The sequence below is a fragment of the Chelonia mydas genome, chromosome 3 (assembly GCF_015237465.2).
Source record: "Chelonia mydas isolate rCheMyd1 chromosome 3, rCheMyd1.pri.v2, whole genome shotgun sequence".
Taxonomy (NCBI): Eukaryota; Metazoa; Chordata; order Testudines; family Cheloniidae; genus Chelonia; species Chelonia mydas.
Window position 1 is genome coordinate 37,677,347 of NC_057851.1, and position 124,492 is coordinate 37,801,838.

The following is a 124,492-nucleotide window of genomic DNA, read 5'->3' on the forward strand; positions in this document are numbered from 1 at the left end:
AGGATCTCTAAGCTGATTGCTGAAACATATGGTACTTAAGCCTTATTTTAATTTGTTCTAATTTCATGCAGAAACGATTTTGCAAAACTGGCTGATTTTCTACTCAGTTCACTTCTTTACAGCATGTTTATTTTTTCTGGTTTAGTAAATGATTATTTCCAGCGTATGCTGTTGCCATCTAGTGTCAAAACCAAGCAATGTACTTAAATAATATTTTCCATTTATTGTAAAACTAAGCACCCCTATGTATTCCTGTTTTTAGTGCCTCTAGTTAATCTAGATCTGTTCTCTCTTGGCCTTGACAGAGGCTATGGATACCTCCCATTAAGTCTAATGAGATTTTACAGTTCTGTGTGCACTAAAGGTGAAATCCTGGCCTCATTAAAGTTAATGGGAGTTTTGTCATTGAAGTCACCTTTTAGCAACATCAGCGCAAACGTTTGTCTAAATCGTCTTCCAAAACATTTGTGCTGATGCTACTAAAAGATGACTTCATGAAAGGAGCAGGAGTCTCCAGACTCTCCAGTAGTGAATTGATGAATGAATGTTGCATTTCCCTAATGCTTTTTCATCCTCTGACTTCAGAATTTTACAACCCGTGAATTGCTGCCACGTCTGGGATGGATTAGAGATGCAATTTCTGCCATCACTCAGGCCTCCAGTTATTGTGACTCATTTCATCTTGCTGATGTTGGATATATTTTCTTAACAACCTTTCTGTGAAGGCTGTGTTAATTTATGCCACCTGCTGAAGTTATGGATGTACCAAATACAACTTTTAAAAAATCAATTCAGAAGCCAGTATTGCTATAAATTAAACAGTTGTCTGCAGGGAAATGTACAAAATCTCAAATTGGTTTTAATTTAATAACTCTAGATAACATGAAAATAGAAACATTTACACTCATACTGATTAAGTCCTATTTAACAAATCTTGACTTCCCCTCTATGGAGCTGTAATATATAGCCATAGATTGTAAAACCAGAACGGACTATTATGACTATCTGGTCTGACCTCCTGCACGCATCACAGATTGCCCAAAATTACTTCTTGCCTGAACTACAGCAGTGGTTCTCAACCAGGGGTACACATACCCCTCAGAGTACACAGAGGTCTTCCAGGGGGTACATCAACTGATCTAGATAGTTGCCTAGTTTTACAACAGACCCTACATAAAAAACACTAGTGAAGTCAGTAAAAACTAAAATGCCATACAGACAATGACTTGTTTATACTGCTCTATATACTATGCACTGAAATGTAAGTACAATATTGATATTCCAGTTGATTTATTTTATAATTATGTGGTAAAAATGAGAAAGTAAGCAATATTTAGTAATATTGTGTTATGACAGTTTTGTATTTTTATCTGGTTTTGTAATCAAGTAGTTTTTAAGTGCCATGAAACTTGGGGGTACGCAAGATTAATCAGCCTCCTGAAAGGGGTACAGTAGTCCGGAAAGGTTCAGAGCCACTGAACTACAGCGTATCTTTTAGAAAAATATCCAGACTTGATTTTAAAAATGCCAGTCATAGAGAATTCACCACAACACGCAATAAATTGTTCTAATGATCAATTATCCTCACTGTTAAAATTTACACTGTATTTACAGTCGGAATTTGTCTGGCTTCAACCATTAGATCGCATTATGCCTTTGACTATTAGACTGAAGAGCTCATTATCAAATTTGTGTTCCCCCTCTGTAGGTACTTAGAAATTGTGATCAAATCATACCTTAACTTTCTCTTTGGTAAACTAAACAGATTGATCTCTTTGAGTCTTTTGCTATAAGGAATGTTTTTTCAAGCCTTTAATCATACTTATGGCTCTTCTTTGGACCCTTTCCAGTCTGATTCCAACATCCTTCTTGAATTGCGAACACACAGTATTCCAGTAGCCATTGCACCAGTGCCAAATACAGACATAAAAATAACCTTCTTACTCCTACTTAGATTCGCTTGTTTATACATCAAAGGATTGTATTAGTCCTTTTGGCAACAGCAACACATTGGAAGCTCAATCTCAGGTTCAGCTGATTATCGAATATGACCCTCCTTATCTTTTTCAGAGTCATTGCTTCCTAAACTAGAGTCCCCCCATCCTGTAAGTATGGCCTGCATTCTTTGTTCCTAGATGTACATATTTATATTTGGCTACATTGAAATGCACAGTGTGCTTGCATAGTAGTTTACAAATTTCAGAGTGGTAGCTGTGTTAGTCTGTATCAGCAAAAAGAACTAGGAGTACTTGTGGCACCTTAGAGACAAACAAATTTATCTGAGCATAAGCTTTCATGGGCTAAAACCCACTTCACTGGATGCATGCAGTGGAAAATACAGTAGGAAGATATATATATACACAGAGAACATGAAAAAATGGGTGTTGCTATACCCACTATAACGAGAATGATCAGTTAACATGAGCTATTATCAGCAGGAGGAAAAAAAGAAACCTTTTGTAGTGATAATCAGGATGGCCCATTTCTAAATTGTCAACTGTTGGAAATGGGCCAGCCTGATTATCGCTACAAAAGGTTTTTTTTTGTCTCCTGCCGATAATAGCTCACCTTAACCGAACACTCTCATTATAGTGGGTATGGACACACCCATTTTTTCATGTTCTGTGTGTATATATTGTGACAGGGTCGGGCCAGATGGCTACAGGACAGTGATAGAAGGCAGATATATTAGCTCCAGGTTAAGTAGGTCCCTTTTCCCTGGGTAAGGTAGCAGGGAAGGTTCCCGAACAATCAGGAACTTTCTGGAAACAATTAAGGCAGACAGGCTGATTAGAACACCTTCACCCAATCAAGAAGCTGCTAGAATCAATTAAGACAGACAGGCTAATCAGGGCACCTGGGTTTAAAAAGGAGCTCACTTCAGTTTGTGGTGTTTGTGCAAGAGCTGGGAGCAAGAGGCACAAGAAGCTGAGAGTGAGAAGGCGTACTACTGGAAGACTGAGGCCATGTCTACACTACCCACTGGATCGGTGGGTAGTGATCGATCTATCAGGGATCGATTTATCACATCTAGTGTAGATGTGATAAATCGATCCCCGATTACCCTGCCATCAACTCCGGAACTCCACCACGGCAAGAGGCGGAAGCGGAGTTGACGGGGGAGTGGCGGCCATCGATCCCACGCTGCGAGGACGCGAAGTAAGTGATTCTAAGTTGATCTAACATACGTCGACTTCAGCTACACTGTTCTCGTAGCTGAAGTTGCGTATAGATCGATCCCCCCGCCTAGTGTAGACCAGGCCTGAGAAGTACAATCATTATCAGACATCAGAAGGAAGGTCCTGTGGTGAGGTGTTGGGAGGAGGCCATGGGGAAGTAGCCCAGGGAGTTGTAGCTGTCACGCAACTGTTACAGGAGCCACTGTAGACAGCTTCAATCCACAGGGCCCTGGGCTGTAAGCCAGAATAGAGGGCGGGCCCGGGTTCCCCCCATCCCTCCAACTCCCTACCTGATACCAGAGGAGTTGACCTGGACTGTGGGTTCCACCAGAGGGGAAGGTCTCTGGCCTGTTCCCCGATCCACTAGGTGGATCAGCAGAGACTGCGGGGATTGTTCTTCTTCCTTTTCCCCATGCTGGCCAGTGATGAGGCTAACTGAGTGAACAGCAGATTTGAGCCACAAAAGTGACCAAACTGAGGGCTGCCGTGAACCTCTGAGGCAAGAAAATCCGCCAATAAGCGCAGGACCCACCAAGGCAGAGGAGGAACTTTGTCACACTATATATCTTCCTACTGTATTTTCCACTGCATGCATCCGATGAACTGGGTTTTAGTTCATGAAAGCTTATGCTCAAATAAATTTGTTAGTCTCTAAGGTGCCAGAAGTACTCCTCATTCTTTTTGCAGTTTACAAAGTATCAGGACCTGTCCTCTTCATTATTTACCACACCCCCACTTCTTGTGTTGTCTGCAAACTTTGTCAGTGATGACTGTATGTTTCCTTCTAGATCATTGATAAAAACATTACATAGTATAGAACCAATCTCTAGAAACACACCCATTCGATGATTATTCCCCATTTACAATTACATTCTGAGGCCTATACTTTAGCCAGCTTTTAATCCATTTAATGTGTGCCATCTTAATTTTGTATCATTGTAACTTCTTAATCAAAATGTTGTCATACCAAGTCAAATGCCTTACAGAAGTCTAAACATATTATGTCAACACTATTACCTTTATCAACCAAACTTTTCATCTCATCAAAAAAAGATATCAAGTTTGACAGGATCTATTTTCCATAAACCCATCTTGATTGGCATTAATTACATTACCCTCTTTTAATCCTTTATTGATAGAATCCCCTATTAGCCATTCCATTATTTTACCCAGGATCAATATCAGAATGACAAGCCTATAATTACCCAGGTCATCCGGTTTACCTCTTTTGAATATTGGCACAACAGTTTTCTTCCAGTTCTCTGAAACGTCCCCTGTTCCAAGAGTTATTAAAACTCAATATTAACAGTCCAGGGAGCTCTTTGGCCAGCTCTTTCAACAGTCTTGAATGCTAGTTATCTGGACATGCTGATTTCAAAATGTTTAACAGCAACTTCTAAGGTTAATGTCCTCCTGAGTTACTGTTGGAGCGATAAGTGTTTCATCATTATATCATATGCTTCCATCATCTGTTTTTCTTCCCAAATACAGAACAGAAATATTTATTGAACACTTCTGCCTTTTCTGCATTATTGACAATTCTACCTAGGGACTAACTAGCCACTCTTGATTTTCCAATAATACTTATAAAAATCAAGGGTGTTACAGGAGGTGGAGATAAGAACATTTTCTCCTTGCCCCCAATAGATTCAGATTAGAAGAAGCACTGGAAGTACACAGTGTGTGCTCTCCTGTATCATTCTCCCTTTTTCACTGAGCCCAGAGAGCCCCTAGGTGTGTGCTCTGCAGGGATCTGGATTTGAAATTGGGGGAGGATGTTGGGCCAGGGCAGGGCCCAGTGGATGGGGCCACCATCCATAGCGCCATCATCCTAGCAAACCCACTGAGTTAGCATTGACTTTCTCAGCGCGTATTCATCAGCTGATTCCCCTGAAATGGTTAATTCCCTGAGAGAGTTCATGGGCAGCAGTCAGTGGAAGTGCAGCTCCTGGAGGAGCCATGCTGTCATGGAGCCTGGAGACAGCAAGGAGGTGGGAACTATTGTGAAGGTACATAGTTTCCATGTGAATATGCCTCACCTCCACAGACTACAGGAGACACTGGTTTTGAGTGCAAAATTCTCAGTTATCTTGACACAAACCCTCCCCACTGCTGCAGAACAATGGGATAGAAATTCTACAGATGCAGACTCATTGTTCCCTGCCCTTTCCACAGCAATAGCCAGTGTAGGGAATGATATGACTTCTCCTCAGTACCCTTAACAAATTATTAAAGTCACAGAGACAATACCACCACTGGTGTAAGCTGGCAAAACAATTGCACCAAGTTACATCAGCAGAGGAATTGGCCCATTGACTGTCATGGGACTTTATGCTTGACAGAGAACTGCTGGATCAGGCCCAATGGTAACAGACGTCAGCACAGTTCTGGGAATAATGTTTGTTAATTAACTGCTGAGACAGCAGAAGCATCACAAACATTGTTTTTGTCTTGTTTTGGTTTGGTTTTTTGGGGATTCACATAGGCAGTGCTTCCTCCTTTATAATTTCTTAGGAGTTAGTGCTTTCCTTTGCACTTCCGCAATCCATATAGCTGCTGGGGGTTGGTGTGGCTCCTACTATAACCAGGCAGCTGAGAATCCCCCTGCTCTGGGGAAGACCTGGGTGGGACAGAGCTGAACAGACAGAACCACAGTCTTGTGGTATCCTCCAGCATAGGGGACATGTCATACTGGGTGCATGCCAAAGGTTGCCCGGGAAGGGGCATATTCAGAGCTCTGTTGCTCTCCAGTGATCTCCAAATGCATGCAACCCGTCTGCCACCATAAACTAGAGTAGCTCTGAGGCTGCTCCGACTTATGGGAGGAGTCAGACCAACCCCCAGCAGCCATATGGATTGAGAAAGCACAAAGATGGGCTAACCTTGTCTCCCATCCTCCAGGCACTCTGCTATGCACAGCTTGTCCAGATCCAAGGACTGGAATCAGAAGATCCAGTATGTAGGATCCAGATAACTTCCTTCTTCAGATTTTATTTAAGTTGGATCGAATATCTAAATATAAACATATTCCAAAGCATACAAAAATAGTACCTTGTGTATGCTGACATTTTAGAAACTCAGCATTTGTAACAGAAAACTATCTCTTTAATACAAACGAATACAGGAAAGCAACTACAGACTTTTTAAATTTAACATTGAGAAACTTCTCCTTTATTTTGCTTAAATGCATTATATCTTTCAAGTTTGTAAATTAAGAAGATGTGATGAACCTAATTATCAATATGTAATTGCTGCATCTTTCCAAAGTTGAAGAATTAATATGATGGTTGAGGTTAACGGTAACAAGTTCTAGTGTAAATGTCAATATGTTCTGTTAAACATATTGATTTAAAAATAAGATGGATCACATACAGCAGAATCCAATTAGGGCCTGATCCTACAGCTGTTACTTAGGCAAAACTCCCGTTAACTTTAATATAGGTTTTCCTTGTTCCAGGACTGCAGAATTGGATCCTCAACCTTAAAGATAATAGCCAAATCAAGAGGATCAGATCTTGCCATCTTTTATCAAGTTGAGTGGTACCTTACTCTATGTGTAGTCTCATATTACTCAGCTCAAGTAAGGATGGCACATCCTGACCCAAAATACAACCCCCCCTCCTCCCAGCCTTTTCAGAGTTGTACAAGAGGTGCTATGGTGAGAGGAGGAGTGTGGGGGGAAGTTGGTCTGGGGTAGCCTGCCCTTTCTCTGGGTAGGCTGATGAAGAAGAGAATCCACCATGGAACCTAGATCATGTCTACACTGCAGCTGGGAGCAAGCCTCCCAGGGTGGGTAGACAGACTCACACTAGCTTAGCTCAAGTTAGCATACTAAAAATAGCAGTGTGGACATTGCACCTCCAGCAGAGGCTCAGGCTCCCCACCCGAGCCCGAACCTGTCTGACCTTCTGGGTCCAAGTTCGGTGGCTTGCTCAACTCACCTTACCAGAGCCACAACATCCACACGGCTATTTTTTAGCACACTAGCTCAAGTGAGTCTGTCTGTCTGCACTGGGAGGCACACTCTCATTTGCAGTGTAGACATACTTCCAGAGGCCAACAGACAGCTCAGAGGAGATGGGCCATCAACATGAAGTTCCTGAAGCTTCGGGGTTCAGCTGTCAGAGAGAAGCAGGGCAGGTAGACAAGAAGAGAATGGTAAGCCATTAAATGTGGCTTCTGTCCCTCACCTTAGACCGTAAAGATGTGTTTATGCATCCTTTGGGAGTTAAGAATTTAACCAGCACTTTGACAAATGGTATGCTCACTTAATTGGGATGGATACAAGACAAAAAATGTAATGTAATGTATTTCAGTGGCTCTAGACTGTGGGAGAACTGAATATCCAGCTGTGCTAAGTCAGTTTAAATGGCATGCCTGATGCTATCTGCATGCCTATTCACAGTTGTTTATTGGTGTTTGCTAGCATAAATTTCCTACTCTAAGGCAATTTGTTCACTTCATGCTGCTTCTCTGTTCTAATATGGCTGTAAATGAGTCAGTTTTATCTTAATTTTAAAAAATAATTTAATGTTTTGCACATTGCTGTGTTTTAAAGGAATTAATGACGTAAGAGTGATTATCTCCTAACACTAGGAGCCTCTGACAATGGGATATACTTAACTGGCACATTTTCCTTTCTACCAAGATGTGCCAGGAAAAGGGAGTACACTGTATAGGGCCAAGGCAACTGGACTGTCTCCCCTAAAAGTTTCTAAGCTTTCGTTTCCATTTAATAAGACAGTGATTGCATATTTAAAAGCTACATGTAAAAATCAAATTCTAAACGTACCAGTTGAGAGGGAGAGAGAACATATATTCAAGATCAACTGCTATGGACTCCTATTTAGGGCTAGAGCGTGAGAATCATAGAACTGGAGAAATCTCGAGAGGTCATCTAGTCCAGTCCCCTGCACTCATGGGAGATGAGTGTGCCCTGAGCTAGGTGCAGACCAGGGGGGAGACTTGGAGTCACAATTTAGTCCTTGTTTCTGCCTTGCTCCCAGGGTGAAACAAGCTTTTTATCACCGAGTCTTGTCAACCCTACAGCTTCCACCACTGCTGGTCTAGTGTTGAATTACAGATACAAAGTTTACTAGTGTAGATGCAACCCACGGGTATCTTAGGGCCAGGCACTCAGCAATGAACTGCAAAAATAACCCATCTGTGTGCAATTAAGTTTATTACATCATGAGCCTGATCTTGTTCCACTGAAATCAAGGGCAAGACTTCTACTGACCTCAGTGGGAGTGGGGTAGTTCTTATGAGAGTACGAGATGCAAAGTGGTGATCATATTAACACAGTAAGCGGAGAATAAGCAACTAAAACCCAGGGAGTTACAGGTGACTTTTTTATTGGACTCACAATAATAATAAAGCCAGCTTTCTATGCTCTTCAGTAGGCAATGGGAATTTAGAGACTGTAATTAAATGGTGAATGAGTCTGGGAATAAAGACAATAAATGTATATTGTATTCCAATTTTTAAATGTATATTACTTTAAATGCTTTCTCAATACAGCACTTCCAAAGGGAAACTCTATTACAGCTGCAAGAGTTTATAGGGTTGGTAACCATAAGCTATTACTGTATTTCTGCAGTGAGTTTTGGAGCAGTCTAATTAGCTTCACATACCATAACTCATATCTTATTTGACCTTCAGGTTTTAATTTCATTCTAATTAGAATCACTTATCTTCATGTCTTTCAAAGAGAGACTAAAATTATTCTGAGCTTCTTCACTTTAATACCTTCAAAGCTTATCAGCCACAGGGCTTGTAAGGAACTGCATCTATCAACTTGCTTGTTCTCTCTGTGCTTTCTCATCTCTGGTGAGATTGATATTCCACTAGCGCAACTCTCTTTCTGCAGCACTGCAAGTTACTCCTTAAAAAACAACTTGACAATGTTCATTATAACACATTTTATTTCTTTTAAAGACTAATAGGTGGGTTTATATGAGTGTAAAGATCAGATATACTTAGGGCATGGCTACCTTGCAGATGTAGAGTGCTTTGAGTTAAACCAGCCTTCGTAGAGCGCAGTAGGGAAAGCGCTGCAGTCTGTCCACAGTGACAGCTTCAAGCGCACTGGCATGGCCACATTTGTGGCACTTGCAGCAGCATTGGGAGCGGTGCATTATGGGCAGCTATCCCAGCATGCAAGTGGCTGCAACGTGCTTTTCAAATGGGGGGGAGTGGAGTGTGACAGGGAGTGTGTTGTGTGTATGTGGGGGGAGAGAGAGTGGGTTTTTGGGGTGCTCAGAGCATGTCAGCATGCTGTATTGTAAGTTCAGACATCATCAGACCCCCCCCTCCCCCCCGCCTCTCTCTCTCACACACAGCATTCCACAGTAATGGTTGCTTTGTCTCGGAGGAGATAAGCAGCCGGCTGTCAGAAACAGAGCTTTCAATGGGCATTTCCGCATTCCTACAGCCGATTCCAAACAATGACAAGAGTGGCCACTTGATTTACAGGGATTATGGGATGTTTTCGGAGGCTGATCAGAGTGCAGTAAAGCAACACCTCATTTACACTGGTGCCATGGCACTCCATCGGGGGTGAAGCAAACGTTATTCCATTCACCGAGGTGGAGTACCAGCAGCGCTGTAGCCACGGAGTCAGAGCGTTTTATGTGCCTTGCCAGTGTGGACGGGTAGTGAGCTAGTGCACCTGGGGCTCCTTTATTGCTCTGTAACTCGCAAGTGTAGCCAAGCCCTTAGTCTCCCACAGCTGTCAGAGATTGTGAGGACAGTGCACTTAGCCCCCAGAGGGAATGAGAACCTCTTTATATTTGCAAGTGAATCCTCTGAGCAACGCCCCTAACAGTGTTGAAGGGCTCAGGACTGAGCTAATCTGCGTCTCATCATTGGAGGGAAGGCCGTCATAACTCTGCACCTCCTGAGAAAGGAGAGAGTAAAAATGGGAGGGAAAGAGGCTGCAAAGTGGTTCAATGGACTCCTGGGTGGTGGGGGATGAAGACAAACTGTATCGGTCTGTCATTGCATACAACAGCAATAATGCATCCTGAAGAGCAGCAATGAAAACGAATCTGAAAGATAGTAAGATCCCTACAATGACAGCACCAGCACTCAGTGCTCCTTTTCAAATGAAATGTCAGTGGTATAAGGGGTTGTCACAAAGCCACTCAATCTGATTTTTTTTAAATTTTAAGGTGAGGTAATAAATATAATCAAGGGTATTTGTTACCTTTCCAATAAAATAAAAATGTTCAGCAGCACAAGTCCAATTTGTTGTCATAAACCTTAGGGATAAGCCATAGAACCTGATTCTATTCCCACCCATCTGATGTAAGTCAGGAATAACTTCACTGAAGTCAATGGAGCTACATCAGTTGAAGTGAAAGCAGTAAAAGGTTCATAATCATGTACCCCTCCTGCTATGTAGCATTGGCAGCAACGGCCAAATTCAATATTTAGGGGTTCCTCTTAACATTACAAAACAAAACTGGCTCAGACCCCCACCCAGAAATCTTGGAAAACTAAACACCACCCCAGGGTGCCTCTAAGAGGCAATATTTCCCCACTTGCAAGCACTGAGTCCATGCATGACAAAAGAAAACTTCCTAAAAATAGAAGGAAACACTATGTTAATTTGGGAAAACACTGAACAATAACTCAAAAGTAAGTACCAATAATAAAGTAACAATAAGTAAAACACCTGCCCCACTTTATCTTGGGCAGTATCCTTTGCCTCAGTTTCCCATCATCTGTGTCAATGTCCCCTTAACACACCACTTCCCTTTTCCTTCCGCAGCACCCCAGTCATGGTTTCTTGTGTAAGGTCAGCAAAATCCCAGAATGTAAGAGTGCATTCACAGGGTGGGGGAGTGTCAAGCAATGCCTCTACTGCTACTGCCACTCACTGCTCATGCTCATGCTGCCTCTGTTACAATGCCATGTTCTGAGGTTCCACCACGTAGCCTAGCTCTTCGGTGATTTCAGCTCTTAATGATTTCAGCAGGTAGCGGGGAACCGCATGGCCACTGCAGCCTCTGTGATGTCTTTCGCTGCAACACTGTCCCAACACCAAGTCTAAGGTTCAGCACCTTAGACCTGTCCATCAGTGATTTCACCTCTAGTTATACCTGAGCAGAAGCCAGAAGTCTAAATTGACTCTGATCAGCACAGTCTTTAAAGACTGGAAGGGGAGTATAGGCAAATGGGGCAAGGATGGTACTCAAACCGAGTTTACACTGCCAGGTAGGAACACCCAGTGCTTAATTTATGCCAGGACTTGCCAGGGCTGAGCCCCGGCACCTCAAGGCTTGGCAGTTCATAGCCCCAGTGCCTCTGGGCTTGCTGCATCAGTTATGAATGTAAAAAAAAATTGCTTGAGCCCCAGCATCTCTTTCATTACAAATTAAGCACTGGGAACACCTATCCCTCTGAGTGGTTTTGCAGGGGGAGGGATAGCTCAATGGTTTGAGCATTGGCCTGCTAAACCCAGCGTTGTGAGTTCAATCCTTGAGGGGGGGGCCATTTAGGGATCTAGGGCAAAAATTGGGGATTGGTCCTGCTTTGAGCAGGGGGTTGGACTAGATCCTGAGGTCTCTTCCAACCCTGATATTCTATGACTACCATACAGTTAGTGAGAGAAGTTACATTTAAAGTGACCTCCTCAAGTAGAGCATACTAAATCTATTGCATTTAGTCATACAATAAGGATAACAACATTTCATTACCCCCACATCCACAACTAAATTGAATTTTAACCCAAAACAGCCAAAATTGATCACTTTAACAAAGCAGGTCTATCTGTTGATCGCCTAGATAAGGTAGGTGTGTTTATGCAAATGTGGTCTGCTCCTGGGGTCTTTTCCCCCAGTTCACCAACAGATGACAGGGAAGAGCTCATTCAGCCCCTGATTACAGCTACAAATGTTTTTTTTCCATTGTTGTCATTTTGCTTCCTGTCTGATCCTGTTTATCCAAAGAATGATTCTACTGTAACAGATATGGTTACAACCTTTGAGACAGATAGCATCACTCATAACAATACTTACCATTAAGCAATGGTTATTTTGAAGAGAGATTGCTAGATAGGAAATAAACGTGATATGGTCAGATACTTTAATTATGGCTAGATATAGCAAGTAATACAGTATGAATGGAAATAAATTAAAAATAGTACCTCTTGCAGGGGCTGGAGAACAGGAATTAAAAGAGTATGACTGTAGGAAGTTGAAGTGATTCCAGGAAATCTTATTTATAGTGCACTGTCTTTGATACATACTTGTTTGTTTTTAATTGTCTCTTTAAAGACAGAGAGATATCAGATCGGAAAGGAGAGGGAGAGAAAGAAGATAAAAGATTATATTTTAAGCACAACCTGACACAATATAGGAACACTCACCACACCACTAAAATCTATTGTCCAGTGTAGACCCTGCTGCTGCCAAAACTGATATAATTTATTTCAGTAAAGACCCCTCAGGAAATCATAATATTTAAACGGGAAAATTACAGAAAGAAAAAGCTTTTAACCCTGCTTCCTCATTACCGTCATCTCCAAAAAGGAAGAAACAATTTCCTAGCCTCCCAAAGAGAAAATCTGTAGTTTCAGACCCTGCAACTCCCAAAAGTAATGGGGTAAAATTGAACACTGCGCTCATTCTCCCATCACAATCACATTCCCCTCTTCCCACTGCTGATAAATTGGCCTCTTATCATTCCACCCCTTCCATCTTGTAATCTAAAGCAACATTTGACACAATTTTACCAGCTGTTAATGCTTTAGAAACACATTTTAAGTCTTTGACCATAAGATAGATTTATTGGTTCAAAGGATGAATTTTTAGAATCAAATGTGTAAAAATCTGGAGGAAGTAGTCAAATCCAATCAAATACTGTGGCTCTAAGACTCTTTATTGGTATCTTGAGAGAAGATAATATTGTACTTTATGTAGGTCACAGGGGAAGCTCCTGCTATGCTTCATAAGCACCAAAACCATGAATCTTAGTAACTTGACTCCCATTGATTTCTCCACTGAATCCAGCCACAGTCCACCCAGCACAGCAATTTTCTAGAAGAATGTATTGCTGCTCTTAAAACACAGTTATTTCAATACAGCATCAATACAGACATTAATCTGGGAAGTTTAAAATTTCTGCTCTAAATCATTTCTCATATCCCATTTTTTTTACTTTGAATTAACCAGTGTTACCATGCACCCTGCCTTTTATCAACCAGTGCGATTTCTGTTAATTTCCCCGTACTTTCATTTTAATATGTCTTTCCAGATAAATACTCACTGTACTTAACATTTTCTCTCCAGTGTTTTACTCTCAATATTCCTCTCAGCAGGGCTTAAATTCTCACAGAGTATTTTCCAGCAGGGTTGAAAATATTACTCCAGGCAGCTCTGGCTGAATTTAAGCCCTGCCTCTCAGGGAGGAACCAGGGTCCCTAATGCATTACTGGACTCACTCTGCTTCACCTTTACTACTATTTCCCTTGCAAGTTGTTGACAATTTACTCTCAGAACAATCATCAGTTCTCAAAAATCTTTGCCCAATACTTACCTCTAATTTTTCCCACCAGTACAAGTCAACATCCAGCCATAGGTTATTTCTAATAAACCTCCTTTTATACTAAATCCTACCTACAATACTTTTGTTTATGCATCATTACCAAAAATACTTGCATCTTTTGATAACTCTTAATGCCCCTCAGGACACAATGTTTATTAGGATTTAAAAACAAAAACAAACAAAAAAACCTACAAAGCTCTAACTTTCTTTGGTATGTTTGTTGTTATTTATCTTCCGCTTAGACAGCAGTTTCTCTTTTCTTTAAATAATTTTTTTACCCTAGAAATTTTTTTTGCAATATTTTTATATAAAGTTTATAATTCCTAGGACACCCCACTTCCCTTGCAGTTTATAACTCTTAGAATTGCAGCACAGATATTTTCAGAATTAGAAATTTATGGAAAACCCCTTTTTACAGATTTGAAGGGTCCTATTTTGTTGCTGCTTCTTTCATAGAACTCTAATTGAATTCAATAGAAAATCTATGGGCAGAGTGGCGACAATATTGGACCAAAGCATTATGGGTAAACTTGGATTTCTTGGGACGTATTAGAAATGGGGACAAAGTTTAGACTAGGCAAAGTTTTATTTACGTGTGTGTGAATCCACAGAAAGTTTCAATTAGCAAAGAAAAACTTGATCATAAAATTTAGAAAGAGGAAAGTTGAAATTGACTAGGATAATCAACACAGTAGTATATTTTTTCTTTGTTCATTATTTAATTTTGAAATGTTAACATATGACTTTTCCACTGAATTATATAGAGAAAAGGTGTGTCAAGGGTCTTACCCAAGAAGGGATAGAGGGCATTGCTAACAATCCTGGCAGAGTATCATGGGGCAGCTCTGCCCTGAGCACCCTTCAGAGACGGAACAGGTGCATGCCTGCTTCAGTTTCCTCAGAAACTACACACAGGCTTTCTTGTCTTAATAATACCCCTCTTTTGAGCCAGTTTATTACCAAAATATAGTTCAAATAATCCATAACAAAAGTTCCAAACATAGTCCATTTCTCACACCCAGAGTATATAGTCCTTAAAACTCCACATTCTCTGGTCCAGTGGTGGGCAACCTGCGGTGTGTGGGCTGCCAGACAGTTTGTTTACATTTGCACGGCTGCCCGCAGCTCCCAGTGGCCATGGTTTGCTATTCCCGGCCAATGGGAGCTGCAGGAAGTGGCGCGGGTTGCAGAGACTAGGAGCTGCGGGTGGCTGTGCAAATGTAAACAAATTGCCTGGAGGCCCGCCAGTGGTTTACTCTGATGGGCCATAGGTTGCCCACCACTGCTGTAGTCCATGAACATAGCATATATCACACTCCTGCATCTTCCTCCACACCTAGGCTCTTCTTCAGTCCTCTCCTGTCCTTTTTAAAAGGACCCACCCCAGCCTTTCCAGCTGGACTGCAACCCCGCTCTTTCCAATAGGTACCCCCACAGCCTCTCATCTGTGAGTTCATCCTCACCAGGGGAGCATGCCTCACTCCCGCTGGTCCTCAGACCTCTCTACCTCTCTGGCTCCAGCATGGAGCATCAGCAGGTAAGCCCCTCTGCTGATCCCCTGCCTTCAGCCCTCTCAATCTTAGAAATCAGCAGGGAACTCCCTTTGCTGCTCTCTGGTCTTCAGCCTCTCCCCAGAACCACCTACAGCTTCCTTCAGAGGCCTCCTACAGACTCCTTTTCATTTCAAGTTTGGGATATTAAAGGAATTAGATAAAGAAGCCAGCTGGACTGAAGACTTCAAGGACTTAAATGTGCAGGAAGTTCTGAATTTCTTCAAATCAGCAATACAAAAACTATATGAAATTTGCATCTCAAGCAAGGGAAAAAACTTGTAGGGAAAGGCTCCAGACCTGGCTGGATGAATAACCATCCCCAAAAGGTTATTATGAGTAGGCAGAGAGCCTGTTTGGAATTGAAAAAAGGGGTCAGTCAGCAAAGAAAGCCGCATTGTGGAGATTAGGAAATGTAAGAATAAAGTGAGAATTGCTAAAAGTCAAGGAGAATTAGCTCTTGCCAAGGAAATTAAAATAAATAATAAATGTTTTTTTAGTGATATAAATAAAAAGAGAAGACAGAAGGATGAGGTTGGGAAGCTATTGCAGTGGAGATGGAAAGGAGATTAAAGACAATCTAAGTATGTCCCCAAAACTAAATGAATACTTTGTCTCAGTTTTCAATAATGACGATGATATGGAATATGTGCATGAAGGCAGTCCAGCTGATGCAAAAGAGTGTCTAGAAATGGAAATTATCACATCTGTGGTGGAAGAAAATCTTAATGAGTTTAAAGAGCTTCAACTGGGGGGACTGGATAATTTCCAATTCAGACTACTGAATGAACTGGCACATGGGATTGCTAGTCCAATAGCAAGGATTTTTAATGAATCTATCTTTTGGGGATAGTATGATATGAATGGAGAATGGCTAATGTTGTATCTACATGTAGGAAACGGGGGGAAAAAAAGTGATCCAGGCAGTGACAGACCTGTTAGTCTTGCAAGATTTTGCAGTAGTAATGCAAGGTTTTAGAACAAATTGCATGAGAAAGAATACTTAAATGCATAGGAGTAATTGGTAAAGAGAATGTAATGCAACATGGGTTTTCCAAATGTAGATCACGCCAGACTAACCTGATCTCCTTCTTTGAGGAAAAAATACTGATTTTTTAGATAAGGCAGGTGCAGCCGATCTAATATATTTGGACTTCAGTAAAGCATTTGACACAGTACCACGTGGAGAATTATTAGTTAAATTAGTACAAGCAGTGTAAGATAGGTAAGGATTTGGATAAAGGGGAGAAGGCAATGGGTTGTGCTGAAAGGTGAATTATTGGACTGGAGGGAGGTTAGTAGTGGAGTCCCTCAAGAATCCATCTTGAAACCAATCTAATTCAATATTTTTATTAAGACCTTGGTACAAAAAGTAGGAGTGTGCTAAATAAATTTGCTGATGATACAAAATTGGGAGGCATCGTCAAGACTGAGGAGGATCGGAATATTATACAGAAAGATTTGGATGACCTTGAAGACAGGAGTGACAGAAATGGGTGAAATTCAATAGTACAAAGTGCAAGGTCGTGCACTTAGGGCCTAATAATAAGAATTTCTGCAACAAGCTCATCAATAGGAAGCAACAGAGGAGGAGAGAGACCTATGTGTGTGGGTTGATCACAGGATGTCTATGAGCCACCAATGTGATATGTCTGTAAAAAAGGCATATGCGATCCTACGATGTATTAGGCGAGGCACTTCCAATAGATTAGTATTAATGCCATTGTACAAGGCACTGGTAAGACTTCATTTGGAATAGTGTGTACAATTCTGGTCACCCATATTCAAGAATGACTAATTTAAACTAGAACAGGTGCAGAAAAAGCTACTAGAATGACATGGGGAATGGAGAAACTATCTTATGAGAGGAGACTGTAAGACTTGGCTTGTTTAGTCTAAGAAAAAGAAAAAGAGGGGATATGACTCCTCTCTATAAATGCATTACAAGGCTAAATGCCAGGGAAGGTGAATTTAAGCTATTTAAGATAAAGGACAATGTTGGCACAAGAGCAAATGGATATAAGCTGGCCATGAACAAATTCAGGTGGGAAATTAGAAGGTTTCTAACCATCAGAGGGATGAGGTTCTGGAATAGCTTCCCAATAGGAGTTGTGAGGGAAAACAATCTAATTAATTTTAAGATAGAGCTGGACAAATTTATGAGTGCAGTTGTATGACAGGTTTGCTTGTGAAGGTAAGGCGAAGGGCTCAACAGCCCTGGGCTCACTTCCAGTTTATGTCTTATGTTCCTAAAGCTCTTGCTTCAGGGTTTCAGCCAGCCACCTACTGGGATCAGGAAGGGATTCTCTCCCAGCACCCATATATTCTGGGAGGGTTTTTTATCTCCTTCCTCTGAAGCATCAGGATGGCCACGGCTGGAAATGGGACAATGGGCAGGGTGGGCCAGGGCTCTGAGGTGGCACTGAGCATTTCTTCTCTCAGGTGCTTGGCTGGCTGGTTCTTGCTCACATGCTTAGGGTTTCGCTGATCACTGTATGTGAGATTGGAAAGGATTTTTCCCCAATGTCAGACTGGCAGTGACCTTGTGAGTTTTTCACCTTCCCCTGAAATGTGTGAGTGCAGGTTACTTACCAGGATTATTTGTATACATCTCACTTAATCATTTCCTTGCCATTATCAAGGACGCAAGCACCCCCTTTTCTCTGCCTGTGGCACGTAACAGTTTAGTCTCCTGTGGGTTGTAATATTTTGGTCTCATTTTGGTGTCAGGTTTAGTGTGCGGGTGCTGGGGGTGTTGGTGGCCTGTGAGAGGTCAGACTGGATGATCTAGTGGTCCCTTCTGGTCTTAAACTCTATGACTCCTGATCTCTGGCAGTTCTCACCTGCCAATCTCTCCCCTCTAGGACCTAGGTGTCCTCTTTGAAGCCCAGTTGGCAGTCAGCTGACCAGTCACAAGTGCACTAGCCTCTTCTCTCTTAAAGGGCCATTGTCACCCTTATTGTTTTCTTAATCTGTGTGACCTGGAAATATTATGCTATCGTAATTTTGGCAGATCAGTAATATAGCATGTTCTGACACGAAGAAACAGTGGCAAGATGACCCTGAGTAAATGGTGCTGATGGGAAGTGTTTGGAAAAGCTGATGCCAGCAGTGAAGAAAAGTTCTGAGGAGCTGGTGTGATAAGTTGGAAAAAATATGACAAATAATCTTCAGGACAGTACGGCTTTTGTCCAAGCTTTGTTCTTATACTAGTTTGAGATTTTTCCTGAAAAAAATAACCACCCATGCCAGCAAATCTCCAATTCCTTGGAATAGTGAAAACTTCCTGGATTAGCCACCCTTTTCCAGCTTTCCTAGGAAACCTTATGATATCTGTCTTTATTACTTTCAAGGACTCTGCTGCTGTTTCCTGTTTCCTTGCTGCTCTATCTTGTTTCTCACCAACTATAAACATCTCACCTCTTTGTGTTGTCTTCATCAATCCTCAGGAGACTGGATTTAGTCCAGGTGCTAAGTAACCAAATCAGCTCATGTTATTTTCTGCAATTTCTCCCCATATTTAAATATAAACATAGGTGAATCAACAGAATCCTTATAATATCAGAGGTGACTATGTCAAAAGCAGTGAGGCTCAGTTAGAAATGTCCCAGGGGCATTCACCGTAGACCTCATTCTCAGAAGCCTGGTCAGAAAAACAGGGTCACTATCCATCTCCATAAATCAGCAGTCAGCCTCATTTTAATGTAATCCTACAGTCTTATCCAAGTTTCAGTGGCAGTTCTGTTGGAGGAGAAGGTATTTGTATTTGGTTTTGTATTTGTATTATTTGTACGTGGAGAGGCTTGTAGGGGCTTTGTGCTGGGAGAGAAGCTGAGCCCTGATTAGGGAGCGGGGCGTCTCTGACTAGGAGTCCTATAAAGGTAGCCAGCCAGTCAGGCAGTGGCACAGGAACCAGCAACAGAGCTGTAAACAGGGGAGTTTCAGTGGGAGTTTGTATTGTGGTGCTTGTTTGGGGTTGGTTTTTTGCTGTGGGTGGTGGTGTTTTGGTGTGGTTTGTGTTTCCCAGATTAACAGGATTTAGGTGGGAAGGTTATGACAGATACAGAGGCAGCAGTGGGAGTGACCCATGTGGTAGAAGACACAATGAAGATGACTGGATGTGGAAGCTGCGATATGTATACGTTCCTGGAGGGGCTACCTGGTAAGAGTTTTGTCTGCATGAAATGCCATCTAATAGAGCTGATGGAGGAAAAGATCCGAGGATTGGAGATGCAGGTGGAAAGTCTGGTTGAGTTTAGAAGGGGGGTCAAGCGGATTATGGAGCAAAGGCATGAGGCAGCTGAAGGGAAAAGCTCAGACTTGTAGATAGAAACAGGACTGAAGAATTCTGAGGGGAGACTGCTGGGTGAGGAAAATGGACAGTGGAAGCATGTGACTAAGAGAACCAGGCAGAGGAAAAGACTGGCTAGTGAAGGAGAAACAGAGCTCAAGAATAGGTTTGCAGAGTTGAAAAATGAAGAAGGGGCTCAGCAGGTGGTCACTGAAGGTGGAAGGGCAAGGAAGAAGAGAAGAGCAGCTAGTCCTATTGGAAAAGGGGAAGAGTCAATGGAGACTACACCAAATATGAGTCCAGGAAGATACAGGATGGGTTGAAGAGGATTACAAGGGAGAATAGGAATAGAAAGAACTTGCAGCCAGAGGGAATAGGGGATAGACTGGAGAATAGCGCCGTCACCAGGAAAAGGCAGGTCTACATGACTGGGGACTCTTTACTGAGAAGAACAGACAGGCCTGTAACCACAGCTGATCCAGAGAATAGAAGGGTGTGCTGTCTTCCAGGTGCTAAGATTCGGGATGTAGACCTGAGGTTGAAAAGGATCCTAAAGGGAGTGGGAAAGAATCTCCTAATTATCCTTCATGTGAGAACAAATTATACCGGTAGCTTCTCGCTGGAACGTATCAAGGGAGACTATGCTAGGCTGGGGAAGACGCTTAAGGAAATCGAGGCTCAGGTGATCTTTAGTGGGATTCTGTCTGTTCCTAGAGAAGGGCAACAAAGGTGTGACAAGATTATGATTATCAACAGATGGCTTAGGCAGTGGTGCTATAAGGAGGGCTTTGGGATGTATGGCCACTGAGAGGCGTTCATGGACAGAGGACAGTTCTCTCGGGATGGACTTCATCTGAGTAGGGAAGGAAATAGACATCTAGGATGGAGGCGGGCACAACTGATTAAGAGAGCTTTAAACTAGGAATTTGGGGGAGATGGTTGGGAGATGTCCAGGTAATCTCCATGCCGGATTTTAGCATTGAGAGGGAAGAAAACAAAGTAAGAAAGGATACAGCTGTGGGTAGGAGAATGGACATAAGGAGGAAGGGCAGAGAATGGACATAAGGAGGAAGGGCAGTCTAATAGGTCATACTGGCTGTAGAACGACTGTGCCTAATCGGGTACAGAATGTGAGCGAGGCCAAACATCAAAAATTAAGATGTTTGTACACCAATGCGAGGAGCCTAGGTAACAAAATGGAGGAACTAGAGCTACTGGTGCAGGAAGTGAAACCAGATACTATAGGGATAACAGAAACATTGTGGAATAGTATTCATGACTGGACTACAGGTATTGAAGGGTATGTGCTGTTTAGGAAAGACAGAAATAAAGGTAAAGGTGGTGGAGTAGCATTGTATATCAATGATGAGGTAGAATGTAAAGAAATAAGAAGCGATGGAATGGGCTGGACGGATGGAAAGTCCGTCTGGGCAAAAATTACATTGGGGAAGAAAACTACTAGAGCCTCCCCTGGGATAGTGCTTAGGGTGCGCTATAGACCGCCGGGATCTAATTTGGATATGGATAGAGCCCTCTTTAATGTTTTTAATGAAGTAAATACTAATGGAAACTGCGTGATTATGGGAGACTTTAACTTCCCAGGTATAGACTGGAGGACGAGTGCTAGTAATAATAATAGGGCTCAGATTTTCCTAGATGCGATAGCTGATGGATTCCTTCAGCAAGTAGTTGCTGAACTGACTAGAGGGGATGCCATTTTAGATTTAGTTTTGGTGAGTAGTGAGGACCTCATAGAAGAAATGGTTGTAGGGGACAACCTTGGTTCAAGTGATCATGAGCTGATTAAGTTCAAACTGAACGGAAGGATAAACAAAAATAAATCTGTGACTAGGGTTTTTGATTTCAAAAGGGCTGACTTTCAAAAATTAAGGAAATTACTTAGGGAAGTGGATTGGACTGAAGAACTTATGGATCTAAAGGCAGGGGAGGCCTGGGATTACTTTAAATCAAAGCTGCAGAAGCCATCGGAAGCCTGCATCCCAAGAAAGGGGAAAAAATTCATAGGCAGGAGTTGTAGACCAAGCTGGATGAGCAAGCATCTCAGAGAGGTGATTAAGAAAAAGCAGAAAGCATACAGGGAGTGGAAGATGGGAGGGATCAGCAAGGAAAGCTACCTTATTGAGGTCAGAACATGTAGGGATAAAGTGAGACAGGCTAAAAGTCAAGTAGAGTTGGACCTTGCAAAGGGAATTAAAATCAATAGTAAAAGGTTCTATAGCCATACAAATAAGAAGAAAACAAAGAAAGAAGTGGGACCGCTAAATACTGAGGATGGAGTGGAGGTTATGGATAATCTAGGCATGGCCCAATATCTAAACAAATACTTTGCCTCAGTCTTTAATAAGCTAATGAGGATCTTAGGGATAATGGTAGCATGACAAATGGGAATGAGGATATGGAGGTAGATATTACCATATCTGAGGTAGAAGAGAAACTCTAACAACTTCATGGTACTAAATCGGGGGGCCCAGATAATCTTCATCCAAGAATATTAAAGGAATTGGCGCATGAAATTGCAACCCCATTAGCAAGAATTTTTAATGCATCTGTAAACTCAGGGGTTGTACCGCATGACTGGAGAATTGCTAACATAGTTCCTATTTTTAAGAAAGGGAAAAAAAAGTGATCCGGGTAACTACAGGCCTGTTAGTTTGACATCTGTACTATGCAATGTCTTGGAAAAATTTTTGAAGGGGAAAGTAGTTAAGGACATTGAGGTCAATGGTAAATGGGACAAAATACAACATGGTTTTACAAAAGGTAGATCGTGCGAAACCAACCTGATCTCTTCTTTGAGAAAGTAGCAAATTTTGTAGACAAAGGAAACGCAGTGGATCTAATTTACCTAGATTTCAGTAAGGCGTTTGATACTGTGCCACATGGGGAATTATTAGTTAAATTGGAAAAGATGGGGATCAATATGAAAATTTAAAGGTGGATAAGGAATTGGTTAAAGGGGAGACTACAGCGGGTCACACTGAAAGGTGAACTGTCAGGCTGGAGGGAGGTTACCAGTGGAGTTCTTCAGGGATCGGTTTTGGGACCAATCTTATTTAATCTTTTTACTACTGACCTTGGCACAAAAAGTGGGAGTGTGCTAATAAAGTTTGCGGATGATACAAAGCTGGGAGGTATTGCCAATTTAGAGAGAGACCGGGATATCATACAGGAAGATCTGGATGACCTTGTAAACTGGAATAACAGTAATAGGATGAAATTTAATAGTGAGAAGTGTAAGGTCATGCATTTAGGGATTAATAACAAAAATTTTAGTTATAAGCTGGGGACGCATCAATTAGAAGTAACAGAAGAGGAGAAGAACCTTGGAGTATTGGTCGATCACAGGATGACTATGAGCCACCAATGTGATATGGCCGTGAAAAAAGCTAATGAGGTCTTGGGATGCATTAGGCGAGGTATTTCCAGTAGAGATAAGGAGGTTTTAGTACCATTATACAAGGCACTGGTGAGACCTCACCTGGAATACTGTGTGTAGTTCTGGTCTCCCATGTTTAAGAAAGATGAATTCAAACTGGAACAGGTACAGAGAAGGGCTACTAGGATGACTGGAGGAATGGAAAACCTGTCTTATGAAAAAAGAAAAGAAGTACTTGTGGCACCTTAGAGACTAACAAATTTGTTAGTCTCTAAGGTGCCACAAGTACTCCTTTTCTTTTTGCGAATACAGACTAACACGGCTGCTACTCTGAAACCTGTCTTATGACAGGAGACTCAAGGAGCTTGGCTTGTTTAGCCTAACCAAAAGAAGGTTGAGCGGAGATATGATTGCTCGCTATAAATATATCAGAGGGATAAATACCAGAGAGGGAGAGGAATTATTTAAGCTCAGTACCAATGTGGACACAAGAACAAATGGATATAAACTGGTCATCGGGAAGTTTAGACTTGAAATTTGACGAAAGTTTCTAACCATCAGAGGAGTGAAGTTTTGGAATAGCCTTTGAAGGGAAGCAGTGGGGACAAAAGACCTATCTGGCTGTAAGATTTAACTCGATAAGTTTATGGAGGAGATGGTATGATGCGATAACATGATTTTGGCAATTAATTGGTCTTTAAATATTCATGGTAAATAGGCCCAATGGCCTGTGATGGGATGTTAGATGGAGTGGGATCTGAGTTACTACAGAGAATTCTTTCCTGGGTATCTGGCTGGTGAATCTTGCCCATGTGCTCAGGGTTCAGCTGATCGCCATATTTGGGGTCAGGAAGGAATTTTCCTCCAGGGCAGATTGGAAGAGGCCCTGGAGGTTTTTTGCCTTCCTCTATAGCATAGGGCATGGGTCACTTGCTGGAAGATTCTCTGCTCCTTGAAGTCTTTAAACCATGATTTGAGGACTTCAATAGCTCAGCCAGAGGTGAGAGGTTTATCGCAGGAATGGGTGGGTGAGATTCTGTGGCCTGCATTGTGCAGGAGGTCAGACTAGATCATCATAATGGTCCCTTCTGACCTTAATATCTATGAGTTTATGACCCAGCAAAACCAAAGGCTCTTGAACTAACAGATCTATTGACTCAGCGTTCCACACTATAAGCAATGAGCACTCAGTGAAACCGTGATCCCAAAATGCTTTAGGATTTGATCAAATGTGATGGGTACCAGGAGAAGCCACGAGAGTGGAGAGCTGAACAGTGGAGGTTGGCACAAATGTGAAGGCCATTCAGGGACTTGGAGAGTAGTAGCTGAAAGAGGGTCAGAGTCTTTCCATACCTTCTCCAATACTGTCAAATTCCTAAATTCCGTCAGCACACCTTAGGAGCTTCATGCTGTTGTTAAGTGCTGAGGAATGTTGTTGCTGCTGCCGTACTGTTACTGTTCTTGGAGCACTGATGCCAGCTGCACTAGGAGACAGTTCAGCGTGTTAATTCAGCAGACCTCAATGTTATTCATCAGAAAGGTCACAGGATCAGTTCAATGGCTAAGGCACTTGGCCAGGTTTATTGTCAGCAAAGCACAGTGTTAGTGCCCCATAGGAGCTACAGGTACACTAACACATGTATGCCTGCGACAATGGTACCAGCTCAGTCAGCACACCAGGATGCTGTCCCCTAGTACGCTGGCCAATAGTGCCCCTTCTATGACGTCTCCTTTTGTACATTGATACAAACAAGTTACACTCCTTATGTGATTAGTTACCAACTCTACACCTTGCATCTGCTAGTTCAAACAAAACATTCTTATCCATTATCCTGTCATCCTATCCTCATCTTACAAGGGGTCGGTGTGCTCCTGTCAGTATTGGGTTTACAACAGCACCACAGCACTGGGCCCAGGCTCCAAAGGGGCCCTGGCCCGGCCCACTCTGCTTGGGCTGCAGTCCAAGGCCCTGTCAGCTCTTTCCCGCCCCCCGCCTCCTCCTCCCAAGCGTGCCATATTCCCACCCCTCCCTCTCACAGCGCTTCCCCCACTACCAAACAGCTGTTTTCCAGTACTCCTGGAGGGAGGGGGAGGAGCGGGGCCACAGCACGCTCTGGGGAGGAGGTGGAGAAGAGGCATGGGGGGGCCTTGGGGAAGGGGGTGGAATCAGGGCAGGGCAGAGCAAAGGCAGGGCCCCCACACTCCCCCTACACATACCTCCTCCAGCCCCCTGCCGTGAGCCTCTAAGGGCGGGGGTTGGGGTGGTGCAGGGTGGGGTTGGGAGCACGGAGCACCCCAAGACCCCAGCCCCCTGCCCTGACTCCTGCACCCCCCTCACACACATCCACGATCCCAGCCCTGATTCCTGCACCCCCCCCCCACATCCCCACCCCCACCCTGAGCACCAAACAGGAGCTCCTACACCCCCCCACATCCCCACCTGCACCCCTTGCACCCAATGGAGCTGCCCCAGGTAAGCGCTCCATACCCCAAACTCCTACCCCAACCCTGAGCCCCCTCCCTCACCCTAACTCCCTCCCAGACCCTGCACCCCCAGCCCTGAGCCCCCTTCCGCACCTGAAGTCCTGGCCAGACCCCGCACCCCAACGTTTTTTTACATTTTTTTTATAAAGCGCTCTTATCCCAAGCGCTTTACACTAGTTAGCTAATAGTTCAAACAATATTTGGAAAGATCATTAAGTGGTCCACCGAGACCCCTGCAATTTTCAAGTGGTCTGTGGAAAAATAAGTTAGACTGCAAAAACAACCAAGGTACCTCACTTTATTTTCATTTACTTGCTATTACTTATAAGAGGAGGATGAAGGAAAAAAGAATGAAAAACAGGGGCGGGGGGGAGATAAGAGAGAATGTTCTTTTTCTTGGCTGGGTTCCAAGAAGGGGCCCCAAAAATGAAGCTGAGCACAGGGGCCCTACTAACTCTAAATCTGCCACTGGGGCTGACCCATCCCCCACAGCTCCCCACACCGCAGCCAGGGGCTGACGCCCCCCTCCCCGAGCTCCGCATGCCACTGCCAGGACGGGGCTGACCCCCTCCTTCACTCTAGCTCCCCGCACCACTGCCAGGGGCTGGGGCTGACATCCCACACCACTGTCAGGGCCTGGGGCTGGCCCCTAACCCCGACAAGCTCCATTCTACCTGGGACTGGGGCTTCCCCCAAGCCCTGCTGCCTGACACCTCATGTTGCCAGCCCCCACACACATGTTCCTCCACACCCCACTAGAGGGGTGCACCAGACTTTTTTGGTAAACTGGGCATTTGTTCAACGGGATAAATGCCCGTTTTTGTCAAAAAAGTCAGGATGGCCAGGACAGAGCTTAAAAAGGTAACTGTCCCAGCCAAACGGGGATGTATGGTCATCCTATCTCCAGGCAAGTGGGTCCTGAGGGAGTCCAGCAAGGGCGGGGGCAGACCCTGGCCTGGCTAATCGCGCCACTCCTGAGAGGCCGGAGTGATTCCCCACCCTGGCACTGGACTGGTCCTGGCTGCGCTGCCAGCTCAGCCTGGCAGATGCCGTCACCTTCCAGCAGGGCCGGTGAGTATGGCCAGGGGGCAGGGTGTGAGGGAGTGGGTCTCTGGAGGTGTGTGGGGGGGAGCTGCTGGCCAGTGGGGGGTTCTCTTGAGGGGCAGTGGAGGAGGTGTGTGTGTTGGGATGCTGGGCAGTGGGGGGTCTGAGTGGGGAGCTGTGTAGTTGTGGTGGTGGGCTGTGGGGAAATGCACTGGGCAGTAGTGGTGTGGCTGTGGGAGAGGATGCTGGGCAGCGGTGGTGGTGTGCAGGCCGCTGTGTGGTGGTGTGCATTTGTGGTGGAGGGTCTGTGTGGGGGGCTGCTGGGCATAGCAGTTCCAGGGGACGCTGGGCACAGGGAGTCGGGGGATGTGGGGCTGGCATGGGCCCACCCCCAAGGGGAAGGGGCACGCTGGCAGCACAGGGCTGGGTGGGCCAGTGTTCACCTGTGTCTATAGACACTATATCTAAGACAGAGGATTAGCAAATATTATAAGGAATCAGGCAAATTTTCTAATGCTGATTGGAGCCCTCTTAATTTCTCAAATACCAATAGACTATTCTTATGCTCCCAAACTGAAAATGAATGAGTTATTACATTTGCTTTTCTACATCTCACGCATTGTGTTCTACATCTTGCCAACATCTTTCAAATACATTTTATTTGAAGACACTTAGACAAATTGTTTTGTAGCTAGGATTTGGCAAAAAAGTATTAGAATTTCAAACATGAACATGATTATTACTGATTTTTTTTCTATGTCCTATCTCTCAAAAATGACTTTTCTGAAGAATGTCAAATTTAGTCAAAATATTGTCAGATGGTCATAGAACACATATACCAAATTTGAAGCTGAAAGGACTTTTATTGGAATACAAAGATTGCCAAAATTATCTTTAAAATGGAAAGGATGTCTCAACACTAACTATGGTGTTGGCAACAGTCGTTCTGTAATAAGAACATTTATTTGGTAAAAGTTTTTGATCCATTTGGATTAAAATCCTGGACACAGAAAAGGTTAAAGTTACTGTCCCAAACAACATTCTTGTGCTAGAACAAATATAATTACCAAAAGAGGCATGTTGTTATAATTCCCACAAATTTATAACTAGGGTTAGAAGGCTGAAGACAAGGGAAAAATACTGTAATAGTTGGCACCAAGTCAAACCTCTTAATTATAGTCTACAATCAAGGAGGAAGGGAGTTGGCACAAATGTGTCACTCCAGCAAGTCAACAATTAGTAGCAGCCACAAACATATTCATTCAACAACTGTGAAAGGAAAAAAGGAAAGCATAAAGCATATTATCCTATAAACAATACGAATTTGCCTGCTTATATTTAAATTTCAAACATATTATTCACTCGGGTCACTCACAGTTCTGCCAAGATTATAACAAAGATACAATTAAGTAATAGCCTGTTCCAGATAATTAAAAAGATAGCATACTATGTGTGCAAGAATATTATATTACTGCTTTCATCACAGTTATTGGATGAAGCATAAAACTATAAAGGGTGCAAACATCTACCTTTCACCTTACCAGTTATTTGGGGTATTTGTTTATTTGGTTATGATTGGGAAGTTTGACTAGAAAAGGTTTGATGTTAGCAACTTCTCAAAGTTTTCATTTGCAAAAGATTTTTCTGGACATAAAAATTCTACTACAATCAATGGTAGCTTACTGTGACACCCTGTACCCCATGTTCACCCCTGTTATATGGTTTTGATATATTTTGTGCAAAATTATGCCTTGTGAGGTATCATTTAAAAATACATAATCTACTGATCATCATTGTCCTGTTAAAAATGTGTATCAACACTGTATGTGGAGCTATGAGATTTTATTTATGATTCTTACTGAACTATGCTGTAGTTCTGGGTAATGCCCTCAGAGCATTTTCTCAAAGACGAAGGCATATTGGCACATGAGCTAGGTGCTAAAAGGCCATTAACGGTTTAATCAGAGAGTTATAAACAAAGTATTTACAAATCACCTGAAGGACTGCTGGCAGTGCACATACGCAATGGAACTGCTGACCCCATGACCCAGCAAAGACTTTTCCAGTACAAAGGGTCAGAAACAAGAAGGGAGGAAAAAAGGCCTCTGGCCACCTCTCCTCCCCTATCTCTACTCATGACACCAAGATCACTTGAAAGACAATAGGAGCATCTTTGAACCGGGAGGAGTGGTCTTAGCTGGAAGGCTTTCCAGTTAGTATGGACTGCTGAAGATTTTTTGGGTGAGAGAAACCTTTTTCCTTTCAAATCTTATTTAGCTTGGTAAAGTTTAGGAATTAAATTACAGTTTTATCTTTTTATTTCCTTTGTAACCAACTCTAAGTTTTATGCCTTAACACTTTAATCACTTAAAATCTATCTATCTCTAATTAATAAACTTGTTCTACTGCTTTATCTAAAGCAGTGTGTTTGATTGAAGTGTTTGGGGAATCTCTACTCAGGTTAACAAAGGTTGGTGCATAATCGTTTCCTTTGATAAAATGATGGACTATTAATGAGCTTGCATTGTTCAGTAGTGTGCTGGACAGTACAAGATGTACATTTTTGGGCTGCATGGCTGGGAATAAGAATTTTCAGGGGTCATCTTATAGGTAGTTCATGAGTGGCTGGGACAGCATTCGTGTAACTTAGTTGGGACTGACTTTACATGATGGCTGTGAGTGATCAGAACCTGGAGAGGTCTGCTTTTCACTTGCAAAGCAATGTAAAAGGCACCCTGGGCTGGAGAGTTAAAGGGACACAGCAGTTCAGCAGTCCAGATTGTACCCTGGGGGATGTCACACTTACGTACGAGAGACCATGACTCGGTCACATTTATAATATGCAAGCAGAATAAAATCCAGACCAGTAATAAATATACTTGGTGCTTTAATAGTGCCAACTGCACAAAGCTGAAAACAATTATGAGCCAAATCAGCTGGAAGGAAGAATTTAATCAGAAAAATGAGTGATAATTGGGAAATGTTTAAAAACCCTTTACTAGAAGCCCAAAAATCCACAATCCCAGAATCAAGGAAGAAGTTTGTGCTGGTTAAGAAACTGACCTCATTTAGAGGGAAAGAGAAGGCAGGTGTAAAAAAACAAAAAACATACATAACAAATGGAAGACAGGAGAAGCTGACAGTATATAGATCAGAAGTTATTAATTGTAGAAAATTGATAAGGGAAGTCAAGGAACACAAGGCGAAATCAATGCATTACGGAAAATAAGGAGGTTTTTAAATATATAAGGATCAAAAAGAATTCTGACAATGGTATTCATCCCTTACTAGATGGAGATAGTAGAATTATCAATAATAATGCAGAAACGGTAGAGGTGTTCAATACATTTCTGGTCTGCATTTGGGGAAAAAACAGATGATACAGTCTCATCATATAGTGATAATATTCTTTCCATTCCACTAATATCTCTGGAGGATCTTAAACAGAAGTAACTAAAGTTAGACCTTTTAAATCACCAGGTCCAGATAACTTTCATCCAAGAGTCTTAAAAGAGATGGCTGAGGAGCTCACTTGACCATTAATATTGCTTTTCAATAACAACTGGAGAACTGGAAAGTTCCAGAAGACTGGAAGAAAGCTAAAGTTGTATGATTTTTTTAAAAAAGGTAAAATGAGCTGACCCAGGTAATTATAGGCCTGTCAGCCTCACATCGATCCTGGGCAAGATAATGTAGTGACTGATAATGACACTCAATTAATAAAGAACTAAATGAGGGTAATGTTATTTGATGTTAATTTATGTTGTTTATGGAAAATAGATCCTGTCAAACTAACTTGATATATTTTTTATGAGATTACAAGCTTGGTTGTATGACAGGGTAAGGCCAGATGGCTACAGGAGAGTGACAGAAGGCAGATATATTAGCCCCAGGTTAAGCAGGTCCCTTTTCCATGGGTAAGGTAACAGGGGCAGTTCCAGAACAATCAGGAACTTGCTGGAACCAATTAAGGCAAACAGGCTAATTAGGACACCTAGAGCCAATTAAGAAGCTGCTAGAATCAATTAAGACAGGCAGACTAATCAGGGCACCTGGTTTAAAAAGGACCTCACTTCAGTCAGTGAGGGGTGCGCAAGGAGCTGAGAGTAAGAGGGTGTGCTGCTGGAGGACGGAGGAGTACAAACGCTATCTGACTCAGGAGGAAGGTCCTGTGGTGAGGACACAGAAGGTGTTGGGAGGAGGCTATAGGGATGTAGGCCAGGGAGTTGTAACTATCACACAGGGTTTACATGAAACACTGTGGGCAGCTGTGATCGACAGGGACCTGGGCTGGAACCCGGAGTAGAGAGCGGGCCTGGGTTCCCCCCATCCTCCAAACTCCCTATTGGAAACCGGACGAGTTGACCTGGACTGTGGGTCCCACCAGAGGGGAAGGTCCCTGGCCTGTCCCCCGACCCACTAGGTGGACCAGCAGAAACTGCGGGGATTGTTCTCCTTCCTTTTCCCCATGCTGGGCAGTGATGAGGTTAGCTGAGTGAACATCAGGTTTGAGCCACTTGCAAAACTGGCCAAACTGAGCGCTGCCGTTAATCTCTGAGGAAAGCAAATCCGCCAATAAGCGCAGGACCCACCAAGGCAGAGGAGGAACTTTGTCACAGTTGATATAGGTTACAGTATTGACATACTATATTTAGACTTCTCTAAGGCACTTGACTTGGTACCAAACCACATTTTGATTAAAAAACTAGAATGATATAAAATTAACATGCCACATTTTACACGGATTAAAAACTGGCTAACTATTAGTTCTCAAACTATAACTGTAAACAAGGAATTGTCATTGAGCGGATCTGTTTCCAGTGGGATACCACAAGGATTGGTTCTTGGTGCTATGCTATTTAACATTTTTGGACAAAAACATAAAAATCATCACTGATAAAGTTTGCAGATGACACAAAAATTGGGGGAGTGGTAAATAATGGAGAGGACAGGTGACTGATTCAGAGCTATTTGGATTGCTTGGTATATGAGGTGCAAGCAAACAACATGCATTTCAATACGGCTAATGTAAATGCACACATCTAGGAACAAAGAATGTAGGCCATAAGTACAGGATGGAGGACTCTATTCTGAGAAGCAATGACTCTGAAAAAGATTTGGGGGTCGTGGTGCATAATCAGCTGAACATTAACTCCCAGTGTGACAGTGTGGGAATGTGATCCTGGGATGCATAAATAGGGGAATCTCAAGTAGGAGTAAAGAGATTATTTTACCTCTCTATGTGGCATTGGTCCAACCACTGCTGGCATATTATGTCCAGTTCTGGTGTCCACAATTCAAGAAAGATGTTGATAAATTGGAAAGGGTTCAGAAAAGAGTCACAAGAATGACTGAAGGATTGTAATTACTATAGTGATAGACTCAAGGAGCTCACGCTACTTCACTTAACAAAGAGAAGGTTAATGGGTGACTTGATTACAGTCTATAAATACCTAGATAAGGAACAAATATTTAATAACGGGCTCATCAATATAGCAGAGAAAGGTATAATAGAATCCAATAGATGGAAGTTGAAGCTGGACCAATTCAAACTGGTAATAAGGAATAAGTTTTTAATGGTGAGAATAATTAACAATAGTTACCCATTGACAATTTTTAAATCAAAATAGGATGTTTTTTCTAAAAGCTATGCTCTAAGAATAATTTTGAGGAAGTTCTATAGACTGTGATATACAGGAGATCAGACTAGATAATCATAATTGTATCTTCCGGCCCTAAAAATCTATAATTCTCTGAAATGGGACTGGTGCTAATTTCATTTACACCAGTGTGTAAGTCAGTGGAGTAAATCAGTTCTTTTACTTTCTGTAATAACAATACCCTCTGTAATAATAATATCCTCTGGATCCCATCTCTTTCCCTTCACCTCCCATAATATCCAAGGGAATTATGGGTCTGAACACTAAATATTAGTAATGGCCACTTAATCATTGGCTTCTCTGTTGAGGCATCTACCATTACATCAAATATGAGGGTGGTGTCGATGCTAGTCCACCAGGAACTAAGAGTCAGATCATCAAACTATTTCACATCAGCCACCAAAGATCAACAGCTTTCTATCACTTTTGACATGGGTCACCCCTGGACTGGATTTAGAAAATTATTACTCTTAAAAATCATAGGATTTACAATTTTTACAAAATATTTCATTGATTTTATAAACAATTTAATATAATAATTACAACTTACATAAAATTTACAAAGCAGGAAAGAATAATTCTTTCCACTGCAGCCATTATTGGAGGAGGTACTGTGGCCCATGTTATGCAGGAGGTCAGACTAGAATCAGTGGTGCTCAACCTGCAGCTCAATCAGCACACATCTGCAGCCCACATGACATCCTCAGGACCATACAGATAGTATTGGATGCGGCCTCCAATGGTAAATAAGTTGAGAGCCACTGGTCACTAGATGATTATTACAGTTGCTTCTGGTCTTAAAATCCATGAATTTATGATCAGACAAAAATGAACAAATACATACAAATTAAAAAGAAAAGGAGTACTTGTGGCACCTGAGAGACTAACAAATTTATTTGAGCATAAGCTTTCGTGAGCTACAGCTCACTTCATTGGATGCATGTATTTTCCACTGCATGCATCCGATGAAGTGAGCTGTAGCTCACGAAAGCTTACGCTCAAATAAATTTGCTAGTCTCTAAGGTCCCACAAGTACTCCTTTTCTTTTTGCAGATACAGACTAACACGGCTGCTATTCTGATACAAATTAAAGAATTCCTCCGTTATGGTATACGTAATCCACCTTGTGGAAAAATCCACAGCAAAACAGCACTAACATCTATCCTTTAAAAAATATTAACATGCTATCTTTGTAACTTTTACTACTTTACTCAGTTGAACAGTATTTTCACAGATAGTTAAAGTATTCCATCAGACATTCAAGTACGTAATAAAACTGTCATGATGAGGAACAGATCCTGTAAATCCTGGCTTACAGAGACCTACTTACATGAGAGATTGCAAGACCAGGCCTGTACACAGCGAGAAGGACCTTATACGTTAAGGGTGTGATACCCAGCTCAAGGGGGCATACTCACACTAGCTCTGATTGAAATAGTGTGCTAAAAATATCATGTAGCTGTGGCAGCCTAACCAGCAGGAGGGCCTAACCACCCTAAGTGAGTGCCTGTCAAAGACACTAAGTACATATTCAGGGTGGCGAGCCCCTTCTGTGGTGCCAGGGCTACATTCTATTTTTAGCATGTTAGCTTGATCAGAACTAACACAAATATGTCTTCTCAAGTTAGGAATAACACCCCATCTTCAAGTATAGATATACACTAAAGTCCTGATTCTGCAATGAGCTCTGTGCAGGCACACTTCTATACCCCTGTGGAGCTCATTGCAAGATTGTGAGCTAGAGCTCTGTATTTTAATGGGACTTCATGAAAATTCAGGGATACTTCCTTTGAGAGTTAGTTGCAGGATTGGGGCCTACTATACTGGTAGATGGAGTACAGCAGTATTGGCATCCCCAAGTATATGAGTCAGTCCCCACAGAAAATATAAGACTGGCTTAACAATGAAATTTTAAAAATATACATTTTGCATGATTTTTAATTACCTTCTGGTTTTTGAGTCTTTGGGCTTCATCTTTTCAATTTTTTCTCCACACCATAAGGGCTAGAAACTCATTTTTGAAATGAAAACTGAGATTCTCACATAATCACATGACTGCAAGAGCTGGGGCATTCAGAAAATCACCACATTCTGTACAATTTACAACACAGTTGAGTGACTGGCAACACTGAATATATTTTCATATTTGTGTATTTGATTTATTTAATAAATCCAAACATGGTTAGGCATGGGAATGGTAACACAGAATACCCAAATAGGGCTTGGTAGTAGAATGCTAAATTTTACCTGAAAAGATTTCATTTATATATCCATTTCTTGCTTGCGTGTCTCCACTAGTTTGCTTATATAGCTCCAGTTACACATCCTTTTAGTCCTTGTTTTGGATTACACACACACTTGTCAAGCATTCACTATACATAGTCAGTGTTCTGGTGTGCTGAACTGGGGATGGGTACCACAGTGAAAGGACAGCACATGTCAAAGTGCCTAAAGCTCTGGGATGAAGACTGTGGTTGACAACTATGCTCCTCTGTTGCAATGGCACTCTCCACAAGATGGGTAAAGTTCGTTTGTGTGGTAAACAGAACTTTCTCAGAGCAATGGCTCTCAGCGAGGGGGACACGTACTCTTGGGGGTATGCAAAGATCTTCCAGAGCGTACATCAACTCATCTAGATAAAAAGCACTACAGAAATCAATACAAACTAAAATTTCACACAATGACTTGTTTATATTGCTCTATATGCTATACACTGAAATGTAAGTGCAATACTTATATTCACATTGATTTATTTTATAATTATATGGTAAAAATGAGAAAGTAAGCAATTTTTTAATAATAATGTGCTGTGACCCTTTTGTATTTTTATGTGTGATTTTGTAAGCAAGTAGTTTTTAAGTGAGGTGAAACTTGGAGGTACACAAGACAAATCAGACACCTGAAAGGGGTAATCTGGAAAGGGGTACAGTAGTCTGTCTTAGGGTATGTCTATACTGCAGCTAAGAACGTGTGGTTAGCCCATGCCAGCTGACTCAGGCTCACAGGGCTTGGGCTAAGATGCAAGTTAACTGAAGTGTAGACATTCAGCCTCAGGCTCCAGCCTGAGCTCTAAGACCCTCACAAAGTCCTACAGCCTGGTCTCCAGCCCAAGCTCGAATGTCTACACCGCAGTTAAACAGCCCCACAGCTAGAATTACCACCTTTGAAATGCAAAAAATCCGGCATGCCCCCACATAAGGCAAACCCACCACAACCCCAACTACAAGCCAACTCCACAAACCCCTCCTTCACAAGCCACTGATAGTATCTAGAGAGACAAAACGTATAGATGAAGATTGATAACATCACACATCTCCTCACTCCCCCGTGACTCAAACCCTCTCACACACACACATGATCTACAACCCATCCTGGACAACGATCCCTCACTTTCACAGGCCTTGGGAGGCAGGCCAGTCCTCGCCCACAGACAACCCGCCAACCTGAAGCATATTCTCACCAGCAACTACACACCGCACCATAGTAACTCTAACTCAGGAACCAATCCATGCAACAAACCTCGATGCCAACTCTGTGCACGTATCTAGACCAGCAACACCGTCACAGGGCCTAACCAGATCAGCCACACCATCACCGGTTCATTCACCTGCAAGTCCACGAATGTAACCTATGCCATCATGTGCCAGCAATGCCCCTCTGCTATGTACATCGACCAAACTGGACAGTCCCTACGTAAAAGGATAAATGGACACAAATCAGATATTGGGAAAGGCAATATACAAAAACCTGTAGGAGAACACTTCAACCTCCCTGGACACACAATAGCAGATTTAAAGGTAGCCATCCTGCAGCAAAAAAACTTCAGGACCAGGCTTCAAAGAGAAACTGTTGAGCTTTAGTTCATTTGCAAATTTGACACCATCAGCTCAGGATTAAACAAAGACTGTGAATGGCTAGCCAACTACAAAAGCAGTTTCTCCTCCCTTGGTGTTCACACCGCAACTGCTAGAAGAGGGCCTCATACTCCCTGATTGAACAAACCTCATTATCCCTAGCCTGATTCTTGCTTGCATATTTATACCTGCCTCTGGAAATTTCCACTACATGCATCCGACGAAGTGGGTATTCACCCACAAAAGCTTATGCTCCAATACGTCTGTTAGTCTATAAGGTGCCACAGGACTCTTTGCCACTTTTACAGATCCAGATTAACACAGCTACCCCTCTGATACTAAACTTTTAACATTAGCTAAAACCCAGTGTATTGTAATGATAATGCAAATCTTTAGATCCATGGGAAAAGAAAAGGGAGCTTAAATTATTTTTCTGGCAACTCCATAAAAGACCAGTCAGCCCAGTCAAATACCGACCAGGTGGTAACCCTACTCACAGCCCAAGCACCGGCAAGGGCGCCATTTAGATAGGGCAGGCTACTGACCCGCCTCCCCTGGAGTTTCATACAGGAGGTGTGTTTCCAGGCAGAGCTCTTAACTGCTCAGAAATAGTGTGGAATATGAGTTCTGCAGAGAGGTGCTTCTCCCAGCTTGTGTCCCTGGGGCAGGGAGTCAGTGTTTTGTTTACAAACAGAGGCAGGGTGACTAAGATAAGACAAGGCTGATAATTAAATTAAGGATCTGGCAGTCCTTAAATGAACCTGTAAAACAGGAATCCCTTGGGGGGAAATGGAGTTGAAGAGAGATACAGCCAAGCCTTCTGAGCCAACGTGGTTACATTCAGAAAAGAGGAATATATGAGGGCCATAAGTGAAAAGAAGGGGCCAAAACCCAGGGAAGGGATAGCAGTGGTATAAAGAAGTTCCCACTCTACCTCTGGTACTTATATGACTCTATCACTGTAGTATCTGAGCGCCTCACATCACACCCCCTTGGTGAGGTAGAGCAGTATCCCCAGTGTACAGATGGGGCACTGAGGCACAGAGAGACTAACAGCCAGATTTTCAAAGGTCTTTAGGCACCTAATGGGATTTTCAAAAGCCTAAAAGGCTACGTGCTTTGTAAACCCCACTAGATACCCTAGCTACATCTTTGAGTGCCTAAAAACATTTTAAACTCTGTCCCTAAGGCACTGAACTGAGGTCATGCAAGAAGTCCATGCCGGGTGGAGGGGAGAGTAGAACCCAGGTCTCTGAGGGCTAGCTCCCTATCCACTGGACCAGCCTTTCTCTTGGCTGCATGCTGCGTAAAAGAGGCCTCTGATGGATGGGAGAAAAACCAAGAAGGCCAGTTCTCTGGGACTCCAGCACATGGTCCCAGGGGATTGGGAACAATGTCATGGTTGCAGTATCAAAAGCAACAAAGAGGTCAGGAAGGATGAAGAAAGTAAGAGAATGAGAGTCAGATGAGAGGAGAGCACTTAACTGCCAATGGGTGGCAGGTTCTGCCCCAAGCTGAGTTGTACAGCAACGCCTGCTGTGCAATTTTAGATTTTAACTGAAAACCATTTTGTTTTGTCCTTTTTTGTTCTGAGTTTGAGAAAAGGAAGGAATGAGAAAGTGTCGTCTGAGTATCAGATGTAATTATACATCAAATTCTTAGGGTTTCAGCTGTATTCAGGCCAAAGAACAGAAATTGCATCCACAAAGTTGACCATTATTGTCATGATTTGTGTTATGCACTGGGCACAATCTGTGTGCTCAGCACTGTTCAGAATATGCCAGAAAATGTAGTCCCTGAGCCAATGCATACAAGACGTGTAACTCTGGATAAGATGGCTCAGATATTTAATGTATAGTTATTGACCACACATGTTATCACATGGTCACTGTGATGTTTATATCTATGAATGGAGGCACTGAGGGCAACAGAAGTTTTACTTGATTAAGGACTAGAAGATTTGACCCTCTAACTTTCTTTCACAGAGGAGCTGCCTAGAGCTCCTGTGCCTGTTTATTTTCCTTTCCTGCCTGCAGTGGCCCTGATATACCTCAGAAGTCTAAATTTTTTCCCCAACTTCAAAACATTGAATTTTCTTGGTGTTTGATTTAAAATATTCTCCTGTGAAAACTGCAGCTCAATCACTGCAGTGTTGTGTTTAAGAGCCTTCTGAAAAGTAACTAGCCTTTAAACAGAAAGCAGTGTTGCTAACTCATGATTTTGTCATGAGTCTCATGATAACTGTTTTCCTTAAAGTTCCAGCTCCTGGAGTCAAGTGATATGTGATGATTTCAGCCTTCATTCTTTAAAAAAAAAATAATGAAGTTTCTAGCCCTTGTGGCTGTGGAGAAGCTTCAAAATGTGACCCCAGTGCACCTTAAAGGCTCAAAAAGCAGAATGTAAATAAAAAGAACACCAAATCTATTATTTTTACATACTCTCATTATTTTAAAGCCAATCTCATGATTTTTGGTGAGCCTGATTCTTGATTTTTGAACATTTGGGGTTGGCAATACTATGAAAATGACTTGAGAGTGTCAGTTTCACTCCTGCTAAAGTCATTTTCCAGTCTATTCTTTGTAGTGGGGTAACACCCCTAGAGCCCCAAGCTGGAGCAGTATAAACTCACAGGGCCTTGCCCCAATAGGATGTTTCCAAAAGTTAAATGATCTATTCAAAGCCTGATGAACTGCAAAAATGTGGTAGAAAGTAATCTAGTCTTTTCTACAATTGTTTCAATCATTATATTCAAGAGTTAGTAACAAAGTAAAAAGAAAAGGAGTACTTGTGGCACCTTAGAGACTAACCAATTTATTTGAGCATAAGCTTTCGTGAGCTACAGCTCACTTCATCGGATGCATCCGATGAAGTGAGCACAGCTCACGAAAGCTTATGCTCAAATAAATTGGTTAGTCTCTAAGGTGCCACAAGTACTCCTTTTCTTTTTGCGAATACAGACTAACACGGCTGTTACTCTGAAACCTAACAAAGTAAAAATATACATTAATTTTTTAAACCGAACCAGCATCCCTTAAGTGAATTGACACAAGATGTCAGAACATCTTCGAATTAGAGCTGAGTGGGTCTAATATTTATTTAATTTTCTTTCTTTATATAGGAATTAGAAATTATTATCTGACAGGAGCACTGTCATTAGTAAGTTATTATCTTAAAAAAAAAAAAAAAACAAGAAAGTTTTCAGGTGCCCAACTAGTGTTTGGAATCACAGTTAAAGTTGCCCCACAATCTGAAATGGTGCCCCAGAGCGCCGGGAGGTCTGGTCAGCTGGCATGGGCCAGCCCTGGGTTTTTAATTGCAGTGCAGACACACCTTTCAGGGCAGGTTTGAGAGCGTGGAACTAGCCACCCCAGGAACTAAGGCCAGTCACAAACCTCACCACCTCTTGCTCCAAGCGCATTGCTTCGTCCTGACTTTCTCTAACATAAGTACACAGACAGCAACCTGCATAGTTCAAACCCAACAAACCGCCCCTACCAAGAGCAACCCCTCCCCTGCGCGCCCAGCTCTCCCGAGCAGCAGCCCAGGCACCAAGCCACGTGCGGGCTGGAAACGACCCCGAGCAGAAAGGCTCTGGCAACCGGGGTGGCCCGTTACCGCCCCAGCCTTACCCCTAGGGGGCTCAGGGGGAGCCGCTGCCCCACACCAGTCACCCTGGGGCGAGGCCGAGCCTCCAGCTCGCGACCCTAGGGAAGCGGGGGGGTTGGTCTGGTGACGTCACAACGGACCCCTGGAGAACGGACTCCCGCGGTGCCGCGGCTCCTGCAGCCTCAGAAGCCGGGACACGCCCCCTGTCCCGCCCAGCCCGCTCACAGAGCGGGGCCGGGCCTCTCCGCCGCCAACCAAAACATTGACATGTGCTTCTCGCTCTCCACAGTCACGTGACGCGGCCGGTTTAGCAAGCCCGTGACGTCACAAACGTCGTAACCAATCGAAAATCATACTTCCGGGTAGCAACAAGCGCCGCGGCAAGCGGCCAATCAGCGGGAGCGGGAGGGTGGAGAGTTTAGCCTCGCTGTTAGTTCCATCATCAGCCCTGGAGCTGCTTGGGTTCCGTCAGGTGAGCGCTGCGCGCCGCGCTTCCCCGGGCCTGCCGCGGGGCCAGGGCAGCGGGAGCCAGGCTGGGGTTTGCTGGGTAGGGCTGCTGGGGGCGGGGCTGGCGCTGAATGGGGCGGGGGCCTGGGCGGGTTGGAACCAGAGCAGGAGGGGGCTGGGGCAAGAGGGGGCTGGGCTGAGGTGGGGGGGGGCTGGAGTAGGAGAGGGAAGCGATCGGGGGCTGGGGCAGGGATGGGGGGCTGGGACAGGAGGGGCAGGGATTGGGGGGCTGGGCTGGGACAGGGATTGGGGGGCTGGGATGGGAGGGGCAGGGACCGGGAGGGCTGGGACGGGACAGGAGGGAGCAACGGTGTTGTTTGGATGGGGCTGAACATGGAGAGGGGGTTGCTGGGATCAAGAGGCTGGGGCTGCGCTAGGCTGGGGATGTCTAGAGGAGCAAGAAGAAAAGAAATAGGATAGCAGTGGGCTGTGTGGTTGGGCAATGTAGGAAGGGAAGGTAGTTGGGGGAACAGATTTTTACCCTAGGTTGCTGGGGGCAGGAGTTGCTGGAGTTAGAAACAGGGTACATTTAGGAGCCTGCAGATTAGGGAAGAGGTGAATTAGAGGCATAGGCCTAGTGGTCCAGGGTATGGAGTGGCAGATGGGTTTCTGGGTTTGAGCGAGGCAGCTGTCTGTCGTGGGGAGGCATGGGAGACTTGCGATGGGAGGCCATGAAAGCTCTGGGGATTCAAGGGAGGATGCTGTGTATTCCTTGATTACTGAGAAGGAGCCAGGGAGTGAGCAGGGCTGGTGATAGAAAATGAGATGGCTTTTCAGCAGGGAAGTCCTCATGGTGCAGAGTCCAGAGTGCTGAACAGGGAGGGATGGAGTAGTGTAGGATCACATCTTTCTAACTTCGTCTGATGCGGGATTTTCTGTTATGAATGGGACTTTAAGTGCTGTCAGTTTCATGTGTGATGTTTTATCCACCCCACCACAAGCAAAACAATCTCAAAAATGCTTTGCAATTCTTTAGCCTGTCAAGATTTCCCATTTCTTTTGAGGAAAGGGTGCAGACCCAAAAAAACCAAGAAACCAACTCTCATTTGTGCTTTCAGTGCTTGGAAACCCAGAAGGTAAACAATATCTGTTTTTTCTGTAGTGCCAATCACTGCAAATCAAATAACCAAGTTTATTGTAAATTATCTGTTGTGTGAAGTTGGAGGGTAAGTTTTTCAGGGAAAGACATGTGAGGAAAACAAAAATATAATGGGTCCAACATTCAGAAGTCTAGAGAACTCTATTCTTGCTGTGGTGGTGCAAAGGAGTTTTCTCCACATGAGGTAATGAGATCATGAAAATCTCACTCTATGTAAGAGGTATGTATGATTGTATAAAGTTCATATGGGCTGGCAGCTCTTAAAACTGGTGAGTTCAGGAATAGCGAAACTTTGTTCAGCTGAGGGCTATGTTAGTACTTTTCCAGGAGATGAGGAGGATCAAAGCGAAGCCTCAATTCTGCAGCTGGACCATTTTCTAATGTAGGGCCCCGTTGGCTCTAATTTCCGTAAATGCAGCTTCTCTTGTTTTCTGGCATATCTGTAAGAGTTTTGAGCCTGAGATGCTCCAGGAGAGAAGCCAAGTTCATAAAAGCAGATCACTGCATAGCGGGTTGTAATCTCCATGGTCTATGTACAGTAACTCCCCACTTAACATCCTATCACTTAACATTGTTTCGATCTTACATCCATGATCAATTACAGAACACGCTCCATTTAAAGTTGTGCAATGCTTCGCTATAACATTGTTTGGCTGCCTGCTTTGTCCACAGCTGGCAGTCCCCCTATCAGATCCCCTCCATCCCTCCTCCACCCCACAGTGCCTCCCGCCCGCAGGCAGACCCCATGGATCAGCGCCTTCCCCCTCCTCCCCCTGCCTCCTGCCAGCAGCAATCAGCTGGCTTGCGGCATTCTGTAGGGAGGGGGGAGGAGCAAGGACTCAGCATGCAGGCTCTCCCTCCCTCCCCTGCCGCCCAAACGTCGCAAACCAGCTGATTGACGCGGGGAGGGGGGAGGAGTGAGGACATGGCGCACCTCCCCTGCCTCCTGCCCGCGGCAATCAGCTGGCTTGCGGCATTTGGGAGGCAGGGGAGGGAGGGAGGGAGGGGGAGCCTGCATGCCAAGTCCTTGCTCCTGCCCCCTCCCTCCTGAATGCCGCAAACCAGCTGATTGCCGTGGGCAGAAGGCAGGGGAGGGAGCGGGGAGGAGCAAGGACGTGGCATGCAGAGTAAAAATGGGGGGGAAGAAGAGGCGGGTTAAGGGTGGGGGCTTGGGGGAAGGGGTGGAGTGCGTGCGCCGAGGGTTGAGCCCCCGCCCCCACGCCCCTGGTGCTTGCAGAGTAGGGGAACCTGCTGGCTGCGCAACATGCTTCTCCTAGCCTACAGCACCTTCAGCCTCCTTGCCTGCCTCATTGTCTCCAGTGCCAGTGGGCTGTGCCTGTGTGGGGTAAGGCGGGGGCACCTCCCAACTTATAGTGCTGTACTGTATGGCAAAAAAAAGTTTCCCTGGAACCTAACCCCCCCCCCCCCATTTACATTCATTCTTATGGGGAAATTGGATTCGCTTAACATCGTTTCACTTAGAATCGTAGAATATCAGGGTTGGAAGGGACCTCAGGAGGTCATCTAGTCCAACCCCCTGCTCAAAGCAGGACCAATCCCCAACAAATCATCCCAGCCAGGGCTTCGTCAAGCCTGACCTTAAAAATATCTAAGGAAGGAGATTCCACCACCTCCCTAGGTAGCGCATTCCAGTGTTTCACCACCCTCCTAGTGAAAAAGTTTTTCCTAATATCCAACCTAAACCTCCCCCACTGCAACCTGAGACCATTACTCCTTGTTCTGTCATCAGCTACCACTGAGAACAGCCTAGAGCCATCCTCTTTGGAACCCCCTTTCAGGTAGTTGAAAGCAGCTATCAAATCCCCCCTCATTCTTCTCTTCCGCAGACTAAACAATCCCAGTTCCCTCAGCCTCTCCTCATAAGTCATGTGTTCCAGTCCCCTAATCAGTTTTGTTGCCCTCCGCTGGACTCTTTCCAATTTTTCCACATGCTTCTTGTAGTGTGGGGCCCAAAACTGGACACAGTACTCCAGATGAGACCTCACCAATGTCGAATAGAGGGGAATGATCACGTCCCTCGATCTGCTGGCAATGCCCCTACATATACATCCCAAAAAGCCATTGGCCTTCTTGGCAACAAGGGCACACTGTTGACCCATATCCAGCTTCTCATCCACTGTAACCCCTAGGTCCTTTTCTGCAGAACTGCTGCCTAGCCATTCGGTCCCTAGTCTGTAGCGATGCATGGGATTCTTCCGTCCTAAGTGCAGGACTCTGCACTTGTCCTTGTTGAACCTCATCAGATTTATTTTGGCCCAATCCTCTAATTTGTCTAGGGCCCTCTGTATCCTGTCTCTACCCTCCAGCATATCTACCTCTCCTCCCAGTTTAGTGTCATCCGCAAACTTGCTGAGGGTGCAATCCACACCATCCTCCAGATCATTTATGAAGATATTGAACAAAACCGGTCCGAGGACTGACCCTTGGGGCACTCCACTTGATACCAGCTGCCAACTAGATATGGAGCTATTGATCACTACCCGTTGAGCCCGACAATCTAGCCAACTTTCTATCCACCTTATAGTCCACTTAAAGTCGCATTTTTCAGGAACATAACTACACCATTAAGTGAGGAGTTACTGTTTCTCAAATAAAGATGGGTGAGAAGCAGGTTGCAGCATTTTTAGCTAGAGCTAGACCAGAGGTGGACAAACTACAGCCCGTGAGCCACATCTGCCCCGAAGGACCCTCCTGCCCGGCTCCTGGCCCGGGTGGCTAGTCCCCAGCCCCTCCCCGCTGTTCCCCCTCCCCCACAGCCCCAGCACGCCGCGCCGCTGGCACAACACTCTGGGCGGCCGGGCAGCGCAGTTGCAGAGCTGCGACCTGACCCGGTGCTCTGGGCGGCGTGGTAAGGGGGCAGGGAGCGGGGGGGTTGGATAGAGGGCAGGGGAACTGGGGGGTGGTGGTCAGGGATTGGGGGTGTGGATGGGGTTGGGGCGGTCAGAGGGCGGAGAACGGGGGGTTGGATGGGGCAGGGTTTCCAGGGGGCAGTCAGGAAGCGGGGGGGTTGGATGGGGTGGCGGGGGGCAGTCAGGGGCAGAGGTTCTGGGGGCAGTCAGGGGACGGGGAGCAGTGGGTTGTGGATGGGATAGGAGTCCCGGGGGAGCTGTCAGTGGTCGAGAAGCAGGGGGGTCGGATAGGAGGCAGAGGCCAGGCCACGCCTGGCTGTCTGGGGAGACACAGCCTCCCCTAACCGGCCTTCCATACAATTTTGGAAACCCGATGTGGCCCTCAGGCCAAAAAGTTTGCACGCCCCTGAGCTAGACAGATATTTTCATCTTGTGCAATATTAAATGTTCTCTTTTTTTAATAGAAAAACAATATTTTTATTCTTTTTTTTAATAGAAAATTCAGGTCATCATGTGCTAATCTCACATGGAGTTATTGACTTTCTGTGGCTGTGTCTCACTATGGCTTTCTCCACAAGAGTTTTATTGCTAATTAAATTGGTGGTTTCCTAGTGATTTTTTGTTTTGTTTTGTTCCATCCCGGACGTATAAATGTGCTTACTTGCCCTAAACATGGGAGGTCATAAAAGTGTAAGAAAGAAAGCTCTAAGTGATCCAGATTCTAGATACAAGTTTCTAAAGTTTATGTAGGAGCAGCAAAAGTATTGTCTGATGTGTGCATTTGGCTGCCACTTCCATTAGTATTTTTAAAACCTTTAATCCAGTTATCAGTTTTGTAGGGGTAGAGAAAACATTTACTGAATTTTTATTTCCTTTCATTTCAGTCCCATTGGTTTGCAGGTCATCTTTAAGGCTATAAAGTAATCAAGAGTTTGTTGACCATGTATACTAAGGCATGTTGTTTTGAAGCAGACACAACTTTTATAGGAGTGTTTATGCATAATTGTACTGACTCACTCTGACTGACTCAGTCTCTCAAAGTTCAAGAGCTTAAAAAAAGCAAAATTAACTTTTTTTTAAAAGAATTGAATTTATTCGCTATTTTACTAGGGTTTCACTGATAATCAGTTGTTCCATTTTATATCCTTCCTGTTTGATGTAAAATTTGAATGAAACAGTTTTAAGTTCCAGTCCTACCCATATACTTGCACACCTGCATACCTTTATGGATGTGAGGAAGCCCATTGCTTGATATGGGAGGGAGGAGGGAACAAACCTTTACATTTATTTGTGGAGAAAACTATGGTAATCCTAGAAGCCAATGCAGCCCTTTGTCATCTTTAGAGTCTTTAATATCAATACTTCTGCTGCCAATAAAGGAAATAAGTTAAACATTAAAAAGAGAGTTCAATTTCTTCTTTTTTAAAACAATGTGATGCTAGTAACTAATCAAGCCCTATACAAGATCACAAAGCAATACCTGAATCTCTCTGTATTGAATTTCTTTGCTGCCTTAAGAAAAGGAGTACTTGTGGCACCTTAGAGACTAACCAATTTATTTGAGCATAAGCTTTCGTGAGCTACAGCTCAAAGCTTATGCTCAAATAAATTGGTTAGTCTCTAAGGTGCCACAAGTACTCCTTTTCTTTTTGCAAATACAGACTAACACGGCTGTTACTCTGAAACTTTGCTGCCTTAACATTCCCATTCATGTTCTTAAATGTCTTCATAACTTTAGTGGGACTATTCACATGCATTCCATCCAGTCTGTAATGACTTTTGATGCTCTGAACTCCTCCCATGTTGTCAGTATCTTTCTGGTAATGAGATGCCCAGAAACAAACATTAACTGGTAATTATTTTGTCTATGTTCCAGTTCTTTCTGTAGCACTTAACACATTGACTTAATGTAGCAGGATCTATTTTTTTTCCTTTGACACTCTAGTGGCATAGCTCAGATGGTGACTGTCACAAACACCTGAACGCCAGATATTTGATAAGAAGGATAAAACAGCCTTTTATAGGAACAACATTGCCTTCAGTGCAGCACAATGTATGCAGTTTAAAGAAATGACTGAAACACTCTGCCTTGGAGAGAGATGTACTCCTGCGGACAGATTTAAAAATTGAAGTTCACCTACTAGAAGCTGCAAGTGAAGAAACAGGAGAAATTAAAGGCAGAACTAAAAGTGGGAACACTGACATTAATACAAGATGGTTTGAACATGAGAAGCGTCCTGATTAAGGCTTCCGATTGTCCTATTTAATGCTATTGATTTTAGGGTTTCCAGCCCTCCAGGATTGTGGAGTCTCCAAGAATTAAAGAGTAATCTTTAATTGAAGATTATGTCATGTGATGAAATCTCCAGGAACCTCCAACCAAAATTGGCAGCCCTAATTGACTTTCTCTCTCTTCCTCTCTCCTAAAAAACAAAAAACAAACAAAAAACCCTACAGAATATTGTGTCCAGATTGCCATTAAGGAATCTAGGAAAATATAATTGCAGCTTATGCCATTTGCACAACCTATACTATGAAGTTGTTCAGCACACTATTTAACACTCATGGAGGAAAATATGGGTAACGCCTCCCGCATAGAACTGTTTAATATTTTCAACCAAAACATTTTCCCATTAGAAAAATGAAGGGTGTTTTATTAAACAAATTTGAGGTGTATGATCCCCTGCAAAAATTAGGAAACATCAAAACGGAAATTTTTCACTTGGAATTCAAATTTTTTGTTCAGGTTTTGAAAATCAAATTTATTTTTTTTTAGAGTTTTGGGCTTTGTCTTTTCCGTTTCTCACCTTTCTTTTTGTTTTGTTTGCTACTGAAAACAATAAAATGAAATCTAGACTTTTTCCTTTTGCCATTCTATAAATTTTCAAACCTTTTCCAAAGTTGGAGAAATTAGTGGCAAAAGGAAAAATGAAACAAAGTAAATTTGCCACTCTGTCAAAGAAAGAGAGAAAAACAAATCCAATATTTAGAAAAATCTTTTTTTTTTTTCAAAAGTATTTTGTTTAAAATTTTGGAATAAAGAAATTGTTCCATGTCTCAAAACTCTTTTTCATTTTTTTACCAGATCTCTACAACAGATTGTAGAATTTCAAAAATATAAAATAAATGTAACCCATCATCAGCCTCATGTTTAATTGACCGAATAAAGATATTAATGGCTCAATTTCCTTATGACACATTAGAACTCTCAGGATGATTGTGTCTCTATACTAGTATCTGGCTATCATAAGTGTATTGCAATTCATATGAAGGGGCTTTGATCACAGCTCACGTTAAACAACAACGAGCTCTACAGAGAACTACTGCATTTAAAAACATAGCCAAAGGATGTTTTGGAAGCACCTTACAATTTGCTAATGCTACTGTGGGACTCTCAATTGAAATCTGGCTTGATCTAGTTAATAATGAAGAACTGGAAGTATATATGATGACACTGAAAATATATTAGGAAAAGGCGTTGAACTTTTCTATTACTTAGCCAACATGACTGATCTCATAATAAGAGACTATAATGTGGTGTCTGGAGCATAATCCTGAGTAGAACTGGCCAAAATTATTTGGTCAAAAAAAAAAAAAAAAAAAGAACTTGGAAATGTCAAACCAAACATCAAAATGAAACATTTCAAATTTGGGGGCTAGATGTTTGAGAGCATATAGGCATCATTCACAAAACCCAACAAGGAGGAGATGGTGCCACCCTCTTAATACCCAGTAGCCCAGTGGTTGGGGAACTGATGTGGGAGACCCAGATTCAGGTCCACACTCTGGAGCAGGGACTTGAACCCAAGCCCCCACTTAGTGTGCATAGTTCCTTCAATCAATTTGGTGCAAAATTTTATAAGCAAATTCATGGAAGCCAGGAGAGATGAATTATAATTGTCAGTTTTACAAAATCTGCACTTCTGTCCAGCCATTTAGGGCATGTTTACGCTCCCCCGCAGTGTGGACTAAGACAGGGATGGCCAACCTGAGCCTGAGAAGGAGGCAGAATTTACCAATGTACATTGCCAATGAGCCACAGTAATATGTCAGCAGCTCCCCAGCAGCTCCCCCACCCACCTTCCCCCAGTGCCTCCCACCCACCGGCAGCCCCGCCAATCAGCACCTCCCTCTCCCTCCCCACACCTCCCAATCAGCTGTATCGGCGTGCAGGAGGCTCTGGGGGAAAGGAAGGAGGAGCGAGGGCACTGCAGGCTGAGGGGAGGGGGCGGGAATGGGTGGAGTGAGGGCAGGGCCTGTGGCAGAACCAGGGATTGAGCAGTGAGCACCTCGCGGCACATTGAAAAGTTGGCACCTGTAGTTCCAGCCCCAGAGTCAGTGCCTATTCACGGAGCCACATATTAACTTCTGAAGAGCCGCATGTGGTTCCGGAGCCACAGGTTGGCCACCCCTGGACTAAGGGGATGTGAATAGCTGTGCACGCAAAAGTGCTGCACTATAACTCCCCTCTGGCACTGGAAGTGCAAACTTAAATGTCCCAAGGGGACCACACAGAGGAATTACAGTGCAGCTCTTTGGTGCGCACTGCTGTTCACACCTTCTTAGTCCAAACTGTGGGATAGTGTAGACATGATATTAGTATTTAATTGACTGGGAACTCCTGTGTTTCACTTAAAGTTCACAAACGTTTTATTTTGAATAATATACCTTTCTTTGTATGTCTCAGGAATAAACATCCACTGAATCATATAGTGTCTTTTGTTCATAAATCTTTCATAGATTTTTCACTTTTTTTTTTTTAAATATGGGGAGGTGGAAAATTCCCAAGATTTATTAGCATGTAGTTTTCCATTTTTTGTTTTTGTTTCTAATTTCTTTTTATTGTATTGTATCCTCACTTATAGTAACTCCAATTTACTATCTTTCATGAAGTTCTCTTACTTCCAGAACAGTAATGATCTGTGACCTAACAATGCTTCATGTGTAAAATGCATGAACAGGAGAAACACTTCATTTCTTACTGCAGGTATTTTGAAGGGAACCTGGGGTTGAGAGAGGTGGGATTTGGGTGTGTGCCCTCTTGCTGATTTATTAAATAACTGAGTTTAAAAAGTCCCCCACAATTTTCAAACATATGTGCTGCATTTGTGCCTTAGAAATATCATGAATGTCATGTTTAATCTTGCCTGTTTTCTGGAGAGAGAACTTGGAAAATCAAGAATTGTAGATTGGAAACTCACTAACTCCTTAACGGAAGGAGCTTTTGTATCTTTAACAAGTTTTTCTTTCATCTTTTTGACTTGTTTGTATTAAATACATGTTAACAAAACAGCTCTTAAATTATCTGAATAAAAATCATTTCCTTTCTCAATTTAATCAGCTTTCAGTTCTGTTGTATCTTTGTCAAACTTACTAGTTCTCCCTCTCTTTCAGAATTCTAGAGGGGGGGAAGGTACATGACTCCTGAATTTCTCATGCAGTAAAAAGTTTGTTTTATAAAATTTCAGGTCATCCTTTTATGCATCACAAAGGAGAAAAAGGAACAGCTTTTTCTTTGCCAGACACTGTTAACTGTAGAAACCTAATTTTTCCAAAACTTGATTGCCCTGTTTAAAATGGGGGAAGGTGGAGTAATGAATTAGGAAGTGTGAGGGAGTTTCTGAAACATTTCCAGGAATATTTAAATTTAAAATATACTTGTCATGAATAAACTACTTATTGCTTATAGGGAAACCATGCCATTTTTGGGCCAAGACTGGAGATCTCCAGGATGGAGATGGATTAAAACTGAAGATGGTTGGAAAAGATGTGACTCCTTCAGTCCAGAACTTGAGGATGAGAGCAGCCAGCTCAACAACAACATCAGTCACACTGTGTAAGTTTCAGAACAAAGATTAATAAAATTCAACCAGGAAGTAGGAGGGATTGTGTTCATAGTTTAAAGTTTGCTGTAACAGTTTGGTGTGTCTTATTCAAACTGAAACTTTTTTTGTGTTCCGCACATTCTTCTCATCTGCACTTATTAGCAATGCAGAGCTGTAATCACAAGCACCTTGGACAGGGAAAGTCAATCAGCATTTTGATGAGAGGAAATTATTTGAAACTCCAACTTTGGTGGCGGGGGGGCAGGGAAGAGGCTCACTTGATATGTGATTAATTCTTATATTCAAAATTTATAGTCTCCTAGAATAATGGGAAAACATTACAATAACTTTTAATCAATATTTTAATGAAGATGATATGATTGTCTAGAGTGTAGCAATAATACAAGGTAGTTGGTAAAATTTACTTTTCTTTTTTTTTTTTTTAAGTAACATCTGTCCACCTTGCGGTGATGTTCACTTGCCAAATGGCTGCTCTAGATATCTTAGTAAACTTGGATAATTTACATACTTAATAGTATATTACAACTAAAAGGTATACAACTTTTGCAGTACTTCTAGTATTTTCATGTGTCGGGACAAGGTGGAATAGGGTGTTAGTTTAGCATCTCTGGAAAACTAGGGTCAAATTTAGCCACTGTTACAAGTGAAAGTTGATGGCCTCATAATAGTCCTTATTGGAATGTTGCCCAGATCAGAACTGCCAGGCAATATGTCATGAATGGCAATTTTCTCTTAGAGCAGTGGTTCTCAACTCTGGTCCACTGCTTGTTCAGGGAAAGCCCCTGGCACGCCGGGCTGGTTTGTTTACCTGCTGCGTCCACAGGTGCGGCCGATCGTGGCTCCCACTGGCCGCGGTTCGCCGCTCCAGGCCAATGGGGGCTGCAGAAAGCGGCGCAGGCCGAGGGATGTGCTGGCCACCCTTCCCGCAGCCCCCATTGGCCTAGAGCGGCGAACCGCGGCCAGTGGGAGCCGCGATCAGCCGAACCTGCAGATGCGGCAGGTAAACAAACTGGCCCGGCACACCAGGGGTTTTCCCCGAACAAGCGGTGGACCAGAGTTGAGAACCACTGTCTTAGAGAGACAATGTGGTTGAGATAATATCTTTTATTGGACCAACTTCTGTTGGTGAGAGAGACAAACCTTTGAGCTACACAGAGCTCTTCCTCTGACCTGAAGCTTGTCTCTCTCACCAACAGAAGTTGATCCAATGAAAGATATTACCTCATCCAGCTTGTCTCTCTCTAATATCCTGGGACTGACATGGCTACAACTACAGTCTTCTCTTAGGACATTAATTGAAATGTATCCTACGTAGGAGCACTACAGATTAAGATGCTTTAATAGTGCAGTGTGAAGCTTTCAGAACTCTTGCCCACATTCAGTCTGATTCTAGGTACCATTGTTTGTATCTGACTTATTTACCAAAGTCATCCTCAGACATCATTGATAGGGTTTTCAGATTCAAATGTTAGGCATTAAAACCCTGGTCCACCAACTTCAGTGGTAGCTGGAAGACTTTCTGTTAACTTTAATTGGCATTTGATCAGACCCTAATTTAAAGCTGCCACCTAGTGCCTTTAACCCATACGCGAACATCATTGATATTACTGGAAATTCTCTGCAATGAGTCAAGCATGCATTTGGCTCTTCAGATCTATTGAGAAATAAACCTGTTTAATGTATTAGTTAATTTGAGAGTGGAATAGTATATATTGCAAATTTTAGTAAACTTTTATGGAATAAATGATCTGTCTTTCTGTAGTTCTGTTCCTGCTGAATTTATATTCGTTCCTTTCCCCCAAAATTAGTCAGAGGACAGTGCTCTTGGTTAGGACCTGCAGTTTAACCAGTTTACCATCCTGAGGAAAGGGAGCATACAGTGTTCAAGTTGTTAGTTCATTGAAAATGGCAATTAATGTACAAATGAGCACAGTATGTTAATTGATTTGGGTGTGGAAAAAATAACTGAAAAGGTAATTTATTAGCAAATATGGAAAACCTTGTGTCGATGTGCACCCTGTGCTCTAAAAATGCCTCAACTGGTCATGTTTCAGACTAGCAGCTGTGTTAGTCTGTTTTCGCAAAAAGAAAAGGAGTACCTGTGGCACCTTAGAGACTAACCAATTTATCTGAGCATAAGCTTTCGTGAGCTATAGCTCACTTCATCGATGAAGTAGTGAGCTGTAGCTCATGAAAGCTTATGCTCAGATAAATTTGTTAGTCTCTAAGGTGCCACAAGTACTCCTTTTCTTTTTCCAATTGGTCATGTGCAAAATGCAATCCTAAATTGTTGAGTGACCAAAGAGTGAGTTCTGTGCCCGTCTCTTTTAAACCCGTCTTGAGACTTGCCTACATCTCAGACGTTGCTACTTTCTGCATACCGTCCTTCTCTCTGTGCTTATCTATCACAGACCTTTCTAGTTTTTCAGACAGTTTCCCTAGCATGAGTGTGAAAGGCTCCTTTTCTGTAACTGCTCTTGTTGTCTGGAACAGTATTCAGTTATCCTTTCATCTTATCAACTCTTGCCTTCAGATATTTTCTGAAACAGATCCTTGCTCCTTTGCCTGTATCCCTTAAATAATAGTTGCAGTTGAAAAATAAAAACAGGAGACTTAACTCTGTGGCATTTTGTGAAAGACAGTATATGTAATGTTATGTAATTGTTATGACCTACTTGTAGAGATTTCTTTGTGTTAACTTAATGGAAGTTTCTTAGTACTATACATATGAATTATATCTTTCTGTTCTTGTAAGCAAACATTTAAATTGTCAAGGACTTTGTTCTGTTTGTATCTTCATATTTTATTTGATTCCAGTGTTGACTGGAAAAAAAACCTTAATTTCTCTTTTTGTGCTTAGTTTCCTCTTCACAGTTAGGAAATGGTCCAGCTTGAGCTCTTAGAAGTCTATTGATCTTGAAATTCTATAGCTTTCTTTTCAAAGGAACTAATCTGCTGCTATTTGAAACATTTTTTCTTAAGTATTTGTTAAACTTAACATGAAACTAGATACAGTTATAGAAGGATAATTTTAAGTTTTTAAATTTCTAAACAGACGCTGTGGTGAATTAAGACACTTCCAAGTGATTGCATATGAAATACTTAGAGTTACTGTGGACTTTGCATCTGTCCTGTAATAATTTGTTGAATTCCCTTTAGACTGGAATGTCCATCTATAGAATTCCATTCTCACTGTTAAACACCGTATATGTAATTATTTATGCAACATGAAACCATACATCCATTTTTGCTTACTGGTTCTACTATAGCACTCTAAGCTCCTTTGAAACAAAAAAAAATACAGAAATTGAAGGACAACTAATCCCATCAACCCCTTTTTACTTTAGAAAATGGAATGTAGCACTGAATGAGGAAGAATAAAGCTTGATAAAATGTGGGACAATTAATTCCAGCTAATGGAAGTAGCATGTTGTAAGTGGTCCTTGAGTAGTATTATATTTTACTGCATCCATGAATGTGCTGTGTGCTTTCTTTATAAAGGGACAACTGTGCTTAGCAGTCTAACTGTTCCTTTGCAGTTTGTGTAAGTGGTAGGCAAGAGCTATACTTCTCATTTTAGACAGGTTTCTAACAAGTCTATTAAAAAAAAAAAAAGTCTATTCTCCAAAAGTGGATTTACCAAAAATTTTTTTAAAAAGTCTACAATAACACTAATTATAGTACTTGGAAGTTTGCTGGCTTTGGGGAACATCAATTTCAAATAAGAACTTTTGTTGGTTTTTATATATAAAATTCAAAGATAGTCTTTCAAGGACAGTTGCTATGTAATGGTAATGGACTATTTCCTTAGGCTTAAACTGCAGTAAAAGGTAATTGTGATGCTATTTCCCTCTCTCTAAAATCCATCACTGGGAGAGGAATGGAAGTGTGTGCGGGTGAGTGAAGTTGTTTAACTTGCTTTGTGAGTCTGTTTCTGTGACTTGAATTTCTGCAGGGCAAAAGCTAAACATAGTTTTTGCTGTGTAGGACAATATTTCTGGTGTTAGAAAGATCTTCATCTAAAAGCTTCCAGTATCCTGTGTTACGTCACTTTGATAAAAGACAGTTTAACACTCAATGCTGGATTTAACTAGTATCAACAAATAGCTATGGATTGATGTAATTTAATGTTTGCCTTTTAATGCCTAGGCATGGGTTGTTTTCAAATGCACTTTTACTTGCCCTGGTGACTTACAACATCTAGGCTATTGCTCATGCTTCTTACATCTAAACTGACAATGAAAAATAGATTCATATGGCAAACTCAGCTGTTTTAATATAAATGAATACTCATGAGTGGTATAAGGCTTGTATACACTTTTTCTGTCAAAGAATGATGCTGGGGAAATAAAAGCAATTTTACTCATTGTTGAGCTTCAGTGCCCTATAGCAGTGGTTCTCAAACTAGGGCCGCCGCTTGTTGAGGGAAAGCCCCTGGTGGGCTGGGCCATTTTGTTTACCTGCCGCATACGCAGGTTCGGCCGATCGCTGCTCCCGCTGGCTGCGGTTTGCTGCTCAGGCCAATGGGGGCTGCGGGAAGCGACGTGGGCCGAGGGATGTGCTGGTTGCCCTTCCCGCAGCCCCCATTGGCCTGGAGCGGCGAACCGCAGCCAGTGGGAGCTGCGATCGGCCGAACCTGCGGACGCAGCAGGTAAACAAACCGGCCCGGCCCATCAGGGGCTTTCCCTGAACAAGCGGCAGCCCTAGTTTGAGAACCACTGACGTATAGCTTTAGCGATTCTGTTTATCTACACAAGGTTGACTGCCTTCACAGTAAAAACAATCTTAGTTATCAGTGTTTTGTAAAAGTAAGCACTCTTGCTTATCTTTATGTCTTTGTATGGTTAGCGTTGCTGTTTCCTCTAGTTATCTGCTGACCTGGAAAGAAAAGCCTTACTTTAAGAAACTGCTTTGACTTTATGCTGGGCTCTGGAGTTTTTTCTCAGCTTAAAACAAAAGATTTTTTAATGTACAGGTGAGTAGTTTTTTTCTTTGGTTGGTTGGCTTTTTTTTAAAAAAAATATATAAATGTGATAAAAAGAGGAATGGGAGCTGGAGGGACTCTTAATTTTTTGCTTCTTGAGAGTATATTAAGTATGTAAAACCATTGCAAAACAGCATGATCAGAGCTTCTAATATAGTTCTTCAGATAATCTTCTTGGGTCACCCTCTTATCACTGGACTATATATACATCATTTAAGGTTGTGACAATTTGGGGAATCTGTTTATGTAGGACTTATGAATTGTGGTGGTAGTTGTACTATTAAATGCCTCTATGCAGATGTGAAATCCACCATTTGGTGACACCCGTAGCATGTCTCTCCCAGACTACGTACAGTGGTGGATTGTTAGTCTGTAATGGTCACCTATTTAGGTGGAAGCACTTTGGTACAATGGGTTGGCTGAAGCCTAGGAGAACCAGTTCAACCATTTTTCTCTGCAGGAGGTTGGAGAAGTGGAGAGAAGAAAATTCCCAGCAGTTACAACAAAGGAACCAGGTGCTGGTGGTGGGACATATAACTATAAACTCAAGAGATTCACTGGGACAGGAAGCTTTGTGCAGGAGATGGGAAGAAATTGGCATGCTTTTGTGGGAGGGTTGTGTGCGTTTGCGGAACCAGTCAAGGTAGATAAAGCTAGCTGACCTAGGAACGCTCCATGATTTTGGAGAGACCCATGAGCTGCAGGAAAAGGATCCCAAACACTGCAGAAAGCTCTGGCCAGGCCCAAAGAACTCTCCAGAGTGGTAAGGAACCTGAAGCAGGGAAAAACACATGAGTGTGTTTATTTTTTTTTTTATAGATCTGTATATTTGTTATGCCACATAAGTGAAGAGTAATGATATTTGATGATCTTGTACAATATCTGTCTGTTTGCTTTCACTATTTTGTACCCCTGAAGAGGTAAACTGCAAACCAGAAGAGGAGATTCTGAGAAACACTCAAAAACTGATGGGGAAGGCAATGGGAAGACAGCACTAGTTGCAGGGCCTTAGGCAATTGGACGCAGGATTTCCACTATAAAGAGTGGTGTCAGACATGAGGTCTGCACCTGGAGTGCAGGCCTAGAGGCTCAAAGCCTGGGACAGTGCCTAAGACAGGGGTTCTCAAACTGGGCGTTGTGACCCCTTAGGGGGTCGCAAGGTTATTACATGGCGGGGGGTCGCGAGCTGTCAACATCCACCCGCAAACCCCCCTTCACCTCTAGCATTTATAATAGTGTTAAATATAAAAAATATGTTTTAATTTATAAGGGGGTATATAATATATAATCAGAGGCTTACTGTGTGAAAGGGATCACAATACAAAAATTTGAGAACAACTGGTCAAAGCTCTGCCTAGCAGCATCAAGCTAGGGGCAGGTGGGATTCAGGGTTGGATCTCCTCACAGCAGTCTGGCAAGTGTCCAGGTGGGGGAGCTCAACGAAATCCGTGGCAGGTATTCAAATGTTTATCAATAAGGTAGATATTTTATTAGATCTATTTATTTGTAAATGCCTTTACTCTCTTGTGTAACTTAAACAAAGAGATTTTTATTTGTGTTTTGACATTAATGTATAATATTACATTTCCAGTTTCTTGACTGGCTGAAGCAGTCTCATATGATTTACTATTCAACATTATTGGCTGTAAAATAAGTGAGTAATTAAATAAATCAGGCAATAAATTCTGCACTTGATCAGAATTCCTCCTTTTAAAGTTGAAAGTTATCTCATATGTATTGTGTCTCTCATTTGATCACGCTCCAAGAAGGATTTAGTACCTTAAAAGTAAATACAACTACTGGTTTTTCTTAAGCCGTAGTTGTATAAAAACTACCCTTCAGTCAGAAATTTCCCTTCTGCAAAATAACTCTCTAAGTCTTTGTTTTGGGGGAATTGTATCACCGTCTTGCTAAGTTTTCTGTGCCTTAGACATAATTGTAACACCTTTGCTTTAAATAAATCACAATTTAGCACAATACATATGTGCTGTAATTCGTGTTAACATGTATTCAAATAGTGGATGAAACACTTAGATCAAGGCATAAAAATGTGCATTGTGTTACCAAGTAAAGAGGTTTGTATTAGCATTTTGTTCTTTGCATTTAGCAGAGCAGATAAAACTTTTTTTGTAAAAATTTATTTGAAAAATCAAAATTTGGAAAAATTCAGCTCTAGGGTCTACAGTGTTTTTTCTCCCATCACCCTATTGACAGTTCTTTCATTAATTGTAGAGAAGATAAAAATAATGCAGGATTTGGGGGGATATAAAACTTGCTTTAGTTGTTACCAAACACTTCAACTGTTTTTTTGGCAGGGAAGCTTAACTGTGTAGTGAATTACTGTTCAAGAATAGACTTTAAGGTCCATTATGGTACATGTTTCTATATTACTGTTATACTTTCGCTACCTGGTGTGTGTGTGTGTGTGTGTGTACGTGTACACACACACGTGCACACGCGCACACACACAAAGTTAGTATGTGAAAGTCAAAATACATCACTAAAATTAATTTCCCACCTCAACAAAAGCATGGTGATTTTTAAAAAAATGATTTTCCTGTTTTGGTTACTTCATAGGGACATACTGGTGCAGACATACATTGTTGAGGATAATGATAGCATTTTGCAATTAGATTGCTATCCCTCCAACCCCACCCCATCCCCGAAAATCTCTAGTACAATAGCACTTTCCTCAATATTGTAGAGAGAGCCTAAAATAACTAATGTTGTGATCCTAGTCAGATAATCTCTGCTACAACGATCACTTCATTGAAAGCTTTGCTAAATTGTAGCGGTGGCGTTTCAGTCGTATACTGTGTTTCTGTGACATTTAGTAAATGGAAAAAATGTATTCTCATCAGTTTTTGCTGCAAGAGATCATGTTCCCTTAGAGTGCCAAAGCTTGTTACTGGCCTTCCTCAAAATAATATATGTGAATGGAAGAAAAGGGAAGTTGATAGTAATGAGAAACTAAGAATTCTAAAAAATGTATAAAGGAAGCAAATGGACACAAAGATATCTATGGTTGGTAGAATTAAAAACAATAAGGAGTTTAAGTATATTAGAAATAAAAAGAATCCTAACAATGGTATTGGTCTATTACTATATGGAAATCATAGAATTATCAATAATAATGCAGAAAAGTCTGAAAGGGTCAATAAATATTTCTCTTCTGTATTTGGTGGGGGGTGGGGGGGTATGTAGTCATATCTGATATATATCTGATATCACTCTTTCCATTCCACTAGTATCTCAGCAGGATGTTAAACAGCAGCTACCAAAGTTAGACATTTTTAAAATCAGCAAGTCCGGTAACTTGGGTCCAAGAGTTTTAAAAGAGCAGGCTGAGGAGCTTATTGGACCTTAATGTTGCTTTCACTAAGTCTTGGAACACCAGGGAAGTTCCAGAAGATTGGAAGAAATCTAATGTTGTGCTAATGTTTAAAAAAGGTAAACAGGATGACCCAGGTAATTATAGGCCTGTTAGTATGACATTGATCCCAATCAAGATAATGGAGCAGCTGGTATGAGATTTGATTAAGAAATAAAGGAGAATATATAATTAATGCCAGTCTGCATGGGTTTATGAAAAAACAGATTCTGTCAAACTAACTTGTTACCTTTTTTTTTTATGATAAAGGAAATAGTGTGTTAATTTTAATGTACTTAGATTTCTGTAAGGCATTTGATTTAGTACTGCATGACATTATGGTTAAAAAAGCTAGAATGATTAACTTGGCACACATTAAATGGATTAAAAACTGGCTAATTCATAGATCTCAAAATGTAGTTGTAAAAGGGAAATCATCTTTAAATGGTGTGGTATTAAGGGTGTTGAGATTGGTTCCTGGTACGCTGCTTAACATTTTTACTAATGACCTGGGAGAAAACATAAAATCATCATTGATAAAGTTTGCAAATGACTCAAAAATTGGGGGAGTGGCAAATAATGAAGATGACAGGTATCTTACACAGAGCAATCTGGATCACTTGGTAAGCTGGGTGCAATAAAACAATGTGTTTTAGTATGACTAAAAATAAATGCCTACATCTAGGGACAAAGAATGTAGGCCATGCTTTCAGGACAGGGGACTCTGTCTTGGGAAGCAGTGACTCTGAAAAAGATTTGGAGGTCATGGTGGATAATCAGCTGAACATGAACTTCCAATGCAGTGCTGTGGATAATGCAATCCTTGGATCCATAAATGGGTATCTCAAGTTGGAGTAGAGAAGTTATATTACCTCAGTATTTAGCACCGGTGCAACCACTGCTCGAATACTGTGTCCCGTTCAGGTATCCACAATTTAAGAAAGATGTTGATAAATTGGAGAGATTTCAGAGAAAAGTCACAAAAAAGATTAAAGGATTAGAAAACATGCTTTATAGCGATAGATTGAGCTTCTTCCATCTATGTAGCTTAACAAGGAGAACAAGAAGAAGTGACTTGATTACAGTTTATAAGTACCTACATGGGGAACAAATATTTAATAATGGGCTCTTCAGTCTAACAGAGAAAGATATAACCTCATTCCAATGGCTGGAAGTTGAAACTAGACAAATTCAGACTGGATATAAGCTATGCATTTTTAACAGTGAGGGTAATTAATCATTGAAACAATTTTCCCAAGAATCATATGCTCCAGGAACACAGTGGTTCTTTCTGGTCTTGGAATCTGAGAACCTTGATATACTGCAGTGGTTTCCAGACTGTAGTCCATCAGCCAGTGGTGATCTATGTGCAGACAATAGCGGTTTGAAGAAAGGTGCTTGATCATATGATGCTGACTCCTCATTAGTTCCTCCTCCTAAATTACACTTTTAAAAGTTTTAAATATGTTCCTAATATTAATTTCCTATGGAAGTTATTACTATATTTGAAACAAGAATACTACACAATTATGAAAATGAGAGAGGAGGTGCTGAACATGACAATTTCTCTGCTAAGATCCCTGCTGTGGTAATATTTGGGGACCACCTGACATAATGTTCTCTTTAAATTGTGAATTTCCAATTGACAGAGTGAGGTGCAAGCCCTCTATAGTTAAATATTTATCATTAGATGGTTCTTTAATTAAATGTATGTTTATTTCAGCATCTTAGCTGATGATGATGAAGAAGAAGAAGAAATATACAGAACTGAAGATTGTGAATTTGCAGCCAAGAAAAGGAAAAAAGACCATTTTCGGAATAAATCAAAATCACAATGTAAGACTAGATTGCTTTTAGTTCTAGTTTGGAGGATGTTTCATAACCTTAAAGTATTTAAATATTTCTATAAAGCTTACTCATAAGGGCATAATTCACTAATCCTTATTAGTACTGCTTCTACAAACACTCAGTATAAATAATGCATACATAAACGATACAGCTTTTCTAAACTACTCTATCATTAATCAGCAAGCATGAGATCTTGATGATCCTAATGAAAATACATTTGTGAATTGTGATACCATTCTAATAATCAGAGTCTACTGATGCTGCTTTTACTTTCTTTTTCTGTTTTTTTTCCTTTAAACTGAGGTTCTTCTGAATATGTAAACTTACTTTTTAGTTACTGTCTTTGTAAGTTTAAGCTAATCTTATATGTAATTTTAATTCAACTTGTCAGTAGTGAAACAGCTCTTGGAAAAATGAATTTGTATTGATTTTTTTTCTTTACTTTTAATCACAGCATCTAGAGTACTCAGTGTTTAAAAAAAAAAACTGTGGGGGATACAGTTATTCACAATCCTTGAAGACACAGATCATGGAGAGACAGAAAGGGGCATACAGAACACTGGGGGTGGGGATGGGAGGCACAAATTGCTCAGGGTTGAGGGGACAACATGGGGGAACCCCAGGGCACAGAATATTCCTGGGGAGACAGCAGAATATGTGCGCAGAATGAGGGTGGGGTCCTGTGTAAAATATGCGATCATGTAATTAAAACTGTATCCTAATGTATACTCACAAGAGGACAGAACATAGGTTGCTGGTGCAGACTAAAATCTGGAGTTTCCTTACTTTGAATGCTTGGCTTTGCAACCTAAATAATTTTATTTTTGCTTAGTTTTTTGTATGTGTAATTTACTACATAGGATAAAATTTTATCCAAGTGCCTAAGTCACTTAGGTACTTTTGGAACTGTTTATCCATCAGCTGTTTCAAACTTTTGTAAGTAGCCTTCATTAAAACTATCTTAAAAACTCCCTCTCATTTGCAAAGAGTTTTATCAAGAATGGTACATCTGTGTAACTTTTTATTTAATAAATATTACCCAATGTGCTGAAAGTTAAAATTGTTACATTAATTTATTTGTTTTTAGGTTTTTATCGTGAAAAATGGATCTATGTTCACAAAGAAAGCACCAGAGAAGTAAGTGTCCTGTGCTGTCTTGCAGTCCTTATTTGCTGCCTGATTACATGTGGTGTTTAAGTACACATCTTAAATCTTATCTTCACTGCATGCTAACCTCATACTCAGCCCTGGGTGCCCCCCCACCCCCAAACACATTCAGACAATCTTACAGTGGGGCAGCCATCACACTCTGAACAATAGGGCAGACCACAAGGTAGTTTTTAGCACATGTTTCTACCACAAGGTCAATGTAGTTAAAACAAGGGTATCTGCTCAACAATTGAGATATCCTAGTCCTTCAATTCATTCCCATAAGCCCATTGGGTACCTATTCATGTGTTCTACCTTTCCATCTCCCTGTGCCCTGAGCCCTGACCAGAAATGGTCTCCCTTCAATTCCCTCTGCTCAGGAAAGTGCATAGTCCCACCTTGTTTGCAGTTTCCCCAGCTGTCCTATCCCCAGTGTTTGAAACAGCGGAACAATGGCCCCTAAGAAGCATGCATATTGGCATGCAGCCTCCTGGCCTTATGAACGCACCAGAATCTTGCTGCAGCTTTGGGCTGAAGTAAACCAAACCCACATCTTTAACTGTACAAAGAGGAATGTCAAACTGTACAAAAGGTATGTCTGAGGAGCTGCTGGCTGATCACGGGATTGAGCAGACCAAACAGCAGTGCAGAGAGAGAATACAGGGGCACGAGGTGAACTACTGGAAGACCAGGAAAAAGAATAAGAAGTGTGGTAGTGCCCCAGCAACATGTTCATTTTACAATGAAATGGACTGTGTTCTGAGCAGCCCTGTGAGCACATAGACCTGTTTCAGCATGGATTCATATGTGGAGCTAGGAGGGGTGTGGGTTCAGAATTTGGATGTCCATGGAGATATGACCTAGCCCAGCCAGCAAGGAGAGGGAGAGGCAGAGATGTGGATGGCTATAGTCTCATCCACAAGCTTGTGTCCGATTCACAAGAGATGTTCTCTTAAACATCCCTAGAAGAGCACAGTGTGGTAGAGAGTATCCACACTGAAGAAGTAGGGGAGAACTCAGCATCTTATCTGATTACCAACAGATCTGCAACAGTCTGAAGTTGGCAGTTTATACAGGGCAATAGAAACAGTCTTCTAAACCATTATTCGTTCTCACATCTGGGTGCTGTGTCTCTTAAACGCCAGGGAAGCACCTTACTCAGTTCCATGAATGTGTGTTTCTTCATGTGAAAGTTCTGGGCTCATGGCTAGTCATCCCTTGTTTCCGTCATAATGTGCTTGTGTTCCTACTGTGACAGACTCAGACCAGAAGAATATAAGAGAGTAGTGGAAGGCCAGTATATCAGCCTCAGAATGAGCAGGTCCCTGTTCCCAGGATAGCCAAACAAAGGCTACTCCAGGCCAATCAAGACACCTGACGCCAATTTAAACTAGTTAAGGTCATTAGGCTAATGCCGGCACCTGACCTCAATTAACTGGCAAAGGGGTAGTTAGGCTAATGGAGACAGCTGGAACCAACTAAGGTTCCACTCATACTGCTTAAAAGCTCTCCTTTCCAGTTTTCTCGGGAGAAGCCCAGGTGAAAGGAGCTGGAGGAGAGGAAGCATTGTTGAATCCTGAGGTAAGGGTGAAGCTTGGAAAAGGGGACTACGGGGAAGTGGCCCAGGGAATCAAAGCAGCATCAGTGGTGAAGGGAAAGCCGCCAACAGCTGCTACCAGAGGGAACCTGCACTGGAACCCGGAGTAGAGGGCGGGCCCGGGTTCCACCCTTCTCCCCTCCCCATGCTCCACAGAGATCCGCTTGAGAGGGGAAGCAGACGTTGGTCCAGGAGGGAGGACAAACTGCGCCTACTGACCTCTAAGAAGCAACAGAGACTGTGGGTATTCCACCTTCCCACCTCCCATACTGGCCTGTGATGAAAGTAGCTCAATAAGCTGTGACCTTTGCTGCTATACAGGGAAAGGGAGATCATATTGAGGGCCTTAGCGCGCTTCTGAGGCCACTGAATCCGCCTGGAGGCATGGGACCCACCAATACAGGCTCGGAGCTTTGTCACACTACCCAGAAGTAGTGGTCTGTGTAAAGTTCTGGCCTCATGGCTAAGGCTACATTTTCATCATGGGTATTTTTAGTAAAAGTCATGGACAGGTCATGGGCAGTAAACAGAAATTCATGGTCCATGACCTGTTCATGACTTTTACTATATACCCCTAACTAAAACTTCGGTGGGAGGGAGGGGGCCTGCGGGTGCTCTGGGGGGAGGGTGTGTTCCTGGGGTCCCACGAGTCCTCTGGGGGGATGGTCGGGGGGGCTGTGGGTGCTCTTGGGGGGGGGAAGGGTCCAGGCCATGTGATGCTGGGAGGGGAGGGTTGGCAGGGCTAGCAGGCTCCCTACCTGTCTCCACATGTCCCTGCAGCTCCTAGGCAGCGGAGGGGCCAGGGGGATCAACACACTGCTCCCAACACAAGCGCCATCTGCGCAACTCCCATTGGCTGGGAACTGCAGCCAATGGGAGCTGTGGGGGTGGGGCTTGTTGGCAAGGGCAGCACGTGGGGCCCCCTGGTCTCTCCACCTAGGAGCTGCAGGGCCATGACTGTGGGAGCTGGGGAGCCCTGCACCCCCCCCCCGCCCCTAGCCCCCTCCCACACACCCAAACTGCTACTGCTGCAGAAGTCACGGAGGTCACATAAAGTCATGGAATCCGTGACCTCTGTGACAGCCTTGCAGCCTTACTCATGGCTAGTCATCCCATGTTTCCATCATCATGTCCTCCCACCAGTGTGTGGGTGTGTTCCTACACAGAAGTAGGGATTATCTGCCATTTAAAAACAACATCGTCTCACTCCATGTCCACTTGGCCCTGTCCAATTGCTTGTATGCTACTTCTGACTGCATGTTGCTACCTCAATTTCCTCTAGCCCCAAAACAGCCTCTGAAATCCCTGCCCACATCTCCTAGCAGCTAGTGCAGAGGCACAAAAACAAAACATTGCATCCGTAAAAAACAGTAGTTCTTGGCCGTGGTGATTAGGGAGCCAAACGGCACACCACTACATCAGCTTGATTACTGCTTGGTTACTGCCAGTAAACGAATTTTGTGGGCCTAGACCATTTCCTCCCACAATCCCAAGAGTGAACAGATAAGTTGTCCTACAGCACCCTGCACAGAGTGACACAATCTCAAGATACGAGCCAAGATAACTGTATTGCTTGTTACTGCCACATACAATGACAGTACAGACACGGGACATGACAGCAATGTACTGATGTCCACAATCATTGTGTAGTAGTGAGGTAGGCTAGCAGGCACCTACAAGCACATGTTTACTTATCCCATGGCTTGCACGTACTCCTGCTGAAATTATGCGCCACTGCAAAATGCAGATTTTGTGCAGAATTAATGTTCCTCATAGAATTTTATTTTTCATGCAGAATTTGTGAGTTCCACCAAATTGTTTCCATTTTCCAGTTTTGGATGTTTCAGATGTATTAGTTATGTATACACGTAACCGTCTGCGCGCACATGAGCCTGAACCATGTATACAACCAGGTCCATACAAACACATTTATGTGCACACTTGCCCCAACACATACACACTACCCGAGTTCTCCATTTCCCCATGCTAACCACCACTATCCTACAACTAAACTACTGCTAACTCACCAACCCCCCTTCCTGCCTCAGTGGCTTGACCCTAAAACCTTACAATACACACAGAAGTTTGAACTTGAACAGGACATGACAGACAGACACAAAACAGTCCTTAAGGATGCTAGCACCCCCTTAGGCCAGGACGTTACAGTACATTTGTGTAATGACTTTGTTTAAATGAAATATTTAATTTCACTGAAATAGAAGATAACAGTCAACAAAGATACATCAATTTCTGTAATAATATGCCTTGTAAGGAATCTATTTGTCAAAAAAACATTTCCTGAATCTCTTTTGTTGTCTCTATTGTTACAGACGTACTTGCTAACAGGTATTTTGAAATAAATTACCAAAATTGAAACTGGTGTGATTAAATTGTGTTATTTTGACAAATAAAATATGCAGAATTTTAAAGTATTGTGCATAGAATTTTTTATTTTTGCCTCAGAATTCTCCCTGGAGTATTCACATGGAATGAAGATAAGGCCTTACTAATGTGTGGCATCACTTGGATACCTTTTAGTTCAAAATGGAGCAGTTGTAATTTCCTCATCTTTTCTCTCGAAGACAGGGATCGGCAACCTTTGGCACGCAGCCCGCCAGGGTAAGGCAGGCTGGGCCAGTTTGTTTACCTGCCATGTTCGCAGGTTCAGTTGATTGCAGCTCCCAGTGGCCGCAGTTCGCCATTCTAGGCCAATGGAGGCTGCAGGAAGCGGCACAGGCCGAGGAATGTGCAGGCCACCGCTTCCCGCAGCCCCCCATTGGCCCTGGCGGGCCGCGGGCCAAAGGTTGCCAATTCCTGCTCTAAGAAATCAAATGAATGCTTGGCCTAGATTCAGGAAAGTATCCCTGTTCCATAAGGGTGCTTAGGCATAAGTTTAACTCTAAGTACATGCTTAAGAGCTTTCTTGATTCAGAACATTAGTGATGATTAACTGAACCATTTTTTTCTTTGTTTGCTCTTAAAGTATGTTTTCTTCTTTTTCAAGAGACATGGCTATTGCACATTGGGAGAAGCTTTTAATCGCTTAGATTTTTCAAGTGCAATTCAGGACATCAGAAGGTTCAATTATGTGGTCAAAGTAAGCTGTTTATATTATATATTTCATAAATGTTTTGCTGGTTTGTCTAGTATAATTATACATTGGCAATATGCAACTATATAAATAAGCTGTTTGCATAAAAATATGCATTTAAAAATATATATAAAAATACCCAAGTTCTGGAGTAAACTTTATTTTTGTGTGTTGAAAACTGATTTATTGTACTGTGAAACGCCTCAGACTGAAGAAGGAAGAAAATAGGCCAATAACTCTTTTCTGATGGCTTTTCAGAGAAAAATTGATGATAACTTCAGTAGTTACTTTTTTGCATTATAAAAAATTCATAAAACAGCAAATGAAGACCCCACTATTAATATTCTGCAAAATAAACTATAATACATGTTTGTTTAACTTATTTTCACAACTGCAATTTTAATAATTTTTGATAATGCATTACGAATTAGAAAATTTTCTGTAGCGTATTGTTTTTTTAAAACAACGAAGCGTGAGTGCTATGAGTAGGGTTGCCAGGTGTCTGGTTTTCGACAGGAACGTCTGTCCGAAAAGGGAACCTAGCAGCGTCTGGTCAGCACAGCTGACCGGGCATTAAAAGTCCACTTGGCCGCAGTAACTGGTCTCTGCTGCTAGGGGGTGGGAAGAGGAGCTGTCGTGGCTGGAGCCACATAGAAGAGCTTGCTCTCTGCTCAGCTGCTGATGCCTGACAGAGTGGTGGCTTGTTTCCGGACCAGGTTCCAAGAGGTAGGTCCCGCCACCCAGGGGGAGGAGGGATCCTGTCCACCCCCCTTCTGTCCCAGCATGCCCTGATTGCCCGAGCCCTAACCCCTCGCTACAGGAACCGACCCCCCCCCCAGCTCCTTGCTCCAGGGATTGCCCACTGCTGTGCCCCGATTTTGCAGGTGGGCAGGTTCCATGTCAGCTCCTCCCAGCCTGACTCTGCAGGCAGCAGGTGCGTCCCGTGAGAGGGGGGAGTGAGCAAAATGCGGGGGTGGAGAGTGAGCAACTGAGGGAGGGGGGTGAGCAGAGGGCAGGGCCTTGGGGGAAGAAACAGGGTAGGGGTGGAGCAAGGGGGTTCAGTTTTCTGTACTTAGAAAGTTGACAACCCTAGCTATGAGGTGTCATTACACCACTGTGTCAATCTTTACTGCAGCACATGCTTTATAAGTGGCAGGCATTTAGTGAGATAAGTGGTATTCCCTTTCTACTATTATTATTTCCTCTAAAACTTTGGGAACAGCACCCAGATTTTTAAAAATCTTCTAGCCTGTCCATCTAACAAAAATTACTTTAATGAGACGCTGTTCTTGCCATGTTTATCTTCATCTATTTCACAAATGACAGAACAGGGCAAAGTTTTAAAGAAGCAATTTCTCAACACCTTTTAGTGATTGCTTCTTGGAACAATTTGTTCTAGAGCATCTAACAAGAGAGGCTAGCCTTAACTTAGTTTTAAGTAACACACTGTATCTAGATTCAAAAGCCAAGGGGCAGGTAGTGTACTATAAAGTGATAGTGACATTAAACTTGAGAAAGTGAGGTTTCAGTCAAATGAGAAGGTTAGTCAAAAAGGCCCTGAAGTAAAAATAAAGAAATTTAAATCCTTGGTGAATGCAGGGATGGTACTCAAAAACAGTAACAATCTCAGAAAATGTTTACTGCGAGAAAACGAAGAGTGTTTAAACGAATATGGCTAAATGACAGTGCTCAAGAGGCTACTTGAGCAAACAGAAATACTTCAAAACTTGGAAATCTGACCGTAGTAAAGCCAATAAACAGGCGCATAAATTACAGCAGCCAATAAGAGGTGGAACTAGAAGGACCAAAATGGATTTCAAAGAACAAACAGCTAAAGATAAAAACGAAGAGATTTTTTTTTAAAAAAGTGTATCAAAAGCAGGAAGCCTGCAGAAGAATCATTGTGTCCACTGAATCATCAATAGTTGAAGGGGACAATTAAGGATGATAAGGACATTTCTTTGCATCAATCTTCACCACCAAGAATGCTGGAGAACTTCTTAGTCAGGACCTGTTCTTTACTTGTAATAAAGGTGATCTATTCAGACGTGTCAGAATAGATGTTGGAGCAAATTGTTGATTTAAAAAAGAGTAAGTTACCAGGCCCAAATGGTAAACCAAGAGTTCTGAAGAAGTCTAAGTAGAAGTAGCTGAGCTGTTAACAAAAACATGCAATAATTAGAAATAGGCACTGTTCAGAGGATTGTAAGGGTATCAAGCTTTTAAAAAAAAAGAAAAAAAAAGCAGCAGCTCCAGAGGTTGATCCAGTGAATTTACAGTCTAGTAAGCCTTACATATGTACCTGTCAGACTGGTTGAAACAATAATTTAGCAAAAGATTAACAAAGTACGTGGAAGTTCATGATATAATAAAGTCCAAGCAGCTGGGTCTCCGCACACAACTAATCAAAGAACATGTCAAAAGTAGTAAATAAAGGAGAACTGGTTGGCATTATAAGCAGTGCAACCAGATCTGCCTTAGTTAAGGTTACATAATTCTTCCCATTTATAGAACCTGTTTTCAGTGGCTTATAGCTTTTCCAAAATTTAACTGTATGCTGAATGGGAGAGACAAGACTGGGACTGATTTAGGAGAGTTCAGGTTTGGTGGGTGGAACAGTGGCACAAAGATCTGTGCCCATTCCCCTCCATAACCTGGAATAGAACCCAAGATTCCTTAGTATTATCATTCCTCTGTCAACAAATCTCTCTGAAAGCCTCTGGCAAAGTGTGTGTCCCAATTCTTCTCCAGTACTGGACTACTGTAACGGGGCCAGCACCCGCCTCTCATGCATGCCCCCTTTTTCGTCTGGCTGATAGTGCCTGCAAACACAGTTCTTTTCATGGGGGGGGCACCCACCTCTTGTGGATGGCCCCCTTTCTCTCGGTTAGGTGTGAGCCTGCTTTTCTTTTTTGGTCTTACATCAGGCTGGCACCTGCTTCTCACGAGCACCACCCCCAGCTGGTAGTTCTCTCGGCTGGCCTTCGGCTGCTCAGTCCTCTGGCTGAGCCGCACCCTGTCTCCACCTTCCAATTTATAAAGTCCAAGTTCTTTCTCGGCCCTGGTATGGAGCCATAGCTCTGAGTCTTCTTCCCAGAGGCACTGCCTTCTTCAACCAGCAGCAGCGCTCCCTGGGCTCAGTCTGAAACCAGACCAGCAGGGCCCATCTCAGTGCTGCCTGGTCTGGCTGGGTCCTGGGCTCAGCCTGCCTCATCAAGCTCCAGCAACTGAAGGCTCTGCTCTGCTGCTTGCCTTTTAACGGTCCCTTCTGGCCCCTAATTGGTCGCTCCAGCAGCCCCTCTGATTGGCCGCTTTTCTGCAGTCACTCTAGACTCCCTGGAGGACTTCTTGCTGCTCTATTCTGGGACAGGGTGACGCAGGCGGCAAGGCAGATTTGGGGTGGTGGTTCTTCCACTCAGTCTTTTCTCATGTCCCCCTTAGTCAGGTTGTACTCCGCTTGGGCTACCTCTGCCTCTTGCTCACTTCGGCCTCTGCTCAATAAATAATTAAAATCTTGCCTGTTTTCCATGGCTGCATCTGCCTCTGGTCCTCCTTTGACCTCTGCCTCTGGCCTCACACAGTAAAACAGTTAAAAGCTTGCAGTAAAACAGTTAAAAGCTTGCCCCAGTAAAACAGTTATATCCGACCTGACCCCTTTTAGACAAGTTCGGTCTGAAGATCCCACTTTTGCTACCATAATGTAATGGAGTCAGCACCTGCCTCTCATGTGTGCCCCCTTTTTTTGGCCGATAGTGCCTGCAAACACAATTCTAGGCTGCCTGGAGAACTTCCCGCTGCTCTATGCTGGGACAGGGTGATGCAGGGCCGTGAGCCCTCGAGCAGGGGGCCTCTGGACCTAGTCCACCCTGCCATAACTACACAGGAGGACAGCCTACTACTATCGATTTACTCCATTAGCTCAAGTGTTAGAGGTCTGTGCTGTGGATCTAAAGGTTCCAGCCCTGCTACTGACCCATGTTGGTATCAGTATGATGCAATATGATATTTGTTTTTTCAATTTTCTTTGTTAAAAATCTAGGAAACTATATTCAAAAGTATTACGTTAAAAGTTGGCACAGTCAACTTTAATTGCAGCGTTTCTTAATTTGAATGCTTGAATTGTAATCTTAATATTTCTGATGTAGTTTTTGTGTATAACCATTTCTTCAGATTTCCAAAAAGCGATTGACAAGGTCACAAACAAGAGGCTACTAAGGAAGTGAAGTAGTCACAGGGTGACAAGCAACATATCGTCATGGATTAAAAACTAGCTGGGAGACAGAAAGCAAAAAGAGTAAAATTAAATGGTCAATTTTCATCATGGCAAAAGGTTCGCAGCAGGGTATCTCAAGGTTCCATTCTAGGTTCCTTGATTAATGCATCTATTAATGATCTGGAAATGGCAGCAAGTAATGAAATAGTAACATTTGCAAATGTTACGAATAGGGCTGTCAAGCAATTAATCGCATGATTAAAAAAAGTAATTGCCCAATTAATTGCAATGTTAAACAGTAATAGAATACCATTTATTTAAATATTTATGGATGTTTTCTACATTTTCAAATATATTCATTTCAGTTACAACACATAATGGAAAGTGTACAGTGCTCACTTTATATTTGTTTTTGTTTACAAATATTTGCACTGTAAAAAAACAAAAAAAATCGTATTTTTCAATTCACCTAATACAAGTACTGTAGTGCAATCTCATTATTATGAAAGTTGAACTTACAAATGTAGACTTATGTACAAAAAATAACTGCATTCAAAAAATAAAGGAATGTAAAACTTTAGCGCCTAGAAGTCCACTCAGTTCTATTTCTTGTTCAGCCAATCACGCAGACAAACACGTTTGTTTACATTTGGAGGAGATAATGCTCCCTGCTTCTTGTTCACAGTGTCACCCGAAAGGTGAGAACAGGTGTTCTCATGGCACTGTTGTAGCCAGCGACGCAAGATATTTACATGCCAGATGCGCTAAAGATTCATATGACCCTCATGCTTCAACCACCATTCCAGAGGACATTCGTGCATGCAGATGACAGGCTCTGCTCAATAACGATCCAAAGCAGTGCAGACTGACGATGTTCATTTTCATCATCTGAGTCAGATGCCACCAGCAGAAAGTTGATTTTCTCTTTTGGTGGTTTGGGTTCTGTAGTTCCCGCATCGGAGTGTTGCTCTTTTAAGACTTCTGAAAGCATGCTCCACACCTGTCAAGGTTCCTTCCCCACTCTGAACTCTAGGGTACAGATGTGGGGACCTGCATGAAAGACCCCGTAAGCTTATTCTTACCAGCTTAGGTTAAAAGCTGCCACCACCAAAGTGTTACACAAAGAATAACAAGGGAAGTGCCCACTTGGAAACGTCTTCCCCCTCCCCCCACCAATATCCCCCCAAGCACTACACCCCCTTTCCTGGGGAAGGCTTGATAAAAATCCTCACCAGTTTGCATAGGTGAACACAGACCCAAACCCTTGGATCTTAAGAACAGTGAAAAAGCAATCAGGTTCTTAAAAGAAGAATTTTAATTGAAGAAAAAGTAAAAGAATCACCTCTTTAAAATCAGGATGGTAAATACCTTACAGGGTAATCAGATTCAAAACATAGAGAATCCCTCTAGGCAAAACCTTAAGTTACAAAAAGACACAAAAACAGGAATACACATTCCATTCAGCACAACTTATTTTATCAGCAATTTAAACAAAACAGAATCTAACACATATCTAACTAGATTGCTTACTAACTCTTTACAGGAGTTCTGACCTGCATTCCTGCTCTGGTCCCGGCAAAAGCATCACGCAGACAGACAGGACCCTTTGTCCCCTCCCGTCCCCCCCACTAGCTTTGAAAGTATCTTGTCTCCTCATTGGTCATTTTGGTCAGGTGCCAGCGAGGTTATCGTAGCTTCTTAACCCTTTACAGGTGAAAGGGTTTTTCCTCTGGCCAGGAGGGATTTAAAGGTGTTTACCCTTCCCTTTATATTTATGACAACACCTCATCCCTCTCAGATTTTGGAAGGCACTTCAGATTCTGAAACCTGGGGTCGAGTGCTGTAGCTATCTTTAGAAATCTCACATTAGTACCTTCTTTGCATATTGTCAAATCTGGAGCGAAAGTGTTCTTAAAATGAACATGTGCTGAGTCATCATCCGAGACTACTATAATATGAACTATATGACAGAATGCAGGTAAAATAGAGCCAGAGACATACAATTCTCCCCCAAGGAGTTCAGTCACAAATTTAATCAACACATTATTTTTTTTAACAAGCGTCATCAGCATGAAAGCATGTCCTCTAGAATGGTGGCCAAAGCATGAAGAGGCATATGAATATTTAGCATATCTGGCACATAAATACTTGCAAAGCCGGCTACAAAAGTGCCATGCGAACGCCTGATCTCACTTTCTGGTGACATTGTAAATAAGAAGTGGGTAACATTATCTCCTGTAAATGTAAACAAATTTGTTTGTCTTAGCGATTGGCTGAATGAGAAGTAGGACTGAGTGGACTTGTAGGCTCTAAAGTTTCTCTGTGTGTTTCAGGGCAGATGGTTGTGGGGAAATTGGGACGGGGGGTGCACTGGAATCACCCTGCAAGTTGTAATGAAGACTGGTGAAGACCATGGGCAGCTGTTTTGTTATAAGCAGGCTGCTGTGGTCAGTGTTGCATCAGGGCTGTACAGCACAGAGACTCAGGGAACTACGTACATGCTTGTCAGCTGGCTATTGGTATACGGGATGTGAGCCATAGCAGAAGACCACAGCAGGCAGGTCTTCTAACCTCTCACTGGTCTGGACTGTGTCCAGCCCTCTCCTGGAACACACAGAGAAATAATAATGTTTGATGCTTTTTTAAAGAGACCAAAGTACAGCTTATCACTTTAACTGCAGTTAACAATCACTTAAATTCAAATACAGCACTAGGTTGGTTTAGATTAAAAGTAAAACAAGTTCATTAACAAAAGGACATGGGTTAAGTGATACAAAGTAGAAAATATTGGAGTTAGAACAGGTTACAAACAAACCAAAGTTAAAACATGCTTTCTAATGGCTAAGACCGTCCTTAAAAAGCTACAGACTTTGCTCAAGGTAGTTTTCTCACCAGTCATTCTTTGAGCAGGCACTCTGGCCAGGACCCAACAAATGGAACACAGACTGCTTGGTTTCTTTTTCTCCTGCGAGGTAAGATAAAGATGGAGTCTCTATCTGTCCCTTACATTCCCAACAGAATTTTTTTTTGTCTTGAAAGTCAGGAAGGTCTCCTAGGGATTCAGTCTCCTATGTCTCTCTGTGGTGCAGGAGCCATGCTAATTCTCCATCTCCCGAGTTCAGTCTCAGGATGTTCCCTGCTGGTTTAGCTTGATGGCTTTGTTTATTGCTAATATATAAATTGAGGTAAACCCACATTTCTTTGTCTAGGACAAACCTGTTTATTGCCTCTGCCCAGGCTAGACCGCCTGGTTTTAAACACATTCTAGTAACATCACACAGAGAGAATTCATAACTTTACGTACAATGTTACATATATTTTTACAATGATGATATTGACCACTGTGTTATTAATTTTCAAATGATACCCCACAACACATATTTTGTACAAATATCATTGCAGTAGTGTGTAGCAGGTGAATACAGAGATATCCTGTCCTTTTGTGACCCAAGGTAAAAGTATATAAAATAAATAATAGATGGTAATTAGAAACCTAGGCTTTTGCTGTCTCATAACACAAGAACAAAGGAATATTGGATTAAGGTAAGAGTTGGGGAAGTGAAAAAACAATAAAAAGAAATACTTTTTCACATAACCTGTAATTAAGTTGTGGAACTCTCAGCCACAGGAAGTTGTTGAAGCCAAGAACTTATCAAGGCTCAGATGGGATTGGATATTTATATGGATATCAAGAATATCCAAAGTAGTGATATTTTATGATAAATTTTGGAAGGGGTATTATACCTCATGCTTCAGTGCTTAGGCCTATCTTTTAATTATTGGAAATCAAAAAAAAACCTAATGCAGGGGAGCAGATTACCCCACATCTTCCTGTTGCAGATTTCTTACATCTTCTACTGAAGCGTCTGGTGTTGGCCTCTCTTTGAGACAGAATAGTGGACTAGATGAACCTCAGTTCTGATTCAGTATGCCAGTTCCTGTGTTGCAGTCTTCTTCTGTTGTGCAAGAGTAACATTTAGTTGTTAATAGACCTAATGCTGACTATGTTTATACAGTGTGTTTGTAACATACTTCTGTTTGCTGTGTCAAGTTAAAGCAATATGATATAATTCAAGAATTTCTTCCATTGCCATGTGGAACGAAGTAACTCTTTTGAGGCCCCAGTTCAGCTCTGTGCGGGTGCCTGTATTATGGCTAAGTGCAAACAAACACAGAACAGTCATCTGGCTTTTTTGTTGCGAAATCAGTAATAAAATCAGAAAAGATGACTGTGAGAAACAGCATTTTCCAACCAGAGCTGCAACTCTCTCAATTAAGACTTTATTTCCAAAATAATTAATATGGGCAAAGTTCTTGTCCTGACATGAGGATGGTGAGCAGAATGTGCAGGAAAGCTTTTTTGGCCAGAAGGGGAAGACACCATTCTTTATGGTTAGGGTTGCCAACCCTCCTGGTTTCGCCAGGAGTCTCCCGGAATCAGGCTCTATATCCTGGAGGCTACTGAAGCCAAACCGGGAGATTTTAGGCTGCTAAAAGTCTGGCAGTGCAGCAGGGCTAAGGCAGGCTCCCTGGCTGCCCTGGCTCCATGCTGCTCCTGGAAGCGACTGGCACATCCGTGCGGCCCCTGGGAGGCACAGGGGGGACTCCACACGTTTCCCGCACCCACAAATGTCGCTGCCACAGATCCCGATGGCCACTGTTCCTGGCCAAGGGGAGCTACGGAGTCAGCGCTCAGGGCTGGGGCAGCGCACAGAGACCCCCTGGCCCCACCTCCACCTAGGAGCCGCTGCTAGATGTGCCAGGTGCTTCCAGGAGCAGCGTGGAGCCAGGGCAGGCTGTACCACTGACCAGGAGCTGCCTGAGGTAAGTGCCACACGGCCGGAGCCTGGACCCCTCATCCCCTTCCACACTCCAACCCCCAGCTCGGAGCCCCCTCCTGCACCCAAACTCCCTTCCAGAGCCTGCATCACCTCCTGCACCTCTACCCCAGCCTGGAGCCTCCTCCTGCGCCCAAACTCTGTCCCAGAACCCGCACCGCTCACCTCCTCCATCCCAATCCCCTGCCCCAGTCCTGAGCCCCCTCCTGCACCCAGACTCCCTCCCAGAGTTTGCACCCCCTGCCCCAGGCTTTGCCCAGAGCCCCCTTCCATGCTCCGAACCCCTCGGCCACAGCCCAGAGTCCACACCCCAACCGCCTGCCTCAGCCCGGTGAAAGTGAGTGAGGGTGTGGGAAAGTGAGCGACGGGGGGGGGGGATGGAATGAGCAGAGCAGGGCCTCAGAAAAGGGGCAGGACACGAGTGGGGCTTCAAGGAAGGGGTGGGGCAGGCAAGAGTGGGGCTTCAAGGAAGGGGTGGGGCAGGCAAGAGAGTTTGGGTTTGTGTGATTAGACGGTTGGCAAACCTATTTATGGTGTGGGGAATGACACTTGTTTTGTTGAAAAATTGTAAAAGCCCCTTTCTGGATGTCTCCGGGCTCTCAATAAAAACACAATCACACTGCAAGTTTCTACTCCATTCCTTTCTTAGGTCTATTGTAACAACATTGGAATCCCCCAACAGTCAGTGATGTCTGCAAATCGCTGCAATGTTTGGAAAAGGGTCAACCAATTACGAAGCTCATACTGTGTAGGAAAGCTTAGAGTTTCATTTTCCTTCACTTATCTGCACCATTCTGCAGTGGAGTTTATAGGAGTGTCTAGAAAAATGTTTTAAAATCTCATCCTAAATACATCTTTTAAGTTCTTGTGCTCTGTGCTTTTGGATTCCTAAAAAACTGCCACATCTTGTGGATTTGCATTCAGTGGTGTCGAAGGAAGGAGAGAAGAAGCAGTCAGCCGTTAGCTCAGCAGATAGTGGTTGTTCTGGTCTAGGATTTGCTGACTCTCTTATCTCCATAGCTGGTCACCACAAATTGCCTGCACATTTGCTGCAGCAAGGTCCAAAGGCTTCATGTGGATTGCTTGAAATAAAATAGTTCACAATTATCAGTTGCTCACAGTTCCAATTTTATCTAAATTGAGTTAGTGTTTCATGAAGTGGCATTAGATCTCCTTTTTCTTCCCCTTAGGTGCCAGAAGGGTATTCTCTATCTCTGTTGTTTTTTTAATTCCTACTTAATGACCTAATGCATCTCCCCTTTGGTAGGATCTTATCTTCTCTGAGAAGAAGCTAGAGATTAATATTTTAGGAGCATAAATGTAAGCCCCATTAAAAAAACTACAGTCCTAATCTGTACTAAAAATCCCCAGCAAACCTAGCAGTCTGTTCCCCTTACTTCTCAAGCAAGTATTTAGTAGAGTTTTGTAGTGAGGTTTTATAATAAAGTCTTATGACATCACTTATATTTGTAAAATATGCTTTAATACATTATACAGTAACAAAACAACCACCATAGTCCAGAACAATAAAATGTATTTTTAAATGTACTTTAAAAGCTTTAATGCATTTTATTTGTTCACCTTCAAAATGGCAATGGGCTTCCCATTTATTAGCACCAATTAGGAAGGTACTATAGTATAGAATAAAACTCTCTGTACGGCTTTTCAAGGGATTGGGAATAACACCTTTGAAGTGTGAGATCCTGGAAAATCATTGATTGAGCTTTGCTGAAATTGTCCAGGCCCAAGTTCAAAAAGTTCTCTTTCATAATGTGACTTAACTACAGTGTAGTCAGAAAGAATTGACCTTTTTAAAGTAATGAAATTAAAATGGCTGAGCACACTTAGTGCATATTAGTTAAACGTCAGCTTGTGAGTGCTGGAAATTGCAACCTCTACCTTTTTCCTTTAGGAAAAAGTATATCTAAACAAGCTCTTTATATGCATATAGCTCTTTTATTATGAATACCGAAAACTGATGAGAAATTAAGAGAATCAGTAGAGTGAGTAGCAAACTACCTAGTTTCCCCATTGTGGTATTGGTAGGAGATGAGTGTGAATTCAATCAACTCATCTAGAAAGCTGATCTGTAAAAGCATTTTAATATAGTGATTGCAGCTGTGAATAAGTCCTTTGTTTTTGTTCTGATGTCTCACTATGCAAATAAGTTATTTGTGCCAGTATCAAAATTCTGTACTGTCTCATTTCCATCTCCAACTTCTGATTTATCATTAATGTAGGCCCCAACATCTAACTTCTTATTTTCTACGTTACCTTTAATGCAATTTGATATTCATTGTGACAAAATGCATTTTTTTTCTTAGACGTGCCTTCTGTTCTTTGTAACAGAACTGCCTAAGAGCTCAGTGGAAATGGGTTTTAATGGTGTCTCTTGCACCAGGATTTCCTTTGCATGCATTCAAATTGAAGCTCCTTTACACTGCTTAAGGGCTCAGAGCAACCTATCTCTTTGTCCAGGAGATAGCACACTCTTCAGCTTCAAAACAAGGGAAGGCTACAACTTTAAAGAAAGAAGAAGAAAAAAAACACAGAGGGGAAAAATCGCTCCTGACTTTTTAAAAGCTGGACGTTCATGTGCAGAAGGACTTTGATCATCTCTGGCTGCATCCCCTTTCAGGCCAATCCCAACCCTTCTTCTCACCACCCACCTATCATTGAGAGTTTCTTAGAGGGAATTCTGTGGGCTGCCATGCAACTGCATTCTGGCCATTCCGACAACAGTTTTCCCTAGCCTGAGGGGTGGAGACCGTTTGAGCTGAAATAGGAGGAAAATAACAGCAAGTCTCATCATTTGTAGAAGTGAGAAAATCAGTCAGTAGCTATGATTGTTAACTTCAAATACTAACTGTACACTAAGGTCAAAAGCAAAGTTCTCCATCTGCATTTCAGTGTGCTGTAGATCAGCACTAGACTCACCTGTGTTTCAAGAGATGGGGTTTAATTCTTAGAATATTATTGCAAATTTCTCAAATTAATATTTATTTATGAATATTCATATCCATTTTGGCTTCTATTCAAGTACTGTATAACTTGTGGTAATATGATTATATGCACACCATTCATCATCAGATTACTGCAGTTATCTTTTCCTGGGGCTGAAGGTGGAAGCAATGCTGGGGCCTCCAGTTCATGAGGAATGTGGCAGCTTCCCTCTTGAGCAGGATGCACCATGATGAGCGCATCATGCCCGTGCTCCAATCAGTATACTGACTACCGTTTTATATTCAAAACCTGATCCTCAAATCTTTCAATGAGCCAGGACCCATACATATCAGAGTTCACATCTCCATCCATGAACCTCCAAGACAGCGGCCTTTACTGTATCCCTGTAGCTTACAAAGACTGTGATGGAATATGTGAGAGCAGAGATGAAGTATTCTCAGTGAAGTGGCTAGCTGTGAAACAAGAAGAGGAGACTGGACATCAGCCTGGCCACATTTGTGCATGCTACAAGACCCTCTGAAAGAGCCTTCTCACATTATCAGTATGGTTTGTTTTGTTTTTTTTAAATCAAGATATGTAACCAGAACGGACATCCTATACCTAGGGAAGGTAAAAGAGCAGTAGATTCTGTACTAATTGAGCCTACAGGTTTATCCTAAGTGTGAGTTCAACTGTAAAAAGTGAGGTATAAGTTCATAAGATGTCACAACAGCCTATTACAAATGTTGATGGGAAAAGATATGAAAGGGAGACAGACTGAATTAGTACAAACAAAAGGCCTGCTGACAGAACCAAGAACTGTTAAAATCATGCATGGTGAATAAAAGAACTGTGGAACCAGAAAGCATCAAAACTAGTGTGTCAGAAACTAGCCTTAAATGGTGGACAAAATAATTAGGGGATGGGCTATTCCACCCACCATTCCCTTTTAGGATCCTTAAAGAAAAAGACTTTGGGAGAAAAATTGGCTACTGGAATGAGCTTCACCATCATGGCTGCTACCTCCACTGCCACCTGGGACCTCAGGCCTTAATCTTCCTGAGAGATGTCCTATCCAGACCAGGCTAGAGAGAGACATCCATATGACACTGCCACCTCTGCCTGAATCTCAGTCACCACCTGGGATGTGAGACTTTGTCTCCCCCAGCCCACGTGTATCCTTTTTCCCCCCCACCACCTTATTTTTTCTCTTTCCTACCTTCCCTCCTTTTTCCTTCTGTCTAATAAGAGTCTGGTTTATCTGGCCAAGACTGTATATTATATAATACTGCTGTAAGCCTGTGACCAGGAATGAGCAACTAAGAGCAATACCCTAAAGAGCCTGATGCTGGTTTATGTTTTGCATGTCTCGCAATGGTGATAAGACTGAGCCCTGGTCTACACTGGGGGGGTGGAATCGATCTAAGTTACGCAACTTCAGCTACGTGAATAACGTAGCTGAAGTCGACGTACTTAGATGGACTGACCGTGGTGTCTTCACCGCGGTGAGTCGACTGCTGCCACTCCCCGGTCAACTCTCCCTGCGCCTCTCACAGCGCTGGAGTACAGGAGTCGACGGGAGAGTGCTCAGGGGTCGATTTATTGCATCTAGACTAGACGCGATAAATCGATCCCCACTGTATCGATTGCTGCCTGCTGATCCGGCGGGTAGTGAAGACATACTCTGTGAGCTCTACGTGTGTTTCTCCAGCAGTGAGGTTGCAAATGAGAATCATCTCAGAGACAGAAGCTGCATCTTCTGTCCTTGCTGTTCCTTTCTCTAGACTTTAACAGCAACAATGACAGCTTCAGCCCATCTCAGGTAACTTCATTTCCCAAAAATTACAGCTTTGCAAATCTGCAGATATCCACTTATATTCACAGATCTCCACATCCGGGGATGTGGATATCCACAGATCGGATGCAGATACAAATTACATATCCTTGCAGGGCTCTATCAGAAAGGATTGTTATTGCCATCTTTGATACCATCTAAAAAAGACAGTCAAACACAGGGTATATTATTCTTCTGAAAACTTTCTGCAGCTATAGAGAAAGGGAAGTTGTTAAAATGAAAGCCTTATGTAATATTCTACATTTCAAAAGCTTTAACTGTTTTTCCTTCTTTTCTATAACTTTAGTAAAAAGTTTAAAGGATATTTAAATTTTTTTTTTTTTTTTTTTTTTTTGCTATGGTACTATGCAGGCTGAGGTCTCTGCGTACCAAATCCTGAACCTTGTTTAAACTATTTGAATGTTGGATAGTGACTGAGTTATGTTAATGCCTTTGGCCTGTGTATTCCATCTAAAGTAATACAACTCCATGATGTTCAGTGGACCTCACTAGGCAAATGTAATTTATCTCATGAGCAATTGAATACTGCCATGATGGAGTTGCAGAAAGCTCTTAGATGCACAGCTACCCTTTCTGAGAATTCTCAGCAGTAGCGCCTTTCAGACAGCTATATGGCTTCTGTTAACTTTGTTTAGAGTCAGTCCTTCAATCTGATCGCTGTGGAATTTTCAGTTTGGCATGGCAATTTAAAATAAAATCAGAATGTGAAGATTAAAAAGGGAAAAAATTATAACCATCAGTGTACATGCTCTGTCACAAAACTTAACGCTTAAAGCAAGTTTTGAATTATGCGCCCTTTGCATTTGTACATGGTAGCTTTTCTAAAAACTAAGGTGAGGAATGGAATTACCCCAGGAGCTGCAAGAAATGTAACTATATTTTACTAATCTTACTGTGAATTTTTTTTTGAAGTCTATTTGGTAGTAACCTCAGAAATATAATTAATATTTGTACAGTACACTGAAAATGTATGTCTCAATATGAGTTACTAATGGGAGGTTATTTAAATAATGGAACCTTATGTACACTTTCAGTTTTCTTTAATTTATATCCTTTTTTCTCTCCCTAGAACTGTAGCTACTAATGTTTTCATAAGCCAAAACTGTGATGCTACAGTCTTTCATAGAAGAATATCTATTTAAAGCATGCTCGATTTTTATAGTCCTTCATTCTAATGTTAATTTTTTCTGATTTAGTTGTTGCAGTTAATTGCAAAATCTCAGCTAACCTCACTGAGTGGTGCAGCACAGAAGAACTACTTCAATATTTTGGACAAAATTGTACGAAAGGGTATGTTCGTGGTTCATTAGCATTGACTGAGTTACTTTTTCTGACCTTTCAGTTAGTTTCATTATTTTTATATGTACTGCTTTATGTCACAAAACAAAGGTAATGGCATATTTAATTAGTGGAAATCTAATATACTTTTTAACCAGTTTCTTAACATTGAAGAATATCATTCAAAACAAATGTATAAAGTGAAATCAGAGATTATCCTTCATGGTCAGAAGTTCATGGTTTCTCTTTTACTATTCTGTACTCTTTATCAAATCTAAAATGTCTTAGTTCTGAACAAAACTATTCCTGTTTTTATTAACATGAATACCTGTGTATGTCTTTTTTTAAAAATTCCTTTACATGGTGAACTAAAACATTTTAGTCCAAATTTGCCAAGTTACCCAACAGAGGTATGCAAGAAACTGCAGTTATTCCCGGTGTGTATAATAAGAAAACTGGGCTCTTGCATATTAATGTTGGAAAATGTTGGGTTTTTTTAAAGGTGACCATTGTATTTGGAAGACATTTAATACTATCTACTGAAAGTAGGAAATCCACTTGAAAAACTAAGATGCAGCATTAATTTTATTAACGCATGGCACAAAGTATTGCACTGATGCCTTGATAACAGTATTGTCTTAAGCATCAATCCTGCACCTGTGGGACCTGCCAGGGCAAATTCCATTGTGGGATCAGGACATTTAGTTTGGAAGTGAAACCACTGCTCAGCTGCAGTTTGAGTTAGTTCAGATAGGGAAATGTCAATAACTTGGGTTAAAGGTAACAAATCAAAAGAGTACCTCTTATTTTTCTTTTCCAGTTTTGGAAGACCAACACAATCCACGCTTAATCAAAGATCTTCTTCAGGATCTGAGTTCTACTCTCTGTATACTGATTAGGGGAGTAGGGAAATCTGTGTTGGTGGGGAACATCAATATTTGGATTTGCCGATTAGAAACTATCCTTACATGGCAACAACAGCTAAAAAATCTTCAGATGAATAAGGTATATTAAATTTGTTAAATCAGAAATATGAGGTAAAGAGGGAGAAGGTGCTTTGAATACTGGCTTTTGATCTGTGTACAAGCAAAGTTTTAAATATGTCTGAAGCCACTTTTACTTGACTTCATTAGTTATGCAGCACAAATGATGACATAAAGATATAAAATTAAAGTTAAATTTTTTCACGCTCACTAAGTATTTTAATATCCTTTTTTTGTGAAAAGGACAACAGTAACTTTAGCAACATGCATTAACTGACTCCTGACGGATGTTCACAGACTTGATTTTCTGATAGCCCAACCATAAATTTCAAAACGGATAGCTCGCTGTCGACCTTAATCTGACTATTTAGAGATAATTATTCACTGGTCAGAGACATACGATAACTCTACCTTACTAAGGAGAGACAGACCTGAAATCCAAGATTAGAGAGGGACCAAAAAAACATGACTAAAGCATTGAAGTAGCGATTCCAAAGCTTTGCAATCCAACAGGGGTTTTTTCTATGAAACTAGGTAACTTATGGACTTCTGGAAGCTTTAAAAGTTTGGACCTGGGTCACAACTTTTTTTTTTTTTTTAGCATACTGTAGGAGGCGACAGAGGGTTAGGAGAGGAAGCGAAGGGAGGTACTGAGACTTGGTGAGGGGAGTAGGAGGAAGGGCAGTCAGCTGCAGGCTAGAAAGGAGAGTCCCAGGTATTTCTCTCTGCTTCCGGGCTCTTGCCTCTGCCAGTCCGCTCCTCCCTCAGGTGTGCGCAAGCTTACTTAGGGGTGGAGTACTAGCCCCCCATCTCACCTAGTTCCACTACCCACCCCAATGCTGTGTCCATCACTTTAAGCATTTACAATGGCAATTTTTGAAAATAAGATGTCTGAAGTTTCTAAGGGTCTATGATAATCATGGGGGATACACATTTATTTAAAAATCTTTTTTTTAACTTATATCACATTGTTTTGGTTTAAATCGGATTTAAATTGAATACATTTTTCTTTTTAAAAATAAACCTGTTTAGAACTAAATTTGAAACAGACTACATATGTTAAGGCCTACATTTATTATAATCTCTTTAAATCATTTAAATAAATAATATTTAACAGCACACATTTGCTAGTGAAGTTTTAAAGAAAGTGAAACCACCAAACTGGTAGAAGTCACTGGCTAAGCACCTAGAACAGGGATCAGCAATCTTTGGCATGCGGCCCATCAGGGAAATCCGCTGGCGGGCCGGGACGGTTTGTGTACCTGCAGTGTCCGCAGGTTCGGCTGATTGCAGCTCCCACTGGCCGCGGTTCGCTGTTCCAGGCCAATGGGGGCTGCAGGAAGCAGCAGCCAACACATCCCTCTGTCTTGTTACTTTATCATTCTGCCCTGAATAAATCACAACAAATTTTGAAATAGGAGATAGATCACACTTAAAAAAAAAAAAAGGGGGGGGGGGGAATTTAGCCTTGAAGATATTTGTCACGTGGCCAACAAACTAAAACACCATCCTTGCTTGACAGATAACAGGTGTTTGACTTGTTGTTTCCTTTATTTTATATCAGTAACTTCCACTGAGTGATTTTTCTTTAGTTATGTATTACAAATACAAGATTGGAGTCATTATGTTCACAGGTGCCTGAGCATGATGATCTCTCAAAAACTATACACAAGATGTCACTACAGAAAGTATATTCTATAAGCAAGACTAAGGAGTGTAATGAACTAAATTGTGGCATTAAGCTAGAGCTGTCTATTGGACCCAGCTACCCTAGGGAGTGCAGCTGTTGTAATAAGATTGCATATGTTCCCTTTGCATCTGGTCAGTTCCACTAGGTTAAGTGGAAAGTTTAGGTGGGGTCACTGTCATCCCTTGCACAAAACACTGACAGCAGTGCTAGCTCTATATAGTCCCTAACCGTGTCTCTTGTTGTGCCCAGCCCCCTTTCATTAGGTTCAAGTAGAGGAAAGGGAGAGGCACTTTTTACATCTCCCATGCTCCTGCTGCAAGGAAGAGAACCTCTCTAGTCCCCACCCTAGGTACTGCTGCACAGAGACCCCATAGAAGAGGACTCCGGTCAGGTATACATACTCCCTTGGGTCGCCCACTCTATATTTGCTCTCCTATCAGTGTGGCAGAATCACTATTTCATCTGTTGGGAGGCTGTGCAGAGGTGGGATTTGTCCTACTCTCTTCCCTCTGACTTTTACATTCCATATCTATTGCACATCTGTTGAATAATTGACATAAACTTCAGTGCTTTTTAACAGTGGTTTCTCTGACTCTTTAACGTTTTTAGAGTGTGCATTTTTCTGAAAGTTGGTGTTGTATGCAACTTGTAACTAATTTTCAGACTGCATATTTTGGATTTTTTATTTTTATTTTTATTTTTTTGCTTTTAATTTCCAAAGCTTTTTCATCCAAAGCATAACTTTACGTTCTAAGAATTCTCATTCACTTAACACCTAAAAAACTAAGAGCTGCAAAACCACATTATTCAACTTCTGTTCCTTGAGATATTTAATTTTCAATAACAAACTTGCAGAATAATCTAACAAACGCTGAAAACCAAATGATCAAAATATCAAACTGGCAAAAAAAACCAAAACGGGTCCATATTTTTTCAGGGAACCGCACATACATACATATAATTATAAAATATATAAAATTTAAAAAGGTGAAATAAAAATAACTGAGGTAGCTATATTGGTTTAAACCTAAAATTGAAAACCCTTCTTATGTTATACTAACAACTCCATGCAGTTAAAAGTTAACTCTTTTTTTTCAGCAAGTCAACAATGGTCTCACACTCAGCGATCTTCCTCTGCATATGCTGAATAACATTTTATACAGGTTCTCAGATGGCTGGGACATTATTACCCTAGGTCAAGTGACCCCAACACTGTACATGCTCAGCGAAGACAGGCAGTTATGGAAAAAACTTTGCCAGTACCATTTTGCAGAAAAACAGGTAACGAGAGAGAGTTGTGTGTGTTAAATCTGATACTGTTTTCTGTCATACTGGATGAAGATGATCTCAGTATGAATTCCTCAGTGAATTTGCCCTTGCTTTCACATTGAACCATAGCAATGTGGGTAATGGGAAAGTGATCTGTTTTTTTCAGAGGTGGTGTCTACCCTCAGTTCCCATTGATTTCTGTGAGAAATGTGCTCTGTATATCAACCCAAGAGACTCTATCCGGATGTTTCCCGTGCAGTGGAGGGGAGGGCAGTGGAGGCAATGTCTACACTAAGCTTTTTTTCCTCCATATTTCCCATAATTCCTGCCAACTGTGGCAGATTGGACTTTTAAAGCTTTAGTATATGCATTTTAGATGCCAAGGTAATAGGTGTTTCAAGCTAAGATTTTTCATAAATTATACAAGTCTGAACAGTCAGTCATGATCTTCTAGATTATATTTCTCTACCTAGACTATTATGAGTAGATTTTCTTGCATACAAGTAACTTTTACCACGCATTTATTAGTCTCAGAGTTTACCTAATAACATTGATATTCATGACCATCTGGACTTGAACCTACCCATTCTTTAAACTCCCACTAGCGGGGTGTGAGTGTATATGTGTACACATATACCATTGCCCTTTAACACACAAGGCTAAGAGTTTGAGCTGCTTTCCAAACAACTGTCAAAGAAAATCCAGTACTGGTTGGAAGTGAGTCAGAATAGCCTCTTCCTGTTACATTGTATGAACTCTAAGGCCTTAGACTAAACTTAGAAAAATTGACCCTCCTTCCACTCCTAATAGTCAAAGAGGAGAATAGTGTAGAACAGGGATTGGCAAATTTGGCACCCGGCCCCTCAGGGAAATCCGCTGACAGGCTGGGATGATTTGTTTACTTCCAGTGTACGCAGGTTCAGCCAATCGCAGCTCCCACTGACCGCGGTTTGCTGTTCCGGGCTAATGGGGGCTGCAGGAAGCAGCGGCCAGCACATCCCTTGGCCCACACCGCTTCCCGCAGCCCCCCTTGGCGTGGAACAGCAAACCGCGGCTAGGGGGAGCTGCGATTGACTGTATACCACTGAGCTCAAAATGGATCTTAACTAATAAATAAATGGTGATTGTTTCACAAGAGAGGGATGGAAGGAGTCTCAAACTGACATGGCACCTTGGCAAAAGATGCAAAGGCAGGGGAATAGAAGTAGTACACCAAAGGAGAGCTCAGGAGGGGTAAATGTAGGCCATGGGAGCAGGCGTAGGAAGAAGTAGGCAGGGTGGGGTTGAGCATTTTGAATTTGATGTACAAGGACAGGGAATTTTGAGGAGTGGAAGAGGAGAAGGATTTTGAACAACGATCACAATGGCTGGAGAGGAAGCTGTTATCTTAAGATTATATAAGAAATAAAAATCATTCCAGCACATCAGTGTAACATGTCAGATACAGGATCTCTAAATACTCGTGTAAAAATACTTCTGTAAAAAAAAGTCTCTCTGAACTCTAACATGTAGTTTCCAAGCAGCTTTTAAGTGGACTAATAACCTAACTGAATGTGTAGGGGTTTTGGGCAGCTATTTAACTGTAATTTGCCTCATGTTAAAAATGTGTCACTTTACAAGCAGCAATAAGACCTTAACCTTCACCAGTAGCAACCACATTGATCTGAAGGATTCTTGCACTGTTGCTTGGAAAAATTAGGCAGTACATCTATCCATGTGCTTCAATGTCCCATGCTTCCAAAAAAGATATACAAAGCATGTGCAAGTAAGACTAACATGCATTTATTTAAAATTAAAAGAAAAGAATTATTTAAGTTTCTAATAATTGTGTAAAAGGCCTTAATTGTGAAAAATATGTAGCCTAAGACTACATTTATAAAGTCTAAAGCCTTGGTTGCTTTGCCTGTACTTTACAGGGGAATATTTTACAGCTACAGTCCTTACAATAAGCCACTAGTTGTAATACATGATCATCTTTCATCAATTTATAAGTGAAGAAAATATTCAGTGCAATTTTTTTCTATATAACTCTTAAAATAGTACTCATATGCAACAAGAGAATTATTAACTTGGCTCTTTCAAGTCAATGGAGTTGCCCCAATGATGAGTATGGCCCAGCGTAGTTTAACAAATCTGTAGTTTCTGTTTTGTATTGATCTGCCTAACTTAGTTGGCTTGGGAAGGCCTCAAATATTTAGAGGGGTACGGGCTAGAATATGGTATAAATCACCTTTATATGGATGGGTCTCTAAAACTGTGCTTCAGAGTTTCAAGTTGACACTCCATGAAGTTGTGTATATGAGTCAGAATATTAGCCTGAGAGAGCTCCATTTATAAAATAATTTATCTTGAACTATTCTTTTATACTTCAGCCTTTGATTGGCTTGATTACTTTCTGCTAACAATTAAAATTAATATTTTAATTTAATGTTCAGTTCTGTAGGCATTTGATCCTGTCGGAAAAAGGTCACATTGACTGGAAGCTGATGTACTTTGCACTTCAGAAATGTTATCCAATAAAGGAACAATATGGGGACACATTACATTTTTGTCGACATTGTAGTATTCTGTTTTGGAAGGTAAGAACTGGAAATGTATAATTTAACATTAGAAAATACTTTGAGAGTTAGCTACTGAAAAAAATATCGTTGACTGGGGAAATGTTAGTGTTGTATAATTGTTTGCCATCTCAGGTGAAAAGTAATTGGGCCGTAAATCAAACTAAGTAAAGTGGTCGCACCTACATAGGTTGGTGTGTTGTTCCAAAAGAGGTTTCCAGCCAAAATGAGAAATCAAAAGTTCAATTCTGTGCTATTTATAGTTTTAAAATCTGTACCAGAAATTGATGCTCTGTGTTTTTAGAAAGAAAGATGATTAGAGTGTTACTCCCTACCTTCCAGCAGCCTTTTTGTTAGACAGCTGTAATGCACTAATGCTCAGGGATGTGGGGGAAGCAGGCAGAGGACTAGCTTCAACATTATGGCAGCCAATAAAAAGGATCAATAGTAAAAACATTTTACCACAGTATTTCCACAGCAGTGATGTAATATTTTACATGATTTAGTAACCAGCTGTGTCTTATGAAAAGGATTGAAGAACTTGTTAGAAATGATCTTTCTAAACATACATTTTGCGTTTCCCTTATCTTGCTGTTTGGTAGTAAGTGGCCTTGAAGGAGGATCTTGGGTAATCTCTGCTTCTTAACTCTCACCTGAAGTCATAATAATCCTATTTTGGTTTAACATTTGATGGCTGGAAAAGTGGATTAGATGCCTCTTTCTGACTGACTTCAATTTGCAGCCCAAAGACTACAGTAGATTATGATTTTAAATGGAAAATAAGAAGCAAGAGTTGCTTGGAAACCTTGAAAAATCTTCTCCTGAGAAATCGTTTTGCTTTTATACATTATATTTTGTTGTTTTTCCATTATTCTGAAATTCTAAAGACATTTACATGAAAGCAAGACTGTGTAAGATTTATTTTCTGCTCTTTCCTCCCTCTCCTCCCAAAGAAGATAATTCTTCCTGTGTGACTATGGGTCCTCTGCATGACTTTGTAATTTGTCCAATGAGGAGTAATAGCATGTATGCCAATAGCAATGTATGAATCATGTCATTCTGAATTTGAATATCCTTGTTATCTTGTCTGTACCTGCAGACCCTAATAATTACATCAGCAGTACAAAAACATGCAGTCACTATAGGCGTCTGCTTTAAAAAAGTCTGGACAAACTATTGATGTATAGTTCCTTCACTTCTGATAAAGGTTTGCTAGGGAATAAAAGCTGTCCATTGCAGTAGAGACTGTCCTGTAACTTGCTGCCTAGTCAGTAGGAGACAGTTTTCCCTTGATAAAATGTCGATGATTACATGACTATGCAGTTATGAGAGAGTTGGGTTTTTAAGTTCTTGTGTATACTAGTTCTCTTTCTAATTTCTAAAGGCTTTTGTTGTTGGGGTATTCCTGTGTAAGGGGATAACTGGATACTGTTTGACATTTTGCCTCCGTTCAGATGTTTGCTACTGTTGTGCTTCACAGTGTAGTGTATTTAATGCTGGGAAAGACCAAATTCGTGGTATTCCTAAGAGTCTGGAGCTTAAGTTCAATGATCATGGGGGAGTACAGGAGGAAGCAGAAATGCCACGTACATGAATAGAATGGCTAGATACTAAGAAGTGTGGAGTATTCCATGCAAGTGTATTTATTGATTCCTTCCTCCGATGGTAGGAGTTCTGAGTGCTGTTCTGCAGATCAATTCCCAGGCAGGAGTAACAATAATTTCTTGCTGGCACTGGCACTAGTGATTGCTGTTGCAAGACTTCATATACAGAAGTGAGTTGTTTGATTGGGCTGACTGTGGATTTTCATAACTTCTTTCAGATAGTTTTTAAACTGTTCTCAAATTAAGGAGTGGCTTTAATTTTCAGGCTCTCAGAAAAAGCGGATATGGGAATGTGACAAAAATCTTCACCTTTTAAAATAATTACTAAAGTTTGATGGTAGTGGGGAACTAATTGTTTCTCTATGCAAAGTGGTCTAACAGCTCAGCTTAGTGCTACTAACTCTTGTTTTGGTGGGACTTTTTATTGTTGTGTTATCTTAAGGTGGCTAGGTCAAAGAAGGAGGAGGGCAGGGAGGGTTGCATTTCGTTCTTAAGGTACTGAAGTTTGTTGGTACCCTGGTCTCATGAGGGAGCAGGTTCAAAATTCATGGTCCTATAGTCAAAAAACCTACATCTTCTGCATGTTTCATTTTGATGTTTCCAGTTCCACTGGAATGTAGGTTTGGTGGGAGGTCATGATCATGCAGGATGGAGAGGTCCTGTTGGTAACTTGTGACAGCCACATCAAGACATTTGAAGCAGTGGATGAAAACCTTGAATCCAAGGGGAGCAAGAGCAGGAGGCAGAGCACTGGGCAACCATTGTGGCTGAGCACAGAGGCTAAGGTGTTCTGAACCAGTAGTAGCTTTTTTATTTGATGGGTTTTGGACTTGGGTGCAGAGGATTACAATAGTCAAGCTTCGAGGTGATGAACATGCCAATCATTGGACACCGTGGCTAAATCTGAATAGGTTTCCCACCAGCTATGAATGAAGAAGGAGGTTTTTGCAGCAGTGGCAATTTTGGCCTCCACAGGCCCAGTGGCCACTGAGGCTATGAACTAGAACTGTCTGAAAGCAAATGCCCTCAAAGGAAGATGGTGATATAAAAATGGTGAGTTTTTGGGGTGTTTCTGTCATTCCACCAGCATCATTTCAGTCTTTCCAGGATTCCGCTTCAGCCAGCTGCATTTCCTCCAGTTGCTGATGTCAGCCGAGCTATTGGGTCGCTGGGAGAATGTTCTGTTTGTCTCTGATGTGAAGGTGCTGTAAAGTTGAGTGTCTTCTGTGTATTGTGCACCTTTTTAATAACTCGTCCAACCAGGGGTACGGCCAGTGTACCCAAGCTAATACTTTTTTCTTGTAGGAAGTATAGTATGACTGTTAGTGACTCAGAATCTCTGGTTTACATCATCCAAAAGATGGTAGCTGTGGCAGAACACACACACACAAACACACACACCTTCAAAACTTTGTTGTGTGTTATTGGTTCAGCACTAAACCTGAGAGAAGAGGGCAACCTACTGAATTACCAGGCAGCATGGATCAGCATTCATGTCACACTCCCGGTCAGAATCAGAGGGGTAGCTGTGTTAGTCTGGATCTGTAAAAGTGGCAAAGAGTCCTGTGGCACCTTATAGACTAACAGACGTATTGGAGCATAAACTTTCATGGGTGAATACCCACTTAATTAGATGCGTATAGTGGAAATTTCCAGAGGCAGCTATAAATATGCAAGCAAGAATCAGGCTAGGGATAATGAGGGAGGATGAGGCCGGCTGCTAGCAGTTGAGGTGTGAACACCAAGGGAGGAGAAACTGCTTTTGTAGTTGGTTAGCCATTCACAGTCTCTGTTTAATCCTGAGCTGATGATGTCAAATTTGCAAATGAACTGAAGCTCAGCAGTTTCTCTTTGAAGTCTGGTCCTGAAGGTTTTTTGCTGCAGGATGGCTACCTTTAAATCTGCTACTGTGTGTCCAGGGAGGTTGAAGTGTTCTCCTACAGGTTTTTATATATTGCCATTCCTAATATCTGATTTGTGTCCATTTATCCTTTTACGTAGGGACTGTCCAGTTTGGTCGATGTACATAGCAGAGGGGCATTGCTGGCACATGATGGCGTAGATTACATTGGTGGACGTGCAGGTGAATGAACCGGTGATGGTGTGGCTGATCTGGTTAGGTCCTGTGATGGTGTCACTGGTGTAGATATGTGGGCAGAGTTGGCATTGAGGTTTGTTGCATGGATTGGTTCCTGAGTTAGAGTTACTATGGTGCGGTGTGTAGTTGCTGGGGAGAATATGCTTCAGGTTGGCGGGTTGTCTGTGGGCGTGGACTGGCCTGCCTCCCAAGGCCTGTGAAAGTGAGGGATCGTTGTTCAGGATGGGTTGTAGATCACTGATGATGCGTTGAAGAGGTTTTAGATGAGGACTGTACGTGATGGCTAGGGGAGTTCTGTTGGTTTCTTTCTTGGGCTTGTCTTGCAGCAGGAGGCTACTGGGTACACGTCTGGCTCTGTTGATCTGTTTCCTTATTTCCTCATATGGGTATCGTAGTTTTGAGAATGCTTGGTGAAGATCTTGTAGGTGTTGGTCTCTGTCTGAGGGGTTGGAGCAAATGTGGTTGTACCTCAGCACCTGGCTGTAGACAACGGATCGTGTGGTGTGTCCGGGATGGAAGCTGGAGGCATGAAGGCAGGCATAGCAGTCGGTGGGTTTTCGGTATAGGGTGGTGGTAACGTGACCGTCACTTATTTGCACCGTGGTGTCTAGGAAGTGGACCTTCCGTGTAGATTGGTCCAGGCTGAGGTTGATGGTGGGGTGGAACCTATTGAAATCATGGGGGAATTCTTCCAGGGTTTCCTTCCCATGGGTCTAGATGATGAAGATGTCAGCAATGTAGCATAGGTAGAGAAGGGGCGTGAGTGGACGAGAGCTGAGGAAGCATTGTTCCAGGTCAGCCATAAAAGTGTTGGCATATTGTGGGGCTGTGCGGGTGCCCATAACGGTGCCACTGGTCTGGAGGTATATTTTGTCACCAAATTTGAAATCATTGTGCGTGAGGATAAAGTTACAGAGCTCAGCAACCAGTTGTGCTGTGGCATCATCAGGGATACTGTTCCTGGCAGCTTGTATTCCATCTGTGTGTGGTATGTTTGTGTAGAGAGCTTCTACATCCATGGTAGCTAGGATGGTGTTTTCTGGAAGATCACCAATGCATTGTAAAAAGAAAAGGAGTACTTAGAGACTGACTACAAATGCATTGTAGTTTTCTCAGGAAATCAGTGGTGTCACGGAGATAGCTGGGAGTGCTGGTGGCGTGGGGTTTGAGTAGACAGTCCACATATCCGGACAGTCCTTCAGTGAGAGTGCCAATGTCTGAGATGACGGGGTGTCCAGGATTTCCGGGTTTGTGGATCTTGGGTAGTAGACAGAATAACCCCGGTTGGGGATCTAAGGGTATGTTGATTTGTTCCTGTGTTAGTGTAGGGAGTGTCCTGAGTAGATGGTGCAGTTTCTTAGTGTATTCCTCAGTGGGATCTGAGGAAAGCGGCCTGTAGAATTTGGTATTGGAGAGTTGTCTGGCAGCCTCCTTTTGGTAGTCAGACCTGTTCATGATGACAACAGCACCTCCTTTATCAGCTTCTGATTATAATGTCAGGGTTGTTTCTGAGGCTGCGGATGGCATTGCGTTCTGCACGACTTAAGTTATGAGGCAAGCGATGTTGTTTTTTCCACAGTTTCTGCCTGTGCACGTCCTATGTATAGGTCCAGACTGTCATTTCGACCCTCAGGAGGAGTCCATGTGGAGTTCTTTTTGTGCTGTTGATGGGAGGGTATCTGTGTATCGGTGTGCTGTTCAGTGTTATCTTGAAAGTCGGAGACGGCGAAAGTAGGCTTCCAGATCACCGCAGAACTATATCATGTTTGTGGGGTGGCGGGGCAGAAAGAGAGTCCCCGAGATAGGACATACTCTTGTTCTGGGCTGAGTGTGTAGCTGGGTAGATTGACGATATTGCTGGGTGAGTTGGGGTACCACTGTTGTGGCCCCATGTGGCAGGTAGGATTTTAGATAGCTTACAGTCCTTTTTCCTTTGTAGAGAGGTGAAGCATGTAATGTAGATCTCCTGTCTGATTTTAGTAAAGTCCGTTCGTATGGAAGGTTGAGAGAGTCTCCAGGTTGGAGAGCTCTTTTTTAACATTTTCCTGTTTGCTGTATAGGATGCTGATCAGGTGCTTCCTCAGTTTCTTTGATAGTGTGTGGCATAATCTCTCACTGTGATCTGTGCAATATGTAGATAGCAATGGATTTTTCACCTCCAGTCCATTTTGTATGACCAGGTGGACCCGGTCAGTACGCAGCCCAAGCAGGGGAAGCTAGTGATCCAACCAGAGGACCAAATTCGGTGGTGCCTCAGGTGAACGTGACCAAGATTCATGTTGCGCATACGCTAAGAAGACTGAATTACCATTCCAGTACTCAGAATAAATTTGTTAAAATAAATTTGTTAGTCTCTAAGGTGCCACAGTTCCTCCTTTTCTCATTCCAGTAGTGTGACCATGCCTGATCCTGCTGACTTGAGGGATCTAATAGAAGTGGTAAGGCTGCAGAGTTAATAAACACATTTCTCCAAATGCAAATTTAGTAATCTTTGTGACACCATAATCACCTCCATAGCAACTGATCGTGATATCAGATAGGATTATGATTTCTGGTATGGAATAAGTATGGATGTCTTTTGGGATTAGTGATAAGATATGGAGGTTTATCTCCTCTACAGCATTGGAATGTGAACCACATCAATACCATCTGACAGATGTTTGATAGTGCTGGAATAATTAGTGGTGTTACTTCATATTAAATGGATGATTTCCACACTATAAGTGGCACCCTTGTTGGCAGAGGTGCCTGCCAAAGGCTTGATCAGATTGGAGCCTGAATTGCCTTCTTGCTCAGACCCTTTCACAAGCTTTTTAACCAAAAAAAGAGAAATGAACTAAGGGAAATGAAACTTTTGGTCTTGTCATCTCTGATGAGACTTTGTGCTCTTTGGAAACAGCTATCTTAACTGGAAAAAGAGGTATACCAGTTTAAATATATTAATGGTAGTAACCCAAGTTGTAACAAACTCTCTGTTAGGGGTCAGTGTGGTACATGGTTTTAACTTGGTGTCAATAAATTGCATACAGTACGGTGGTTGGCTAATATCATTATAGTATCTGTAATTAACACCTATTTTTTCCAAACTGAAAATTGATCCTTTACAATGCTTTTGGACACTTTTTCTAAATGTTTGATTTATTCTGGAACTTTAAAATTTCCATGTGTTTTATTTTTTAAAGGAAAAACGCTAGCTAGTTGCTTTAAATTTTGTGGGGGCAGAGGGGAACTGATAAGACTTTGTTAAATTATATATTATCAGTACATACTATGAAGAAAATAAAGGAAGATGTTTTCTTAATTGGATACCAATAATTCAAAATCTGGTCATTTTTTTTTAAAGTTCAAAGTAATTTTGGACCCTTTGCTCTTTTTTTGTTTTTGTTTTACAGTTGCTTTCCTATCTTAAAACAAAAAAGTTGTTTTATCTCCTGTTATGTGAAAAACTCACACAAAAAGGAGAATGGCTGACTATACATGGAAACAGTGACACACACACACACACAGTAAAGAAAATTTTCTCACTTTTCAGTTTTTCAGTCATTCAGTTCTAGTAATCATAGCTGTTATTTGTAACAATAGTTTTAAAAAACCTTCAGACAGCAATGTATAGGGTTTTTTTATTGATAGCATTCCTTTAAAACAAATGATCGTAGAAAACTTAAATACAGAAGTGAAATCATTACTAACTACTTCATAGGAGGTGTGGTAATATATAAAAGAACATCTTGTACTCTTTAATATTAAAAGAGGAAATGAATATAGCGCACACTCATCACCTCAGATGACACTTTGAGAAGTGATTTTTCAAAAAAAGACTGATCATTTTTAATATAGACTAACTATGTAATTACTCAGTGGAGTAAAAATGCTGGCATCTAGTACTATTAAGTGATGCATCTTTGTGAGCGCTTTTTGTTTATATCATAACTCTTCCATACTATTATGTGGTGTCACCAATGTGGGTAAATTTCTTCCATTGCTAACTGGATAATACATTTCAGCAGGTCTAGAGCTGGACATGACTGATGGAGTATTTGTCCTTCTTTAATGGTAATTTTTTCAACGGTAGACAGATCATTGAAGCACTATGCAGTGACTAAAAGCTATTTCAAGCAGATGATGCGCTCTAACACCTGTTCTTACTCCTCTGAGTTTTCGCAGTAATTTGTTATGTGGGCTTTGTTTGCCAACAGATTAAAATAATCTAGTGCAGAATATTCCTATGGCAAATAATAATCAAAATCATATACTAAGCTTCTTATTCCAAATGACTGCCAGTCCAATAAATCTTAATGTTTCCTCTCTTTTACTTTATTGCACTCCTTCCTGCTTCTTCCTTCATGATCCCAAAGGACTACCACCTTGCTTTGTTACTCAAGGTATTTCATATGTGTTTCATCCCTGCTTTTATCGATGCACAATGTTGAAGTGAACAAGATGTTCAATTGTAATTGATGTTTCGGTTTGTCATGATGGGCTAAGAACAAGCTATTTCTGCAGCTGTTGACACTATTTAGATACTGTAATCTTCCAAGCTCAGCTTTGCACTTTTTGCTGTTGTTATTGCTATTTTTATTGCTGTGTTCCTCACTGTACTGTTTCAACTCAAGGCACTAAATTCAGCCTCTGATGTAAGCAGGTGCAGCTGTCACTGAACTCAGAAATTTATGCCCTCTTACACGAAGGATGAATTTTGCACAAAGTAGGCATTAATGGCTGTTTCCACATTCTAATGGATTTAGTTCAGCACTGAAATCTGAGAACAGTAAAGGCAACATCACAGAATTCTGTCTCTGCAGTATGAAACAAAGGTACTGGAATTGCTTTTACCCCACTGAATAATTTAATGACACTTTAACCTGTTTTACTCGAAGACCTTCTACAAATAGTAGTTTTTTAAAAAAGACCTCTTGTGATTGGAGGAAAAGGAAATGATGACATTGCTTTCTGAATGAGACATTTACAGAAAAGAATTACACATTAGAGCACTGGAGGCCTATGGTTGTCATGGGAACTTCATAATTTGCAATGAAGCTGAAATTTTGGGAAGAAAACAATAATATTTGTCATTCGGTGCTCCTTGTAGGCAGTGCACATTTTCCTTCAACTTACATTTATTTTGATCTAGTTAAATAGATTTCTTGAAATTCAATTGGAAGTGAATCATTATGCATGAGCAAGATTTTAAATTAAAATAACTCTCAGAAGCAAGAGCATTCGGATTCACCAGCGGATATGCAATGCCTTACCTCTGATAAAAACATGCATATAGCTCTTCAAATCCATAACGCTCTTCCATAGTAATATTGCTATCTGGCTTTAAAAAACAAAAATGGATTTTAGTTGATTGTTCTTCAGACTTCTCTTCCTGACTGAAAGGAGGAGCTTGGGAAGGTGTTTTTCATGCTGTTGTGACGAACAAAACAGACAACACCTGACAGGCTGTGGCTTAGAATTACATTTAGAAAGACTGTGGAGGGCAACAAAACTAACTCTTCTCCAAGAATCTAGCTCCGGTAGGCAGTGGTCCCAGAAGCTGGGAAATGAGTTCTGGTGGCAATGGGGAGAAGGTGGGTGCTAGCTGGCTATCTGATTTCCAGGGAGAAAGACTCCTCTGCCATTGCAGTTTGTAGAAGAGCCCTTCTCAAGAGAATAAGTGAGGTTCAGCTTTCATCTGTTCCAAGCCCTTGGCATCTTTCTCTGCTGACTGCAGCATCTCCTATCCTCCCTGTCTCTGAAGGCAGTTCAGTTAGGGACCTTATTGTTAGATGTTCGCTTTTTTAACAGCTTTTCTCCCTGCTTCCCATGTCATTAAAAGAGCACCCTGCTCTCAGACTCTGTCCTTAGACAGTAAGCAAAAGAAGGGACATAAATAGATCTTCATTTTAAAATCTCATTTAACACTTTTTTTCTTTAAACCTAGAATAAGGTATTTATTTTTAGAGAATGAGACTCTCCCTTTCAAAAGTTCCATGGCATCTAGATCGCCATTTAAAATGGATGCTTCATCCTTAGCTTGCATTATTGTGCCTACATATGTGTGCTTCCATCCCTAGGTTTTAAGGACTTGAATTCAGAGCTCCCATTTTTAAGTTCTTGCTTTCTGTGAAATACAGTTCCGTTTTTTCCTCATTGAAATGTCAGTGGAATACTTCCATTGACAGCAGTAGTGTGTAACGTTAATGGTAGAGGCTGTATGATTTCTTTACCGTGTTTTTACCTTCTTTGAGCCTTTCTACTCAACACACTGGATTTATGGTTATATGTAGCAAGTACACTAAAAAGCAGGTGTTTATGAGCTTTGTGAACATTGTCTTTTAAGATATTTACTCACCTCCCTATCCAGACTTGTTCAGGACTTTGTGCTTACTGCAGCTATAGCATTTCCTTCTGGTAATGGTTGTTACAAGTTACCAAAGGCATGTGAGCATTTAATCATAAAATTAACTCAAATCCTAAATGTTTTTCAGCAATACAAGAGCCTCATGCTGAGGCTAGGCTCTCAATAACATTAGTTTTAAAGCAAGACCAGATGGCTCAGTGAGATAGCATTGACGGAGCCTTTCAACTTGAGGTCACAATTTAAACCCTGACCAGTCCAGTATAGCTCAAAAGTCAGTGACTGAAAATGCCATATGCAAAACAAACTGGAGATCTGTCAGCCATTCCTCCAGTGTCACAACTGGCTGTATCTGTGGAGAAACTGAGAATTGGGTGCGAATTACACTCTCCTCACCCCTGCTACAAATATTCTGCCTAGAACAAGGGCCACAGCAGTGCAGGAAGCTTGCTCTGCTGCTGCCCTTCTTTTGTGTGTGGGGGGCGGGGGGGGATGTTTTGTTTGGGGGGAGGGCATATGGGAAATGGGACATCAACCTTGTATCTTCCCAAATAACTAAATACAGTACGGTGGGGGGGGGGGGGGGAGTGAGGAGGAGTGATCCAATTTCTATGATTTTTCCACTGTTATGAAAGCTTGCATTTTAAAATGCCAAATTTAGCAAGCCTTTGCTAGGATATTTTAGACTTGTTGAATCTAATCACCGAAAATAAGTATGCATGATAAAATACTGAAGGTATGATTGGCATTTTATGCATGCTTAGTATATGTTTGAGTATTTGCAAGAGATATTAACCAAAATGCACATAACTTTAAAACACACTCTGTCTCACATTCCTTCTGAGTGCTGTTGGCATTTTATGTTGGTACAGTGAAATATAAGAAAATAGTAAAATAACCATGGCAGGGAAGGAGTTCTTAAAAACTACCCAGAAGCATGCAAGTTGGTCTCCTTACAGCTCAAAGCATGGAAATTAGGATATGGCCCAGTTTAATTACAACTAATACATTTTGACAGTTTTTGTCTTCAGTTTCCTATCATCCTTCTTCTGAAAGTAATTTTTCAGAAGATAAAGGAAATGTTGAAATGGAAAAACTAACAGAGCACAGCTTGTTGGCTGTGAGTTAGAAGCAGCGCGGGGATCCGCAATAAAAATAGCTGCTTTCACCTCTGTCTCCTGTTCCAATTTATGCTGCCACACAAGGCTCTTTGTCCACAGTTTATCACTTAAGCATTAAGAGTGTTAAGTCTTTAAAACTCAAAAGTAATGCTATTGAAATGATAAATGACAAGCACTCCGTACTCCTTGAGAGGTTTCAGAGTAGCAGCCGTGTTAGTCTGTATTCGCAAAAAGAACAGGAGTACTTGTGGCACCTTAGAGACTAACATTTATTTGAGCAGAAGCTTTCGTGGGCTACAGCTCACCTCATCTTATGCTCAGATAAATTTGTTAGTCTCTAAGGTGCCACAAGTACTCCTTTTCTTTTTACTCCTTGAGAGTTTCTCCTAAATGGATATATGTGGCAATCCCCACGGCCTTTTAAGCCTCTTGGCATGCACACGAAAGGGCCTTTTCCCCACTACAAATACAGCTCGCTCCAACACAAGAACTATGTTGTAACTGGTTCCTTCAAATCCATGGTATTTGTAGAGGGGAAGAGCCCTGAGTTTCCTGCCCTAGCTTCCCAACAGATCTGAGGAACAATTTGAAGTAGTCTTCAATGACTTGACCACTTCCTCCCTTGCAGAAGAGGACAGTAAGTAGCACTAAAGCTCTTTAGAACTGGAGTCCATTGCAGAAGGAGAATCTGATTCTGCAGCATTTTCCACTTGCAAAGTTCCACATTGCTCCTGCTCTTACTTCTTTAAAAATAAAATGTTACAACCCCGCCCCTCCCCCCCCCCCAATAGTTAATACTAGAAGGGGAAAGTGGGAGGGGGAAACAGCTAGGAAAAAAGTAAAACAAGAAACAGATGTCTCCTGTATTTCTGTTTCTTCACGTGTAACCACGTTTGTTGTAGGGATTGTCTTGTTGAGCACACGGCTAGCACTAAAGTGAGAAAAGATGGGGGGGAGGGGATAATTATATAAGGAGGAAGAATTAAAAAGAAACAGAAGAAGTGCTACTGTACAATTCTCCAAGAATAATATTGCTCCAAAACGTATTGGTCCACCAGCCATGTCAGATAAACAATTGGGCATTCGGATTGATAAAATGTAAATGCTGCTACTTTTATTTAGCTGTCCCTACAGTTTTCTCTCCATTTCCTTTCCCCAGTTATTTTGCCTTAAGAATGTTAACCATACTGCCTGTGGGTTTATGTTACTGTTTGCATGTGTGTGTGTAAAGCCAATATTGTAATGTATGGTATCCAGTCCCGAAGCTCTAATTAAAGTTCTTCTCCCATTTATTTGTGTACTCTCTCCTCTCTATAATGATCTGCCCAAAAGTGAGTTAAGGCATATCACCTAAAATACTATTCCATACCCACGCCAGCTCTGGCCGTTAGTGCGACTCCCACCACCACTGCCTTAGCACTTCTCTCTTTCCCTTCCAAGCCATTCAAAGTGTCACCGCCAAAATTATACTCCTTGCTGGTTGACCAGACCATATCATTTCCCTTTCTGAATCACTTCACTGGCTTTGCCTTGGCCCTCACATCAAGATTAAACCTCTCAACCTTGCTTTCGGAGTCCCGCACAACTGTCTGCCTATAGATCTAATCACTTATTGTATTCCCCATTCTCTCTTCCAGTGCCACCAGCCTTGCAAACCCCTACTTTCCATGCTGCAACCCCCTACTTTCATGGTGGGTCATCCCTATTCCAGTGTGCAATCCCGCCCCCTCCCCACCCACCTTTCATATCCATCATAAAGGTCCACATTTTCCTTAAGGCCTAAAGCCAGGCAACATTAAAGAGTAAGGATCTAAGGTAACTATTTCCTCCTCACCACCCAGTGCATCTTTTCTGCTTTTAAGTTTGCTGGAGTACAGGCTGTCTCTGTCTGTTTTATACAGGTCCAAAAGCCCTTGGGACAAAGGGAGAGGGAATGTGGAGAAGCTTGTTCTATGATTTCTTGTTTGTATCACAGCAGTGCCTAGAAACCCCAATCAGGGCTTGGAGCCCTATTGTGTTGCTGTATAGGCACTGTGTACACATAACAAAAGAGACAGTCATTGTCCCAAGGAGCTTACAATCTAAGTAACTATATGTTCTTGGCAATTTTTTCTTGGGAAGGGCCTTGTAGGCTTTGAACCAGAGTTCCAGAAGGCCAGTGACTTAAAAACTGGTCTAGTTGGTTGTCCAGCTACTTAATTTGTCTTTTTAAAATGTAAAACTGAGATGTGAATTCTTGCAGTTCTTTTCTTTTAAAATCAATACTCAGCAGCTTTTTGTTTTTGTGGGTATTTTTTTAAAGGAGAAAATAACTTTTTTCCCTCCTCTTAATTTTGCTAGGATACAGGGCATCCCTGCACAGCCAATGATCCAGACACCTGTTTCATGCCAGTTTCTCCACAGCACTTCATTGATCTCTTCAAATTTTAAGAGGTGCAATGGCCTTGTTTTTGTTCTTATTTTTGGTCATCTTCGTGAAGAATCATGCAGTATGTATTATGCTTTGTGTGCAGTATCTTTTTAAATGTACTTCATAGTAAAAAGGGATGTCTAGGAGGGAGGGGGGAAATTGGAGAGGTGTATTCCAAATGCTGTTGTGTGCAGAAATGAACTGAAGAGGAATAAGTATCTCCAATGAAGACACATTCTGTAGGCATGTCTACAAAAGGCTCTTTTGAATCCAAAAAGAGTACATTTTTAGTCCTGCCTTTAAGTTCATTTTGTACTGATTTAACATTTCATTAAACCTGTTGAGACTTGGGGGAGAGAGTTGTTGGAAGGGCTATTCTTGGAGTGACCAAAAGCAATTTGTCTTAATCCTTCACTCTTTTTATGCCACCATTTTCCAAGTACTTACATACACTTTGCACATTTATAAATATTCATCTGATACCTTTTTGGACTCCTTCATAAATATCAAGTCAGTTACCAAGTTGGCATTAATCATTGTGAGTTTGTATGTGAATAAAATATAGAGTTGTGATTATCTGTTGTTGAACCTGTTATGAAGGAAACCAACCTCTGTACATACATTATGCAAAATATTTATTTTCTTAAAAGGTATTTTATTAACTACATCAAACCTGTTTAAAGACATCCTAAATAGTATGGGAGGCTGTTCAGTGGCTGCTGAAGAATGATGGATTTTTCCAGTGGTAGCCGCTGTCTTTTATTTTTATTTAATTTTTATTTTACATTTGGTGTTAAACTATTGCAGAAGGACTTTTAGACATCCTCAAGAAAGGACACATTACTGAGCAGAAAATTAATACAGCACGTTGCTAGGCCTCTGGTACAGTGGTAGTATTACATTGTTCTAGTAACTGAGGCTCTGAGCTGGAAATTCTTTGCACTAAAAGGTCGCTTGTTGATCTGGAGCACCTCCTGCTGACTAACCCCATAGTGATGTGAATTCTGCAGGAAGCTACCTTCTTATACCTTGTAAATTACAGAGGAGGGGAGGGGCGCTGTCCAGAGACAGGAAGAAATAACAAAGTTATTCACAAAGTTTTTTGGAGAGATCATTTACCAACTGTGTAATGTAAAGACAAAACATATTATATATCACACTGCTTGTTTTGAATCTAGTTTTGTACACAATGTAATAAATCATGTTTTACCTATTATTCTCTCTAGCAATTTCTTTTGCATTTAGAAATGAGTCTGTTTGAATTTATAGCACTGGCTTCTGTATCCATCACCAATACAGGTTAGCATTTGTTAACCGAACAAGAAAAATGTAGATATCTACTGTTCCCCTATCATTTTTAATTTATATTAACAGAGCCAGACCTTTAGCATGGGTGGATTGTGCAGGAAAGAGAATATTTAAGTGCTTGAAAAGAAAAGTTAGCTCTTCACAGTAAGGGAACTGTTCTTCCCTGGGTTTCATACTGCCGCCATGTCCTTATCGATGCCCATGTGAAAGGTAACAAACCTTTTTGCCCTAAAGCTGAAATAAATAAAAATCAGATGTTGAGCTCATAAGACTCCCTCCTCGATGCAGTTGGTTTGGGGGTTGTGTTGGTGTTTGTTTTGAGTCTAACGTTTAACTTGGGATGCTTGGGAGGACGGTAAGGAAGCAGGGTTTACTGTTGGTGCAGAATGCAGCTGCCACCTCCTCTACAGGACAGACCACCCTCCACACACAACCTCTTGGTTCCAGTTACGCCCCTGCACTAGTGTGTTTCTGTTGCCAGTTCTAGTAACCCTCTCTCCATGCACACGCTGTCAAGCCGGTTGTGTTCTCTGAGACAGTGCAGTTTACTAAGACCAGGGTAAAGCATATAAGAAGCAGAGCTTAAATGCTGGGCCTATTAAAGTCAATGGGAGTTCTGCCATTGACTTCATAGGCTACAGGATTTTTCACAAAATCATCTCATTAAGGGATTTGACTATGAATTAGGTCCCCAAGAAAGTCAGATCCTCTGACCACTTTTAGGACATAAGACAAGGGTCTCCTTTTCCAGAAAGCTTTCACACCATAGCTGGCATGATTTAACTAAAGCAGCCCTTCCTGTAACAAAAGAAGGGAGAAGAGGAGGGGACGGTAGTAGAGGGATGCACTAAACCAATCTGCATTAAGGGTAGAGGCTACAGCATTGGGAGATACAGCAAAACCCTAAGAGCTATTATATGGTCCAGGTATTCGAACTGATTCATTCACTTTACTCGTTCTGCAGTACTTTATTCTCTGCCCCCTTCTAATATTGGTGAATTTTTAGCCCTTGATCCTTGAAGCTCCTTTGTTCAAATACTTTTGGCTTAGTCTGAAGTAAGGGAGATTTTTTTTTTTTCTAGAGTTGGTCACCCTAACTTTAGATGGCTTGGGGTTTTTTTGCAGGGGGCTAAATTCACATTTCAAAGGCAAAAGTAGAGACCCTGTCATTCAATTAGAGCATTAGCACAAATTATAACAAACATGTGCTCTGGCCTCTGGTGCATTGCATAGTAAATATTTATTTATTAAATGTTTCACCATACTTGACATGCTACAGTACTGCACAGATTATCTGACCTCATACTAGCTGCCTGCTTACTTTGCACAGTGCTTTCAGCTGAGGTGCCCAATGCGTTACAAAAGTTGAGTAAATCTCACACTTATAGGTTACAACATCACTAGTGCCTGTACACATGTCCATGTATGTGATCATGCCAGAAGCCCCCTACTTTCCGCTGCTAAACCCTGGAAACATGTAGCTGAATGTAAGTACAGGGTAAGTTAGCATGCTTGAGGGGGTGTATGTAAGGACCCATCTTGGATTGTGGCATGGCCCCATACATGTGCCAGGGGGCTCGGTGGATAGAGGCAATGGGCATGTACCTGGTTCTGCATTTCCATAGTCCTCCAATACCCACAAGGCACTGAAATCTTTTGTTTGTCTGTCTGTCCTTTACCCTATCTATAAAGATCCCTGTCTGTTGCCCCATTTTCACCAGTAGTAGCAAGCTGTGCTGACCACACCAGAGCAGTTCTCCACTGCACTTTTTTTTTTTTTTTTTTTTTTTTTACCAGTACACATGAACATGGAGCCTGTTCTGAGAGCAGGCACCTGGCCCACTGACCACACCCAGGCCCCATCAGTGTGTGGCTGGGGTACAGCATCCTCTACAACTTTCCCCGGAGCAACAGGAACATACACCTGTACCTGGAGATTTCATGCAGGCTGGTGCAGGTGGGCATACAGTGGACTCTGGCCCAATGATGGGAACATATAAAGCACATGAGGCTCTTATACAGGAGAGTAAAGACTCCAAAAGTCACTCCGGGAGGGCTCCTTGTTCATACCCTTTCTATGATGAGCTGGACCAGGTGCCGTCCAGGACTGCCAGGGCAGTGCCTAAAGTTATATACACACACACACACACCGCCATCCCCCTCATTGCTGGGATGCCAATGGAGGCCAGGGTGAGGTGGCAACAGGGACCATGAAGGAAGTTGTGGAAGACTTGCAGGACATGGAGCATGTGACTCTGCCCCCTCTACCCAAAGAAGCTGGTTGACAAAATCCACACACACTCCACCCCCGCCAAACCTGAACCACAGCAAGACCCAAGGCTGGTGAGTTAGAATGGACTGCCCCACCCTCCCTGCCAATATCCCCTCTTACTCTGGTGCTATAGTCCTGATTTTAAGCCCAGCTCCCTACTCCACTTCCACAGGGTCCCTGAGCAAAACCACAGCTATAAATCAATCATTTTATTGATTGCCAGTTAGCCATTATGCATTTTGCAGAAGCAATAAAGCTGATCAACAAACAATCTTTGTTCATTTCTCACCCAACCTGCAGGCAGTGATGGTTCTGATGCTGTGTGGATCAGAGGGAATGGGTTTAGAAAGATTCCCAGTTGGGGATGGGTCATTATAGAAAACTTATGGTTGTTTAGCTAAAGTTAGCAACAGCTCTCTTTTGTCCCTGGGAAGATTATACAGTTTCAGTTCTCCCAGCCAACCCCAAACATACTGTCCCCTTACAAACAGAAACCACAGAGAATGGAGGTAAGGTTGAGGTGGCAGATGCAGGTTAGACGCAGGAAGGCGAAGGGAAAACTTTTTGGTTGTCTGAGGAAAAGTTAGTCACAGCAATCCTTTCTCACTTGGAAGACAACAGAATTTTTACCATTCCTGAGTATGTCATTGCCCCACCCTGAGACATGCTGCAGGAAATGGGGCTGAGAGCAGGACCCTGCCTGGCAGCTGCATAAACCCAAGAGGATGTCCCTTTGCAGAGGAGAGGCAAGAGTGATCTGGTGCTGACCTGAAACATCAGGGTACAAAAATAAAGTTGTACTGTGTCTTTTTCTTTCTCTGTTTAATTCATCATTGTTAGGCAGGCACAGGGCAAGATTTTGTGGTGATGTCAGGGTGGAAGAGGGTGTGTGTGCGCATTGTTCATCGTTCATATTTCCCTTTCCATCAAAGCTCCATGTGCTAGCTGAGAATATAGTCAAGTTCCAGTTGACTTGTCTCCCAGTTCCGGAAGTATACAAAACAAACTTTTGTTGTAGCAGAAACTCCAGCTGCATCCTGAGCTTTAATGGAAGTGCAAATCATTTTGGTCCATTGTTGTAGGTGACCAAACCCCTCCATTCAGTAATAGGTAGAGGGGTGCTTTGTAGTATATAGGTCTGTTTGTTAGCCTGGGATAGAATTTTGATACTCTTATACTAATATGTGTAGACAAAGACACTGTGATGTTGCTTCTCCCTAGTCAGATGGATTTGTTAATACAATGGGAATAGATAAGAGCAGTTAAAGTGTTACTCAGAGCACACTTTAAGATTGCCTCAACACCTATCAAAGCAAAAGCAAGTAACCAGTTGGGAGGGGCAAAGGGACTTGTTGGGGAGGTATAAAACACTAAAAGACCAAAGAAATGCCTGTCCCTGACCTGGAGCACAAACTCACTCCTTACCCCTCCCATTGGGTACAAAAGAGGTGGGATGAAGACCCCAGACCCAAAATGGAACATGACCCTAAGTTGTAAGGGGTGGGACCGGGAGCATGCCTCCTGGGGGCGGAGGGGAGACGAGACACTGGGAAACAAGGCTCTGCAGAGTCAAGAGTTATGGAACACGTTTGCTGGAAACTAACCTCAATAAACATTGCATTGTCTACACTTCGGTTTTCTGCTTTCTGTCTGCGTGACAAGAAGCAGGGGAGAGTGTGAAAGGAAAGCCCTCTAACATTGCCCCTTAGTAGAAATATCTCTCTGGCATAGGTTTACTCCACAGAAGTGGAATGCCAATTCTCTTTTCAGCCTGGGTACCTTGAAAACACGCTATGTTCTCCAAAGGTTGCCCAGCCTAAAAAAAAAAAAAAAAAGAAATTGCAAACTGGTAACTTAGCCCCTGGAAGGAACTGTCACCCACACCCCACCCCACCCCTTGACACACTATGGAAATTTCATAAAACATTAGTACATGTATCTTACCCTTCGTAGCCACTGCTCTTTCCTCATGGGCTGCAAAAGTCTGAAAATCCAGGGTAGTCTAACAGTTGCAGCTCTGGAATGCTGAAAAGTATCAATATTGTGGCCTTTCACAGCAAACTTATGTGGGGGAATTTCTTGGCTTCTTCCAAAGGACAAAAAATAATGCTGCCCTTGTCTTTGGATTGGCAGGATGTCTGGCTCCCACGAGGAAAACCATTCCACCAGGTTGGCAGGAGCAGCACCGTAGAGGGAGGAGTATCTTGGAGGACCTGTTAATTGGCATGGACAGGAGAAACCAGGACCAGTCTAGGTGCCATAGGGCATGGGAGGTTCAGGCTTTTCAGCAGGAAGAGACACTGATGCATCAGTTTATAGGGCAGGTGTTACACCATAGGAAACAGGAGCATGCCATAATGGAAAGACTGATAGAACTGAGGCCCTAATGCGTTGGGGGTCCACCTGCTACCATAGCCACTGCATCTTCCTTAAATTACCACCACCACCACCTCCTCCTCCTCCTCCCAGTCCACCCCCTGAGCAACCTGGAGGAGCCTGCAGGATTTCCAGGACCACACCCTCCACTGGCACCCTAAACCAGGAGGAGAACAATGAGCCAGGAGGACTCCCTGAACCCCACCAAGTGCCCAAACCCAATCCCCAGACAGGAGGTGTCTCTGTTTGTCCCCAATCATTCCCCCCTTGTCCGGCGAGAGCAAAGAGATAGGTACAGAGACATTAAAATTTGGCTGTTGCTCAAGGAGTCAGTCCCCGTTATGTTTTGCTGGTTTACATTGCCTTTTAAAAATATTTCAATTACACATTCTGTACAGTACTTTTAATAGATGTTATACTTTCCTTAACCTGTTTGTGGAGCCTCCCTCACTGTGATGAATGTAAGATGTTTTCAGGTTCAGGATTGGGTCACAGGAATCACAACACACGAACCGGAATAGTGCAACTGTCTGGTACCATCACAGTGCAAGCATGATTTTGCCCATCCCACACTGACAACTCCCATCCGCTCCTCCCCTAGGTTAGGAAATAGCCACAGTACCAAGGATACAAGGGAGGAATATTGAAAGTGTGGTTAGTGTTATGTGCTCACAGAGAGCACTGCTAGCTTTAAATCAACAGAACTCACAGCACTAAAAATAGGTAGAGAAATGTCTTTATGGCTTGCTTCACATGCAGGAAAACAAAGCACAGTCCAAGTAACAATACAGGCCTCTGCCATTACCCTGTGATAAATAGCCCCTCCCCCCAAACTCTAAGCAGTTTCAATTCTGGGATTAGTGCTCCATAACATCTGCTAAGTGCAGGTAGCACTGCTGTAAAGAATAGTTTAAAAAACAGATCTCCATAAAGCAAATGTTGATAAGGTCATTAGGAGAGATTGAGTGCTCCCGATACCAGAGGTTTGGAAACAAGTGTGAAAAGTTAAGATGAAAGCTCTGTACAATGACTGCAGTACAACTCACCCACCACCCTGCACAGCACTAACCCAACACTAAGATGATAACACAGTGGAGATTCCCTGTTATAATGGTCTGTGATTTGTGAACTGTCACAGGAACGAAGGGCTAATGATCTCCAGCTACAAGTGAACAAAACCATGTAGTCCCACAAGTATGTGCAATGTTCCATCAGGTGCTTTTCCAGCAGCTGCATAGTGGGTGACACTTTGCCTCAGCACAGGTAGATGTCATCCTCTGCCTCCCTGCTGTGCCAAGATATGTGCATATATGGCATCTCTGAATTCCCTTGCCTTCTGGGACCCAGGACCAGCATGTATGTGGGTGAGATCTAGCTGCCTGTACAGAGTTTGTAAACCCGACTTCTCCTGTGCCAACACAGGAGGCAAGCACTTCCTTTTACCTTCACCAACATTATGGGGAGTGCAGCAGGCAACAGTTATATGAATGTCACCGGCCACGCTGGCATCCAGACATGTGGACAGCACCACTGAGATTTCAGCCTACAAAACTCATATTCCACAATCATTCTGCAGCTATTGCATTTGTAACTAAATTCTCTTTTCCCAGATTCAGTCATGTTGGGGTTTCACACGCCAAGTTAGGAACAGGTATGTAGGATTCCAAAATAACAGTTGGCACAGATATGCCGTAGAGAACCAAATCATTTCTGAGACAAAGTTCCTTCTTAAAGTAAAAGCGGAAAAGAGTCCTGTGGCACCTTATAGACTAACAGACATATTGGAGCATAAACTTTCATGGGTGAATACCCACTTCATTAGATGCATATAGTGGAAATTTCCAGAGGCAGCTATAAATATGCAAGCAAGAATCAGGCTAGGGATAATGAGGTTAGTTCAATCAGGTAGGATGAGGCCGGCTTCTAGCAGTTGAGGTGTGAACCCCAAGGAAGGAGAAACTGCTTTTGTAGTTGGTTAGCCATTCACAGTCTTTGTTTAATCCTGAGCTGATGGTGTCAAATTTGCAAATGAACTGAAGTTCAGCAGTTTCTCTTTGAAGCCTGGTCCTGAAGGTTTTTTTGCTGCAGGATGGCTACCTTTAAATCTGCTACTGTGTGTCCAGGGAGGTTGAAGTGTTCTCCTACAGGTTTTTGTATATTGCCTTTCCCAATATCTGATTTGTGTCCATTTATCCTTTTACGTAGGGACTGTCCAGTTTGGCCGATGTACATAGAGGGGCATTGCTAGCACATGATGGCGTAGATTACATTGGTGGACGTGCAGGTGAATGAACCGGTGATGGTGTGGCTGATCTGGTTAGGTCCTGTGATGGTGTTACTGGTGTAGATATGTGGGCAGAGTTGGCATTGAGGTTTGTTGCATGGATTGGTTCCTGAGTTAGAGTTACTATGGTGCGATGTGTAGTTGCTGGTGAGAATATGCTTCAGGTTGGCGGGTTGTCTGTGGGCGAGGACTGGCCTGCCTCCCAAGGCCTGTGAAAGTGAGGGATCGTTGTCCAGGATGGGTTGTAGATCACTGATGATGTGTTGGAGAGGTTTTAGATGAGGACTGTATGTGATGGCCAGGGGAGTTCTATTGGTTTCTTTCTTGGGCTTGTCTTGCAGCAGGAGGCTTCTGGGTACACGTCTGGCTCTGTTGATCTGTTTCCTTATTTCCTCATGTGGGTATCGTAGTTTTGAGAATGCTTGGTGAAGATCTTGTAGGTGTTGGTCTCTATCTGAGGGGTTGGAGCAAATGCGGTTGTACCTCAGCACCTGGCTGTAGCTTATGCTCAAATAAATTGGTTAGTCTCTAAGGTGCGACAAGTACTCCTTTTCTTTTGGCTGAAGACAATGGATCGTGTGGTGTGTCCGGGATGGAAGCTGGAGGCATGAAGGTAGGCATAGCGGTCGGTGGGTTTTCGGTATAGGGTGGTGTTAACGTGACCGTCACTTATTTGGACCGTGGTGTCTAGGAAGTGAACCTTCCATGTAGATTGGTCCAGGCTGAGGTTGATGGTGGGGTGGAAGCTATTGAAATCGTGGTGGAATTCTTCCAGGGTTTCCTTCCCACTGGTCTAGCTGATGAAGATGTCATCAATGTAGCGTAGGTAGAGAAGGGGCGTGAGTGGACGAGAGCTGAGGAAGCGTTGTTCCAGGTCAGCCATAAAAATGTTGGCATATTGTGGGGCTATGCGGGTGCCCATAGCGGTTCCACTGTCTGGGGGTATATATTGTCACCAAATTTGACATAATTGTGCATGAGGATAAAGTCACAGAGCTCAGCAATCAGTTGTGCTGTGGCATCATCAGGGATACTGTTCCTGACAGCTTGTATTCCATCTGTGTGTGGTATGTTTGTGTAGAGAGCCTCTTCATCAATGATGGCTAGGGTTGTGTTTTCTGGAAGATCACCACTGCATTGTAGTTTTCTCAGGAAATCAGTGGGGTCACAGAGATAGCTGGGAGTGCTGATGATGTTGGGTCTCAGTAGAGAGTCTACATATCCAGATGGTCCTTCAGTGAGAGTGCCAATGCCAGAGATGATGGGACGTTCAGGATTTCCGGGTTTGTGGATCTTGGATAGTAGATAGATTCCCAACCAGGGTTATTCTAAGGGAATGTTGATTTGTTCCTGTGTTAGTGTAGGGAGTGTCCTGAGTAGATGGTGCAGTTTCTTAGTGTATTCCTCAGTGGGATCTGAGGAAAGTGGCCTGAAGAATTTGGCATTGGAGAGTTGTCTGGCAGCCTCCTTTTGGTAGTCAGACCTGTTCATGATGACAACAGCACCTCCTTTATCAGCCTCTTTGATTATAATGTCAGGGTTGTTTCTGAGGCTGTGGATTGTATTGCATTCCGCACGACTTAGGTTATGAGGCAAGCGATGTTTTTTCCACAATTTCTGCCTGTGCACGTCAGCGAAAGCATCCTATGTATAGGTCCAGACAGTCATTTCAACCCTCAGGAGAAGTCCATGTGGAGTTGTTCTTCTTGTGCTGTTGGTGGGAGGGTATCAGTGTTTGGTTCAGTGTTACCTTGAAAGTATTCTTTGAGTCGGAGATGGCAAAAGTAGGCTGCAGATCACAGCAGAACTGTATCATGTTTGTGGGGGTGGCGGGCAGAAAGAGAGTCCCCGAGATTGGACAGATTCTTCTTCCGGGCTGAGTATGTAGCTGGTTAGATTGACGATATTGCTGGGTGAGTTAGAGGTTGTGGCCCCATGTGACAGGTAGGATTTATGCTCCAATATGTCTGTTAGTCTATAAGGTACCACAGGACTCTTTGCCGCTTTTACAGATCCAGACTAACACAGCTACCCCTGTGATACTTCTTGAAGTACAATCCCGATCTCCTCAGCACCCTGGCATCATTAAACTCTCCAGTGTTTCCCGCGTAGGAACTGATGAATCTGCCTCTGTGGTCCACTAACCCTTGCCGAGTGAGTGAATGGTAACCATTTAGGTTCACATACTCACTCGCCCCTTTTGGCGGGCACAGTATTGGGATGTGGGCACTATCGATGGCAGAGTTTGGAAACCTGATCCTCTGTAATTGAGCTATTAGTTCTGGAACTCTGCTTATGGCAATCACCCATGGGTAGATCAGTGTTAATTGTCTTGCAAACCTGCACAGTCCTGACCCTGATAACAGAATTTCCAACCCTGAAGTGGTTTGCAATGGACTGGCAGTTGTATGGTGTTGCCAGCTTCCATGCAGCAATAGCTACCCACTTCTGAACCGGTATGGCTTCTCTGAATCGAGATCTCTTGCACTAGAGTCGTGGTGCAAGCTCCTCACACAGCTCCATGAAGGTCTGGTTTCTTATTCAGAAGTTCTGAAGCCACTGCTGGTCATTCCAGGCGGCAGGGACGGTGCTCTGGAACAGCTCTGGAACAGTCCCTGGGAGGACCCCTTCAGTGTGACAGACCCCCTTAGGATCTCACTCTTTCACTAGGGTAAGCCAATTGGCTTCATCACCTCCTTGGATTGAACCTCCACGCCTTCGTCACCCCTGCTTCACACAGGGTGCTCCCGTCAGTGAGTCCACCTCAGATGGACACCTGAGGGATACTTCTATATTCAAAGGCAGCAATGCCCCACACCTTCGGCATCTGCAGTGACTCTCAGCCAGCATTGTAAAAGCAGTAGGGTTTATTAGATGTCTGGAACACAACCCAGAAAGTCCTTGGTTAGCATAGAGAAAAAAGTTACAGCATGGTCCATTCTGGTTATCAAAAGTCTCAGCCAAGTGGTGTCCATCCTTGGCTTCCTCTCTGTCCTCTTTGTTCAAATTCCCAGGCCAGTCCCCACCTCAGTCCTTTGTTCTCAGCTGGTCAAACACAGCAGGCTTTCTGCAGAGGGGTGGACCATCCATGGTCTTTAATTGCGAGGTAGCAAATGTCCTGGAGGTTGGCTTTGCCACTGTCTTCATGGACTCTCCAATGACATGGGCCCCAAACTTGAGACAGCCGGACATCAGCTACATCTGTGTAGTAGCCTGCCTGAGAGTAAACAGCCTTTTTCCACTCCTTAGGGTGGAAAATGCAGGATATAGGCGAAACTGAGGTACACAATACTCATACAAAATATCTACAAAAAAATTCCCACTGTGTGACAGCAGGGTTCCAAAATAACGTGATCCACTACACCGTGCTCGTTCTCCTGCACCAGAAGCAACGGTCCACCCTGGGCAGTACCAGCATTCACCAGCTCATCTTGGGAGCCAGATGAATGGTCATTCACCCTCGAAGTCAGCCACCTTGGATGTGTCAGAAATTCCAACCAGCATGTTGCTGATCACCTACTCTGCTGCATAAACATTGTCTCGCAACAAGAAGCAGGAGCAAAACCAGATCATTATCCAATTGCTATGTCTTCCACCCAGTTTGGCAGGAGGGACATGTGAGCAGGAACTCTCATAAGCAAATGTGTGATGGTCGAAGGGAGGGGGTACGGGGGGGACAGTAACAACACCACAAAGCAATTAAATTTGATGCACTAAACCTTGGGATACCATCCCTAAAATGGTAGTGCTGATGTCACATAATAATAGTGGCAGTATGGACGCAGGTATACATATAAATGTAGTGTTATACCCATTTCTAGCACAGCATATGTGGACAAACTGCAGGGGGAAGGGAACATGAGCGAGGATGCATACGATCAAGTAACCAAACATACGTGCCAATGTAGGCATAGCCATAGGGAGGTATGATAGTATCATACTTTCCTATGGCCTATTTTAAAGATGGGTAAACTGAGCCAGTTAGTAGCAGAGTAAACTAGAGCTCTCAGCTCCCAGTCTAACTATTGGGCCATGCTGTATCTCCTACACAGGCTATATATGGCCTCTCTCATGTGAAGCACATATACTTGTCTAATTGTCTTTCAGTCATTCTGCTAATAACACTTAGCTAACAAATGGCTTTGAATGTTTTCCTCAGGTTTCTTTCTGTATAAGTTCTGTTTAAAATATGATTAAAATTTGCTCAGGCATCCATTTCTAAGGGATTAGTACACTTTGTGGGTAATTTTAACTTTCAGCTCTAAACCTGTGTAAAAATCCCCGAGGCATGCACAAACTGTTACTGCTTAATTCTGAGCTTACTTAAAGTTGGATGTATTTAATCTTTATATAGTCTCTTTCCACTTGAATGGTCACTTTTTCTATATTATTCAAAACTAAGTAGTAATGGAGGAAATGTAATTAATTTGCCACAGTCATACTTCTCTGTTTCCATACAATGATCAGATTGTGGATCAAAATTCCTCATTCTCAAAGCATTTTCTTCCACTTTGCTTTAATACCCTTTATCCTGACAAGCATGGGGCAGTGGCTGTGGTTCTCAGACTTTTTCCTCCTGGGATCCACTAACACCACAGACTCTTTTGTGTGCACTCCCCCTCCTAAAGTGGATTACACAACTGCCCTGCAACAACTATAATACAGTAGTGGACTAGATGAAAAAGTAATATAGGGTCCAGTAGCATGGAAAGAGAAGGAAAACAAATTTGTTTTAATACGATGCTTGCTGCCTTGCGTCTCTAAGGTGCCACAAGTACTCCTTTTCTTTTTTCGAAGAAGGTGGTAAACTACTCTTAAATGATTTCACCTGACATGTAACAGAGAGCCTGTTTGGATATGCGTTTGAGCCTGTATTATAGCTCTGTCTGACGTACAGAAAAATGGAGTATAATTAATATGACATTGTAACAATAAAAAAAAAAGAGCAGTCTCCAATTTTACATCCCGTCTTGCTCCTGTTTCCTTACTCCTCGCCGTACCTTCCTTCGTTCCTTATGCCAGCACATCCGCTCCGTCACTTGTCCTTAACGTTCCTTTTTTCCTCCATACCTAGCTCCCACGGTACTACACAGGTGATGAGTTCAGGGCCTCCACCTCAGTCTTCATATCATTTCTCCAGTTTGTCCAGATCATTTTGAATTTTAATCCCATCTTCCAAAGCACTTGCAACCTCTCCCATCTTGGTATTGTCTGCAAACTTTATAAGTGTACTCTTTATGCCACTATCTAAATCACTAATGAAGATACTGAACAGAACCAGACCCAGAACTGATCCCTGTAGGAACCCACTAGATATGCCCTTCCAGCTTGACTGTGAACCACTAATAACTACTCTCTGGAAATGGTTTTCTAACCAGTTATGCACCCACCTTATAGTAGCGCAATCCAGATTGTATTTCCCCAGTTTGTGTATGAGAAAGTCATGCGAGACAGTATCAAAAGTCAAGATATACTACATGTATCACTGCCTCTGTATCCACAAGGTTTGTTACCCTGTCAAACAAACCTATTAGGCTGATTTGACATGGTTTGTTCTTGACAAATCCATGTTTACTGTTACTTATCACCTTATTATATTTAGGTGTTTGCAAACTGATTGCTTCATTATCTTTCCAGGTACTGAATTTAAGCTGACTGGTCTGTAATTCTCCAAGTTGTCTCATTTCCCTTTTTATAGATTAGCACTATAGTTGCCCTTTTCCAGTGCTCTATAACCTCTCCCTTCTTCCATGACTTTTCAAAGATAATTGCTAATGCCTCATATCTCCTCAGTCAGAAATTTACACTTAAATTTCAAGCAAATTACATCTATTTTGGTACATGCTGCAATTTTGTATAACAATCCTATTTATTTTGCAGTTAAGTTTTACTGATCTGTAGTATGAATTTTATAATCCTTTTAAGAATTTAGGGAAATGAAGATCCTCATCCTATGAAACAATAGTTTACTTCCTAATGGGAAGTGACACTTGATTTGTTTTCCTTTGTTTGCCTCTCTCATATGCTGAAATGACAAGATATTGTCTGAATGTTTAAAAGGTAAAGCATTTACCTTTTACAGGAGTCAACCTGAATGTAAGCCCATCTGCAGGAAGGGGAGATTACTTATCTGTAACTGGAGGTTCTTCTAGATGTGTGATCCTTCTCTATATTCCACTGAGAGTTATGCGCATGCGCCACGGGCCCAGAGCCAGAGCTTTTGAAAATAGTATTGTCTGGTGGTCCATGCATGCACCCTTGTGTTTCCTCATGGTTTCTCAAGGCAATAAAGGGCAGGGCAAACCACCAGCATCTCCAGTTCCTTCTACACCACAGACTTATCAGATCCGCAGCAGAGGAGGAGGAGGGTGGGATTGGAATACACACTGGGACCACACATCTTGAAGAATCGCCAGTTACAGGTAAGTAACCTCCCCTTCTTTTTCAAGTGATGGTGTCTATTGTAATTCCACACAGGGTGATTGACAAGCAGTACCTAGATACGAGACGGATGCGAGGAAGATGATGGAATCACAGAACAGGGGACCACTGCACTGAACGAAGCATCTGTGGGGAATCACATACTAGAGCATAGTGGGAGGGAAAGGTCTGTGCCAAACTCCATGTGGCCATCTTGCATATGTCCACAAGTGGCATGTTGCGGAGCATGGCTATAGTTGATGCTTGCGCTCTTGTGGAATCAGCTCATATCCCATCTGGTGGGGAACACCCTGACAATTGATAGCAGCGTGTAATGCACCCTAAGACCCACTTAGAGATTCTCTGGGTGGAAAGGGCATGTCCTTTAATTCTCTCTGCTGTGGTGATAAATAGCTTGGGAAACTTATAGAATGGCTTTGTCCTTTGTAGATAAAAGGCCAGGGCCCTACGCACATCAAGGGAATGAAGCCGCCATTCCTCATTCAAGGCATGTGGTTTTGGAAAGAAGGTTGGCAGATGTACGGGTTGGTTCAGATGGAATTGGGAAACCACCTTTAACAGAAACTTGGGATTCAGTCATAAAGACCTTGTCCACATGGAACGTGGTGGAAGGGTGGGGAGGGGTTGTCACCATGGCTCCCAGCTCACCAACCTTCCTCACTGAGGTAACGGCAATAAGAAAGGGACCTTCATGGAGAGGCGAGAGAGGGCAGGAGGCCAGGGTTCAAAGGGAGAGTTCATTAAACAGGTAAGGACTAGGTTGAGATCCCATTGGGGAGCATTGGGCTAAATGGATGGATATTTATGTAAAAGGCCCTTCCAGAACCAAGTGGTCAAGGGGTGGTTAAAAATCAAATGCCCTTCCACTGGAGCATGGAAAGTGCTGACAGAGCTGAGAGAAAGTCCCAGAGTTTTCAGATGGAGGAAATAGTCGAAGAGCATGGGGATGCCCAGGAGGCAAACCATATTCATTTGGCCTGACACGATCACCTCGTGCAGTCCTTTCAGCTACTGGAGAGGATGTCTTGCACCACCAATGAACATTCTCATGCTAATGGAGGTGTCCATTCAAAAACCATCCTGTCCGGTGTAGCATCCATGGATCTGGATGACTGAGTCTGCCGTTGTGTTGCATCAGCAACACCGGAAATGGCTACAGCAGGAGTGGAGGTTGTTTCAACACGTGGAGAAGAGGAGGGAATCAGAATTGGGAAAAACAGAACCAGAATAACTGTCATTTTGTCCTGCTGGAGTTCGTGGAGGTCACGGGGGGGGGGGGGTATTGTTTGTCCAGTCTAAGTCAGCAACCAGAGTGTTGCCCAATGAGCGGGCACCGAGTCCTCCCCTGGAGCAATACTGGGTGCACTTGGTGTTGGTGTGAGATGCAAAGAGATCTCTGATTGGCGTACCCCAATGACCAAAGATCTCCATGATTGTAGTGTTGTGCAACTTCCATTTGTGGTCAGTTGCAAAGTTCCTGCTGAAAGAATCTGCAATCACATTCTGGGTACCTGAAAGGTAGGCTGCTGACAAAAGGATATATTGTTTGATGCACCATACTCAAAGGTGAATCATCTCCATATACAGCACTGGGGGCCTTGTGCCCCCTTGTTTGTTTATGTAGTATACTGTGGTGGTGGTGGTGGTGGTGGTATCTGACATGACGAGGATGTGGTGATAGAGGATAGTTGGTAAGAACACGTGACATGCTTTGTGTACTGCCCAAAGTTCAAGAATGTTTATGTGCATCCTGGCCTCGGACGTGGTCCAGGTGCCTTGTGTCATGTCATCTCCAATGTGAGCGCCCCAGCCTGAAAGTGACGCATCCATTATGACTGTCATGGTCAGCGAGGATGAGAGGAAGGGCATCCCAGACCAGACTTGATCTACCAACAGAGAGAAGAGATGACCTCCGGTGAACATTGAGTATGATGTTCATTGACTGGTACATAGGAGAATAGACTCTTTGCAGCCATAGCTGTAGACAGCAAAGGAATATGCAGGCAAAAGGCATGACATATATGTTCACTGCCATGTGACCTAGGATGGAGAGTCAGGTCCTGGCTGAGACCGAAGGGTTGGACGTTATCAGGGCTATTTGGTCCAGTAATCAGTTCTTTGGCAGACAAGCTTGTTCAGAGGTCAAATAAATGCAAGCTCATATGTATTCCAGGGACCGAGTAAAGTTGATTTTTCACACTGATGCTCACTCCTATGAAGGAGAGGAGTAGAAGAAGCTGGGAGGTTGATGCACGAGCTTCCTATCTGGGACATGCTGCCAGTCTCTAGGTATGGGAAGACAAGCATTCCCTGATGTCACAGATGCGTCCCTACCACAGAGAAAACCTTTGTAAAAACTTGTGGGACAGTGTTAAGTCTGAATGGGAGATCTCTGTATTGGAAGTGTCAATGCCCCACTTTGAATCTCAGGAACCTTCTGTGGGTCGGATGTATGTCAGTATGGAAGCAGGCATCTTGCATGTTGAGTGCCGTAAACCACATGCCTTTTTCTAGTGAGGGACTGATGGCCGCAAGCATGACCATTCAGAATTTCAGCTTCCTAATTGAACAGTTGAGGTGTCAGAGATCCAAGATTGGTCTGCACCCCCTTTCTTTTTGGGTACCAGGAAAGAGTTGGAATAGAACCCTATGCCCCAAAAGGTTTCAGGGACTGGCTCCACTGCTCCTCTCTGTAGAAGGGAGTCTACCTCTAGGTTAAGAATACTGTCATGAGGGGAATCGCTGAGGAGGGTTGGAATGGGAGATGTGGAGGTGTCACCATAAACCTCTAGCGTAGCCACATCAAACGACATCTAAGACCCACTTGTCCATTGTTATAGCTCTCCAAGCTGGTACAAAGTTTGAGATGACCCCCAAAAGGTGTGGAGGGTAGAAGCATTGGTATACAGAGTGGTTGACAGCTCTCTAGGCATCATTTTTGTAATGACTGAGTGTGTTCTGCAGAGGTCAACATTGCCGGAACAGGCGGATGGGCTCTGTGTATCTTAGGGTGCTTCTGAGGAGGTTCACAGGCCCATTGGTGGTAGAAGTGAGGAGCTCTATAGCATTGGACGGGTGGTGGGTTATCAAATTTTCTCTTTGGTGCCGGTATATATATATGCCTAAGGTAGCTGTACAGTCTTTTAGAAAGTGTAAGGAACCATCAGTTTTCTGGTCAAAGAGGTGTGTTTCATCAAAGAGAAGGTCCTCAGTTGTGTTCTGCGCATTTCTAGGGAAACCTGAGGTGTGTAACCAGGATTCCCTCCTCATGACAATTCCAGTCACCAATACACGCGAGGACATGTCTGCGGAATCAACTGCAGCCTCAAGTATAGACCTGGCAACCAATTTGCCCTCTTGTAAAATCATTTGGAATCTAGTATAATCCTGCAGAGATAGCTTATCTGCAAATTTCTCCATCCAGCCATAGTTTATAAAGTCATACTTGGCCATTAGTACCAAGTAGTTAGAGATCTGGAACTGTAGTCCAGCCAAGGAGAAGACCTTTCAAACCATGAGGTGCAGTCTCTTATCCTACCTGCCTGCCGAGGTAAAGGGTGGGTGGTGGTGTTTGGATTGTGCTGACACAACCTGTATCAAGGAGTTAGGTGGAGGATGTGAAAATAGAAATTCAGATCTCTTATGGGGGGACATAGTATCTTTCTCGACTCCCTTTGAGGTTGGCATGCACATGGCTGGGGTATGCCACAGAGTGTGCAATGATTGAATGGCCTCATTGATTGAGGGAGTCACCCTTGTGGGTATCGATGCGTGCAGGATATCTAGTGACTGATGCTGACTGTCCATCACCTCTTCTAGTGGCTCTCAAGAGCCCTGGCTATCATCCGTAGCAGCTCTTGAAACTGTCAGTAGTCATCTGGTGGAGAGGAAGGTGTCAATGACACAGCAGCATCTGAAGACAACAAAGGGAGTCGCTCCGGATCTGCTGGTACCATCAGAGTTGGGGCTACAGGATGGACCAATTAGCCCATTTCCAAATGTCTACAAGACAAAGGTTGTGGGGGCAAGATGGGGGAGTCCTCCCGAGTTGAACGGGACCACTCTGAAAGCGAATACTGAGGCCATGAGCTCCACTATGACCAACCCACAAAAACAACAAGGAGTCTGGTGGCACCTTAGAGACTAACAGATTTATTTGCGCATAAGCTTTCGTGGGTAAAAAATGATTTAAGCTTATGGCCTCAACCCACGAAAGCTTATGCACAAATAAATCTGTTAGTCTTTAAGGTGCCACCAGATTCCTCGTTGTTTTTGTGGATACAGACTAACATGGCTACCCCTCTGATACTAATGACTAACCCAGGTTTCAGAGAAACAGCCGTGTTAGTCTGTATTCGCAAAAAGAAAAGGAGTACTTGTGGCACCTTAGAGACTAACCAATCTATTTGAGCATAAGCTTTCGTGAGCTACAGCTCACTTTATTGGATGCATACTGTGGAAAGTACAGAAGATCTTTTTATACACACAAAGCATGAAAAAATACCTCCCCCCACCCCACTCTCCTGCTGGTAATAGCTTATCTAAAGTGATCACTCTCCTTACAATGTGTATGATAATCAAGGTGGGCCATTTCCAGCACAAATCCAGGGTTTAACAAGAACGTCTGGGGGGTGGGAGGGGGGGTAGGAAAAAACAAGGGGAAATAGGTTACTTTGCATAATGACTTAGCCACTCCCAGTCTCTATTCAAGCCTAAGTTAATTGTATCCAATTTGCAAATGAATTCCAATTCAACAGTCTCTCACTGGAGTCTGGATTTGAGGTTTTTTTGTTGTAATATCGCAACTTTCATGTCTGTCATCGCGTGACCAGAGAGATTGAAGTGTTCTCCGACTGGTTTATGAATGTTATAATTCTTGACATCTGATTTGTGTCCATTTATTCTTTTAGGTAGAGACTGTCCAGTTTGACCAATGTACCTGGCAGAGGGGCATTGCTGGCACATGATGGCATATATCACATTGGTGGATGTGCAGGTGAATGAGCCTCTGATAGTGTGGCTGATGTTATTAGGCCCTGTGATGGTGTCCCCTGAATAGATATGCGGGCACAGTTGGCAACGGGCTTTGAAAGTTGCGATATTACAACAAAAAAAACTTCAAATCCAGACTCCAGCGAGAGACTGTTGAATTGGAATTCATTTGCAAATTGGATACAATTAACTTAGGCTTGAATAGAGACTGGGAGTGGCTAAGTCATTATGCAAAGTAACCTATTTCCCCTTGTTTTTTCCTACCCCCCCTCCCACCCCCCAGACGTTCTTGTTAAACCCTGGATTTGTGCTGGAAATGGCCCACCTTGATTATCATACACATTGTAAGGAGAGTGGTCACTTTAGATAAGCTATTACCAGCAGGAGAGTGGTGTGGGGGGAAGTATTTTTTCATGCTTTGTGTGTATAAAAAGATCTTCTACACTTTCCATAGTATGCATCCAATGAAGTGAGCTGTAGCTCACGAAAGCTTATGCTCAAACAAATTGGTTCGTCCCTAAGGTGCCAAAAGTACTCCTTTTCTTTTTATGACTAACCCAGTTGATCCTGCTGTTGTTGAGCCTGTGTCCAAGGAGCCAGATACCAGCTCTGTTGGTAAGGCAACGTGGGGAACTGCTATGGTGCCACTAGAACCCTTCGGTAGTCGTGCTTCCAGAATGAGAGCAGTTGGCCATGTTGAATGTTTGTATCCTTAGAATCGGAGAAATCGGAGACCTCCACAAATGGAAGCTAACAAAGCTGTCAGAACCATATTCAAGTTACAGTAGTTAATTTTCATCTGTATTCTTTACTCTCAGACAGAATGGATTGATTTAAATCAAAGTGATTTAAATCCTGATTTAAAATCAGCAAGCAGGAAATCTTGATTTATGAGGACATATTAATAAGAAGACTGCAACTTTTCAGTTTAGAAAAGATGACTAACAGGGGATATGATAGAGGTCTATAAAATCATGACTGGTGTGGAGAAAGTAAATAAGGAAGTGTTATTTACTCCTTCTCATAACACAAGCACTAGGGGTCACCAAATGAAATTAATAGGCAGCAGGTTTAAAACAAACAAAAGGAAGTATTTCTTCACACAATGCAAAGACAACGTGTGGAACTCTTTGCCAGAGGATGTTATGAAGACCAAGACTAAAACAGGGTTCAAAAAAGAACTAGATAAGTTCATGCAGGGTAAGTCCATCAATGGCTATTAGCCAGATTATGCTCTGAAGTGTCCCTAGCCTCTGTTTGCCAGAGGCTGAGAATGGGCAACACGGGATGGATCACTTGATGATGACCTGTTCTGTTCATTCCCTCTGAAGCACCTGGCATTGGCCACTGTCGAAACACAGGATACTGGGCTAGATGGACCATTGGTCTGACCCAATATGGCTGTTCTTACGTAAATAATCAACTTTAAACTTTTTTTGCATGTGTATTTGAATAATTTTCCTAAAGAAAGGTTGATAACCATCAAAATGTGTTGAATTGAAACTAACTATAGACTTTACACTAAACTTGGTACTTTCTGCTAATCAGGAGGACATACCATGTACATACATTTATTCAAAGTCTTAATTTTTACAATTTTGTATTATGTTACAAAAATAGTAAATGATGCATTTCTTATTTATTAGATGATTAATTTTTTACTTGTGATTTATGTCAAGCTCGGTTTGGATAGAAATTGGGAGTTCAATTAAAAATTATAAAAATAGCATTTAAAACTTTTATTAAACTATCTTAAATGTGTTGGATACAAAAGAATGGTTTGCATTTAAAGCTACCTTATTTATTAAACAAAAGTAGTATTACCTGTATCTAGCTGATCATTTCTGGTCATCATGTCCTTCAAGACTTTAGAATTTGTCAATCTCACCCCCTCACACCTAATTTTTATTCATAGACTGGAAGAGCAAAAACAAGCTTTCCTGCTTTTTCAACTCCCAATCAGTTTCTTAACTTTAAATGAACTGAACTACCTGAATAAGTGAAATGAAGACATTGCTATCAAAAGCTGGTTTAGCACTTTAAAAAAAAAAAAAAAACCCAACAGATTTCATGTGCTTAGCCTGTTCATTAGTTTGGCTTGCTTTAAAACTTTGGCAGCAAGCAGATGTAATCTGGGTCTAAACGAGTTCTCCCCTGACAGCTATCTGGGAGGAGGAGAGACTTCAGGAGCAAACTGTATTTAACACACCTACTTTGCATAGGTGTCCAGCAGACAGGAGCTGTGTAGCTCCAAGTGATCAAGTTTGGCTGGTGTAGGGTTACAAACCACTTTAGTACTGAATGCAGGGGTGGTGAAATATTATCAATGTTATTGTCTGTATTATATGACTAAAGGGGGGCAGAACTGTGCTTAACCTGTCCCAAACAAGGGGGTTGTCCTCAGTTGAAAGGGTGATTAAGCCAGGGGCTTGAATACCAGATCGCTGTGAAAATAAGAGGAGTGGGGATAGCGAGCCAGAAGGAGTGTCCCCGGTCTGGTGTAACCTGTTCCTCCCCACTTTTCAAAGGCAGAGCTAAATAAGCTCCATTAGGAGCCTTTTGTTATTTTAGGTGCTCAAAAGATCTGACAATCACTTGTGGTGGGACCATGTTTCTGTCCAGCGTAAGAGCTGAAGATCACTAAGAGCTGGGTGAAACCTCAAGAAACTGACTTGCAGAGGTCACAGCAGAGAGGCAGGTGGCAAAAGGTGATGGGTGAGTGAAATGGGGAGGCAGCGGGCGGAGCGAGCGGCTGGCAGGGAACCAGCGGAGTGGAACGAGTGGCTGGTAGGGCGGCCAGCCAGAACAAGTGCTCAGAGCAAGCAAGGTGCTTTCTTCCCCTGGTGTGAGGTGAACTCACACAGATACGCCTCACTGACCAAGGACAACCACTGTGAGTGGGGTATGGTGAGGGAGCAGAGGGGCACAGAATAGGAACTTTTGGTTGTAGAACTCAGGAACATGAGGCAAAAGACACTGCCCCACGCACTCTGGGGTGGGGTGTCCTATCACAGTTTTAGGATTATGAATCCTGCTTGTAGAGTTTTCCCTAATTAATGACAGGTAACTTCCCTCCTTTCATTAGAAGTTTCTTTTCTACTCTCAGATTCTGTGCTTGTGAGTGGGGAAGTATTGCCTCTCAGAGGTGCCCAAGAGTGCTGTGTAATTTTCCCAGGTTACTGCGTGGGGGCTCAAGCTGATTGTGTTGTATCGATGGAAAGGAGCCCCTAGGTATTGAACTTGGTCCTGGTTGCTGCTGGCGCCACCTGGCAGAAGGGTTACACAATTACTGCTTAATTTTTTATTTATTTAAATTAATATAATAGATTAAATTTAGGCTGTAACACAGGTTATCAATTTCAAAAAATTACTTTAAAATAGATTTTTAAAAGAAAAATATATTGATTTATAAAAATCAGATTTTTTTAATACAATCAATTTTTATCCACCCTGCTCTCAGCAGCATAAAAGTTTAAACAGACAAGTTCTTGAACCATTTAATAAACTGGTAAAGGTAAGACAATATAATTGTTTTCTTGTGTCTTTCAGTGAATGCCAGAATTTGATGTCTCTGACTTCCCAAATTCTGAAGTAAATAGCCTCTTCCATCTGAGATAGAGGACAAAGTCTATCTGAAAT

At 42.4% G+C, this 124,492-nt stretch overlaps 1 protein-coding gene across 13 annotated transcripts; it reads left to right on the forward strand.

Annotated features, from left to right (window-relative positions):
* The first annotated feature begins 39,954 nt into the window (after nt 1-39,954).
* FBXO25 (F-box protein 25) lies at nt 39,955-102,396 on the forward strand. Of its 13 annotated transcripts, XR_006289400.1 has the most exons (14): nt 40,047-40,088; nt 41,100-41,199; nt 49,782-49,928; nt 60,016-60,128; nt 61,228-61,277; nt 65,870-65,983; nt 81,023-81,116; nt 81,925-82,109; nt 84,876-85,058; nt 87,482-87,625; nt 89,274-89,378; nt 95,662-95,688; nt 95,946-96,120; nt 101,111-102,396. XR_006289400.1 is itself a non-coding variant. In XM_037894171.2 (12 exons), the coding sequence occupies exons 3-12, from the start codon at nt 49,789-49,791 to the stop codon at nt 101,198-101,200; spliced, it is 1,140 nt and encodes a 379-aa protein (XP_037750099.1). In that variant the 5' UTR covers nt 40,046-40,088; nt 41,100-41,199; nt 49,782-49,788; the 3' UTR covers nt 101,201-102,396. The 13 variants fall into 13 exon arrangements, 8 of the variants coding, with proteins under 8 accessions (XP_037750103.1, XP_037750098.1, XP_037750100.1 ...); XR_006289398.1 differs by lacking the exon at nt 89,274-89,378 and having other exon boundaries at nt 40,045-40,088; XR_006289399.1 differs by lacking the exon at nt 89,274-89,378 and having other exon boundaries at nt 40,045-40,088; nt 95,949-96,120.
* The last annotated feature ends 22,096 nt before the right edge of the window (nt 102,397-124,492 follow it).

Excerpts from the sequence above, each read along its gene's own strand:
- FBXO25 (XM_037894170.1), top strand. The coding sequence starts at position 49,789 with ATGCCATTTTTGGGCCAAGACTGGAGATCTCCAGGATGGAGATGGATT. Across the intron at positions 61,278-65,869 it reads ACAAAGAAAGCACCAGAGAA|TATGTTTTCTTCTTTTTCAA; the intron begins GTAAGTGTCCTG and ends TTGCTCTTAAAG. Across the intron at positions 81,117-81,924 it reads GGACAAAATTGTACGAAAGG|TTTTGGAAGACCAACACAAT; the intron begins GTATGTTCGTGG and ends TTTCTTTTCCAG.